Source organism: Chelon labrosus (assembly GCF_963514085.1).
Source record: "Chelon labrosus genome assembly, chromosome: 8".
In the NCBI taxonomy this organism is placed as follows: Eukaryota; Metazoa; Chordata; class Actinopteri; order Mugiliformes; family Mugilidae; genus Chelon; species Chelon labrosus.
In genome coordinates this window covers 10,871,420-11,015,598 of record NC_140358.1, presented here as the reverse complement: position 1 = coordinate 11,015,598, position 144,179 = coordinate 10,871,420, and the positions used below count along the sequence as shown (strand labels likewise).

General features: G+C 42.4%; 1 protein-coding gene across 4 annotated transcripts; it reads left to right on the top strand.

Annotated features, from left to right (window-relative positions):
• The first annotated feature begins 26,245 nt into the window (after positions 1–26,245).
• mid2 (midline 2) lies at positions 26,246–134,176 on the top strand. Of its 4 annotated transcripts, none has more exons than XM_084549738.1 (10): positions 26,246–26,337; positions 66,765–67,642; positions 93,669–93,764; positions 104,655–104,762; positions 109,545–109,693; positions 110,581–110,708; positions 110,970–111,113; positions 116,944–117,105; positions 129,700–129,907; positions 130,264–134,176. In XM_084549738.1, the coding sequence occupies exons 2-10, from the start codon at positions 66,821–66,823 to the stop codon at positions 130,685–130,687; spliced, it is 2,241 nt and encodes a 746-aa protein (XP_084405864.1). In that variant the 5' UTR covers positions 26,246–26,337; positions 66,765–66,820; the 3' UTR covers positions 130,688–134,176. The 4 variants fall into 4 exon arrangements, with proteins under 4 accessions (XP_084405864.1, XP_084405865.1, XP_084405866.1 ...); XM_084549739.1 differs by lacking the exon at positions 26,246–26,337 and adding an exon at positions 47,065–47,295; XM_084549740.1 differs by lacking the exon at positions 26,246–26,337 and adding an exon at positions 47,442–47,530.
• The last annotated feature ends 10,003 nt before the right edge of the window (positions 134,177–144,179 follow it).

Here is a 144,179-nt window from a genome sequence, read left to right as displayed (position 1 = left end):
TTTACTTTATTTATATAAAAGAACACAGGCTGTGAATACCACAATGGTACAGTAGAAAATCCAGTCCAGTGTAGTCACCACAAACTCGGTAAACAACACAATAGCAATCCCACACAATCCCCACGAGGATATTACATCATTTTTGACTCTGACAGTTTCTCGGTACGGCTATTGTCAGTGCTGCAGGTGACAGTGGAGGCACTGTAGCTTTGGCTCCAGAAAAGCAAGGGTGTAAAATGTCAGCTGCTCATCAATAATGCAGGGCACCAAAAGAACGGAGAGCAATTAGAAAGTAGCCGCCGAACTCCTGTCTCTTTTTGGCACTATTAATAGCAAAATATTTGACAATGCTGACTCTGGGCGCTGACTGAAATGTTCCATCCTGATTTTGGACACAGCAACGCAAACAGCTGGTGTGATGTTTGCAGAGCCGTTTTCAGCATATTTAAAGCCATATTGTACTTTTCTAAAAACCAGTGGTTCCCCATCGTGCGAGAGTGATTTATTTTCCCCCTCTCCCGCTGGCTCCCTTGTTAATGCATGATCACTGTGGTTAATGAGACAGGTCTCAGCGCGTGGGGCCCTGACACTCTTGGAGACAGCGCTGCTAGTTGGGTGAATACAGCTGACACCCTCATTCATCATGCATCTACGGGGTGCTGCCTGCCTTCTCTCGGTCTGTACTCTCTCTGGTTTCTCCCTTAGATGATAATTATTAAGACGTTATAAGAATGACAAGAGCTGTGCCTTTTCTTCTAAGGGGAAGGAAGCGTGCCAGCTTCTGCTGTACGTGATGGGAGGATTCTGGCTGCGACAGAAGGTGGCCAGTCTGTGTTGATGCTGCAGCTGCAATGATTTCCAAGAATAGATGTAAAGACCAACTGTACAGTAGAGTACCTGTTTGACTCTTTAGCTTGCAGTTGTATGTCTCTGCTAGCAGGTTGTGGAGCTCCCTCCCCCTGCAGACCAAAAGCAGCCTAGCTTTTTTTTTTTTTTTTTTTTTTTTTTTTTAAGATTTGCTGTTAATTTAGCAGTTTTTCCACATTATTTTTCCAAGATCAAAATGAAATCAAACCTGTCTAAATCCCCAAAGCTTGAAGTATTTTATCTGAATGGTTCTGGTAGGATTCTGCTCGCATTGTGAGTGTCACCACCGGCATGCCTCACAGTAGGTCCTGCAAAGCAACATTAAAAATGCAATATTAAAATGTCACAGATGTAACCGAACGCCCTTCACTTCACTCTTGGATAAAATTAGTTTGCTTGGTTATGATGTCACAGCATCACTTTCGGCCGCTTTTGGATTTTCTCTTTGAAACATTGATGGTCAAAGAGATTCCAAACTCAGCAGGTCTCATTGCTCTCGGATGAACAGGACAGCACAGGAAATATCTCAATTCTAGTTTCTCTTTTTCTTTTTTTTTGTTCCTGTGTGTTACACAGGCACGTCAATCGCTCTACCCTCAGAGATCAGTTAGGCAGAACGGACATGCAGCATGGTGATGTTCTCATTCAGGACTGTCTGTCAACAGCTGATGCCTGTTTGAGTCTGAATGGAGCGTTTGTTTTTTTTGTTTTTTTTTTGTCTAAGAGTTCACGTCTTGGCTGTGTCCTCTCAGGGAGTCTTTTGAAACAGCAGGGGAGCTCCAGTGTTGTTTTTGTTGAAGTAGGTTGAAGGACACAACTCCTCCAGCTTCCTGTGGGGAAATAATTTGAGACTTGGTTGTGGTGGCTGTGTTAATGCTTTTTTTTTCTTCTTTATTTTGATGTCTGAGCTATTCTAAATGCAAGTCGTGTGTTTTGTAGTAGTGAGAACTGTATGTTTATTTATCGGAACAATCTCCAACCAAGCGGCAAACTACAGGGCTGAAAAATGAAGGGGAAGGACCCAAAAAACTGCTTTTTGTTGTGAGGCCACTCGAGGCTGACTCGAAAAGCAAGTCAGTTGTTTTCTTTGATTTAACAGTAGTTTATAATAACTATAACAATAGTGGGCGCCCTGTACGCTGAGGCTGTAACCCTCGCTGCTGTGAAGGCAGGAATCAGGTTTGAGACCTTTGCTGCAGGTCGCCCACGTCTTGCCCCGTTACTTCCTGTTTCTCTCCACCCATGAATATCCAGAAAAAAGGCAGAAAAAGGCAAAGGCCAACAGAATAACTTTAAAAATCATAGCTTTAAATGATCAGAGTGTCAAATCATTAAGGTAACTGAAGCGAAGCCGCGTGTCTCTCCGAAACCTTGATTTTCGAGGTATTTCAATATCAGTAAGCGTAAATGTGAAACCCCAGTTTTATTCTTCTTCCCACTCTTGCATTTCTGCTGCTGTGACTGCTTTTTACTTTTGAAGAATCTGAATTTGTAGGAAGACACAAAGCATCTTTTGATCTTTTCAAGGGTACCTCCTCTCATAATGCTCCGCTTCATCATCCTTTTCATACACCAGACTCTGCAGGCAAGACACGGTTCCTTGTGTGTGTTAACTCCTTATGGGTTGTATTATCTGTTTTATTTTTATTTTTTTAGTCTTATGAGAGATGCACTTACATTTGTAAGGCAGAGTCATGAGTTGCTCCTTAATCTTTTGCCCGATCTGGTGTTATGTACTGACTCCTCCTTCTCTATTTTCCTTCGGGATGTTGCGATATACGTGGACCAAATGTATTCGTTAACTCAACAAAACGCTCTTTCTACAGCCTTCTCACAGAGCTGCCATTGATTTAAGTCCCGGCTGTGTTTACGTATTTGTGCGCCGAGTACAGTACATTAATGCCCTCTTGCATCTGCGGACCCCGGAGTGTGGACGTGTGCCTGTCGATGCTTTTCATATAAAAATATAAATAAATGAGACAGTGTGACAGTATAACCTTGGGTGGACGGGTTGCGTCCCTGCCAGCGCAGCCACAGAAACAAATTACAGCTTCCAGTCGACATCTCAGTAGCCTGTCTTGCCACTCATCGGGGGTTTAATATTCAATTATGAGGGTCCTTTAGTTCAAGCTGTGCTGGATGGTTGTGGAAAAGCCCCACTGATTGATGAGTGGGCATCTTAGCTAAATAAGCTCACAGTTTGCTCCTGAAGGAGGAAGAAACAAGGCAGATGGCCTGCGGGGGTGTTTTTACTGACGTGGCAGGAGCCTCTTGTTGTTTTGCCTTATTAGTGGGTCAGTAACAAGTGAGTCAGTGCTCAGTCCAATCAAGCTTTAAGGTTTTGTTTGTGTTGCATTTAAACCAAGACAAATGCAGCGATATATAGAAGTAATGCATGGATTTAAGTGTATATGCAAAAATGAAGAACTGAGGATTCAAAGGTGTGCTTGCAAAAGAGTTCTGTGACGGTGTCGTCTCTCTGCCTTTTAGTTTATAGCTGTGACAGTCTGTCAAACCGTCACATCCAGCTGAGTCCAAAGAAGTGGAGGCCTCACACTGTTGTGCTGACAAACAACAAGCAGACAGATAAAGAGACGGGGAGCGAGACAAGGCGGTTCAGCATTTGCTTGGGCACAGTGTGGGGAGAGCAGCTTCTCCTGCATCATCTCATGGCAGATAAGACCCTTCAGCAGTCAGGTATTTGGACCTTGCTGGTGGGCCGTTTTCTTGCCCGAAAGGCCGGACCAAGCTGTCAGTCACATTATGAGGCACTGGCGGGAGTGCAGTCCTGTCCTCGGGGGGGGGGGGGGGGACAGCCGCTTGAAAGATCTGCAAATCCCCAACACGGAGCACGCACGCACGCACAGGCATGCGCAACCCCCACCGAAGAATGAAGGGGCGAGATCAAGCCAGGTCATGGGAGGCTCTTTTTTCAAATAAATTCCTCCTTTGGGAGACTGCCGCGTCCTCTCCGTGCCCTTCATGCACATGTGCATGCATTTAGCCTCAAACACGCCCACACACACATCCTGCCCCTGACCTCGAATAGAGACGACTGAAACACTGACACATGGTTGGCTGTCAAGTGTTTAAGGTCGCTGATTCTAACTGTAGTAGGCACTGTGTTATTGCCTCTAGAAGAAGAATAAATTAAGTGTAAGCTATTCAAGTAGTTTTGTCCATAGTTCATACCTGATTGAACTATGGATCAACCAAAATATAGACAGGACTGGAGCATAAACTTGATGGATTGGATTATTTTCATATGCTTTAATTTTACTCAGATATTCTCTGTATATTCTCTCTTATTTATTATTCTCTATATATCAAGATGACGAAGTGCACCTTTCTTTTTTCTTGAGCTTCATGGAAATTCAATGGAAATTCCTTTCTTGTGTTTATCTTCTCTCGAAGTCAGCTCAAAAATAGGGCCCTCTGTTCCTGAATGCGTCAGTATGTGTGACACTGTTCCAGTCATCCATTGTGAAGTGCTGATATGCCTTAGCCCACTGCAAAAGTTTGGCCGTGCTCCACTCCAGAAATTATTTAGAGGTGCTATTCATCCTCTGAGCCTCCACCCGACAGTCTTGTTGTGTGCCCAATTCTGAATGTGTGATGAAGTGAACAAAGCTAGACGTATTGATCCTCGGATGGCCAGCACAGCTTTATTTTTTATTTTTTTTCTCTCATCTGTCTGCACGTGCTTTGAACACAACTGATCCATTTTCCTCAAAGTGTGGCATTTTAGAGTGCCATGGATGGAGGGTTTCTGAGAGGGCACTCAGTCTAGCCACGATTTGAAAAGAGACTGAAAAAAACTCCTCTTCGCTCTGAATAACAATTTCACTTCTGATACTTTCATTTAATTTTGATGCCGTCTGATGGTTAATTTAAATTCACCTGAGCTTTGGTGAAAGGAATTCTGACCTGTTGGAGAAACGATTTAGCATGGCCGCTGCTATGCTAATAACATTTGATTGCTGACCCAGAAATCGTGCGGCGTCTTAAATATTTCTTCCACTCCATGTGGCGTACCTTCTTTAATATTTTTCTAAATCCTTTAATCTTGTGATTATTCCCAAATACAAAAATAGGGCAAATATTTTTGGTAACACTCAAACTGTCAACACATGCCGGTATGTGAAATCTTATAAGGGCGTATTTCTTATGGCCTTGATCATGTGTGCAGCTTCAAGCTCCTTGATTGATGTTCATATCTAATTGGGGGAAGATTGCACGGCCGAGGTGACACGTCCTGCATTCAGAACAGGGAAGGCGATGCTGAGAGATCCAACACAGGGCCGGAGATTTCGACTGATTCTCATCTGGGACCTGCTTGAGGTAATCCTGAAAATCTCCAAATTGTGTTTAGCCACAGGCAGAAAATGAATGGTATTTTTGACATAAATACTCCGAGGCTTGTAGCTGTGTATTAAGAAATGAAAAGGTTTTGATCTTCACTGCTTACTTTTAATCCTACATTTTATCCCTTCCCTGAGAAACACCAGGGTTTTGTGGGCAAATGTCCTTTCATAGCTTTAGATTTAAAGGCTTTGCAGAAGGTTATTTTGAACAAGACATTTTTCCTCTGATAGTGCACAGAGTTGGAACCAACCTCAGATTTAGCCGGGCTTAATCCATTTTTTACACCCTGCCTGCATTCGGTGCAAGATGGATCTGTTTGTGTCATCATACGGTATATCTGAAGGAAGGCAGGTGAAAAGCTGTTTATTTAAAACTGGCCTTTGATCAGAGAAGTCTTGTCCCCTCTGTGCTGCTCAGTGCCGTTATTCAATATGTTTTGCGCCCGATTTTGTGTGGCGCGTGTAGAGGTTACGGTAGTTTGAGAGGGAACTGAAGATGACAGCAACCTCTGGTCGTCCTCTGTCACCACTAGTTGTAGTAAGAAACACAGCGGGGGGGCGAGGGGTGGCAGGGCCTCTGCGTCTTCTTTACTTAATTCACCGTGATAAATTGCGTCTAACCTCTCACAGTCTTGCTGACCTCTGCTGCCAAACTGCAGTGTAAGGATTTCCGCACACATGCATGCATGAGCATACTCAATTCCCCTTCCTGCTCCTCTGTCTCCGCTCTGCCTCATCCTCCGCTTTGCCTTTCTCCTCTTACTGCGCGTCTCCCTTCCTTATTCAGATTTGCTCGACACACATACACGCACCCCGCCTACAAACATGATCTAAATCTTCCCTTTGTAGTTTTTAATCATCTCCCTTGCAGGCCCTATCTGTTCCCCGCGCAGTGCTGCCAGTTTCCAGCCAGATTATCGTGTTACGTGTCCTCTGCTGTGTTGAAGGGAATGTTAATTTTTACGTTTATAGAAAGAAGAAACAATTTGTCACGAGCATATGGTGCTAAATCAGAAGGTCGTGTGGGTTTTTTTCAGAGACCCCTGCTAATTGCTTCACCTCATCGTTACCCAGTTCATCTGACGGAGGAGCAAACTGACCTCTCTTCCTCATTTTACTGGCTCTCCTCTGAATCTCCTGAGATAGGGGCGGCTCTAATCAACCTGTCTTGTAAATTTACATTGATGAGTAATGACCTGTGTTGTACAGTCTCGTAGAATATTGAGGCATAAGAACAGTGATAAACTTGGCTATTATGTGGCACATTATTGCAGTCTGCTATCTCTGTGTAGTCTGCGCACCACGTAATCAAATAATTATACTTGCATAATTATAGTCGCATTTAGAGCTGTGAATTTGGAGGGACTCTAATTTCACATTCCATGATCACCACTTTGTAATTTCGCCTCCTCGTTGTGAGCTATAAAGATTCTTGGTTAGCAAAGTTAAGGTCATCAAACTCGTAAATCAGGGATTTATTTTCAAGTCCACTGTATTCTTGAATCTCAAGAACAGGCTGTCATTTTGTGAATAATTATCGTATTTTAATGGGACATTACTTAAGTTAACATTGCATAGGGAGTGATTTGTCATGGCGTGACTCGCCGACAAAAACAAAGATTTTACCTTAAAATACAGGGCAGGAGACTCTTCCTCCCTAAACGGATGTGACATTTTTCACAGTGATCGCCCGGCTAAACCTGAGAGTGCTGAAAGCTTAAATGCTGAGCTTCTGGATCATATAACAGCAATTCTATAAATCCCAGTAGTCCTCAAGGGCTGTACTAGTCAGCTTAACACTTTTATTTTAAGAATACTGTGACGCTGGAATTCAGCAGTGATCAAAAATAAGTTAGAGTAAGGCATATGAAAAGAGTGAATGGAAGAAAAAGTCGTGTTTCTTGCACAGTCATTGGTAGAAAACTTAAAAACTTTCCAACTCTGATCAGCCACAACATTAAAACCTTTAAGACAGGAGAAGTAAATGCAGTAACATTCACCATCTTGTGACGATACAATGTTCTGGTGAGAAACTTTTGGACCTGGCATTTGTGTGGATGTTACTTAGACATGTAGCACCCACCTAGACCAGACCAGACCAGACACCCTCACCCCGTAGCAATGACACATCCCAGCAGGATGCAGCCTGACGCAGGCACACCCGCAAAAACGGTTTAGAAACAACTAAAAAAAACATGAAGAACTGCCCAAAGTGTTGTCCTCAACCCATAGGACCCTAAGGCCCCCACTAACAACATTCTATTACCAGACACCACTGGACACCCTCAGAAGGCCCATGTCCATTCTCCAATAAGCCACAACTGTTTTGGAGACACAAAGGAGACTTGCAGAGTATTAGGAAGGTGGTCATAATGTTGTGGCTGATCCGTGAATATGAAAGATGAAGGTGCTTTGCAAGGAAGGGTCCATCGCCCAGTGTTGGTAGGTCAGTTGGGATCAGGCATTGCCGGTGGTCTAGAATCGGGCCTCCTTCTCCTCCTCTCGTAGGCTGGACCGGCTCCAGTTTTTCTGGCCCTCTTCCTCCTCCTCCTCCTCCTCCTCCTCCTCCACCGCTGGGTTTTTCACACAGAAAATAAAGGCTTACTGTTGCATCACGGCATTTTCAGATCCCATGGTTAAATTCCTCAACTGACGAGAGAGGAAACGAATCCTTAGAAAACCTCAACAAAAGCGAACTCACATAACCCGTGCAGCCTAAGCATCCTGGGAAAAGGCCGGCGGCCCACTCCCCCCGATACAAATCACCACCACCCCAGCATTCTGCAGCTGTGTTTTGGATGTGATCTAAGATAAGAAAAAAAACACTTTCATTCTACCAGCGTGTTTGTGGGTTTGGTTATGAGATAAATGGCATAATGTGGCTGGGTGTTGTTTCATACGTGCTGAGATATGGGACCATGGTGATGATGATTGCGTTTGAATGGGTCCAGATAATGAAGTTGGAGCCTTTATGTAAAATTTTTATCACAGCACCGCTTCCTGTGTGACTACATAATCTCACCCTTTACACATTCTCTTTTGAGTTAAGCGACCCAAGTGGATTGGTTAAAGGGTATTTACTTTGCGATATTCTTTGATATCCAAATACATTTTACGCATTCCCCTTCATTTCCCAAAGAAGTGATGTTTTTTTTCACACTGGAACTAAAGACACATTATGCACATCAGCAAAAAACACATTTATGTTTATTTGATTGCCTCTTTATTCTGGTACTGCATGTTAGTCGGAAGTGCTAAAAACTGCAGTCGCTTGAGTGACTTGAGGTTGGCCAATCCTCACAGGCCTGCATGTTAAAACGTCCAACTTTGCAGCAAAAATGAAAATCTTTCCAACCTGGTACGGTAACTTCCCCATTTATTCAACTATTTGGAGGTGAATTTTACACCCCGTTGGACCCCGCTTAAATTATATCGAGTTGTGCATAAATAAGGGCATGGCTGCTTTGAGTGACAGATAGATACCCAGGAGTCATCTGCCTGTTTCAGCTCTGCTCACCTCTTTTCCAAATTTGGATTTTTCATTCAATCAACTTGAACTTGAAGTAATTTTATACCCACTACAGGGTTTCCCATACAATTCTTTGGCAGCCCGCCATGGTCTCATAATAATTCAGAAATATTTTTGCATGTTTCAAACAACGTTGTGCTTGTGTTGCTACTGAAAGCGTCTCTCCCTCCTTCTCCTCCCCAAAGTGGCCTCCCCTGAGACCCTCCACACACCGGTCGCTCACCTGCTCTTTACAGAATTTGACCTGACGGAAAAAATGGTTTGGACAACTCGCGTAGCTTGTGAAGCTAATTGTGTTGTTCACTAATAAAAATTTACATTACCGCCACTTTTTAATACCCGGTGTTTGTGCTGTTGATTTTTTACACCATGGAGATTTACAGTTATTTAAAGAGAGCTGGTCAAAACATGAAGGAAGACTCCAGATGTAACGTGAACTAGCTTAACTTCATAAGAGCTAGTTAGCAAAGTTAGCTTGAAAGTCAACTGTTTATCAACTGATTTATTTGTTGATACTTTATTTAATCTTACATACATTTGTCCATAAAATACCACGTCTCAACAGCTTATGTTTAGTATTCATGTGTATGAACTGATGAACTGCACAGGCTGCTGCTATTTGTCGCTAAATCCAATATCCGCGTTATTGCGCTAATTTAAAGACGGGCTGATACAAAATGCATAATCTTATTTTATGTGCAGACATTTCATATACTGTATAAATAGTTTTTAATAGCTGGGATAGCAACTTAATTAGGGGACGCCAGGGTCTCATGAAATTTTGAAACTGATGTTCACATTAGCCAGGATTTACATATACTAGCAACACTTTACTATCATGTGTAGTAAAATATAGCACAATAAAGCGTAATATAAATTCTATGCAGAATGTAAACACAGGAGCATCAGCTCGTTTCCAAGCGGTTCCCCTAACTATGTTTCAGGCCATTAGTTCTTCTGGACAGGGAGTCTCTTCTGAATGACAGTACTCGAAAGAGAAACGGACAGTATGTCGAGCCTGGGTTTGTCTTATCTTTCCCAAGGGATCTTGTATCTGCCTTCAAATAGAGGCTGACATACAGTATCTAGACCCGCTCTGCCTCATAATTAGATCCTTTCTGCTTTGTATGTAAACTGCAGTCCAGAGGCAGAGTGATCTCTCTGCCCCCTCCCTGACTGATGCCGCTACATTCGTCACAGAATCGCAATGCTTCAAAGACGCGTTTCCAGGCTTTTCCGCCACTGGCCATACAGTAATGGCGTGTGCAGTTTGCTTACAGTTGCTCTCTGGGAGTTATTAAAGACCTCATCCAGTGGTTCTTGTACCGATGTTGCTGTCCCATCGTAGGAGCAGTGACCAGTGAGAAAACAGGAAGCAAGATCTTAGCATCAACACAACATTCTGACCAGAAGTATGTCTCAAAAACTGCTTTTTTGAAATACACACAGACTACATATGTCTGTTTCAGTTTTTGTGTCAAGCTAAGCATCTCCTGGCTCTGTGCTTATATTTAATGAGTGAGAGATTTCTCAGCATTGGAGACGTTACAAGGGAGAGACAAACTGAAATAGAAATCAATGGGTAAAGGTCACAGTGTCAGAGACGATATTGAAAGATATGTGTGCCATCTCTTCCCTCCCCAAAAAGCCAATCATCTCCTTTATAATACCCAAACTGGCAAATAGTCATTCAATTTTATTGTCTTAGCTGTCAGTTGTGATTGTCGCCCTCTGTGCAGGCGTTCTTGGAACAATACCTGGTGTAGAGTACTAAACACGGTTCTTGGCTTTCTGTATCCATGACATAATTTAGCATGGCATTTTTTCAAGTACTCAGGTGGTACGTATGAGCCAGAAATGCTGGTCACATCATAGCTTGGAGATGTGAAACCGTGCACACTCCTGGTATAAGTATACCGTGTTGTTAAATTGGTATTTTAAATCAACCTTAAGCAGTTTTTATTAGTTTTGACTGGTGATGAAACTGAAGTTATGCCTTATTGTACATAGGGAGCTAGTTTTGTCGAACCAAAATAACTGCCCAGGAGTGTTACCAAGATAGCTGCCAAATGACAAGACTTGCCTGTAAGAATTTAAAGATCACATCTCATCATCTATTATATCTAATTGAAAAAAAACATTTATATATCAAAAAAATATCAAACTTGGTGGAGTGGAGGGGATTAGTCATCTGTGTTGGTCTTTTCTTTTGCATAAAGGAGACATTTCTTTTATTCTGATCTTAAAATTAAATTAATACACCGAACCTGGCTCATGTCTGACACTAGAAATCAATTAAATTCATTCATTTAGAAAATCCTTAATGGGTGCACGCAATGTTCATTCCCTTTGCTAGGCAGCCACATGAGCTGGAGGAGAATAAGTGACTGACGTCAGTTGCTCTGCAGGTTGATGCTGACTACCACTTTTCTAAAGTCAGGTATGCAACCCAAATTAGATTTGCTCAATTATGCTTCATTTTTGAGTGTGCATGTCCTCAACAGTGCTGCACACATGATGCACACATGATTTTATTTTACTTGGGAACAAAATACTCAAATGTGTCTCTCCTTACACAAAGTTTGAAGTTTTACTTATCAAGGTGAATCAACGTGAAGGGATGAAACAGATTGCCCTCCCAGCATGTGCTTCCCCAGTAGTAGCTTGAGGTTGTCTACAGGCTCCCCCTGCATATGAAATTTTGATGTGCTATTCAGATAACGTTTTCACACATCTCCTCCACTGGCCTCTTTTTGGAGCATATTTTCTTTGCCTGAGTTTTGAGCAGTGACAGTTTGAAATATCCTCTGGTGTGCTGAGTTACTTTTCTTCTTGAATTAGGGTGTCGTCTTTGTGTTTACCAAGATGCCGGCCTGTTCTCTCCGTCTCGCGTACTGAACCCTGCCGACAAGGGAGACGCTAATAATTAAAGGCATTTCTGAAATCTCTCTCAAGATGCTCAAGGAAACTGCACAAGGGGAGAAAGGGAGGAGATAAAATGGCTCGGGGCGTGCGGCAAAAACAAAACAGAATCTGCCAGAGAATCAAGTGGGAGTTTTTTAGCTAGAGAATCAAATTGTTTTGTATTTTTCTTCGCCCTCTCTCGCTGTCTCTCTTCCTTGCAGAAACCCACCGAGAAGATTTCTGTGACCCATTTCGGGATCCAACTCATGAAGAGAAGCCACTAAAAGAGCACTGAATTTGAAAAAAATAAATGGTGATAGCTATAATTACAGTGGATAGGCTGTCAGAAACTCTAATCAAAAGAATTCAGATGTCCCACTTGATGCAAACAAATTCACTCGCTTGCTTGACCTAAAAAAATATATGAGGCTAATGATGACTACATGACATAGTTGTGTTGATTGATACCCTTTGGATTGCTGCCTATTCGTTACCTTTCCACGACAGTTGTCCATATATTTGAGGACATATCCCAGCTCAAGTTTTAGACCAGAGATGTCAGAGATACTGTAACTCACAATCTAGGCAGGCCATAAATAGTATGAGCATCAAGCATTTAATTTAGCTGAAAATCATCCGGCCATTAAAGTCATTTAAATCCCAGAGTGCCTGATGAAGTAGAGTGGAGTACACACTGGAGAGAGTGATACATCCTGGAGGACAGAGGAGAGATGAAACAGATGGAGGAAGAAACAAACTAGCAGGAGCAGCACCCATAGGAGGACAGACGGGGGCGAAGCTGGGGACTAAGGGACAGTTTGGTCCTCACTGGGTGTCCCCATAATCCCCGTATGCTTCCTGCAGTTGTACACACACACAGACATGCAAAGCGGTGGCCTTTGCCCCCTAAAGAAAAGGCCTGTTTCATAATAGATTTCGCAGCGCATGGCTCCTGCCAACCGGAGGATATTAAATTTCAACAGCAGCAGCAAGCTCCCACAGCACTGCAATTCAATACTGCAGTGGAATACAGCAGAACGCGGCCTGTTTTATGGGTTTTCCTGCTCTATCAGGAATACAGATTTCCTTTCACAGCTATAGATGACATGTTTATGTTGCAGTTCTGTTCAGCGCATGCTGCAGTTTGAGTTTTTTAAACCAATGTGGGCATATTCCGCGTACATGCACGTGAGCTTTTGTGTTTGAACGCAGTTTCGGAGGAAGCGCTCTGCTCGTGACACGTGACGGCAAAAAGAACGTTGACGAGAAGTTTTCTGTCTGTTTAAGCAATTAAATACAGTACCTCGTCCTAATGTAACTAAAGATACATTTTTAATCGTGTCTAAAGCCCCATGATGTTTGAATTTGTGTGTTGCACTAATTCAAATTTATTTCTGTACGTACTGTGTGTGACAGTTTAATTCTTTCCATTATTCATACAGTCTCCGAGGAAAAATAATAATAACCCATGATAGCCACTGCAGGTCCAACTTTATGGTGGCTTAAAGGAAAATACACTACATATCCATATCCATAGGATATGGATATGTAGTCTCTGTCGCAACTAAGTGCTTATTGTTCTGTTTTGATTAAAGCCGTCACGGGACTTACAGTAAACCATCTTTGACTTTTGTAGCTCCTGTTGAGGTATCTTAACTCTTTAATTCCTTCTATTCCAGGATTACCTTTACAGCTTTGAAATATTTGAACAATTCCCATAGCAAATCATAATAAATGATGTGTATTCCTATCATTAACATACACACTTCAAATACATAGCTACAGATGTCATGGTCCATAATGTATGAAGTAATTAATCATATTAGTACTATGTTGCCTAGTTACTAATGAGAACTGCTGGTGGCTCTAGCTGTTCCCCACATCTGTCCTCTTGCTCTTCTCCTCCTCCGCTGGTTCAAAACTCTTTCGTGCATTTACACATTTCGGCTTCTGTCAGGTGCATAATCACAGCTGGAAGCTCATGTGCATGCGTGTGTGCGTTTTCCAGGAGACACTAGATGGCACTATGGATATATAATCCCATAGAGTCATTTTATTTCCTCCTTCACCCGCTCCCCCGTTCTGATACACAGGATCATGGTTTTGCCGTGTCATGCGAGAACGGATGAATAAAAAACATTTTCACCCGTTTTGCCGTGCAGAATCGGACACTGCATCCACGTGTGTGTGTGTTTGTGTGTAGCTATTAGGCATTGTGGTGTTTTTGTTTAATCTAAAATGTATTGTGCGGTGTTTCTTGTTTAGTCAAACTATCAGTTTGACTTCAGCTGTGTGAAGAAGAGAATTTCAGAAATGGTCGGGCCTATTTATGCGCCGTGCATGATGCTACCAAATGAGAGGCTGCATGGATGTTTTTGTCAGCGGGTGCTGTGTGTTTGAGGTGACAAAATTCGGTGTGTGTGTGTGTGTGTGTGTGTGTGCGCGCGCATTTGCTCGTAATCCCTTTAAACATATCTCTCCCTTTTAAATGTGCATTTTGTGTGTCATGCACCTAATCTGTTACATGTTTGGGATTAGTCTTCCCGTCCACAGAGACAATCTCCTCTCCTCTCCTCTCCTCTCCTTTCCACATCTTATTCCCTAACCATGTATCTCCTTTCCCCGGCTCACGTTTTTCTCCTTTTATTTTGCATCTAAATCTCATTTTCATTCCCAGTGCTCCCCTCATCCATAGCCTCTTCTTCTATTTTCTATTTTTCCCTTCCCGCTCTCTTCTCCTCCCTCCCATATGGTTTCCCTCAGTGATGATCAATGAAATCTAGCGGGCCCTGGTTGATGCAGCTGTAAGTATCCTGAGCATCAATTGTCGTGAAATAGTGCCTGCCCACGCGCAATAAAGAATCTATCTGATCAATAATTGTGCTGGAATATGACAAAAATCTCTGTGAGCAGATACTAAACATTGACACATGGTAAACAGCCAACATGGCCATCTCTAATCAACACAAATCAAACTAATTCTCATACAATCTCACTTCTTTTTACTGTGGTAGAGCAGTTAGTGGTGTCAGTGAGGTATGGATAATATAATATAGTCTGTGACCCATTAAATCCCATTAGTTTTAGTTTGACAGACTTTTTTTTTTTACCAGGCACCCCAAGAGTTTATTAAGCTGCTAATAAGCTTTAAGGATGTTCCTGTCTGAAACTCTGTATGAACTATTGACACTTTCTAACATGTGACCTGCCATTAAGACAGGTGGTAACACATGCACGGCATCTGAAAGCCGGCATTAATTCAAATTTGACAGACCTCTTAACAATCATTACAGTATGCTTGTGCAAGGGCAACAAACACCACTGGAACCAATGAAACTATATGAGTTTTTTTTGTTCCCCAGAGAATTGATAGTAGAAAAAAATTGCAAAATGTATTATGGATGACCAACCCCTTCTCTGTGGTGTGGTGTGATGTGAGGTTTGAGCTCATAATTGAACATCTAAAGCCTTTCTACACACAGCCAAAGGCTTTAGCTGCATATGACTGGTCCAATATCTATATACCCATTTTGTCAGTTCCTGTCAGAACGGCGGGAAAACTGTGAATTTCACAACTGACAGATCTTAGACATGTTCTCCCATGATATTGCTAACACTGCTTTTCAAAGTCAAGGAAGAATCCTTAGTCGCTGCAAATGTTGGATTCTCTGTCATGTAATCCGCCGAAATACTGTTCTGATGTTTGGGGTCATTTGGAATCTACCAGTCCTACCAAGTCCTTCGTTGTCTTTGTCATCCTTGCTAGTGTTTGCTAGGATACTTGTATGTATCATCTGTGTTCTTAAAGCCCTCACTTGTACCGTTTCAACATAAAAACCTGCAGACTCACTAGACTTTTCTGTTAAGTGCTGGGAAGTAGCCTAACTTCTCAAGGACTTGACTTGGAAAGACCCATTCTACCAAGACTGAGTTTGAGAAATATCTTTCAGTCTGGCTGCATTCTTCCTGTGTGTTACATATAACAACTGGATTGTCTGGTCAGCTGGTTAGCCAATAAGCACCTTCGGTCCAAATTTCTCAACATGCACTGGAACGATCACTGTGAAAGGCCTGCTGGCTATTGTGATTCTCCTGACCTTTTCCTCTAGCACCACCACGAGGTTGACATTTTGCTTTTTACTGAAAAGTCTCGACAACTATTGACTGGACTGCCATGTATGTATTTTATTCCACATGTACGCTTATATGCCGCAACTCAGCTCTGACAATGTTCGCTAACAATGTGCCAGCTAGGACTCTGTTATTGTTGAGAACTGTGGCATGCAGGTTAGGAGCTGTCGGTATAGTGAATGCAGGAACGTGACCTGGGTGATGTCTCTGATTAGCAGAAGGAATAGCGTATCACTGAAATGCTTTACTGTGACATTTGAGTGAAAGGGACGCCAACATTTTCCTCAGACTCCAGCGAGAATGGAAGTCAGTAAAGAATGTCATACACAGTATTTGTGTCCATAATATGTCATTAACTGACTACTTTTCTGCCATCACCCATCATGCCTTTGCCAGAGATGTTGGGATTAGCTTCTCTGTGACCTTTTACTCAAACAGAACCAGCAGATCAATCACAGAGGATGCTCTATTAGCTTTAAACAAGCACACTGTCCAACTCCAATGTTTATCCACACTAATTAGAACACTTCATTGTCAAGAGAGTTGTCTGGCAGTGTGCGTACGCCTGTGTCTGTATGTGTGCGTAGACTGATGATGCTCATCTAGCCCACAACAAGGCCACTAGAACTAACAACACAGCACAAGGACAGCGAATCCACTCACAGCAAAAAGAGGAAAATCAACTATTGATTTTATTCAGTCAATGATAACTCACAACGTGAACCTTCACACAGAGCGTGAGGCGTGATGGTTAAGTGATTTATAAAAATGCGTATCAGAAGACTGCTTGACGCAGCAAAACTTTTCAAGGTGCCTCGGAGTTAAGTTGCCAGCCCAGTGATATTTTAAAGATGACAGAATTGGGAAGGCCTTGGCCGCCTCTAACTAGAGATAAAAATAGCAACTAATGGAAGGCTGCAGTAGATTTTAATGACAACACAGAATTCTAAAAAAAAAAAAAAGCCGAAAGATTAGATGTGGTTGATTGGAATTGAAATTCAAAAACCATCATATGCTGAACTGCAACAATAGATAAATTATTCTCATTTTGGTTCCTGAAAGCAAGGTGCAGGTTTATTGATGTTCAAACTTTCAAATTTCAAACAATTCACATATACTGAATCGCCCACAAAGTGCTGTGTTTCCTGACTCTGCGTGAAGAAAGTCAGAACCACTGTATCTGAATAAGGGCTCCACTGTCCCATCGTGTGATGTGGGTGGAGCAGAGAAACATTGGTATTAATGGGGAATAATGGATTCAACATTTCAAACATGCAAACATGTTAAGATTAATCCACTTAGAGTTACTGTTGTGAAAAAAAAAAAATGAATACCTCATGCCCTTATATATTCTGTCATCAATTTTTCAGCCTATATGCAAGTCTTTCATCTTAAGCATTCGACTCAAAGTGGGCAGGCGGTCCTAGTGATACGTTCATTTCTAGGTGCATAAGCACGCCACTCTCTAAAAGGAGACAGTGTTTGAATCAAATATTAATTTCATATTCTAAAAGACCCCCTTTCAATATTTCCCCGTGGCCTTGGCCTTTGGTAACATCCATTTGTTTGACTGTAATTTGGAAGCATGGATCTGACTCAGCGATCAGTGTTTTTCGTGTCCTTGCATCGTCGTGGACTGTGCATGCCTGTGCATGCATACACCAAATGCTTGGGCAAGTACATGTGGAGATGGAACTGAGCGTGTGTGACGACCACTTCAAAGATGCCGTAGCTTTAGCTTCTTTGAAAAGGTCCTTTGATAATGGATGTAAGATCTCCTGCTTGGAGTGTTTGGCTGCTCTCCTCATGCTGCTATGAAGGACAGTCCATTTATTCATGTCCGTTCCCAGAGCTCCAGCAGCCCCGGCTCCGCAACACTCCCTCAAAGAACATAGAACAAAGGGCATATTCTGTCACAAGGGAGTGGGGGGGAGACAAAAAATGTGTGTGTGTGTAAGTGAGGGTACATTAAATGTGAAGAGTAGGGAATCTTTGTGCGTGCATTCTAATTGAATGGTCCCCGTGTGTGTGTGTTTGTGTGTGTGTCGCGAGCATATGTGACATCCCCTGACTCGAGGGAAATACCCACCAGATATTATGCCGCACTGTTCTCTGTAAAACTTTGCTGAGCACAAAGGGCCCGTTTCATGCTTGGCTCTTTAGAAGCTTATACATCAAAAATGCGACGGGGTGGGTAGTGGTTTCCATTGTGACAGATACGCTTGGGGCTTTTTGTCCTTGGTTTGACTCATGGGAACTAGGTACTGTTGTGAGTTCTGAGTCTCATGTTCCTGGTTTCAGTCATATCGTGGTGTTAATTCCCACATAATGAACAGATAGCATATGTGTGAAGTCATCGCAGGGAATTTTCATATCTGTGTGTCCGAAAGGGAGGGTTTTCTTTTGCGTCTCATTCCTGACACTTCTTCTGAAACTCCAGTCCGTGTGCTCCCACTCAGGAGAAACTCAAAGCCCGCTTTGTGGCTTTTGTTGCAATCCTAAATCAATGCAGTGCGATCTATTAACTTTCAATACATGAGTAAAAGGAAAGTATACCTTACTAAATGCTGTACATAAAGAGGATCCTATGATTTATAGCTTTCATCCATCAAATAAACTTGTAGGAAGTTTCTCATATACTGTCTTCCAGCTTTGTAGCTCAATCCTAGGCTACCCTGCCATGCACCCTCTCATAATTTGGGCTACGTAAGCTCCAAAGATGCTAGGAGAGCGTGGACCTTAATTGGTTATTTTAAGCTTCTTATGTGTTCTCCCAAGCTTTTTGACAACATAAAATAAAGTAAAGAAAAGCTCTGTAATCTCTTTAAGTGACACAGTGATACTTCGGAGTCTGGGAATGACTTTTCTCGTGATTGAAAGAGTTATTATTTAAGCTGTCTGTGATTGCATGAGTGTTAGCTTTTAATATTACTGTTCTACATCAAAAGGTAAGTGAAATAAATGTATTATGTGTGTAATTGGGCCTTGAAATCTGCAACATTTGAAATTACTTGACACTTTATGACAGTCAAGTCACCTTTAATCAGACCTTTAAACACATCTGTTTAAGTTCTACCATTTTATGATGGAGGCCAAAGTTTGGCTCTAACGCCAGAGCTTAAGTGCTTCTTCTAATTTTTATAATACCGTGCTGGGACCTTGACTTTTTTTGGGTCGCTTCCAACTGATTTTCTAAACACATTTAAAGAAATGTGATTAAACAAATTGAGTTAAGAATTATTTGTCTCATCGATGTATGCTCACTTAGAAGGTAACGTCGCACAACCACTTTTCCATTTCAAGTTTTTTTCTTTTTTAAAGTTAATTTCAGTACATCCTTGTATTTGGCACTCCAGAGGCCTCTTCATCTGTGCCCTGGCAGGATTCAAATTTAAGCTTTTTTCTCTGAATTTATGCAGCGCGTTTGGAAACCACAGCTCATTGATGCCAATTACTCAACTTTGGGGAGAAGTTTAGGTAGCATCCATGATTTAGATCAAATTAACCAAAGCATCGTGAAATGTATCATTGTGCATGCATGCATGCTTCAGCAAACATGCTGTCTCTCTCTCGTGGTGCCAGGGAGCTGCTGTATCCTTTCCAGAATCCCATCACGTCTCCTTTCTGCCTCCGTGTTCGCGCTGCTTAGCCTCCCTGTCGCCGTCCACCACCAGGCTCCATGCCTCATTCTGACCCCTCACAGGATGCGTGCCCATGGATAAATGGAGAAAATTACTCTGAAATGAGCCTGAAAAAGCTCCTCTCCACGAAGCCAGCCATCTGTAACGTTCCACTTCGCATTGTTTGGCAGTACAGCGCCCTCTCCTCTTTAGCTCTTCTTCGTTTGCCTCCCTCTTGTTGATTCTTGCACTAGGTAAATGTAAATGTGTGCCACTCGTGACTCTGTTCCACGCGAATCCATTTCGCTGGAAGTTGAAATAAGTCATTTGAATTGCTGTCATGCTCCGGAAGAAGTGCAGAATACGTTCACGTCGGTCCCTCCACCACAGAGTGACTGTAAGTCGGGGGGATTTTCAAGGACACACAGAGCAGCATTCATATTCATGCGTGGTGATCAAATGTAAACGATTACCCAAAGGATTATGGCAGCGGCAACATTTCCTCTCACTCCCACATTCTGGGTCCCGGTTTTTAGAACTTTTTTTTTTTTTTTCCTGTTTGTGAAGTACTGCAGTTTTAACATCAAAGCCAGAGTGACAGACATTTTGGTTTAGCAATTCAACAATATATCAGTTAGATAGACACACACATGCACATATATATTTTACTGGTTGCAGCAGTGCATAATAGTTGGACTTGACTGTATCGGGCATTTAATGATTGATGCAACAGATGAAGACAAGCTGAGGATGCATTATTTACCAATTTGTCTTCTTTCACCGAGCTTGTCTTTATCGCCTCTTCCTCTGCGATCAAACAGTCAATGCCTTGCTCTGCTCCGGCAACAAATCAATGGCAGTCAGCCTGATCAAAGAGTGGGACACGTGCCTAAAACAACTACAGTCTGCATATAAAATATTTAGATGGCGCAGAGGAAGACAGTGGAGGGGGAAAAAAACGGGAGCTGCGGGGAAGCTCTGCAGGAAGAGCATAGAGGGAGAGGAACACAATGACTCCCACTCAGCAATCTCCTCCTCCTTGTGATGTGTTTGATGTGGACCCGTGAATGCTGCTTAAATAGATTTCTTTTACTGTCTGCTCCCCTGATCCTTTTGTGAATATTTCAGCCATCTAGTACTCCTCTGATTTTCTCTCAACAATATTAGTTATCCGTCCATCTTGTTGGTCCTCTTGGCCCAAATATGACTCTGCTCACGCACAGTATTTGCTGAGATGGCTCACTATTCCACTGTTTTTTTTCTTTTTAGGTCTCGTCCTATGTTTTTTAATGAATTATTTTTTTTTTTTTAAATAGCACACTCATATATTCTCAGAAGATGAGAAGCTGGTAATTTGTTTTGCAGCACAAAGTCTGTTTCGCACATCAAAAAAGGAAGGCTTTGAGATGGTCTTTACAAATAAGAAGCCTATTAATAATGTAGCAGAACTGAGCCAGTGTTAGTATGTTGCATTCAGGCTATGCTTTCATCTGTGATGAGATACTGTTCACTCGAGCTGTTTGCACTTGTGCTTAGGAAATAAACAATAAATCGTTTCTATACTAAATTTACATGTAATTAATATTGCATTGTAAAAAAAAAAAAAGTACATAAAACATGATTAGTTTGGGATGATATGGTGACATCTACTAACTGGAGTTCTCTACCTTGTCACCGACTGTGAAAGAGATCATAGATAGGACAGCTACGACTCTGAGTATCTATGAGTAACATGAGTAAACCATGAATAAGAGTTAAGACACTGTAGCTGAAGACGAGCCAGTAGCCCTTCTAACAAAGTGGCTAACAAGGCTGCTGCTCGGCTCTAACTTAATGGTTGTCTGGCACAGCTGCAGAGGAAGACCAGCCAGTGGCTCAAAGATGCCTGTTCAGCCAAGTAAAGCATCAGCTGACCCGGCAAGATAATGTGCTAAACACTTGTTGCACTGCCAGAAATAAAAATTAAGGTACCAGGTTGTAACCAGCGTGCATCATGCCATGTACAATTACATAACTACATTTTATAGCCTGGAAAGTGCACGTCACAGAATAAGACATCTGAGGTTAACACAGTCACTAAATCAACAAATGCAGCAGTAACAAGTATCTTACAGCACAATACACAGAAATAATGAACCTCTTCCAACAGATACAGGCCAGTGTGTTCACTACTGGCTTAGGAATCGTTTTGTCAGTATGGCATTTCACCATATAATGCAGATATTTTTCACAGCTGTCACCATTCAGTCATCAGTCACTCACATTGATCATTGCCTCAATCAAATTAGGTCAAATTGCCCACGCCCAGTTCACCTATTTATCAATGCTATAAGTTTCTGGAATTGTTTCAAATTCCGTGGTCTTTTGTTGCCTCTTTGCTGCAAGTCATGATTATTAAACTCCCCAACAGAACTGAAGAAGCTACTTGGATGAGTGCAAAACGTCTTCAAAAAAAGAGAAAGTGTCGTCATCAAAAGACCCTGGTTGAAAGAAACATCAACTTTTGGTTAAAAAGAGTTCGAGTAAGTAAGTGCTATACTTTAACAGTGTGCAGTGGAAAACAAAAAGCAGCCTCTTATGTGTCTCTTATGATTTGTTCACCCATTCATCTACCCAGATCTCCTCTTTATAAGTGGATCTTGCAGCCTTTTAACAAGTTCTCGCTCCACCACCAGAGGACACTGTCACAATGGAGCATGGCTAATGTTGTAACAAGCTGCTTGTGCAAATGACCTGTTGAGGTGTTTCTTTGAAGGGACAGAGTGCCATTTCTCTGCTTTTCTCATTCCCTACTTGAAATGTTTACCAGGAAGCGGCGGAACATGATATAAACAAAAACATGTTTTACTAGAAGAATAAATATTAAATTTTTATTTATTTTTATATGCCGTTCTTGAACAGTATTAATTAATACTTACGTACAATGGTAATCAAACAAGATATTTTTCGTGCATTAGGCTGTGTCACAGTTGAAATTAGATCCATTTGATAAGCACTTCTATAAACTGATCCTCCATTCAGAAGCCGATGAATGAAAATGTGCTCAGCAATAAGGATGCCCCAGTGAGAGCTTATGCAGGGAGAGAGAAACAGCTGCTCGGTAGAGCAGCCATCGTAGCTGTCTGTTTGAGTGAAGCACAGAAACAGGCAAAACATGCACATTCTGACGCCGAGGTAAACACAACGCTATTTGTGAAGCCTGATTGTGCTTCTGTTTGTTCCAAGGACGTCCTGTGCATGTGGCTGAGAGATTCAGATCAGATCTGTTGCATGGATTTATTATCTAATAAGTCTAATTGGACAGAGAAGCTTTATGCTTTTGGAATGTCTTGTTACATGTGGTCATGCAATTTTAACCGTGCCCTATGATCTGTGCGCTCTGTGTTTGACACGCAGGAATGATTCATGATTCTTTGAGCCAATTTAGCATTTAAAGCTGCTCTCCCAACCGACTTCTCAAGGTCATCTTGCTCTAATACAGCAGAGAATCTGCTCATTAGTATTATAATTGTGTTAAAAGCTAAACTGGGCATAGGTCTGCACAAATTTAGATCAACTGGATGTCATTTGATGTCATAGATCATATGTCTTAGTTGCTGGCTTGTCAGCACACTCTGCTGCTCATAAAATGAAGACGAGTTCTGAAGCAGCATAGGCCATGGATACAGGCAGACAGGATAAAGATGACGCTGTCGTGAAAGAGCTATTGCAGTGCTGCTGTTGTGTCGATGAATTCTGCAATGGTAAGAGATTTGGACCGTCTGATTTGACTTTGAGCCAACGGGGTGGAGTTGGATGTTCTTAGTTAAAAGTCAAGACCTGTCCTTTGAGTACTGATGCTACCAAAAGCCTTGGAGCTGATAATTAAAAGTGCATCCTACTGAGAAAGAAAGTCGACAGCCATTAAGGTGAGAGGTTCCGCCTTATTGATCATTTTATGGAGGGGCTGAGACCGGGTCGTAGATGGCACCCCATTACAGAAGAGGGTTGGTTACGAGCCACAAGTGCACGCCGCAGTCCACGTTTATTAAATCACAGAGTCCCTGTTTCACAATGCTAAACCTGTAATGTGATTTAGCACAAATGTCAAACCGGGTGATTACAGCTCGCACGCGGTGCTACATTTTCAGAAGTGCACAAGCAATGGATGTTACTGCTGCTGCAAGGAGACACACACACAGAAAAAGTGCAAGCAAAACACTGACACTATATATTTTTTTTTCCAGATCTCTCGTGAAAACCCATTAATTTAGTTTATGAAGGATATTTGTTAGTGTGTATGAGTATTCCAAAACACTGCATCGTGTAAATAGGCCGATAAATCCGGCCACAAATGCTCATTGCGTTTGTAATCTAAGAACAAGAAAAGGTGCTGAAAGCAGTGGTGGAACAGAAGGGAATGCAGGAAATGAACTCACAGAATCAGTTCACACTCAAAGGGCTGTTATTTTCTTCTGAAAACAATGCACATTACAGGGCTGCTGACACACAAGCACAGTTTAAAGTGGTGTTTAAAAAAAGACCTGTTGCCCCCTTGCCTCATGCTGAGATAAATGCTGACGGCTGACGTACGTTTGTATCCTGTTGTGAATGAGGTCATGCTAGGAAACATGGCGAGGGTGAATAGGAGTTTCCTTGTCAGTACAAAGTGGCTAATGTGTGCACAGCTGACAATGCTAAGCATGCTAAGCCAGTTCTGGAAGAGGCAGCTCAAAGGCCCAGACACACCAAACTGACATCAAAGAACTACCGTCGACGAAGGTCTGCTGTGACGCCGCCTTGTGTTGCTTGCGTCCGGGCATAAAAGTTGCGCTTGAACACGGCGCAAAGACCACAGCCTGGCCATTCAGCTATTCAGCAGGCCATAACTCTTCGTGCTAACAGGTGGAGCTCGGAGGTGAGCTACAAGCTGTCACGTAGAGCTGCCATCTCCTGAATCATGCTGAAATTCTTCATTTTGTTTACTTTCAGCACTTCCATTTCCCTCCTCGTGGTCTGGTTCCCTTAGCTGAACACCCAAACAGTGACCTCTGCCACTGGTTCAACATGTTCTATCCACTGGCACGCTAAAGACAAGTGGTAAGAATGCAGGGCACGCCGCAAAATCTAGGGCCAACACCGGCAAACGACTGACCATCTGATTTGTATGTCAGGGCCTTTAAGTCTCCTCAAGGCTTTAAAAGTTGTCCATACAACATTTCCCCAAACAATTTCTTGCCCTACACTTTTGGACACAGTTTCACCTGAAAACCAGAGGCGGCAAATTGTTTTATTTAAGCATCACTTCAACCATGTTTTAAGTTGAGTGTGGACTACAGAAAGGAGATCAAGTGCTTATCTTCGGCGATATTGACACTGTCAACAACGTTTGGTCCATTCTGCTCCATCAAAACCTTGGCAGTTAATTTACTTGCTTTATTTGAGAAACGCAAGATGCCCTACATCAGAGGTGTAGCCTTTGCTCCGGCAGGATAATTGAATATCGTGAACGAGTCATCACTCTTGTCCTGTCCGTTTTATTTGAGCCAAACTGTGTCAGCAGTGTTCAAGACTCATTAGCTTGTGTATATTGCAACACCGACATTTATCTGTGTATGTGATACTCCCTTTTGGCATATTAATAGTTGATTTGTGATGGCCTAGAAATGGTGAGCCATTTTAATTTGATCAAGACCCAAGAGCTACTGGTGGAATGTTTAATGGTATTTATCAAGTGTTAAGTGGATTTTTGACAAGAAAGTGGTCACTTCCAGGTGTAGACCAGCCAAAAGGACTTGGTCAGGGGAAGTAAAGGACAGCTAATGTCAAGGTGCATTTCTGCAATTTTTGCTGCTGCAGTGGAGGACCGTGGTCGTAATTGGTGGCTCCCTGAGGCCACAAACAGAAAACTGGTTGGAGGTGTTGGAAAAGAAGGGTGTTCGCTTGAATAGCGGGAAAGTCACATACTGTATACCAGAGCTATAAGTCAACTAAAAAGGTGATTATAAGCCAGGCTTATCTGAGCTTTGGCAGTAAATACTTTCACAATGGACTTTACAATTAGCCAAATCCTGTCAAACTTGTTTGCGGTCAGAAGGAATGTTCATTCACTTCAAAGGTTTCTTTCTACTCTACACATATTTCTCACACGGCTTAATATCCCACAATAAACAGTTCATTCTTCTATGTGTTTGTGAGAAAATGAAGCTACATTGTAATGCTGTTCGCATGCTGATGACAAACCGGTCTCCACATGATGTTTTCCCAAAAGAGAGAGAGAGAGTGAGACATCTTTGGCCTCACCAGAACTAATAATGTACAATACTGTATGCATTTGTGCCAAATTTGTGCAACGCTTGTGTACTTCTGCGCCAAATTTAGGGAAATTTCCCCAAGGCGATCCTGAGATATCACGTTCGCAAGAATGAGACGAACTGACAACTTGAAAATATAATGCCTAGAGCGTCTGCTGTTACCAACGCATAAAACATAGGCATAAAACAGTCAAGTTAGTTTCATTGGCTCCATTATTACATTGTGTTCCTTTCATATTACATCTGAGCTTTATTACCACATGAATCCCTTTCACTTTTTGTCTCATGCTTTGCTCCTAATTATCCCAATCATCCAGTTTTGTCGGTTAGGTTTTCCTCAGCAGTGACAGTGAGAGCAACAGCAAGCTGAGCCGTGATGTCTCACTTCCAACGGGGTGCTCTCATCAAAGCGAAATCGCTGCACGAGCATATTTAGAACCTGCGAGGGATGGACAGGATTCCTGAGTTATTTTTATTCATAGGTTGGTTTTCGTTCTCCGGGTGTCCTACTGATTACCTTCCCTTTCTGACTCCCACAGGAAGAGAATGGTGGGCTGATCCCGTAACTTGGTGAAAATTCAAGTGAAAGAGGAAGAGAAAAGCAAGAGGAAAAAGGTACAACTGAGAGGGTAAGGAAGCGATGTTGTTACGCTGTTCACATGTTGATGACAAACCTGTTTCCACATAATGTTTGTCCATTTAGTGAGAGGGACCTCTTTGGCCTCCCCAGCCCTATTAATATGTGTGTGTGTGTGTGTGTGTTAACCAGTTGTTTTCATTGCCACACCTGTTTCTATTCAGAGGAGCCAAATGTTCCGCTCGCAGTCACAGAGTCTGCTTTTGAAAAATCATTAAAGATTAAAGGATATATACACCTTCTATACTTCTAGTTAGATGTTATGTGTTTTGTGAACTAGGAGAAGATTAAAGTCTGAGGTCTGTCATTATGTAATGCAGCGTTTTCCTCCCCTTCCGCTATCTGCAGGTCACCATTTTCAAAATCCCCTTCTGGAAACAACATTAACAACCTCCTAGTTAGCAGCCTACATGCTAAAAAATGTTTTGTCACAGATTTGGATCATGCAATAAAGCAGGTCCACTTTTGGCCAATGGTTGTGAGGATCTGCTGAGACAATTGTCACATTTGCTGTCCAAACCGGGACATTCTCGTGCCGACCCACTTCGCAAAAGCTCCTGTGATATCGGTGTAATAAATATGTATGAGTGCCACATACCGACTACAGCTGGTGAGCTCCTCCAGAGCTAATGAATAGGCAGGCTTCACCTCGAGGACACAGATGATCTAATGAAGTCTGTCTTCAGGTCAATGCTGATTCACGCGATCGGCACACTGTGCGTTTCTTTTGCAGAGAAATTTAATGAGAGTGTTCGTCTCCGCATGTGAGTGTGTTCCACCAATTAACAAACATCCTCAATAATTCGCTGGAAAGGCCTGGTTACTGTATCCGTGGCTTGGCGTGTGCCAGTACAGTCCGTATTGATTTACAGGAATTCAAACAAGCCAGAGTGTTTTTTTTCTGCCGATAAAGGAATGAGTGCAGCCATGCAGATCATTCTCCAGTGTTCGGCAGGGTAGCTGTGCGAGGCTATTACATCTGTGACCCTCTGGGGTAATTTCAGGGAGATGCTGTGTGGGAGTATGGGGTACCATACTTTGAGAATTATACATCTGATCTGGCTTTGGAATGCTTCGGGATTCCCCATTGGGATATGATGGAAGACATTGCAGGGAGAAGAAACTGCTGGTCTAACTTGCTTACCCTGCTGCCATCTCCAGTTGGCTCCAAGAGCGAGGGAACTGTATGAATGGACGTCATCAGTCAGCAATGCATTCCGGCGGTTGCTATGTGATGATGTAAATTACCATATAGATTGTGCAGGAGAAAAGGTTTTTCATAAATAATTTCTTATCCGGCAATATAACCATTTCATTTAACCTGGGATGATTTCCGCCGTGGTTGCTATGGAGAGGCATCTTTAATAAAAGTAATACATGTTGATGTAAACTTGCTTATAATCATTTTTTTCCCGGCTCACTTCTTGTCAACCTACTTACATCCGTTCCGTTTACTTTCCACATCACCCAAAATGTCTCTGTGCAGCTTCTAAAGATTGACTCTGACTTGGTACTTTCATGAATTGGTGGGGGGCTTGGACGTGTTGATGGATCTAAATATAGCTCCTTGTCCACACAGAACAGTCTAGCTTATCAACGATCACAGGCATTCCCCCCCCACGCATGCCTTACAATTGGTTCATGCCCAAGTGTTGACAGGATTTCCTAACCTAATCAGCTAAGGTGCAAATTGGCAGTTCTGCAAAGGCACTGTAGTTTGAGTTTGAGGTATCCCGCAAGCAAAGTCAGACATAGCAAAGAGTCACTTGTCTAGGGAGCGTGAAGTATACATCACTGAACAAAAAAGGACAGAGCCGTCTCCATATCTTTTGACCGGAAGCTGCTGGACATGTTCCATCAGACTGTTGTTGCCAGCGCCCTCTGCTACGCTGTGGTGTGCCAGGGAGGCAGCACTAAGAAGAAGGGCACGTCACGGCCGGACAAACTGACACAGACGACAGGCTCTGTGGTAGGGGCAGAGCTGGAGTCCCTGACATCGGTGGCAGAGGCAAGGACATTGAACAAACTCCGATCCATCATGTACAACGTCCACCACCCTCTACATGACACCATAGTCAGGCAGAGAAGCTCGTTCAGTGACAGGCTGCTGTCTCTGTCCTGCTCCCCTGACAGGCTGAGGAGGTCGTTTTGTCCCTCAGGCCATCTCAACTCTACAGTACTGCTGCCAATACTGTATATTTTTTACACAGCATTATATATTCATATTATTATATAACTTCAATACCTTTATATCTGTTTCTATGCGATGAAGCTACTGGACATTGAATTCCCCACCGGATAAATAATGTATCTATCTAATCTAATATAATCTAATCTAAAATGTGTTCATAAGAAAGTCCACAGTTTAGATTTTTGCTTTACATTTCTAATTGAAGACACAGACATCGTGATATAATGTGTAATTTAGCTGCTAAAAATGTATGTTGGTCAAGGCAGCACTCCTACCTTATGCGCCACTACTGTGTACTGACACTGCTGAACGGCATATTTTTAGTGCTTGTCGTCTGCATACGTTATGTGGTGCATTACTGAGCGATCGCGTTTTCAGTTTGTAGCTGCTAATTGATGCGACAGCTCAAACAGACCACTGTCAGCTGTCATTATGTACTGTAGCTGTAGCAGATGGCTAATATGTGCTCATTTAGACACTAGTGTGATCTCACATTTACAGTTGGGTATTGGACGTTAACTGACGCAGAGACACATTCAGAGCGAGTGAAAATCAGCGCTGATGATTAGAGATGTAACCGAAAAATGTTCAGTGGAAACATGGTGCTCTGGACTGTTGAAATTGTTGTTTTCATAATGCTGCATACTGAATACTGGATTGTATCTGAGTGTCCTTCATTCCCACATATTAAAGATCCGTCTTTATGTTATACCTCTTCTTAATGGGTTAATTTAAATCTCACATGGACCCAGAAGGTTCGTTTAAGGGTGCAGCTCTTAACAACACACACCATTCATTCTACCATGCCTTTATACCACATGTTTTAGCCCTGTTCCAAACAGGCTGTTTCAGACTCTCTGTTGGCCGACTACACCACTTTCTGGAAGAAGAGTGAATGGTAAAGATGAAGGGAGCGTCACAGTTGGCCACATGGCAGCTGGCATAGATGTGAAAGACTGCATGAGACAACAAATAGAAGACATTCTGTAGCTTCTAACTTACTGTGAGTCATCCTTTTACATGGAGATATAGCTGATATAGCGGCACAGTTGTTGTCTTTTTCTTGCGTGTGCGCTTCTTTTGTGATGTGGCCTCTCAGATGTTAAATTGCAGGGCGGGGCAGGGGCTTGAAAATGTATTTGGAGTGACGTCTGGTTAGCATGTAGCCTGCATTGCCCTGAATATTTAACACTCACTGTGTTGTCAGACAACAGACACAGAAAAATATATGAATGAGGAGAATTTTATTTAATTCATCACTATTACACCGATCAGCCACAACATTAAAACCACTATCAGGAGAAGTAAATGGCATTGACCACCTTGTGACAATACAGTGTTCTGCTGGGAAACTTTTAGATCTAGCGTTGGATGTGGATGTTACTTAGACATGTACCACCCACCTAGACCAGACCAGGCACCCCCACCCCATGGCAGTGACACTCCTTGATGGCAGCAGCCGTCCCCAGCAGGATGCAGCCTGACACAGGCACACGCACAAAAACGGTTTGGGAACAACTCAAAAAACATGAAGAACAGCACAAGGTGTTGACCTGGCCTCCAAATTCACTAGATCCCAAACTGATCAAGTATCTGTTGGATGATCCACAGAGGCTCCTCCCCTCAACCCATAGGACCCAAAGGCCCCCACTAACAACATTCTGTTGCCAGACACCACAGGACACCCTCAGAAGGCCCATGTCCATTCTCTGATGAGTCACAACTGTTTTGGAGGCTAGAATATATTAGGAAGGTGGTCATAATGTTATGCCTGATCAGTGTTTATTATCAACTAAAGAAGAAATGCAGACAGATGTAAAAGCCTGATAAAAACATGAGATTGGGTTGCACTGAAACACAAAAGGCGACTTGAGAACAGCCACACCCAGTCCTTGTTTATTGGTTCTAAACCAGGCTGACTGATAACATGTGCTGCGTTTCCTCCACTGTTTATCTGTCTTGTAGCTTGCTACATTTGTCAAGAAATGACTGAGCTTGGTGACTGTAAAGTCGCGACACTGCAACCTTCTGAAAGTCTCGACGGCTTGTGTCAAGGCGCAATTCCTGCATTTCGCATGTTTTTAGCGTTTCGATCCCTAGTATACATGTGGCACATATATATATAAAAATATTCATTTCTGTCATTTGTGACCTTTTAATTGAACTTATCTCATTTCAAAAGAATGTCTTTTTCTCTTTCAGTTATTTGTGTGTGATAAGGTGACTACTTATTTGGCACTGAATGAATTAAGGCTTGTGGCACCGCTTTGTAGACAATTGACAGGCCTGTTCTGTTCTTATAGTCTGTCATTAGGCAAACAATAAGGTGAATCACAGCACACTGATGCACATCAAGAGAAAAGCGATGACGGACAACAGAGGGAGGAGAGATTGGCAGCGGGCACCCGCTTGATCCATAATTAAACATGGTTTTGTTAGCGCACCTCATTTTAATCTGTAATGCTAAATAATGAGCTGTGTTGAAAATGAATGAATGCGTTCAATGAGATTTATAACTATTATTCATTATTCAGTCTGCAGCAAATAAACCTAATTGACAAGTTAGTGGTTACAAACGTATCCAGTTGGAACAGTTTGTAACATTTTAAAACTAAGCATAGAAGTTCAGTCATGAGGAGTCATTTAATTTAAAGTCATATATTTTGTCAGAGGGGATTTATTATATTAAACCTATTTTTTAGTGTGTTTGATTTTTTTTTTTTTCAAGACGCTGAGTTGCAGACTCCACAAGATCCTTCAAAATCCTAAGCGTCCACGTATTAGGCTTTGGAAGCTGGATGTCTTTTCAATACACCTTTACTGCTGCCGAGACCTCTGTCCTGTCAGCCATGGACGACTCACTGGAATCCCTCCTGAACCATTTGGGAACAATAGCCTATCAGGAACCAAATGACTGAGCTGCTACGTGTTTAGTTTTCTCAGATTGTTTCACACTGACAAAAATGTAAAACAGCGTCTTGCTGGCTTTGAAATAAACAATGCACCAATTGTCCACGATGGGCCTTCTACTGTTTACACTCTCGCCTCGCCTCGTTTTGGCAGCCTTCTGGTGTCGGTATTAAACAATATCACTTGAATTGATTTTATTGTTAACGTAACATCTGAAGTTTTTTTTATGATCTGCGGCATCCCAGAAAAACAAATTACTTCAGGGCTGAAATAATAATTTTGTTAAATATGGATTTGAATGTTTTCTATTTATTCACAATTTATTTTTTCTTTTTGAAAAGGGAAAGTGTTTAGAAAAACTTGACGACTTGTTTGTTGGGCTGAACTGTTTGTAACTTGTAATTCTCATTCAACACTCGTGTTGAATCTACATTTACCATGTCTAAAGATATCCATAGTTTTATATGCATGGTTTGCTACAGAGTCGGTGTGTCTCAGCCAGATGGAGCGGGCTGTTGTGTGTATGTGCACAAAATTTAGTATAAATACACTCCTACTATATAGTGCACTACATTTACAGTCCATTATTTTGTTTGAGTGTCTGAACTCAGAGTGTTTAATGCTATGTTCAATACCCAGTATGTGTACTATTATTAATAGTTTGTGTCTCTTCTGACACACTGGTCAGCGTGGAACTATAATGTTACTTCCAGACAGCCTCCTTCTCATTTGGAGACTTGTAGCCGTGATAATCCGCTAACCGCATCTCTATTATATTGCACTGTGGGATATTTATGCTGGTCCAGTGCTTGCATACTTTAATATTTTCCTTGAAAATATGATAGACGTCACATGCTATCAGTTTCACACCAAATATGTGGACAAAAAATATCCCACAGACTTTTTTGGCCTGCTAAATAGTATGTTCTTACCTTATTCTGGACATAACCTTCTGCAACAACACTGGCACGCCACTCATCATCACTTCATCACAGGGATGATGCAAAATTACATTGATTAGTAAGTGTCCAAAGCCCTGCGACGGACTGGCGACCTGTCCAGGGTGTACCCCCGCCTCTCGCACGATGACAGCTGGGATAGGCTCCAGCAGACCCCTGCGACCCTTAACGGGACTAAGCGGGTGTAGAAGATGAATGAATGAAAGTAAGTGTCCAAGTTTCATCTTCTTCTGTAACCGCTTGTTCCTGTGAAGAGTCGGGAGGGGTGCTGGAGCCTATCACAGCTGTCATAGGGCGAGAGGTGGGGTACACCCTGGACGGGTCGCAGTTCTGTCGCAGTCCAGTCCATCCCACAGATACTTGATCAGTTTGGGATCTAGTGAGTTTGGAGGCCAGGTCAACACCTTGTGCTGTTTTTCGTGTTTTTTTAGTTGTTCCTAAACCTTTTGTGTGTGTGTGTGTATCTGGGTCAGGCTGCATCCTGCTGGGGATGGCTGTTGCCATGAAGGAGTGTCATTACTATGGGGTTGGGGTGTCTGGTCTGGTCTAGGTGGGTGGTGCCTCCACATGAATGCAAGGTCCAAGTTTCCCCGCAAAACATTGTATTGTACTTCTCCTGTCAGTGGTTTTAATGTTGTGGATGATCGGTGTACATGGTGTCGTGACTGAGTGAACAAAGGATAATTGGATCATTTCAAATACATCTTAAGACAACAAGTAAAATAGTGTATGGACAAAAAAAGCCACTGAATGTGACAGTGCATTTCATACATCCGTCCTTCTTAATAAATAAATTACCTTATTTAAATAAATTACCTGATATATTTGTGACCATGTCTTAGTTAGTAGGCAGCGTGCATTACTCCATATGGCTGTATTGTGTCTAAAAAAGCATAGCTGTTGAAAGAATTATTCATTTACCCCACTCCAGCATCTACTGTGTACCTCCTATATGTGGCTGCATACATGTATGCATGTTCATCTGTTGCAGACTGTTGCAGGCTGCTGCCAGACATTGCTCCCATCCGCAGCCTACTGTGAAATCATTGTCTGTTTTTGACTCAAACATGGAGTTTCACGCTAATCTGACTTGTTTTCTCATTATCTTTCCCTCCCCCTCCTCCCCACTCCCTGCTCATTGTCTGTCTTCTGGTATGCACCTCACTTTAGCCTCATCCTTTTCTGTCGTCCGCCGTTATCCCTCTGTTTCTCTCACGACCTCTCTTGGACTCCTGCTCTCTCTCTGTCTCCCTCTGTCTCCCTCTCAAGCCCGTCGATGTCCACAGTCGTGCTGTTCATCGCTAACTAGGCTGCCTCCGAGCACACAGGTACGCCCCCTCCCCCTCTTCCACTTCAAGCTCTATTTTTAACTCCTCTCTAAGATCTTTCCCCGTGATTCTCACTCTCCAACCCCGACTCTCATCTCTTTCAGCACCTCTCTACTGTACCATTCTAACCAAGCGGTTGGAGACCAATACCTCTTTATTAATTTATGCCCTTGCTCACCCTTCTACCCTTTTTTCCCTTCATTTGAACCTAGAAGTGAGTGTTGTTACGGCCACTATTTTTGCATTGCAAGATTAGATGCTCTTAACAACTGTTGATAGCTATCACTTTATGGAGTGTGCTAGCGGGGGGAGTTGAGGTAGAGGACATGAACAAGGACATGATTACAAATCAAACCTACAATACCCCTGGTGCAAATGCACCAAAACCTTTAGAGAGCCACGTTGACTTGAATTACTGGACAAACCTGACATGTGCTTTCAGAGGATTTGTTCATTCATGTCTTAAATGGTTTGCCACCTTGCCCCACAGCCTGGCCGCCAAATACAAGCACAATGCTTTGTTGGACTGAATAGCTGACGTCCAGGGGCCATCCTCAGACTCTAGTCTTTATTCATAGACAGGTTGAATGGGTTTTCGCAATGGATTGAACTGAGAGTGAAGCAGAGGTAGCAAGATTTTTTTCTTGATTACTTTTTTTCAGTCTTCTTTAGAGGCATTTGTGCATATTTATTTCAAGAAAAGGGCAATACTTTCTGCAGAGATTGGTAAAGTGTTCGGTATCTCTGCATTGCCATTCCACACAAAATGCCTTATAGTGATTATGCAGCTAAAAGAAGCAGCTTTATACATTTCAAAAAGGCACCGCTGCTTGGATTCTGTCTCATCCCATCACTCGAGATCTTGTTATAGACTTATTGTTGGTTAAGTACTGCAACATTGATTCTCTGTGACAGTATTTATTTCTTGCCACCCTTGGGCTTCTGTTGCTTAATGGAGGAAAACAAATGGAAAATATGTCATTTTTCCTCGCGATTTAGGGCTTCGGTTGGTTACACTGGCTGTCTTTTGATGTGAAGCATTTGCATTCAGGATGAGTCTGGTCAAGGTTGTCTTTGATTTGAAGAAAAAGGGGAGAAGGAAGAGAGGGAGTATGAAAAGATTGAGGCTCATTTAAAAGTCATTGATGCCAGACCTTTGTCTTTTGGCAAGCATTGTTTGCTTCTGGCGATGGCTTCTCAAGAGCAGATTACGCTTTAAATACTTGCTGACTTATAAGACGAATTTCCCTTTTACCCTGCGTGATACAAACAATTGAGAGTAGTGACTCAAGTAAACAACGTTTTGTCAGCCTTAACCACATGGTGTGACTCAGTAATGATCCTTGTATGTGCGTTCCCAGGAGTGGCATTTAGGACTAAGGACAGACCTGCCTTGCAGCATTCCTGCCTGGTTTCCCCATGCAGAACCAGGTAGACAGCTGTGAGCAAATCCATTTGTCAAACTCGCAGGCCTTCACGGCTATGGACAGCCCCTGTCGATGGGAAGCTTTTTGAGTTATTATGTGCCTTACCAAAAGAAACATGCAGCCTTTTTTTTTAAAGGGATGCTTCACAAGGATTTTACACACACTCACTTTTTCAACTTCCCCTTCTTCCCTCTTGCCTCCTGTCGTGGCAACGCTCTCTCCGAGTACTTAGTCTTTACCTGTCAAGGCGGCAGATGATGCAAAAGGCCAAAAAGTGGCGTGCTGGGACTGTGTACTACAATAATGCTGCCAAAGGTGCGATGCTCTCTGCAGCACCGCGTCTAAGATATAAATTCCAGCGCACTCTCGAAGTCTGGAGTAATGTTTACAGCTGAGGCACTCTGAACTTGTTATAATTAATAATCCATGACTGAATATGTGTAGCATGTCATCCTCCTATCTTTTCATGTGTTGTTTCCCTGCCTTAAAGCAGAGAAAAGGCTGACTTATGGTAATATGGATTTATTTTGTTCTGATTTTGGTGAAAAAGTAGCTGCATTAACATGATCTCCATAAAGTGTCTCTTCTATGAGCCGTAAGAGTCCTCTATCTCCTATGGTTCTGTTCTACTTTTACTCCCTCCCTTCTCTGCTCCCCCTGTGCTTCCTCTGTTTCTCAATCATCTTCATTTATTTATTCTTCTCTATGTCAGGAAAAAAAGCATAAATAGATTAATACTGGAGAGAGGAATGTTTTTTTTTTCTCCTTTTCTCTTTCTTGCTCATTGGATTTCATTTCCCTTCCTCCCCTCTTGCCTCATCCCTCCTCCCTCCTCTGGTGTATGCCTTCTGACAGCCGAGGTACCCTGCAGCCTGCCTTGGCCAGGTATAGCACAAGATGAAAGGTTTGTAGCCAGACCTCTCTCTTTCAAAGACGCCTTCTGCTACATCCCCGCTCTCCGTGGGCACTCGGGTAGTCCCTGCCAGGCGTAGGGGAAGAAAGAGGGCAAGGGAAGGAAAGGACAGGAAGTAAGTAAGTAGGAGAAAAAGAGTGAAGGTAATGTTACCAGAGACAAACAGCAAGAGAAAGTAGAGGGAGAGAGTCGGATCTCCAGACTTGCCCTCCTCCAAATGTGGAAACTGTGTCTGTGTGTCATCAAAGAAGTTTGACGTCTAGGTGAGTGCAGCGAGGGGAAGTGATGCGCCCCTTCCTTCACTCCTTGCTCAGTCTGAAGTTTTTGAACGTGTTCCTGACATGTTTTCATCATCTGATGTGTTGGAGTCATGCTGAGGTCTGATTTCAGTTGAAGGAGTAACATCTTGTGCCCTCAGCCAAATCCAATGAACCTTAGATTTCACCTCCCTCCAGGTGAAATCTAAATGTCTTCTCTGGCATCAGTGCCCAATCAAATCAGCACTGGGCTCGTTTGCAGTCCCCACATCTTTCATGAGTTGGCTGTAATCTAAGCAAGTTGCTCACTCACACATTGAAACAAGCACTGTAATGGAGGCTGAACACACAAACACACTTTAAACCTTTTGAAATATTGTGAGCATGCATATATTCAGGCACAAACAAAAAAAAAAAAAGGCCCGCTCTCAGCACTCAGCATGATATTCCATTGCATTCCCCTGTCTTCCACCATGCTGTGCTGGACTTGAAACAAATGCACCCTTGATGCTAAAGCAGGTAGACTGTAGTTACTCTTACATACCAAACAGCATCATTCCAGTTAAACTTAGTCTGAAAGTTACTCCACGGGTCACGACCTGTATTGCCTCAATATTAAACTGTGGATCTGCAGCCACTGTACCGCTGAGACAATGCCAGAGTTCTCCTGCTGCATGCAGCGTAAGATTTTCAAAAGTTATTAGAGTAAATGAATGGATGAGACGTAAGGGAGAAGTATTCAACAGTGGAGACAGAAAAATGTTAGAAGTAAAGACGGCACAAATGATTCAAGACTTGGAAGAAAAAGATCACAGAGACAATTTCAACCCCAGAGTCGGGTGAGATGTGTGATTTTAAAATTTAAAAAAGAGTAGAAGTAGAAGACTAAATCCAGCCAAGGTAAAAGCATGAGATTGGAAAACTGAGGGAAGAAAAATGGAACCTGATATAAAATAATTGAAAGATCCCATTAATGCTGTATCACCTCTATATTTTATGTCTTCCTATTCCATTTTCTAGATTTTTAGACGATTGAGAGAGCTACCTCGGCCGCCTCCTTTCAACTCAAAAACCATGGCATGGGTAGTTCTGGCCTTTTATCATCGCCGAGTTATAGCATCTTGTCAAAGTAATCCACACAAGGCACTGTGTCACCACACTTTCACAAGCCATTACTGAATCCAATCAAAACACAGCCGCTTGTTTGCAAGTTCAAACGCACATCTATTAGCCTCTGTCACAAACCTCATTGTCTGGAAATAATGGAAAAGTTTGAGTGAAAAAAGAGATATAGTGTTTGCCGTCAGAAAGCACACTATTAGTTTCCTAAAAATAACCATCCCTGAACGCAATCTCCTCTGTGATTGTTGGAAATTCAGGTCGTTTCTGTGGCACACCTACATAAATCTCATCTGAAGACAAGCTAGATAATGCACTGTAAGTCTGAGCTGAAAGATTTAGCCTCTGGATGCTGCGGTGACAGGAGATACTAAGGGAGGGAGTGCAGGCGGTAAAACAACTGACAGTTGGTCATTAAGAAAGACGCAGGTGGGCTAAAAATCAATCATGCCAAGACTGGCCTGGGCTGTGACAGATGCCTGACATCTGCCTGATGAAGAGCTCTGCTGTTCCCCTGAGCAAGGGGAAGGAGAGGGGGTTAGAGGAAAGGAGCGGTGGGCTACCTGGGATGAGGTGGATGATAAGTTGAAGACAATAATGGATCAGGGAATCTTCAGGAAATAAGCAAAAAGATACGATATACTCTCACAAATGGAAAGAAAAGCACCGAGAGGTTTTTGCCAACATCTGAAGTCATTTGACATGGCTACAGTCACCATAACAGTACTTTAACTGCAGTTTTCAGAGCAGGACAGAGAGTGTTTTGACAACACCTTTATAGGCTATTTCATGGTGTCTGGTCTAACAGTATGAGGAAGTACTTCGAGTGTGAAATGCCACTGCGTTGCTGCACGCACGCACAAACTCGGAGAACATAATTTAATTTTTATTTTTTCTGCCAATTTCCTTTTTAAAATGTATACATCAACGTAAAATGTCTGCGCCTGCATAACGTCTGGGTTGCAGTTTTAAAGGTCTGCCAATGTCTGATGAAATTCATTTCTGCTGCAGTAAACATTGCTGCAGAATTTTCTGAAAAATAATTGGAATCACGAGGCCAAACTACTTTAAGGCATGTGTGTACAATAAAGAGTCACCGACAGCGTACACCTGTGTTTGCAAGACCCCATATTTACAAGGTTTATCCGATCTTGTAATATTGAGTAAATTTCCTCGCCTGAAGATTCATTAAGGTTTTTCTTATCTTATTTGTTTTCTCCTGGGCCGTGCGACTGTATTAAGTCGAAAAAAAGAGGGCTGTCAAAGCTAATGTATCCAGGAGAAGGTAGCTGGTACCTTGGCTCCTGAAGCTCCAGCAGATGTGAAAACTTGCGTTCTCTGCTACAGAAATTGTCTTGCCATCCAATGCCATGAACTCTGTAACCCTCTCTGTAATTTTCTTCTGCACTGATTTTGTCTCAAGATAGTTGCTACAGGTACAATGAATCTTCAGTACAAAGTACAAAGTTTATTTTTTTTGTGTGGGGAAGATTTCAGGCAGTCATTGACTAGAATATTAAATATGAAGATTACGTTTGTATTAATGTGTGTATATATATACACACACACACACACATATATACATCATGTGCACTATGCATTAAAGGGGCAATATCTTCCACAACAGTTCTTTTTTTAATGATATGCCTACCGCGTAACTGTCCAGATATTTCCTATCCAGGCCCTACTATGTGGCCTCTTAAGGCACCACTTCATAACTTATGCTGAGCAGCAGAGTCAGTGGGTCCAGTGGGACAAGACATACTGAATGCAAGGTATTCCACCGTTGTTGAATAATTGCCGTTAATCAGAGAGCAGTTTCTGTCCAGTCCCTTGTTGATACAGTATACATGCAGTTCTCCTCTAATTTGGTTTTTGGAGTCTATGTGCTCTCAGAAAAAAAAAATAATAATAATAATAAAATATATATATATCTATATATATATAGATATATATATATATATAGATACACACACACACACACACATATATTTTTTTTTCTGTGAAGGTTGTCAGTCATCCAGGTCATGGTATATCCAGCAAACAAAACAAAGTTGCCTTTGTTTCAGCCCAGAAAAGAAGCACCCCATCGAGTTGAAAGGCTGAGTTTTTGTCAGAAGACACTCCTTCATCTCCTCATGTGTGCTTATTCAGAGCCAAAACAGGTCAGATTTATTGTCAAGTGAGCAAACGATGACCAGAGAAAAAGTGACGAAGTGGCCTTCAGCTATTAGTTGCAGTCCCCCCACCCCCACCCACTGAGCGGGGCTGCTATTTAAGATAAAGGCTCGCGCATCATACACCAATTACATACCTCATGCCCATAATACACACGGTGTTATGCACATGATGCGCATCGAGAGATAAAAAGCCTCCAACTTAAAGATGCCTGACATCTCTTTAAAAAGTCATGAGGTCATTTGCCGCTGAACCGAAAATTATGCGACATAACGAAGTGAGCAGGACATGTAATCAGTGCAGAGGATGAATAATAAATTGAGGGAAAGATTGCGGGGGTTTGCAGTTACTCATTGCTGCTGTCAAAAGTAGGCACAAACTATCTTTTTACTTATACTACAACAACAACAACAACTGTATTTCACAGCGCCCCATGATAACTTGCATCGACTCGATTATACACTTGTAAACGTTCACTGAAAGGGTCAGGGTAGGGAAAGGTATGGACGGGAAAGGATGGACGCAATGAATAACGTGATACTTGGCTTATTCTGTGGTAAATGAGAGACGCTCAACAATATATTCCATTGTGGTTTGCTTCCTTTTTAGAGAAATGTAGCTGACAATGCTAGCGTGATGTTTTTCATGTCTCTCTCACATCCATCTATTCCACATAGGCGCAGTATTACACATGAACACGTAGTCCAGATATGCATTATCCACATATGCCATGCTTTGTATTCATATGCTTCTTCTTTTCCATGCTGCCAGGCCTCTGCTTATGTAAAAGAATCCAGCTCATATAGCATACTATATACAGATACTCCAGGATCTACTGTCTGCTCCGTACCATCTCTTGATTGCGATTTATTTCTCTTCAGGATGCTTAAGCTCTCCTGGTCATCCTGTATTTCCTTTCCTCCCCTCCCACTGTACCTCCATCGCTGTCTTCTACCTATTTTCTTTCATCTCCTGCTTTAATCAAGCATCCGATCACAGGCCCAGGAGGATGAGGGATAATGAGATTAGGCCCGTACATGTTTACACATTCTGATTTACACTGAGCCTTCCCTGTCTTTCTCTGTCTGACCCACATTTCTCCATATCCCTCCTCCGTGTTTTGGCTTTTTATGTCTCCGGTCTTCCTCTGAGGCTCTCTATCGTTCAAAACATCGACTGCCTGTCTTTTGCTGCAGTGGTGGCGTGGATGCACACACACTGTTACCGGTAATCATCAGCACTATTAAGTGCTCTCTTAACAGTGAGGTTTTAATGCCCACACCGCAGTGTCTGATCCATACACAGAGACTGATCACGATGTCAGGCTGCCAGTCATCGGCAGTGTCCTCGGTGCATTCTCCACTTCATATCTCTCCTCAGTGTGAGAACCAGTCTGTGTTTTTGACAGCTCACAGCTCTAAGAAGTGGCATTGAGACAACTAACGTCATGTATAAAATAAAAGATTTTAGCTGCCAGCCTTCTAGAGGAAGTGTAAGGTCTTTGCCATAAGGGAAATGGAAGTGCTTAGCAGGAGGCCCCATTGATCCAGTGTACGGAGCTAAGGTGAGACTATCACTCACTGTGATATTGTGAGATACTCTCTTTACATACACTAACTGACCGTTAGTATTTGTAACCATAGAAGAAATGCTAAATCTACGATCAGCTGAACAACAAACATGACAAAGCTAATTTGTGATATGAATACATGGACAAATAAATATAAGTAGTGCTGCCATAAAATAACCTTGTGCTGTTCTATAAATTGCCACATCTTTGTCTGTCAGGTCTGCTCAGAGACGCAAATGTTTTCAGTCCATCTGTTGCTTTAACCTACTGTTTGAGTTTAATCCGTCTCCGTGTTTCATTTGGCCGCTATAAAGTAAAATGCATAACCTTAATGGCTTTGTGACAGACATCCACACCCGACCAATTCTAAGAGCACTATAGGAAGCACTAATACTAAAGAACTAATGCCTTCTCGTTCCCGTTAGGAGAAAATAACAGCAATGTACACAAACACATCATCCTCTGGGCTCAGTCTGCTGACTGCGCTGCTGTCCGGTGCGACCAAGCCGCAGGTAATATTGTAAACCAAAACTAAACTTGTTGCATCATAAGACGAAAAAGCAGAGCCCCCTGGATCCTACACATTCTGACAGCTGACGACGAGCTGCGTGCTCCCGAGCCAGGCGGCTACTCAAGCAGAGAACATGAACGTGACATTATGGAAACACGATTTTGAAGCTGGGTTTGACTCTTGATTCCTTTTAAAGGTTTCAGAGGCCATGTTCGTACGAAGGCTTGTCGGATAGAGTTACATAAGTGTTAACAGTGTTGTCGTGAAGCATCGATTTGGAGGATGGTTGTTGTCGGGTCGTGTTGCTGTAATACAGATTTTCACCTCATGTTTTATAGATCTGTTCTTTTTTTTATATGAAAAGTTGCACTGAGTGAAACAAGTTTCATTGTTGTATCAGCGACACACTATAACATATTTAGATATTTCGTGTTTTGACTCAAGCAGCAGTCTCTTTTCAACAGATACTACGCTTTTTTTGAAAACTTGATCCCATTTGTGTCCCCCAAACCTCGTAAATCCCTCTGAATTCTGTAACGCTGCATATTTTCTCATATAAATTATAGTGCAAACACAATACTCTCTAGATAGGCACTGTAGTTATGACAAATAGTGTTAAGGGGTTAAAAAAGGCAATTAAAAACTGTGTTTATACATGTCAGCTGAACTATAAATTCCAGGGTTACGGTGATGTTATGAAGGTCAGTTATACTAAATATGGTCATTTTGTATTTTAGTCATTTTGATTGGGTGCAGTAAGTGTCTCTTTTTGTTTCATTTATTGATTTTTTTATTTTTTTTTGTAAAATAATGTGTTATTTTGTGTTATTTTTTTCTGTCTGTCTTTTGACAGCCAACAGTCTGTCCTCAGAGGTTGTCCGGCGTTCGGCTCCAGCCTGTCTTGGTGTGGAGCCAGAGGGTGAAGAAGGCTATGTGACTATGATAAGAAAAGTCTTGGCGTTCCCTCTGTTGAGCATACAGGCACACACACACACACAAGGCGTAGAAAGGACACGTTATTATTTTGCTAGACGCCGCCTTTACGCTGCCACTTCGCCTGTTGTCTTCTCATACCAAGTGCAGACCTGACCCCGTCACAAGTGTGACACTTATCTGACCTGTTTAGTGTCTAAATCCCCAACTAAGTCCGGGAGGAAGCAGAAATATGTGGATTCAGCCCTTCTGCTTATGACAGCACGCTGACATTCACGTTGACTCTTGGGTCTCTTGTAAAAACAGCACACAAAATGGCCATTTAACTCACCGGGAGAACGGTACACGCTATTTAACTATGACTTCATGGACTTCAGCGGGCAAAGAACAGCAGCTCAGTTTATTAAAAATGCCAAAATTTAAAAACTGACAGGGGGCACAATTCTCCACTTCCTCTTTATATAAAATACAAAAAAACAGCGTTCTTCTTGTTGAGTCACAGGTGAATTGAGCCTGCAAAAATAGAATATTTGCAGCGTGACTTTATTGGCGAGGACGATCAGATATGAGGTGGAGGATATCTAATGAAAGGCTGATTGTGCGATCCCACGTCAGGCATTTTGTTTGTTTTCTTTGTGTATTCATTGATCTGTTTATATGAACATTATTTCTAAATTGGGAATAAGACCTGAAAAACACTTCAGTCACAAGGTTATTGTTGTTGTAGTCCCGTGTATTATGCCAAATGAAAGTGAAATGGGATAATCAAAGAAATAATGATTACAATTCAGCAAAATAAGTTGGAGTAATAAAATGTCTGACCCAACTACTGAGCAGTGTATGTACTAGGACACCACCATAGCCAGACACACAAGCACAAACACTCTCCTGAGCTTTCAGCACTCAGTCAAAGATTTCTATGTTTTCAAGGAAACAAGGGTTTTTTCATGTCTGTGCGAGCGTCTGTTTTTCCCTGATCACTTCATGTTTCTGCAGCACGCAGTCAGACTGCTGCTGCACAATATGTCCCTGATGATCTGTGGGCTGGGAGAGGAAAGAGGAAGAGAGGAGCTGATGCATTTCCTCTGGACACGCGCTGCTCGGTGGTGTTGGCGATTTGTCATGCGAGTGAATGCTCCGAGGTGCACGAGCGCGCACATGCACGTGCACACGCGCGGGCATTGTTAAGTACTGTCGCTGATGGTATTTTGAAATGTAATGTGTCCCATGCCTGGACCGCAGCAGCACAATGGCGAGGCCAAGTCTCCAGTGGCCTGTGTGTTTACTGTCCACAGCAGCCGGGGTTTTCTATCCTGTCCTCATTTTGTCAGTGGCCTTTTTTTTTTTCTACGTCACATTTCATTATATTCGTTTGGAGAGAAAATGTTTGTCATGTAAATGCTGTCAATGAAGTGCTTCTAAAGTAAAGTTTTACAGTATAAATAGTTAAAAAATGACGTCTCTGTATACTAATAGCATCCAGTACAAGTTGTAGTAAAGAGTTAAGCTGCTGAATGCAAAATGTATATATTAATGGATTAATTCATTGAAAAAGTAAAATAATACATTAGCCAACTTGTGGTGAATTGATTGTTATGTAAATATAGACAATGTCTGGGTCCTGACCTTATCCCTGCCGTGAAACACCACATCGAGCACAGCAGGGACTGGGAACTGACGAGTCTATAGGTGGGTGGTGGGTGGAGGTGGAGGATTAAGATGCTATATGAACTTCAGCTGCACTATTAGCAGCGGCGCAGCATGTGGCTGTGACAGCAGGCATGTCAGTGTGTTAGTGTTAGTAAGGCACCGATGGCTTAGAAGTTGTAATGGTGCAGCATTACCTACTAAGCGTGTCATTTGAGATTAATGGCAGGCTCAAGTTGACTATCTATAGTAGCTCAAAGGCTTTATAAGAGAACTCCTAATGCTGTGATCCCCTTTTATCAGTTGTGTATTTGCTGATGTAGTCGCTATAATCACATGGTAGCGTGGCATATTGGCAAGTGAGTCTCAGTGGATCAGAAAAAAATAAATAAAGAAAAGAAACTAGCTCCCTAACAAAATATACATAGAAATCCCCTGACCTATCAGTGCACAAAAGAAGAGAGCTGCTGCTTCGCGCACGCTCTGAGTCAACATACGTTAGCACAGTCCAACCCACAAATCGCTGAGTTCATTTGGATTGGCGAACGCTGGAGCTGCCTTCAGAGGAGACAACTGCCATTCACACGGTATTCACATATCCACGTGGTCAGTGAGTGAAGACAGCGCTGATGGATGCCTGGGGCGGAATCCCAGCTTAGTCTGTGCAGTCAATCAGTCAGCCATTCTGTCAGGCTCAAAGGGTAAAAGGCCTATTAAAATCCAAAATACTCCCCTGGGAATTACGGTAATATTCACCCGCAGCGTGCACTAACCATGATATTTTAATAAATCCACATTTACAGAGGAAATTAGATTGTGTGATAAACTAAATCACACTGATCAAAACAGAGTACAGGTTTTGAATTGCGTGTAAAACAAAACAAACAAAAAAAAAAAAACTGATGATATCCACCTCTCTTCTCGAGTTAGCACGACATCTGTCGTGTTTATTTTTCCTGTAATCAAACTCAAATACCAATCGACCTGTTTGTCTGGTGACACCGCTGTGACTCTACAGTGACGTCGCAGAATCTTAGTGAAAAATAAGCCAAGCAGAGAGACAGATAACAGATAGACTCTCCCATGCCGTGCAGAACTGATCAGCAGAATGATTTCCACTCAGGGAGGCCAGCGCTGCTGCGCATAACTGGACAAGATCGGGCAAAGCGGGTGGCCGCAGATGGCTATCGAGGCAAGAAAAGGCCAGACTTCTGTGTTTGTAGATGTATCCGTCATAGACAGACGGGTAAATAAAGTACAGGGTAAGCTTAAAGAAACAGAAAAGCTCTCAGGCGCTTTGTGGTTCCTCTTGTTGACAGTCGAGGAACACACCTGCTTGTCAGACCACGCCTTGTCTGGCGATGTTTTCCCATTGCAGCCTCCCTGCTGTGTTACGCACCTATTTGACATGTTCATATTTCCAAAATCGAACTGTGTGGCCTCCGCCCTAATCAGACAAAAATCCTGCCTACTTTTGATCTTTTAAATCTATGAATGACGCCTTAAAAGTGACTTAAATGAAGGCTGGTTCACACATGAGCAGTAATGAGGTGGTCGTTCTGGGTATGCTTTGAACACTTAAACTAAAGTTTTTTTGTTGTAAAGTAAGGCATGACATACTTTGTTATTATTCTGACTATCTGCATATGCGTGTAATTATGTCTCAACCTCAGTGCGTGTGGCTATAAGGCAGATGCCACCGCAAAGGGAAGAAAGGGCACTACAAGCCTGTCTCAAGTCAGACAGGTGCAGGGCACGGAGGACAGAGAGCAGCAACAACATGCTAGAGCAGCCAGCTGGAAAGCTCTGCTCTGCAAAAACCTCTTAACCTCCGCATTGTTTCCAGGCACACACAGGCGCACACCAAAGCAGCCGAGCACACACCCGCGGGTCCAGACAGCACACACACTTCTTCAGATCAAAGTTGGAGTGATTCTGGTTTGTTTTACACGTCTCTGGCTATATGTGATGTCTCCGGTGTGTATGATGGAAGCAATGCGGGACAAACGAATTCGGATTAAATAACAGACAAAATGAGTCATATAGGAATTTGACACACATACACACACACACACACACAAAACCACACATACACGTAATTAATCCCGGACATTAGAGTGCGATATCGCCCTTATTATAAACCACTTTTGCTCACATTTACATCTGTGAATATTCTAATTGCTGCCTTTGGGCCTTTTTTTTTTTGCATTTGAAAGTGGTACTATACCACCTACTTATTGATAATAATGAACAATGGATGATATTTAATATCTGAAGCCTGCCTTTATTGCCCGGGGTTGCATCATTTTCCAGAATAAGAAAACGAAGAGTGATGGTTGCCGTTAATTCGTTCCTCATCTGGGCTGGAAAACTGCTGTCATCAGTAACTGCCGGTGGAAAGCTTAATTAAAACCGTTTGTGACCTCTCTGTCTGACCCCTGTTAGAGGCAGTGGCGCTGGGTTTTGAGTTGACTTTGCTCCAAAAAGAGTTGTGTTCATCTACTCATCCAATAAACTATATTAAACATAGTGACTCAGAGTGTGCTGCTGACACATAAAATAGTAAAACAGACTACAGGAGCGGTGCGTTACAGTTTGTGCAGAGCTGTTCACTTCAACGCACTGACGCTTCTAACTGCTGGCTTTTGCTTTTTGTATTGTATGAGTAGGAGGAGCCGCTTTCCTGCGATTGTCTGCCTCTCTCTCTCTCTCTCTCTCTCTCGCTCTCTCTCTCTCTCGCTCTATCCCCCTCTCATTTTCCCAAAGTTGAATATTCCGCTTGCCTGGGAGCTGTCGCCAGCGGAGCGGTGCAGCCCACTGCCTGTACGCACCAGTCTGGTGTTTTGCGTTGCGCGGCGCTGCGCCCCGTGGAACGGACGAAGTCCTCAGCAGTACCCCGGCTCGGATCAACCGCTGTGTCCACCCCTTCTTCCGTGTTTTACCCCCCGATTCATTTCGGGCTGATTTCAAGATGACAGAAGAAAAGAGTGTTGGGCATGTAAAGCTGGTAGGTGTCTGAAACCCCTCCCCTCCGCTCTCAGAGGTGTCTGACTCGGGTCTAGCTGTGCTGGGTTCAGGTTTGTGGCTGCGCTCTGGCACACCGGGGGGTGAAAGAAAGAAGCGAACGGGAGTTGAAACGGGAGAGGTTTTTATTTTTTCCGCCGTCCATTTGGGATTTTTTTTTTTTTTTTTAAGCTTTCTCTTTAAAGGATCCGAGTCTAACGCACACGAACATGTCTGAGGTAGGCTGCTGGTGTGGTGCTCAAACTTAGATTAGTGCTCGGACAGGTTTTCTCGTAGGCTTTGTGTCTGTGATGATGAAGACACGCAGACCTGGTATGATGCCATATACGGATGTGTTGCTGATGGAGTAGATTTGCAAAGAATTCACTCGTTGTGGTGGTGAGATTTCATTAAAACCACATTGTCTAACCGGAATCATTTCAAGGGAAATGTAGTGAAATTAAACCTGCTCTATAGTTTGCCTCGAAGTCCCCTGTAACTCCAGTAAGATGCTGCCAGCATCAGTGTGGGAGCCCCTGCTGGGAACCATACTGACATTGGACTGATTCAGCAGAGATTCATGTGTTGCTGCCATGCGAAGCAAGAGTACAACAGTTTTAAATGCGCACTGCTTATTTAAGGGGCTTTATAGGCTCGACTGAGGAGCAGGAGGTTGCCCATAAAACAGGGGCACTTTGGTTGTTTACAATTTATCTCTCTTTTGTTTGGGGTGATATATACACCAGGGTCCTTATACCAGCGCAGTGGATATCCTCCCAAGAGCAAACAGGCAACCTGAATTGTTCTCAGATAGAAACTTGAGATGCAGTTTTTAATAATCAGTTGTGAACCACATCTTTATTTTCTTCTCAGGAATCATGTACAAACCGTCCTGTACTATTCCTATGAGGAGTTTTGACTCGTTTAAATGTCGATTGAAAGTTAATTAGTTGTTCGCTTGTGAGGCTTTTGCATTCTCAGTGTCGTTCAACGCGAATGCACGCGTCATTTCTATCTGAATGAAGCCTTTCCTTTCTGATTCCAGCAGATCCAAAGCAACGAACGCCGACTCCCGAGTCGAAAACCGAACCTGCCGCGGGGTAGCGTCTGGTGCCCTAGAATTAATATCCTATCAGACTGTGATGAAAAGTAGTGTTGGAGCGTCTCTGCACATAATTCATCCCAGTGCTGGATGCCAAACACTGAACTCCACTGAGTTCTGATAATCCTGCTGAGCTCAGCTGACAGCATGAAGAAACCTGCCTGTTGTTGGCTGCTTTGACTGTTCCTCTGTTTGCTGCGGTGTTGGCTCGCAAAGGAGACGTCCCCACTGCTCTTATGAGATGAATGTCTGCCATGTAGTGTGTCTGTAGCAGCTTGCCTGCTTCTGTGCCTTTTTAGCTGAACCCCCGAATCCCGTTTCCTGATTGATCCACTTCTCTCCTCCTCTCTCTGTCCCTGTGCGAGCATTTTGAGTAGCCATGATGAGGTGGCCTAAAAGCACAAACCCAATCAGCCCTGTGCATGTCCTGTAAGTGCACTGTACTAGTATACCCAGTCTGGGGTTCCTCCGAGCTGATTGTCTCATGCTATTACACAACATGGCTCATCAGGCTGATTACACATCAGCACACTCATGTATGCTTCCATCTCAAACCGACAGGGTTAAAGCTTCAGGCTGCCTCTTATTCCTTCAAATGCCATACGTTCGCTTTCCTGACTGTCTCTCTATCTTCAGGGCTGTTTTCCTGTGGACTCTCTCATCCTCCTTCCTTCCTCCCCTCTTGTTTTTCTCCCCTCTCCCCTCTCCCCTCTCCCTCAACCCGACACTCTCTTCACCTCTGAGGAAAAGTAGGTGTTTCTCACAGTCAGTGCTTCAGGGCACACCGCAAAGCTCACCGTCTTGTCGGCTTCACCTGCCATTAGCCTATTTAGTTTGACCTATTGTGTATACATCTCTGTCTATTCACTGAAGGAAGCCGGGGGGATTAAGAGGAAGCGGTGGTTTTCGAGAAACATTGTTGCGCAGTGATGCATGCAGCGAAAGTGAATTAAACGGATCAACGCGAATACGTTCAACATCGCAGTTACTTTGTCCGTTTTGACTTTTTGTGCAGTGAATGCGGCAGCCTGACCATAAGAGGGTGTTAATAACACAGTACAGCGATTCACTTAAAAGTAGAAAGCAGACCGTAGCCACGTCTCTGCCTTGCCCTCTGGACATCTTTTTTTTTCATTAAGCGATTTGTGAGAATAAGCTGATTTGCTAATGTGTTTGCAAGTCCTTATCAGACCGTTGTGTTTCCCACACACATTTATGTCCTCAAATGCCCTTCAAAAGCTTTAAACCCAGACAGGCCACCTGTTCTTTGAGAGGGATTTTTTTTAATACTAATTTCAGAAGGGCAGGAATTGTATATCTAATTCCGAGTGACATTAAAACGTTTGGATAGGCTCCCATTGGTGAAACTTTGAAGTTGAAAACGTGTCGGTTTAATGTTGGTACAGCTGCCAGTAATATATGGATAAGCAAATCACCTGAGCCTCATGACAGGGGAGTCTGGCGCTCCAGCGTGCTGAAGTGGTCAGTCTCATTCATTCGAGGCACATACCATGAGAAGCCAGCCATGCTTCTGAACCCCCGATGTTTTAAAATCCCTGCTCTCCGCCTCACCATTCGTCACAGTGCTCCAGCCTTCTGCAACACATCTAGAACACAGCAATTCCACTAATTCCTCTCAACAGTTCAAATAAATCATCTCGGCGGGCAGACATGGCTCCTGTGATAAACCGTGCGCTCCTGAGTTTTTACCCTCTGCCATATTGTTTGCCCACATACGGAGAGTAAATGAGCTGAGAAGAGCCTTCTGTATTGGCAAATGTGGGGCCTGAATCGATAGTAGTAGTAGGTTTTGGTTCAAATTTACTGTCACGTTTGACTGTTTGTGTTTTAAATGAACTGCTGCATCTTTTTATACTGCTGTATATTATATTAGCAAAAACATCTGAGAAGACATGCTTTTAAGATGGGTTAAAGTAATGGGTTAGGAGGAGAAGTAAGCATAATAATAAGTCGTTGTGAGTTCTATAGAGCTTCTTGAAATAGTTGGGAGATTTTTGTGGTATTTCCAAAAGGTACAAAACTACAGAGATCTGTAATAGTCAGCACAAAATAGATAAAACAGCAACAGTCCCTAACCAGCCACTGTTTCAGAAGACACACATCCTCTTCATAGATCTGTATTAACCCCTTAACATTCCTGCAATGTTTAACTAAAACGCCAAAAAAAAAGGCATACCAAAGCAAATATAAAGTTGTTCTTGAACCATTTGGAGTGCAGGCAAGGTTTTGGCCTTTTTTTGAAAGATAACATTATGAATTCTTCTCAACAGCAGTCAGAATCTGTCCAGGTGCCACTGACACTGAGTAATGGGCGCTTTAATACACTGAAAAAGAAGGATTTTATGTCCCTCTAAGTTTTTTTACTACAAAATGACTGTAGTTTGAAGGTGTGGACTGGAAAATGAAAAACAATGGGACCACAGCTTGAAGTCTTACCTAGTCCCAATTCAGATTTGACAGTCATATTACAGAAAATTAGTATTTTACACGGTTTCTTTCTAAGGATACCACCAGGCGTGCCAAAAAGTCTGCCAGACGATCGGTCGGAACGGCAACGGGTCAAGAATGAAACATTTCTTCACCTCTCTCCCATAGCTGAAATTAGAACTGAACTGAACTTGCAACCCACTGGCCACCTTTTATAATATAGCAGGTACATTTCTTCACATTATTCACATTGTCAAACAAAAGTCAGATCAGTCTCTGAAAGAAATACCCATTTTTGCAGACGTCGGAGATACAAGTAAGACTAAAATGTCAATGTGAAGGTAATTGTAATTAGTCATAAAAAACAGGAAACCAGGATTGCAGATAAATGTGACGGGGGATTATCCATTAAAGAAAATGGTTTCTATGTGACAAAGCACTGATCTGGGGAATGAGTGTGAGAGCTGATGCAGACATAGCATGGGTTCATGTATGGTTTGACAGACTGCCTCCTGTTTTTGTCTCCAGATCCTTTTGATCTCTTCATTGCGAGTGCAATGCAAGGTCTCTGCCTAGAGGGGCATGGCCTGTCTCTCAGATGCGTTCGCGCTGCATGTAGATCAGCACAGATCAGAGTACTCATGCGTGGCAACACGTTGGTTAGTTTTCTCCTTCTGGCCAAAAACAATATTTATGTGATTTTATGCTTACTGGTTCCACTGGTTGTGTTTAATTGCTGTCCGTGCCACTTATGAGTGCTTGACTGTGGTGCTGTTAATATAACAGTAATTCTTTGCTGCAGTAATTTTGGGGAAAGCCATCTTTATCTAAAACACTGTAAGTGTGTCGTGCTTATGAGACAAAAAAGACAAGACCAATTTGGGTAGTTTTGTAAAGTGCTGAAATGTGTTCTGGTCCATCGGGCTTGTTTGTTAATGCTGAAGTTAGGAACTCTACTCCCCCTCCCCCTCCCGTCTTCAGATTGCTTACTGTGTTTTGCAGCAGCTGAGCTAAGGAGGTGGCCGATCTTCAGCCATGCTAGTTCACAGCCAGCTGTACTTCTATAGAAATGCACATTTCCCATGATCTCACCTGCCGGCGTCATGAGCCAGGGATCAGGCCCGGCTCTGACGTCATTCTGTCCACCCCAGAAGCCTCTGCGTTGGGTACTGCACCACACCTATTCTCCCTAGGAAGCGGGGGCCGTGGAGATTGTGGAAGTGTGGAGTTCTGCCCAGGGAGTGGTGCTGGGTGTGGTGTGACCTGGGGGCAGTTCAGATCATAGGACACAGGGTTAGTGTTGTGGAGTTTTCAGGTTTGCAGCAGTTTTAGATTCTTAATGGATTGTCTGCTCAACTTTTCCTTCCCACATCACTGCGATGTACACATTTCTAACTGAAATGAAAACCTGTCTAAAGGCTGAATACCAGGCAACAGTCAGACATGATTCTCCTGACAATGTTGTCCTTTTGCACATGTAGTAGACAACAGGACATTGTCCTGGCCAGACTCTTTTTATCTACTACAAATAGAACTGGCTTAGCTGAGGGGTGGCCCCTGGGTAGAGCAGGCACGAGGCAGGGCAGGTGGAAATCACAGTGTTTTGTTTCAGTGAGTAGCAGCTTCATAATTTGGTCATATACAGGATATAAGTTCCTTGATATTCCTTCAGTTCTTACTGACAGAAACTCATTTGTGTGTGTATTTGAATGGCCCTTCTTCTTCACCCTGAACTGTTTGTATTCTTGCCAGTCACATGATGGAAGCTTCATCAACATGCTACTCTATTCATACATCGACTCAGCTGGACATTGCATGGACTTGTACTGGGCAGCTGTCAGGATAAAGTCTGTTGAATGTCCTGTCCAACGAATTTGCACATTTGCATTCTCCCATAAAGCTCCTCCTCATGTCTAGATAAGTCCAGGGCTGCGTTGCATGTGTGCAAGCAGCTCAAGTGTCTTTCTATTTATTTCGATGCCATTTCACGGAGATGTGCTGCTTGCCGTAATGAACATCAGCACTCAGCGGCACAGGCCGGGATGCGGCTGTGATAAAAATAGAGGGATTGGAAAACGCAGGCAGAGAGAGAATTAACTATAAAGCGACAGATCATGAAGGTAGGTGTAAACAGGAGGGGCCATGAAAGAAAGATGTTCGCGGAGCTTCATGGATTTTCGCAGGATTGTGGGCAGGGTTAAGAGCTGTGCAGATCAGAGAGCAACGACAGAAAGTTAGGGAGGAGGAGGAGGTGAAAACAAATCCTCGACTGACTCATGTACTCACACACACATATATATTTATATATATATACTTTCATCTTACACCACCGTCATCCACCCAACAGGTATTTTTAAGGAGCAACTTCCCTCTCACAGCAGCATCTTTCCTCTCTTGCTGTTTTACAGGTTAGTTACAGTGATCTGTAGGAATCGCTTGTATTCTCTGAAGTCTCCTCTACGCATAGATCATCTGCCAAGGCCTGCAAGAGGTTCATTTAAACACTTTTAGTTACTTAAAATAGAAAGTTGCTGCACTGAAGCTGACCATTTTAATCCATAATAGGTATGAGTAGGAGTTCTTGAACCTGCCTCCAGCGAAAAAGGCTTTTGACTGAGTTCTTTTTTTTTTCAGTCTCCAGGCCGTTGGTTCAGCTCGATATTGATATAGCAGTAGGTATTGTTAACCTTCACAATTATTCCTTGTGGTTTTGCAGTGCCCCGGGGACCAGTTATTTTTAAAATGCCGGCAATGCAGGGCAGCTATTGTTTAACTAACAACCTATTGATTTGTGTCTGCTTCGGATGAGGGGGGGTGTGGGATACAGCGAGGAGGGGGTGTTGCCTGTTTTCCCGAACACATCATTTGGAATATTTTAGCGAGCGTGTGAAAAATTACTCCGTCCCAGCCCAGGTGAATGCAGCCATTTATAGACTTTCACAGTTGTGCATTCTGGTACACTTAGCATTTCTGCGGTGTGCATTCATTAAATGTGTTGTTGTTTTGTGTGCGTACAGTATGTGGCCTTATCAGCACTGTGTGTGTTTGAACAGCAAGAAAGAGTTAATGGAGTGGGAAAAAAAACTGACCTTCTGGCTGATACCGTGCGTTCTTCTCAGATGATTTCAGAACGCAATCCCAACATTTCACGACGTTGTCTGTGTTTTGTTCCTTGTCAGCGGAGTTGTCTGCTACTTCAGTTCAGAGGTGGGACTGCTCGGCACTGCAAATGCAATGATTACATGTTGCATATCGTTGCAGCATCATTGTTGCCACAGCTGCAGTCGTCAAGCTCAGATCTGTCTCATGACTGTTGTGATACAAACACAGAAGGCCTACAGCGTGTCTCATATCAATATTTCACAAACGACAGAAAGGGAACTCAATCCATCAAGCTGTCTGAGCTCATCCATTGTGCTGGGAATCAACGTGTCTTGTCTTGGCTGACAATAATAAGATTTCCCGTCTTGCGAAGCGACCAATGATTGTTTATCAGCGACAAATAGCGCTAATCGAACAAATAGAGCTATAAGCCGCTGACATTTCAGCGCACGGAGCCCGCGGAGCCAATCGACCAGCGGCCAAGAAAAACAATGGCTCACACTCTTCCCCCCTTGAAGGAAATGCCAAACATTACAGTGCTGTATAAATAGAAGGCTGTGACTTTGTAGAGCGAGATAGAGGACAGGAACCCCCTCCCTGGGGTCACACCGATGGCAAGGTCCCCCGCCTCTCCTCCCCTCTCCACTCTCTCCGTCTTTATTGCTCTTTTGTTTTTCTCTTTCGAGTGCGCGATCTATTTCTGCTCCAATTTCTCTCGACCTCGCTGCGTTTTAGTTTATTTTTTTTCGTCCTCCTCGGCTTCTTTTGTCTCCTTCTCTACTTCACACTCGGTCGCCATGAATAACTGAACAGACTAGTAACACTTCACAAACACCTCCTGCTTTATTAATGGTGCCATCTACTACAGTTGGAGTGGCGAATGGCCCTTCTGGATGTATTATGTTGGGGGGGGGGGGGGGTACAGACTCTGACCCAAGGTGAACGCTGTACTTAAAGCAAGAAAGCTGCTGTTTAATAGCTTTTTGACAAGTAGCCTATTCTCTCCTCTGACAAGTCAAGGCATTTCACTTCTTTGCATCTGGATAAATGCAGCCCATGATCACCACATGGCTCCACAGTATAGTATGCAGCGCGATATGTGGCAATAAGACCTTTCACACCCAAATAATTTAAAGCATTCTTTTTTCACTTCCACCTTTACTCGAAAGAGTAGCGAGGAAGAAAGAGTCACCCCCAAAAAGGAGGTTAGTCACTCCATCTGTATGTAATGAGGTTATGGATTACTCAGCCGAGACAGCTCCAACAAGTCTTTCGTCTGTACTATCTTTTGTATCAGGCGTATAAATTTATTTTCCCCCAGCTGGCAGGCGGTGCAGACAGTTCCAAAGGTTGAACCCCAGCTGCAGGTGTTGGCAGATTTAGGAAAAACAGCATGCGCACGAGGTTCTCGGCAAAGACACGCACATTTATCACTTAGGCGTTCTCCTTTGTCTTTCGTTATCTGAATCCTATCGCCGAGCACTGCATGAACCTGTGGCTGCAAGAGTAAAGGTTTTTCCTCCTTTCCCTGCAAAAAATGCTTGCAAAATTGCTGAAATGAATTGACAGCTGAATATTCTTTCCCCCACTTCCTTTCTTAATGAGAATAGGTGACGCGGGGGCAGTCTGGATTCTCATGCTTTTGAGACCTCAGTATCGACTCGGGCATCCTCCAGAATCAATAACACCAGCGTAGACAACATCATTTACTAATACAGCTCGGCAAGGTGCTGATAAAGTGGCCGGCACCTTATGGATCAGTTCCACTGCTCATTCAAAGCACAAACATGCATTCATAGTTGTCAGCTTCTTTTCCGCGATGGGAAAACTTTTCATCGAATATGTCGTCAATCTTCATACGAACTGCTATTGTTTTCTTGACAGTCTTTCCAGTCCCGTATAGGTGTACGGGGAGCAAGAATGCAATTTCCCGCTGAAAAGATCCTCTTTTCGGAAGCTCAGAGTGCTGTTTATGTGGTGTGCGCAGATTGCTTTTCCACGCGACGTGGAGTAAATTTGCATATTTATAGAAAATTCCAGTAAAAGGTAAGCCATTAACTTGGCACCACGCTCTTGTGCACATATATACACTGAGAGCGGAGAATGGAAATATAGAAAAATTGAAGCTGAATTGGTGTCAAGTGTCACTATAAGCAAGCTTGTTTTCTGAAGGCAAGACAATGAATTTCTTAAGTTCTTGCAGAGCATGCTCTTTCAGTCCGTCGCCTTATTTTAGGGGAATACTTTTGCTCCAGAATATCAGTTATTGAGGACTTCTCTGCAGGCTAGTCATAGAAAATAAAACAGAATTAATGTTGTAGCTTTTGCCTAATGCTCAAGGTGCGCTCGAATTGAAATTGGTAGACATTGCTTTTCTGAGAAAGCTTAGTAGTCTTAACAAGCCTCAGAAGCCGAACTGAGGCTTAAGAGAAAGTATAGTTTATCATTTAAACATTTTAGATTTTTGTTCTGAGAACATTATTCTGGATTTATCCCTACTTGATCCGATCACTTTGAAAGTAGTAGTGTTGCCACGCTCTGCATGCATGCCACAGAAAATAAAATATATATGATTATGTACAAATAGAGGTGTGCTTGACCACAGTTTGTCTGGTGGCCCTGATGGCTACGGTCAGCAGTCTACAACCTGAACACTTGCCAGTGGCTTTGAAGGCTGCTTACTAATTATATTTTTCCTTTTGTCAACTGTTAGCGGAGCCTCTGTTCTTGCTCTCTCCTCCGTCCTTTGCTCCCTCCGGCGTTCTCAGCTGCGTCTAAATATCTAATAAGCTGTTCTGCCAAGTTCTTATCCAGGGTTTGTTCTCACCTGGGCAAATGCACATGAATAATGGAAGCGGCGTGAAGTGAGGCAGGGGCATAGTTGCTACAGTGCTGTGTTGAGGGCTGATAAGGCTCTCCACCACAGAAATAGAGCCTCAAAGAGCTGATGAGACGACGTCTGACAGTATTAACTTTATTACCCACAGGGTGCCAAGCTGTAACAGGCAGAAGCATTAGGAAGAGGGTAAAGGAGAGGAGGTGTGTTCTATTCACTGTCACAACTCTGTGAAAATCTCATTTTACTCCGCTTTCATGTTTAAATGTATTAAACCAATTAGTGGGGCTCGGCCTTGCGCTTGACGAGAATTGATTGTTTATTTCATTTTCAGCGTCTTGCATCAGCAAATGCCCTTCATGCAATAAAGCATTCATCAGCGCGGCTGACAGGGAGAAAAAAAAAAAGAAAGAGTGCAGGGAATAAAAAGGAGACATGCGTAACGTTAGTGACAAGCCAGAGGAAGTCAATATTACTATGAGTCATGACTGTATTTGAATATATCGATAACACCTGGCATGTGGAGATGAAAACGTCAACACATGTCCTGAAGCACCAAACGCAGATCTTTGAATCCTGTTTGTGCCGGAGATGCAGTGCTGCCCCCAGGTTTGAGGCTTTGAGGGGGCGGGGTTTGGGAGGGAGGATGATGCTGCTGATGGACATCGGAACAAACACTTAAATCGTGTGTTTCTTTTAATGGCAGCAGTCTATATAACCACTGAGTAGCTATTTGAACATTTCTTCTCAGTTCATTTTTTCAGAGGGTTGACGCGACATGTTTTCCAACGTGCTGTCTCTGTCCGCTGGTGTGAGTGTGCTCACCTGCATGTGCGATATGCATAAGTAACAGAGAGATGTACACCATCTAAACTCAGTTTGTCTCCATTGCTGTTACCTTGATACAGAACACAAACATATACCTACTTACATACAAACTAGACTCAGTAGGAATGTGCATTTCATCAAACCAAACACAAATTATGATAAAATGTAAATTCTGATAGATGGATAATTTTTTGATTACAGATAGACATTGAATTTGCTTTGGATCTCCATTTTTCATACTGTGAGTGCTTTATACAGGATGAAACAAAATGAATCAGTATGTCATCACTATGTAACTACATTTACTTGTTGATGAGCTCAGTGATCACAACTGACTTTGGACGCCATCCAGCACATCAGTAACTAGATCAGCAGCTCCCTACTGTACCAATATGCACGATTTCCTGCACTGTGTGTTATGCAATAATGGGAGCTTCCGAGAGATTAACTGAGGTGGTCCGAGATAACTTGTCCCCAGAGTCCTGGCCCATGCTTTCCCCATCACGCGCTATCATCGGTAACCAGGGAATGGCGTCCTGTTCGGCGAGTCCCAGCTCTGTCTGCTTCCTTTTTAAATGTTCTGCTGAAATGGTGGAAGAGTGCTTGCTGACCTTGAAGCCTGATGATCTGATGCTTGCCAGGCAATTGGGGGGAAAAATTGTTGCACAGTTCTGCCAGCCTGTCCGAGACAAAATCATTTGAAACCAACACCGGAAATAAATTCATTGTGCAGTCAGTTTGCAGTGCAGAGTGCGTTTTTACAAGTAGGACCTTTATTTGACTTATTTTCTGTGTGAAAACATCATTGTTAAAAAAAGAGACAAAGCTGACTTTGAATAAAAAAATCACCAAAATCCGAAAGAGGTTTTGGAATAGGAGCCATCTCCAGTATAGCAGTGAGGGGGTTAAGCTTAAGCCCGTCTGCTCAACTGCACTGAATGTGAAATGGAAACACCAGCTTGGCTGCATTACTGTTTACATTCTATGAATAGGAATCGCATGTTTGATGAAAGCAGCCTGCTCTGAGGTCTGCTGCAGAGGGAGAGAGAGAGAGAGAGAGAGAGAGGCAGGCAAATAGAGAGGGAGAGGGAGAGAGGAAAGACTGAGCAAGTGAAGCTGGGAAAGGAGTGAGAGTAGAGGAAGAAGAGGGGAAAATATGAAGGAAAACATTAAGAATGAAAGCACTGACCAAAGGAACCCTGGCAGGTTTCTCGTGTGCTAAATATTCATTTTTATGAAGCAGCTGCATTCAGGGCAGTCATAATGTGCTGCTTGATCCCACTTATATAATAATATGCACAGTTTTGGTGTGTTCTAGTCAACTGGAGGGCTCTTATTTTTGTAGCTGCCCAATTTCCTTTTTTCAAAACCGTAGCGGTGATTTGCCTCTTGATGTCTGGCAAAACTCAGCAGTGCCTGGTCCTGACATGTGTCTTATGCTTGTGGGTATTTTTAACCCAGAAATTAATTGCCCCCTCCAAAAAAAAAACAACCCAAAAAACAACAGCATTTAAACTAATGCACTAATGCAACTGAATTCCGCTGATTCCACTCAAACAATGTCCTGTTTCTTTTTGGTTTAAATGCCCTGCTGAGGCGATTGGGCTAAATGCCATGGGAAGGGCTTGAGAGCTATGTTTGCTAACACTGCCGCTAATGAAAGCATTCATACAGCCGTGCCATGTTGGGGTGTTTTTATTAGTCACTTTAATGTGTGCGCCCTTGATTACCTGTACCTCACTGAAGTGTGTGAGGGTTTGTGAGTTAAACATCGCACAAACAGGCCAGCCATTCTCCAGAGAAAGACGTGCGCCGGCTCCAGGTGTGATATTTGGTTACCGCGCTGAGTAATGAATGGAAGCTCTCTGTTTTGGTGAGAAATGCGCTGCCGGGGCCGCATAGAGGCTCAAACCGCACATGTAGTCGCGCCACGTTTCAACAGTTGCCCTGCGCCATGAAATTTTAAAGCTTAATTTTTCAGTTTTCTTCCAGGCTGTTTATTAATTAGTAATATAATCCTGTTGAACAAGCAGGCGGAGAAAGCCTTCCATTTGTTATTAGCATCTTTAACCTTTTTGCCTGGTTGGAGATATTTGTGAAATTCACGCTGCATAACAGCGGGTCCCGAGCAAATTGAGGTCTCATTTACTACAGGCTGGGCTTGTCAGATGAACACCGTGTGTCTTCACTTAGATTCAGGCCCCTGCGGAGAATCGACCCCATAGTAAACCATTGTTTCCAGGCCCACTTGAGTGAAAGTACTGTTTAACACAAATAGCAATACCAGCTAATATTCAGCTTCCCCCCGGACACATTAATGACTGACAAATGGACTGTACTAACAGTTTCTTAAATGCGGTAGTTAATTTTGTGAAATACATCCCCACACGCATGCCTCTATGGTAACTATAAAACTATATTAGCTTAGTAAAAAAGCTGGAAATGGGGGAGACTGCTAGCCTGTCTCTGTCCTCTCAATCTGTGAGTGTAAAAGCACCAGATATTTCTTTAACCGGTTTTGCACAAAATTAAACAAGCTAAGGTAATCTATCTGGTGCACAGACATTAGGATGGTGTGAAACTTCTGTCCCAACTCACAGAAAGAAAGAAAAGAGTCAACTATTCTTCAACCATTCTTTCAGTCTCTTTCACTCTGATGGATCTAATAATTGAGTTCTCTTTCCTTCTTATGATGCATAAAGCCTCCCTTTTGTGTGTGTGTCTGTGTCAGGCTGCATCCTGCTGGGGATGGCTGCTGCCATCAAGGAGTGTTATTGCTATGGGGTGGGGTTGCCTGGTCTGGTCTAGGTGGGTGGTACATGTCTAAGTAACATCCACATGAATGCCTGGTCCAAACGTTTCCCAGCAGAACAATGGATTGTCTCAAGGTGGTCAATGTTATTGACTTCTGTCAGTGGTTTTAATGTTGTGGCTGATTGGTAGAGTATATATGGCTGCAATTTGAGCACTTCATCAGTTATATTATAATATAGGTTCTAAGATTTTGATCTATTCTTTCAACCCATCCATTCTTTTGCAAAAGTAGTGTGTATATTTCAGCCACCCAGGGAGCATCATGGATGTTTGCCCAACACACCTCAGTGGGTGAAATGGGGACACTATGAGCTCCAAGCAACCAAATAAGTGTTCCCATACCGGGAGTCGAACCCGGGCCGCCTGGGTGAAAACCAGGAATCCTGACCGCTAGACCATATGGGACTGTTGCATCTTCAAAGATGTTTGTCTGATTACAGAGCGAATGTTAACAAACACGCAGCATCCCTGGGTGGGCTCGACCCACCAACCTTTCGGTTAACAGCCAAGTTATTGAGTTATTTATTTGAGACGTTTGAATCTGGGAATAAACTGGATTTCCAATTTAATCAAAAGGTGTGCACATGCTTTTTAGTCTACTCTGGTCTATCGCACTTTGTTACGAAAGACAAATTTCCCTTATGACAAGTAATATAAATGCCTTATGATGTTTTCTCCCCAGTGTTAACATCACAAGGGAGAAACATGGTAATATCTCAGCGTGTGTTTTCCCAAAGCCCCCGTCAAAGGAAGACCACCAAACCCCTGGTGTTGTCATTGTACCGTTGCCCAGTGCTCTGGAGCCTTTAAATCTCAGCTATATGGATTTCTGCTCCTCTTCCTTTACTGCGATAATCCTGTGACTGGCAGCTTCCAGCGAGATGGACAGATTCAAGGTACACTTACAGGAAAGAGAATAAAGTGGGAGTGCAGATAGAGAGATTGTGTGTGGGGTTCTGCGGGTTGAGGGATGGCGGGGTGTACACTGTCAGTCTGACAACAAAAATTGGAGATTCACTGCAGACTGTGGCAGTGTTGAGACTGAGCCAACTGCCACTAATGAAGGCAGCTGGTACTGGAGTAGTGACCGAAGGATCAAAGTACATCTCAGTATGTGGGCTAGATGTGTGTTTGGGTGCATCTATCATTACCATGTGTTCATACGGATGCACATATGGATGTGGATGCATCACCAGCTCCTTTCTAATACCCGTGTAATCTACCTTGCACCGGAGCATTTCCTTTCCTGGAGGTAATCTTTCATTCTGTTCTGAGAGGACATGCCTGTTTGATAGAAGACATCTAACATCTGTCTCTAGTTGAAATGTGAAAAGTGAAATGCTTGCACCCTATGCTGGTGTCCACTGAGTATATAGGCTGCGTTTTGGTTCCCTAGTCACTACCACTGTATGGATATACGCAGATCTAAATATCTCCCGAACGACTACAAATTACACAAAAGTTATATGGGTGAGTAAACGATCGTATTTTATGTCAAAAATAAGGTCCAGGTTGTAAAAAACTGTAGTTCCCCTTTAAACCCTTGGGGTGTTGTGTTTTGATTAGATTAGACTGGATCAGATGTCAAACAATTGGCCTTGGAGGAAGTAAATGATAATGCTCAAAATGAAAAAACAAAATTAATTGCTAATGAGGACATTACACAAGAATTAAAGACATAAAAATAAACATAACCTTGGGAGCACACTTGGGCCCAGAGGTCTAGGAGGGCGAAGTGATTTGTTTCAACTGTTACCGCTTCATCCCAACCCCATCAAGTGTCCATTAAGCTCCTGTTTAGGCTCTGCAGCTGTGCAGCTACAATTCAGAGGGGAGCAATTTAGTTTTTACCACTAGATTGTTTATACAAGGATAATCATCTTTGTTCCACAAATGTCTCCAGACTGATGCGTGCGTCAACAAAGCGAATTCATACACCCAGGGGACTGGGCTTGTGCTTTTAAACAAACAGCCTCTTTTTATTGTTTTGGTGTTTGCAAGATTGTGAAATGACAGAAAGCGTGACATCAGTGTTTTCTCTTTGGGGGCATTCCCCAAGGTCATTTCTCACAAACCTGTTGGTGGGATTCATTACTGCTGCCACGTTTATTGGATCTAACTGAAGCATGAACTTACGTTTGCATTGTACACAAAGATACAGACGTACACAAACACAACAGCAGGCTAAGGGTATGAAGGATAAGCAGATACAGATTTAGCCTATGCGTGTACTAAAGAAAATGATCTATTTATCCTCTTCAGACAGACTAATAAATCATCACTTGTGTCCCCCTTTTTTGTCTGCTTCACTAAAAGCTGTGAGTGAGAGCAAAAGATCTTGCGACGGTAATCAGCACAACAATAGATCAGAGCGTGTGCCTTAAAGGTTGATGTCTGCGTGCGTGTCTCTGTTTGGGTTTGTACGGGACTCTGTGTGTGTGTGTGTGCCAGCAATGTGTGTGGTTTTCTTCAAGCACCAGCTCAAGCTGTTCTCCCTCCAGATGGGACTCTTCACCTTAACAAGGATGGCAGACGAGAGAAGAGACGCAGCGAGACAGAAAGAGTTTGTGCTTATAAATGTGAAGCCCCGGGTGCGTGAGCGTACGGTTTTGTGAATGTGTCTCTGTCCGTGCCAGAATGAATCCCTTCGCCGTGGAACTAGAGATTTGGTCCCTACGTGGCTCCCATCGTAGCTGCCATTGTTTCCCCAGAGTGACATAGCTTAGGCTTAATGGGCCTGTTGATGGTGTGCTAAAGCTTGGTGTTAATTACAACACCATGCTCCGTTAAGCACAGCCACAGTAACATCAGCATAAGCAGCACAGTTGAGCTATGTCGTAGGAAATAAAGTGAGACTGCTGATTTACTCAAAACTTGAATTGGACAATTATATAATTCATATATTTCAGTCTCTTTCACTCTGATGGGCCTAATAATTGAGTTCTCTTTCCTTCTTATGATGCATGTCTCTTTGACAGATTTACAACCCTACTGCATAGTTCTTATAGTGACATATGGTTTGCTTCTGTGAGTGAGTGTGATGAAGGTCCTTTTCGTCACTTGGACTGAAATAAATAACTCACAGTAAGAAATGGACTGTAAAAGAAAATGAAATATGACGGCTGGGACTCACCAAAACAACATCAGCTACTAATAATAAAGGCCGATTGTGACGTTGTTTCACATCGCGTGAGTCTGGAACAGAAAGATTCACTTGAACAATCCACAAAGACTTCAGCCAGTGGCTTGCTTGCACATATGTCCTGCACCTGTGTGACAGGTAATAACCCTTCATACCAGCCTAGACTGTACAAAGCACCTCAAAAGTGAAGCCAAAGCAAGTAGAGCTCCCCCTGGTGTCTCGCTGCAGTATAGGTCATAAGCTCCACCTCCTCCATATCAGTGGATGGGACTTGGGCCAAACTAAAACTCTAAAGTACACGTTAGATATTTTTTTTTCAAGGATGTTGAAAAGTTGGCATGCAGACTGCTCCAAGAAGTCATCTGGGACTGTACTGCGCAGACTCTGGCTACAAACTTGCAAGATGGTGCCCCTATCGCTGAGAAACTAGCGTCAGTTTGGTCAATGCAAGGAAGTGGGGACGTGTTGTCCATATTCATATACAGTCTGTGATACCAGCAGGTGGCAGTAGTCTGTATTCATCATTGAAAATGGGGGAGATTGGAAGGGCTATTATATACTGGAAGGCTGCGAAGCTAAGAAGAGTGTAGTGACCTGTCCTCTCCTGAATCATCCTGAACTGTTGCTGATCATGTTATTTTGTAAATCTTGTTGCATTTGAATGTTCAGATTAGATAAAGATGCAGAAGTAGAAGTAGTGTGAGATTTCTGTGACTTAACCTTACTTTTATTTGTCAAATGCTGATAAACAGAGAGGAATGGTTTGTATTCAATCAAACCGTTGATTAACTTGAATATTCTCATTGGTGATAATGTTTGTTGGTATCAGTTTTACCTAACTAACATGGCTTTACAATGACCTGGATGAACTTGGATAATGAATGTGTCCTTTGTTTCCTGTTGTTGTGAAACAGAAGTCATGCAGCTGAACTGTTGCTCACCCTAAATTGGTCGTCAGCCACAGTGAACTTCATTCCTTGTGGAAAACATTGATCTCTGTGAAATTTTATAGCACATTTTTACTGTATTTTTTAGGAAGTTCTATTAGTAGAAAGCAGGTTATCTCTGGTTTTCATGTTCGTGCAATATCCATAGAAGAAAGACTGAAAACTGAGACACCAGCGACCTTGCCTGTCATCAACAGGTGTTGAAAGTTGTCCTTCATGGCCTTCCCCCCCGTTTCCCCTTTCTTTGGGTATTTCCATTTGTCTGCCTCTGATCAGCTCTCTCATACAGTGGAGATAAATTAGACTTATTTTTGGCGTGATGAAGCAGAACATGTGCTGACTCTCTCAGTGGTAGCTCGCTGCTGAACCCTCTCTATAGCAAACACAGCCAGGCTGTGAGATAATAAGCACATAAAGCATCTGATAAATAGCAGCCAAGGTGAATATTAGAGGAGGATAATATGTACATCGGCACACGTACGGACAGCTTACTCAGACTACTACCTAAAACATATACTCCATTTCAGCCTCAAACACATCTTTGTACACGAAGCACAACGCCCTTTGCTTTTTATTGGTGTAATATGCGCATTATTGGCTGAGGCAAGCCGCTGCATTCACGCAACTAGTTTCTTCAGCTGAGTTCACAAGCCCTGTAACTCTTGTGCAGCAGAAGAGAAGGGACTTTTGTGGGTGCAAGCAGATTTAAGCCGCTAAGCTCTGTTTGTGTCTTCATATAGGCCTGTCTTCAGCAGGCCCTTTGCTGCTGGTTCCAGAGAGTATGAAAGGTTTGTAATTCTTAAAGTTAGGAAAGTTATTAGGCCATAGGTGAGTCGTCTCTCCTAAATATCTGAACAAAACTGCCTGGACAATGAAGGACAATGCTGCCTGTCAGCATGATGTTTTGGCAATAAGCTGTGAATTTTATTATCCATCCAGAGTCAGGCTTAGCTGATTAGGGTCGTGGCACCCATTTTTGTCCCATAATGCACAATGCATGCTTTTTTGTAGAGCCACACTAGAGCCACCTGTCAGTGAGTTAAACAAGCAGTTTAATGAATTGGCAACAATTTTGAAAATCATCTAATTGTTTTAACACCTCATGTGCAACTGCATTTTTTGAGACCAGTGGTGAGTAAAAATTAACAAAATTGAAGAAATTGTTCATTGCATTTCATTAACTAAATTGTTAACTGAGAAATTAGTTGGCAGATGAAATTGCTTTGAGTCTCCTGAGGGGTTTTCAGTAATCTTTGCCCTGAACCTGAATATTCCTCTAATATTCCTGTAAATTAGTTTCTTGTCAGGCGATCGGATCGGCATTTAGGCTAGAATCCAAATGGAAAAACAAGATGCTGTGCACTGCATTACTTGAAACGTATTGTAAAAAGTAAAAAGCCTGAACGCTTTCTGATGTTAGTGTGGTTTATATCTAACGACCTTTCCTCATAACTAATCTTTGTGTCTTAATTAGTTTTAACCACAAAAACAGAGTCATCAGTAAATCTTGCCTGACCGGCACAGAGAGAGACAAGGGCAGTCTTTCAGGAACAAGCTTGCTTAATGAAACCGTCACTGTCAGCCGTCCGGGGTCGTCTGGTTTAATAGTGCACTTTCACGGTTCCTGCTTTGTTTCTTTTAAAGGAGAGAGAGACACTCCAAACTGTGCATCTATGTCACCGAATCAGCAGAGCAGAGGGTGCAGGGGGTTATTAGTGATTTCTCATGTCAGTGATTTTAAAGCCACCCAGAGGAGACAGCTTGATATGCATGCAGAGATGTGGAGGACTTGGTTAATGAAGGGGAGGATCTGAAGTTTTCTTGTTTGGCTCATGACTTGTTGTCGCTGTCTTGCACGAAATTGCTGTTGGGAGAAAGAGTTTAAAGCCAACTTCAGTCTTTTTCATCCTTTTTCCTTACTTCTGACACGTTCTGCACGAAGAACCGTGTGTTAAAGATTCTAATGAAGGGCGCAGAGCACAGTTGTGCAAGCTGAGCTGCTCATCTATAATAGTACAAGAAAATGCGTGTGTGTTAGTGATGTTTCAGCGAAATCTGCACAGGCCAGTCCATTTTACCTGAAGCCAAGATCTCACCGCTGATTCAGTTAAATTCAGAAGCAAACTGATGAGTTGTGTACGTTTCTTGCTGATCTCTTCAATAAAACAACTCAGCACAATTTGAACAGAAGTTGCCTACCTCCTAATTACAGGCCGGTGTATTTAATCGTAAATGCTTTTCTTTCTTCACGCAGGTAATCGGCCAGCTTCTGTGGGATTTGATGTCACCTCTAGATTGGTTCAATTGAAAATGGAAACACTGGAGTCTGAGCTGACGTGCCCAATCTGCCTGGAGTTGTTTGAAGATCCCCTGCTCTTGCCCTGTGCCCACAGCCTTTGTTTTAACTGCGCTCACCGCATCCTGGTGTCTCATTGCTCCACCAGCAAGCCCCTTGAATCGATCTCGGCCTTTCAGTGTCCCACGTGCCGTTACGTCATCACGCTGAATCACCGCGGCCTGGAGGGCCTTAAGCGCAATGTGACGCTGCAGAACATCATTGACCGCTTTCAAAAGGCCTCCCTTAGCGGCCCCAATTCCCCTACTGAGAGCCGGCGTCTGCAGCCGCAACGGCCCTACACCGCAACCATTAGCGGTACAATAGCTGGAACGATTGGTGGCGGCGGTGGCACAAGTGGAGGAAGCGCTCGTGGCAGCCCGGCCACTTCCAGCCACTCCCACCCGCACGCCAACCACACCAATCACGTCAACCACACCAACGCCAACCACAGCCCGGCTGTTGTTGCTAAAATGGATCCGCGCATCAGCTGCCAGTTCTGTGAGCAGGATCCTCCTCGAGAGGCTGTAAAAACATGTGTCACATGTGAGGTATCGTATTGTGACCGCTGCCTGCGTGCAACACACCCGAACAAGAAGCCCTTCACCAGCCACCGACTGGTGGAGCCAGTGCCAGACACCCACATCCGAGGCCTGACCTGCCTGGAGCATGAGAACGAGAAGGTCAACATGTACTGCTTGGTGGATGACCAGCTCATTTGTGCCCTCTGCAAGCTGGTGGGGCGTCACAGAGAGCACCAGGTGTCCTCGCTCACTGAACGCTTCGACAAGCTCAAGGTTAGTCCTTTATATCCTTTACTTTACGAAGCTTGTGAGAAGGTCAACAGTATCTGTGTATTCCCCCTACTCTATGTTGATCTGTGTTAGTGGATCAAGTGACGGTAAGTCACAACTTGCAACCAATTTGAAAAATAACAATGATAAATTATTTACTGCTGAAACTTTGAAGCTTTTCCCATCTTAACAAAGAGGTCTGTCATACATTGCCTGCCACAATCATCATGATATATGTGTTTAGCAGTTTGCTAAACAGTGAAATCTGTAATCCATCCAATGTGAAGCCTTGGGAGTGTACATTTCTGTTGACTATGAACTTTCAGTACCACCAAAATTGCATCATAGACACCAGCTTTTGTTCAGCAAGAAGGACAGAAAGACACAGAAAGACAGAACACAACCAGAGAGAGAGAGAGAGAGAGCAAGAGAGAGAGAGAGAGAGATGGAGGCCAATAGGGAGGGGCGTCATTATAATAGTCGATGAGCTGGCATTCCCTGTGGCCACTGAGCTTTCAGAGGCTCTGCGTAAAGACCAGGACTGCTGAATCAGGGTGAAAAACAACAGAGAAAGGCACTAGCTAGAGCTAATTCCACCACTAAAGGCCTGAAGCAGTCAGCCGGCATTAGCTGGCCTAAAAACTTTTATCATGAGTGTGTGTTGAGCAGATGTACACGTATGTGGGTCTGTCTTTTGTGTGTCTATACCTCTAGAGATATCTGTTAAAAAAGAGAGAGACAGAGAGAGAGAGAGAGAGAGAAGATGATGTAGGCACTGAAATGGAACTTAACTCTTGACATGCAGTTTCAGGTGCCGCAATTTACTTTGTAGTCTCTTACCTTGACTCTGAAAGGATGGAAGATGTTTTCATGGACACTGCTGGATGGAAGAAACACCTCAGCAATGTTGAGCGGTAAACTCCGCATGTTGTGTTGTAGGTGGATGTTCTGTTTCAAGAAGCGAAACAGGGTTGTAGCTTAATGGCCTCACTTGTGGTCTCAGTGTTACTCTACAGCACAAAAGTGTGGGTGTAAGAATATGTTAACAGTGTTTCAAGAGACATCGTTAGCGTTCCGTGCGCAACAAAAATCCATCTCATTGCGTCTCAGGAGGTGAACACAACAATACCAATGGTGTTCTCGAATGCTCAAATGCAATCCCGCTTTCTGTATTATTAATGATTTCTGCTACCAAAACTTCGGCTGTCACGTTCAGCATTCCACCAGCATGTCAGCAAAATTCCCGCTCGGCACCTCCCGATGACTAAACCCACATTAGCGTGGGGTTTATTTTCGCTAGTGTGAGCCACCTCATTCTCTTCAGGCGGTGGGAGAGTTTTACTGTAAGTAGTTGTCCTCCCTTCCTCTCCTCTCCGCGTCATGGCTCCGTGTGGTTCTTTTGAACGTTCCCCAGCCCGGGCTTTGAACTTTCGTGACTTTGAAATCCCCAATCTACCCCAAATCTAGGAGGAGACCAACCCTGTTCCAAGCTCCTGCTCAGCTCCCCAGTGGCAGCAGCAGTTAACTTATAAACTCCTTCTCACTCTCACTAACAAGCATAGAGGAGGAAGTCCTATTTGAGCACAGCTAATCATGGGAAGTGGGTCAACACGTGCTGCTCCCTTTTTTTGTCCAAAAACTACTGTACAACCACAACATTAAAACCACTGACAGGAGAAGTGAATAACATTGACCATCTTGTGACAGTTCAATGTTCTACTGGGAAATATTTGGACCTGGCATTCATATGGATGTTACTCAGACATGTAGCACCCACCAAGACCAGATCAGGCACTCCTACCCCGTAGGAATGACACTCCTTGATGGCAGCAGACATCCCCAGCAGGATGCAACCTGACACAGACACACACACAAAAACGGTTTAGGAACAACTCAAAAAAACATGAAGAACAGCACAAGGTGTTGACCTGGCCTCCAAATTCACTAGATCCCAAATAGGTTGAGTATCTGTGGGATGCACTGGAACAAGCCTGATCCACAGAGGCCCCTCCCCTCAACCCATAGGACCCAAAGGCCCCCACTAACAACATCCTGTTGCCAGACACCCCAGGACACCCTCAGAAGGTCCATGTCCATTCTCTGATGAGTCACAACTGTTTTGGAGACACAAGGGAGACCTACACAATATTAGGAAGGTGGTCATAATGTTATGCCTGATCGGTGTTCATTGAAACATTAGCAGTCAGTTCCTCTTGATGGATAATGCCAGTAAATAATTGCACTCAGTTGCGTGTTTGACCCCTGCCTCAGTCTGTTTGATTTTTGACTTCTGTATTACCCTTCACATTATTCGCTCTGTCTGCTGTGTACCCCGGGAGCTACACTGTCACTAAATGATTTCTCTCACATTATATAGAAAGGTAAGTTCCCCTTGGGCAAGAAGGGCGGATGATTCAGGAGTGAAAATGCCAACAAGTGCCTGGACTGTTAAAGACAGAATGTGGCACAGCTGAAACTGCAGGGAAGTGAGTTCATTCCCCAGACACTTTTAAGGAGATCTCTCTCTGCACAGCAGTATAGAAATTGGTGTCTCATAATGGTGATAGTGTTTTACTTTGATGTGCTTAAAAGACTGCAGCCTAAAGGTACGACTCCTTAGATTTTTGTTTCCACACAATCAGGTTCATTGAAACGAGTCCTAGCTAAGATACAGTCTGTTGAAGCAGTGAATATCTCATCACCTGCTGCTGTGGAAGCCGCTATTGCAGGATCATTATAACGTAATTTAGGTAGATTTTGTCTCTTTCAAGACTGTGTACACAAAATCAAGGAACCGAAATATGCACCCAGCAAAGGATTTTAGTCTTGCATGTGCGATGTGAGAGCACAGCCACGACTGGTCTGAGCTTAAGAGTTGTACGCTCAGATTCTTCTAACACTATAAGATGGGAGAATCTCGATCCCATTCATGTTCATGATCTGCACTTACTCAAAGCTTTTATTACTTAGCGATACCCAATACGCTTTACAGTGTTTCTTGCTCAATCAGACACTGATGGCGGCAGAGCAACTTTGGGCACAGTGTCTTGCCCAAGGGCCTTTCGGCATGCGGAGGCAATTAGTGGATAACCCAAGCCAAAGCCGCACGCAAATACATTTATTCTTACTGAGTTAGACGAGGAGATTGCTCTTGCACCTGCGCCGAAAATATGTAGCTGGAGGCATCAGCAAATTATCTTAGCATTATGACTTGTCATTAGCTACATTGCTAGGCAACCACCAGTTACTTCTCCCTACTAAGAAATACTCCAGCACATGAGCCATCGTATAAAGATGTTTTTAACCTTTGGATGCAATTTTTTAGAGCATTTGGGATTTTTAGAGGTTCTGGGAGGCAGATTTTATGTGTTTGTTTTTATACTGAGTTAAGCAAATCAATTACTCACGAACAGCACTGAGTACATTAAAATAAAGTGCTATAGTACTAGCACCTGACTCAGGGTGTCAACCATTTTATAAGAATAATCTGGTATTCGTAAATTTTTTTCAGTACTAATTGTTTAGCTACACATTGGATGTTCAGTAAAACACACACAAGACATACACCAGTCAACCATAACATTAAAACCACTGACAGGAGAAATAAATAGCATTGACCATCTTGTGACAATACAATGTTCTATTGGGAAACTTTTGGACCTGGCATTCATGTGGATGTTACTTAGACATGTACCACCTAGACCAGACCAGGCACCCCCACCCCATAGCAATGACACTCCTTGATGGCAGCAGCCATCCCCAGCAGGATGCAACCTGACACAGACACACACAAAAACACTTTAAGAACAACTCAAAAAAAAACATGAAGAACAGCACAAGGTGTTGACCTATAGCAGTAAGGACTGTGCACAGCACCCTCTTACTGTGCCACCTGTGAGCATACGTGTGTTCTGACCAAAAATACAGTGATAACCTGGTTTCTCGACACATTTATGTCACTATCAACTACATGCAGTGCCATTTTTTAAAAGACAAGTAGCCAAATGAAACACCTGGCCAGCTTGTTACATCCAGTCAGTCCTTACACCAGATACTCTGCAGTATTGAACATGTGGCTCAGTGATGCAGCTATTTAAAATTTCCATATATATTGTGGGGCATGACCCCAGTGTAAGAGAGTGACAGAAGGAAGAAGAGACAGCAAACGGCAGATGAGTGAGGAACAGGGGAAAAGACAGATGAAAATGAAGAAAGGCTGATAAACGGATCACATAACAGGGATAAGTGTTCCTCCTGGTCTCGACTGTTCAGTTTAGCCTCTTGAGGGTTTGAAGTGTGTGCGCTTTAGCATCGAGTGCAAATGAGCTGACGTGATGGCGAGGCCTATAGCAGAGCTGACGTTTGTGACACTCTGAGTGGCACACGCAATAAGCGGCAGATACACTTAAAGACTCTGGATCTTAAACTGCCGGGGGCCGCCACGTGTACTAACCCCACAGCGGTGGGATTTAGTTGTCACTCGTGTGTGTGTCTCCAGGGTCTTGATAAGTCTCCAGGTCTCACGCACCCTCATGCCAGATGATAGACTGTTATGTACATAGAAGAAATATGCAGAGCGTTTCCAAGCGATTATTGGATTAAATCCTGTTTATGAAGAGGCAAGTCATAGCATACTAACACCAACCCTCCACCCCACCACCACCAACTCTCCGCTCTCTTCATTTCCTTCTGTCCCTCTGGCCGTGCTTCTTTTCCTTTATCCCCACTGTTTTCTTCATTCCTCACCCTTCATATCTTCTGCTCTCCCTCCATCTAAGCTCCTTAATTCTAACGTCTGTGTCTATGTATTATGTCTGACGTTTTTTTTTTTTCTGTGAAATGGATGCATCATGTCTGCTCCTGCCGCTGATATTTTGCTTTGCTAAATCCAGAGGCGAGCTTAAGCGTGTGTGCGTGCGGAGACGCTCGCAGTACAAATTCATATGCATTTGATCACATCCACACTCGCAAACGCACTATGACTGTCTTATCACAGACACAGACATGGGAAAACAAAATAGAGCTGAGCTAATCTGATTGGCAAAGAGGAAATTAAAAGCCATCAGTGCCAAGTACTCAACCTAAATGTATGCGCTCTCATACACTCGTAAATTTCTCATGATTTATTCCCCACACACTAACTCCCACTGTCACTACCTCGCACAGTGTCACTGTATTCCTGTTTTGCATACAGGCAGACAAACATCATCCTTCCCACCTGCTTTCTGTCACTTGTGTTTTTCTCTCTCCTCCCTCTCCCTCATTTGGCCCCTGGCCAGTCTGTCTTGTTTTAGGTAACACCACTCCTGTCCGCCCTCAGTCGCCCACATACCTGCACACATTGCAGCAGCATGCTGTTGGTAAGAGGTAGACTCTGAGCCCTGTGGTGTGTTTGTGCATTGTAGGCTATATGATTGCCTTCAAATATTTTTCCCCCTGTGCAGTATTTATGGGTGTGTGTGCCTGCAAGCGCATATGGGTGTGTGTGTGTGAGTCAGAGCAGATGCTATAAGGTTGGAGATGTGAGGAATTATTGGGAGCTGTGCCATTAGAAGTCATGGCTCGATCTGAAAAACTGTGTGAGTAGGAGCACACTTAGCCATGCTGACGGAATGGCCACGCATGCAGTAGAAAGCTTTCAGTGCCTCTACGCGCCACTTCTCTGCCTACATGCGTATCGGGAAGTATGCATCAGTGTGTGTCTTTGTGTGAGAGCAGGAGCCTATACTGCACAATGCACACAGTGCATCATGCATATGTTGTGAAAGCGTGTCACGCCAGCCCATCACAAGATTTGGTGGGTTAAAAAAAAAGCTTATCTAATTGCTTGCAGCCCCTGCATCATGCATATGCACAAATTATGGAGAGAGAGCATTGGATGCTTTTGAGAGCTGGACAGAGATTTGTGTTTATGTTTGAAGCCAAATTTATGTATTCAGTTTAGTCAATACAAATCTGCAGGATTCACAGCTGTTGCGTGACATAGACATTCAAGTGAATGGTCCATTTGATTTGCTGAAGTGTAGTATATTCTAGGTGCTATGTGCAGTTTAAGTTGTTTATCATTTGTAAAATTAAGTTTGCATGGTTCAGTGCAGTCACTTTAAAAAAAAGTTTATCTGTGCAAATTTAATTGTGTTTTGCCTGTGGCTCCTTCAGTAACATGCTTTAATTTGTTAATTTATCCCACACTCTTTAAAGTGAAATATGTTTGCTTGGCCTTAAAGAATGTCCTTGTCTTGTTTTTTTTATGATAAAAATATTGTTTTTGTTTCTCCCAAGGATAAGATTCCCGACTTAATCTTGCTTAAAATTTTTAGATATGGAAAAAGTCAATTTCAAAAACACACAATATCAGCTCATGGCCCAAAATAGCATGTATTATTTATAGTCATACGCTGCTTCTCTTTCGTCTTGCTTTTTTGCCATCTCATTTTATTTATAAAGCATTAAAACCGGAATCCAAGCACTTGAGGGCTCGCTCGTATTTTAGGGTAAAGCTGTAGGACGCTGACAGCATGGCAAAGCTCAGCGGAGCCTCTGACACTTATGACACTCAAGGAAAATCATTTTAACTAAGCAGCCGATAAATACAACTTTTAGACCTCAGAGGCTTCTGTCGTATGAACATCTACAAGTATACTCGGAATGCGTTCATCTGCGCAAGAATGGGTTGTGTGCATGCTGTGTCTCTTCTTTATTTAGTTTATTACGGTAGCCGTGTGCGCCTTTAACATTGTTGGCTGCAATGCATGTCAGCTCCTAAACGCATTAGTATTTATGTACTTTAGTCGGATGGCTGGCAGCGGCACACCTCAACATAAGAGGATTTGCACTTTAATCAGCAGTGGATAGTCATCTGATGCTGATGTTATTTTTCTCTGGCTTCCGAGCATTTTTATCCCAACCTTCCCCGCGGTGCCACATTCTTTGCCTGCAGTAACTGATGAGTGAGCCTTTCCTGGTATTAATCTCCAACAATCCAGATTTCGCATTTATGTGAGAGGAAACTGATGACACATGCGGACTATGAACATTGTTGTGAGGCTTGATTTAGAAATTACAGTTCAGTGTCTCTGGGGCACTTGTAAAGCTGTGAAGGCTTGATGATTTTGGCTGATTTTAATCACACAAGAGCTTTTTTCAATTCAAATAGTTACATCACAGGTGCCTGAATCTTCCAGAAACTATTTTGGCTTGTGTCTCCAGACAAAAGACCAGACAGTAGACCAGACAATAAAGCATAACAGGAATATTTATACAAAATCTGGAACGTCGTCATCAAACTCTGGAATTCCTTCACCCCATACACTCTTACACCACAGAGTGGTGTTTGTGTATACACAAGTACGCACACAAAGGAGCACTGACTTGCTGTCTGTTTTTTGTTTTGATGCCTGTGCACACACTTCCTCCTAGTGTACGCTGTGTGCGTGACCAATCCTGCGTGCTGTTGTGACGCTGCCAGGCAGGAACAGTGTGTCGCCAGTGGGAAGATGCTTAGTTTGAACTAATGACACTAGTGTGAGATGAACAGCACGCCTTCACTTGCCTCGGGGCAAGAGGGACCTCTAAATCATCTCCAAACTTAAAATAGCCCATTTGTTAGTTTTCATGAGGTGTACCCAAGGAACAGTCATCGCGGTATAAGAAAAGCACAATGAATCATCTCAATTATCTGTGTAGAAGAGGGAATTCCATGGAATTTTACCGGAACTCTATTTCCAATAACACAGAACCGGCTAGTTCATTTTGTCCGTTCTTTTTTGAAGTTGTTAAAGTTAATCATTTTGCTCCTTTGCTGCATTCATTTATTGATGCAAATCAAACTATAACCCTATATTTCTTCTTGTGTCATAATATATTAGGTTATAAAAAATAAGACTACAGGTAATGAGTGTCATGTGCACCACTCCGTCTGATCTTTTAAACTCTTTGACTAAATACAGCGTCTTGGTGATGCCCACTTCAGGTTTTGCTCCGAGACAGCTGGCCTCAGTGTTGCAACCGCTTGAAATGTAAAACACATCATTTCTCTCTCATCAGCGAGCCGAGTACTTCAGTGACAGTGCGTGTTTAGAGCAGCAAATGACTCAGACTGGATGTGGGCCATAATGCGCACAGTGAACGACCAAATCTCGCCTTGTATCGTCTCTGCAATCCCTCTTGGTTTGGCGTCATCTCTTAAAATGTTTCATATTGTTTTGTTTTTTTTCTTTGAATAACTGAAGCAGCATGTCTACCCTTCCACCACAAGGCTACACTTTTTAGCAGACGTAAGCAAAATCCCACAACGCTGACAAAGAAAAATGACTCCTCTGTGAAGGCCAGTCCGTCAGGAATCAGTTGGCGGAGAACAAAATCATGAAACCCAGGAGAGAGATAAATAAAAAATAAATAAATAAAATTGGCAGGTATTTCGTTGAATTCCTTTGAAACTGCACCAACTTTTTTCTACTAATCTCGCTCATTAGCTCAAGATTTGATTGTTGTCCCGTTGTTTTATAGACAAGCTGAAAAGTGAGAAATAGTGGAGAGGGTGGATGCGTGAAGAATATCGATTAATTGTTGAAGAACTGTTGTTTAAGCGGGGTGCAAGAAAGTTTTAAATGCATTCCAAATGAATGATAATGTTTTTGAACTCCTCTCCTACATAAAGATGTTCCCATCAGCGGCAACCAGACTGAAGAATGTGCGCATAATGAGTCAGCACTTCGTCACCAATGATGTCGACAAGCCGCCGCAACCCTTATCGAGACTCATTTGGCAGCATTCGTGCTGTATTAGTGTAGCTTTTCATTAGACAAGAGAGAGTGACTGAAGTGGTTAGAAGAAGTCTATTAAATTACCCCTGCTCTTAGTATCTCAGGGACTTTGAGGTCTGACTTTTTAAAACTTAGCTGAATAGTAGCCTCACAGGAGTTACCCATCCAGTCCAATCAGAGATTTGTGTTTTTTAAGAGAGGCATTTAGATTAAGTAGTTAAGATGAGCTGATGATTGGCGTGCCTGTTTTAATTCAGGTGCAGAATAATGAATAAGAAAATATACCCCCGGTTCCTGCTGATTCCCATCCTTGGGACTCCTACAGGTGATGAGCTCTGTGAGTGGGAGAATCCAGCTGCTTTGCTTATCTTAAGGGGAGAGTCCAGCACCTAGCACCTAGTGGATTATTAAACATGCGCTGTGTGTGGTGTTTGGGTTAACTGAGGCCTCCCACATTTTTCTCATCCATCTCATTCACTCTTAGAGGCAGAGTGTTCTTCAGTGCATTCCTTTCCTATGCGTCATTACACATAACATAAACTGTCAAAACGCATGACAAAACACAAAACCATGCTCACTGTTACAGTAGCTAAAAAAAAATCCTGCATCCCTGAAGGAAGTCGCTAAATCCAGCCTCATTGAAATATTGATGAAGATTCATTTGGAAACAAAAGAACATGACAGTGTCAGTTACTGGTGTAAATATATTTTGCACTGAAGTCATTTTTCATTGGGTTTTGAAAGAAAATATGGAAGCTTTACTTTCTAAGTGTCTAACCAGTTTTAGTTATGTATTTAGGATAATTATTACATTGGATAACTCGTCTGTTCGTTTGCTGATTATAGACATCTCGGATCATCTCTTAGGAAGATTCAGAGCCAATGACAGTGCATACAGTTGACAAGCTAAATATAATTTAACAATGTGTTAAACAACAACACTAGCAGGATATTAAGCCTTGTCACAGTCCTCAATATCAGGATTTTCACCACTGTGTGACACTGGCTGAGACAGAAGTGGTGAGTTGAATAGCGAATGGGATGTGAGCTTATGTGATAAAACCCTCAATAAGTCCAGAAGAGTAGTGTAGTCTACTTGTTGCAGCTTGTGTGCTACATTTTTCGTCCAGTGATATTCAGAGGATGATAAACTGAGACCACACTCAGTGTTGGAAATGAGATATTTTGATTATTTTTTTATTTGATCTGTTTCTAATGTCAAGGTGTCTGCAGGCAGCTGATGCCGATGCCATCGGAGGTTTGTAGGTCAGACAAGATATATTGCAACAGATGTTAGCTTGTTAACATGTGGAAATAAATTGTAAATGTAAGCTTTGTCCGCTTCCCTGTTGCTATGGACACCCACATGCTTATTCCTGCTTATTCATTCAGTGAGTGTTCCTCTGGAACTTATTAGTAGGTATCTAACTATCCTGACACCATGTCAGGAAGTAACAGACACCCTACAGCCAGATTTCGAATGGGGTATTCAAGCAGGCCATGGTATAAACAGAAAATAAAACTCAGTCTGTCTATAAATATTCTACCACAAAATACATTGTGGTAGAATATTTCTCCACAACATTAGATGGAGACACCAGGTGAAGCATCATCTTCTGTGAGGGGACATCTACCAGTCATCCAGAGTTGGAGGTTTAGTAGAAGATGTGAAACATGTAGATGCTTTTAATCAGATTTTGGAGAGGAACAAGCGGAAATACAATAAGACCAACAGAACTGACTTTGCAAACTTGAGTTATCCCTGAGCTCAATCATTTCACGTGACGGAGAGATTGAGAGCGCAGGTAAACGGCTTTGTGTTACGGTGTCCCGCACTCAGAGCCGATGAGAAGGGGGCGCGCTGATGCATGCTTAATAGCACGCAAGGCTTCTTTTATGGCTTCTAAAAAGGGACACATCACCTATCCTCTCTTGCTAGTATGGTGGTGACAGCAGCAGCTAGCACCCTGTCCACCGAAGCTCCCCAGAGAGCTGCATACTCCCTGTATCTGAGGTCATGCATGCAGTACAAACATAGTGACTACATCCATATATTCAGATGGATTATATGATATAAAGATTCCTTTCTTATATTATTGGGCATGCATGCGTGAAATGCTTACACGGACCATTGCTCAAAGCCATTCCTCAAAAAAAATTCTGTTGTCAGTGTAAATAGCTCATATTTCTTTAACTGATCCATCTGCCTGTATGAAGAAGACTACATTCACATAGACTGCATATGCATAGACACAAACAGAAGCCCTCTCTATATTTGATAGCACCGAGTGCTTTCCAGGCAAACTTTTGACACCTTATTTAGGGATTTCCCTTTGGAATACTACAGTTGTTAGTGCTCATAAAAGCTATTAAGCCAATGCAGTCTTTCATAGCTGAGACCTTCAAAGCCCTTTGGTACAAAGTCGGTGAGGAGCAATATGAACAATATATCTGTCGTCTGGTTTTATTTCTTTCATTCGGCTGCTCAACGGCTTCCTTTTACTTACTTTATAATTATGATCAAATTTACTGTAGATTTCCTTCAGATCTTATTTGTATGTACAGCCTTAAAATGTAGACCAGACTTCGGATCATCAAATTCTAAACTGCTACACGCATGCCGAGCTTCATCCACACGGCCTTGGCGTCACTGATCCCCGAGACCATTCCTGAAGGGTTCTGTTTAGCTAAGGTTACGCACAGGAAGTTCAGCTTCCCAGGGAGTCATACAGAGAGGAATGTCTGTTCCAGATATCAGCGGCAGAAAGCCAGCCATGCAGAATTGCAGGAACGCAGGGAATGTGTCTCTCCTATTTGCGGCAAGAAGCTGTCCAGAGTGCTTCCCCGCTCTATAACTCTGGTGTCTGGCCAAATCAGGAATGCATAGCAGTGAAGCTGAACCACAGCTAGGGTTATGTGTTTTTGCACTTGGGCTGTCATCCCTTAAGATTTTTTTATTTCCTTTCGTCTGCTGGGGCTTGGATTCCTCGCTTGCGAGTCCCGTTGCGACATGTCAGAGTCAAAGCAATGTGTTTAAGGATGTCAAAATCTGTACGCATACAGTTCTAATCACATTTTGTCTTCCTGTTATTATTGTCTCGGCCTCTTACTGTATTCCCTCTTGTCCTCTTCATACTCCTCTTGCTGCGGTGTCCATCTCATTTTTTTGGGCATCCTGCCAACATCCAGCTTGGTAACAAGTGTCACATATAGATGTTGTGTAGCTGCCATCAGCACTAGAGTTACATGACCTCATCTATAAATACATGATAGTGACATGATTTACTGGCCTGCTTCCAGGACATGGTTGGTCCAATTAGATAAGGCAAAGTACAGTAGAGCTACAGTAAATCACTTCGCCCACCTTGAAGGAAGCCAACTCATCTGTCAGCGTGGACAGAGGTGCTTTGATACTAATAGAGACACTCTGTCTTGTCACCGGCCGCCGCCACTGTGTGTGAAAGGAAATTGGGGAGTGTGGTTTCTTGTTTTTGTGCATCCAGTGTGCAAGTCTGTTCATATGTTTGATTTGTTGTGTTCATGTCGCCAGCTGAAGCCTGTTTAGATGGGAGTCGGGGCCTTTTTCAGTTCCGCATCTGAATACCTGCAGGGCCCCGTAGGAGGTCACGCTGCGGTGGCCAAGATAAAACACTCGAGGTGGAAATCTAAGTGTTCGTATCAAACGGGTCTCCGGCTGGCATCAAACACCACCGCATTCAGCACCGCTGAAACAGCAGCAAACATGGAGCTGCTGTTTCCCTGTACAACTCCAGTTCTGCTGTTTTTTCTTCCCACTTGCTCATTATGTAGCACAAGTGAATTTCAAAGATTTAATCCCTGAAGTTCAAGGCTTGGGAGAACCATTCAATAAGTTACATGGATATCAATTTACATGGCTAACTATTGAAGAAATAAGATTTGGGCAAAAGCAACATTTGTAATCTGAGAGGAGAGAAAATAGAGAAATGTGTTTGTGGCAGATTAAGTTAAAGCCATGCTGAGATCTGTCAAGATAAGCAAACGTATTAGGAATTAGTTTTTCATTTTTGGAATGCAGTAAATTTGGTCTGGATCAGTCTGAGCCGCCCGTGCCTCCGTTTCCCTTCAAATTACGGCTCAGAAACTGATACGTTATTTTGCATTAAGATGCCCTTCAGCAGGCGGCAGCACCTCGAGTTGAATTTCGACACACACCTTGACCCGTGCTTCTCTGCGCATGCCTGCTTATGGCGCCAGTGTTGTATGCTTGCACAAATTAGCCATCCACTGCCTCCAAACCCTCTCGCCCAGAATGAAATCAGCTAGCTGAGTTGCTCATAACCTTATCACACTCTCACAGAACCGACCCTCATTTCTGTAGTCCGTGAGCTCAGATGAACCTCTCTGGTGGTTTACTAGAAGCTGACAAATATAAACCTTTTAGCTCTCAACGTGACAGTCACACCAGATTGTTGTTCCTGTTGTGCGGCCGGAGGTTTAAAATGATGACGTGCGCCGCTGCACGAAGCTCAGAGATAACACAGAGGTTTTAGATTCATTTGTAGATTTTCATTTGTTAAAGATCAGATAAGTTATTTCAAATTGAGCTGCTATTTGGCAGTGGTAGCCGAAACTGTTCTGTCATGTCTGCTCTGTACCTTTAGGCAACTGTCACAAAAAAAAAAAATGTTAAATTTAATCTGAGGAGTAGAGATAACACAAAGTCTCAAAGACAGAACTCTTATTGTCGCTGTTGTTTAGTTTTTGCAGTCGCAAAAGGCAGAAAGAAGGAGTGGAGGACAAGATGGTCGGGTTGAGCGAAGAAATGAGGAGAGGGCGACAGCTGACATTGTAGGAGAGCGGGAATGAGAGATCAGAAGTAGCAGAGGAGAAAAATCTAATACAGAGGCCAGGAAATATAATGAGAAGCTATAGGGACTCTATGGTGTCGACATTCGGGGTGATTCACTCATCGCTGCCAAAGATTTAAATGACAAGCTCTTGCTTCTACCCAACAAGCCTGCAGCAAACCCGCAAGCCAGGTTGCAGCTGTCAACACACAGCCCGTTTAGCAGAATGTTTTTGTTTTGTATTTTCTTTCAATTCAAAAAACATCGTCTGTATTCAATTGGATAGTCCCGGAACCAATCAAATCCTGGTGCATAACTAGTCCCCAACGGAGTGGTTCCAGACCAGCTTTCCAACACAACAAATTCCAGGCTAGTATTCACTTGAGACTCCTGTCTTGGGGACAGTGGGGTGGTCAGTAATGAGAAACAAAAGCTCTACCTTTCGTTGCATAAAGAGATTGACGACAAAGTTTTAAATTCGGGCAGAAGACAGCCTGACTGGAGTTTAAAAGCCCAGTTTTTCTGGGTTTTGCGTTGGGAAATGTGATTATTTTCTTTCTTCCCTGGAGTTACCTGATGCCACTTTCCAATCTGTATGATAATTATATAGATAGAGAGCTTCGCCACTAAGTCTGTGAGAAACAGCTATCTGCCCTCTGGTATCAGAATCTGTGTACTGGCAACTCTAAAGTCCACCAGTTAACATATATACATAAATATACAAAAAAATAATAAAATGCTAAGCTAACTTCTTGCTCCAGTTCCATATTTATTGTATAAACATGAGAGTGGGATTGATCTGCTCATTTTATTTTCAGCAAGAAATGTTCCCAGCGTTATGTCTGAGGAGGGGGAAACAGCTAACACTCACAGTGCAGTATGTACTGAAAGCCAGATTACGATGATGCTGATGATGAAGAACTAGAAGGAGCACTAGATGGTAAAATGGCAATGAGACCCCCGCCTAGAAAAGCTCATATGCCCGAATCGCACGCGTCTCCCAGTCAGCCTTGTTTGAGTTGCATGTACCAGCTCCACCGGAAAGCCCTCGCATATCCAGTATTTGTGGAGTGCACATAAATTTTCCACAAGCATAGACGTGCTGTGGTCCATGTGTCAGAAGTGAGATTATCCGGTGTGTCACTTTGCCATGAGTGATATGGTAAAACGCCGCCAATGACTCTCAAAGCTGCAGGGCCACTATGAAAACTTCCCAGCTGTCACGTCAGTTATTCACCGTGTTTTCACATACACAGCTCTCAGTCTCTGAATCTCGGGGGGATGTAAAGACAGTTGTTCTTTCTCTGTCGCTCCCAGTGGCTTTCAGTAACTTAAAACTTTCCTTTAGAGATCAAATCTAATGAGAGACAGCAAGCATAATGTGGAGGTTATTGCAAACCACAGAGGGCGGCGCTAGCTGTTAACTCTAAAACATTAACAATGTGCTCGTATCGGCTCGCAAAGCCTTTGCCGGCTTCAAAACTAGACAAATCCCCAGTTGGCCTTTGTCACCTCCGTGTAAATGTAACTCTTTCTCTCTTCCTCACTTTTGGTGGATGCTTTTAAGGCTTAAGGGGAGATTTAGCGACAACAACACTTTGGTTTCAGCGCAGCATTCTTTTGGATCAGTTCACTATGGTTATATCACTTCTGCGGTAACATTTCACACAGTGCCCGAGATCAAATAGGATTATAGTACCTAGTGAGAAGCGCATTCGGGTTGCATTTATTAAAGCAAAATAATGTTGGTATGAGTTTCGTGCAGCCAAACTAGAATTGCAAAGCTGACAGGAAATTGCCTCTGAAATCAGTGACACCTGTGAGGGAAAAACAACATCAGGAGGTTTTATGCTTGTGCACGCGTCCACATTATTTACAAATGCAAGATATACAAAAGCTTCGCACCTCACGCAGCTCAACCGACCAAGTTGCCTCTGTTTTTCCGAGCAAACATTTTCCGCAGCAGCAGCTGGTTCTGCGTGCCAGCTGTGGTTCTCATTATGCTGTTGATTTGCGAAGTGCGCAGCGTGTCCCAGTGACCCCCGTAGGTGCTCTGTGTACCTGGCTAAGCAGTTCTGATTTTGCAAACCTTTTCAGGCGTTCAACAATTCAGAACTATCTACGTTGTCACAAACATTTTTCCATTTTAGCCGCTTAATTCCACACATTTTTTTACATCAGCTCTTTGGGGGACAATTGTTGGTATCTCAGCTTACTTCGCTGAAAGAAATCTGCTATTTTTCATGGCAGCAATGAGTCAGACAGTTTTAAAAACACGGAGCCAAGCAACGGCCTCTGGGTTTCCATCAGTCAGAATGACTCAGACCCAACACCCCAATTCTCCCTGTTATTACATTTTAGAAAATAAGACAAAACGAATAACCGTGTCATATGGATATACCAATGAGCCAGTAGCTGGATAATTGTATTACAGCCAGTGAAATGTGGGTGCATGCTGCCTGCCTGCCTGTCTGTATGTGGCTCTCTCTAGCTTTCAGGGGGCAGAGAATAGGTGCATAGTACAAAAGCAATGAAAATCCTCAGATGCTAGTCTGTCCTTCATGTTACACATAACAACTTTCTTCAAAATACCGTAATTCTAAAAAATAGTGACTCATATTTATAGAAAGAAAAAAAGAACAAAAAAGAAAAAGACCAGAGGTAAAGGTCGACTGCAGACATTATCTTTGAAAAGCAGCGAGTATTTTCGCTGCTTTTCTGAAGGACACTTGATTGGAGCTCATGCTCACTGGCTCGGGAGATTGGAGCTGGATTATCTCGTCAAAACGTAGCTCCCGTGTAGACTGGGTCATTCTGCTGTCAATCAAAGCCTACAATTTAAGATGTGTATTACTAGAGCATGGGGACTAACAATAAAAACACCAATAGTGCTGTTTATTTTGACTAATCAGAGAATGGACATGGGCCTTCTGAGGATGTCCTGTGGTGTCTGGCAACATGATGTTGTTAGTGGGGGTCTTTGGGTCCTATGGATTGAGGAGAGGGGCCTCTGTGGATCAGGCTTGTTGCAGTGCATCCCACAGACACTTGATCAGTTTGGGATCTAGTGAAGTTGGAGGCCAGGTCAACAACTTGTGCTGTTTTTCATGTTTTTTTTAGTTGTGCCTAAAGCGTTTTTGTGTGTGTGCCTGTGTCAGACTGCATTCTGCTGGGGATGTCTGCTGCCATCAAGGAGTGTCATTGCTATGGGGTGGGGCTGCCTGATCTGGTCTAGGTGGGTGGTACAAGTCTAAGTAACATCCACACAAATGCCAGGTCCAAAAGTTTCCCAGCAGAACATTGTATTGTTACAAGATGGTCAATGTTATTTACTTCTCCTGTCAGTGGTTTTAATGTTGTGGCTGATCTTTGTAAAATATGAGGCAAAACAAAACGCAGGGATGGAATAAATCACAGAGCTTTGCAACAATACCGGCTCTGTTTACAATGACAGAAACCTTCAACCTAACAGAAATCATTCTGATTAAAGCTTCCAAGTCACGTTGGATGCTAAATTAAATGATCTGGTAAGAACATTTATGTGACTCAGAACATCAGAATACTGAATACAGAATACTTTCAATAGAAATAGGTAGGGGCCGAGACGGATCCACGCTTTCAGCAGTGCTGCCCACATCGATACCGGCCAAGACGCTTATTTGAACTACGTGTTTTTCTACTGTCATGTATCTGTCTCTCCCAGAAACTCATCACCCCAGCTGGGGAAAACATGTGCAGAAAGGATGTATTCACCCAGAGGGACATGATGAGATCAAGATTATCAGGCGTTAATATTTTCTTATAGAACAGATTATCAAAGGTTTACATAATCCCGCTCAATCCGATCTGGCCAGTTTGTTCCAACTGCAGTGGTAACGTGAGGCCTCTTTGTTCTAATTGTGCTATTCCTACGGTTTTTAGTGAGATTTGCTGTGCAGAATGACCCACTGGCAACAGACAGCCTCTCCTTTCTCTGCCTTTGTGCTCTCTCCCCTTGATGAGCCAAGTGGAGCTGGGCGCACTCAGTCACCTGCTGCCGAATGATGGAAAGGCGGCACCTGAATGGAACCAGATGCGCTACTGTTTCTTTTTGTTATTATTAATATTATTTCCTTCCTTCTTCTTTTTGTTCATATCTATCACCACCAGTCCGCTGCTGATTTATTATGAGTCCAGATATTATCAGTAGTATCTTTTGAATATGGATACAGATGAAAGTGTTCTCATCTCAACTACCGCCAGCTACAGTTGTCGCCAAAATATCTTGATTTAATTCAGCGTTGTCATTGTTTGGACCGTTATCTACTGCTAAAGCGTACAGAGGAACACCAGACATGCTCATCAGATGTCTGTCATAGATTAACAGAAATAATATGCAACTTTTTCCCAGCTGTTGTGTTTATGGTTATCATTAGCTGTACTGTCTCTTTCAGTGGATGTCAACTAAAAAAAAATGTTGTGGAGTTTTTAAATTCCACCAAAACTGCTACTCTTTCTATCTGCCCACTGCAGCAGAGCCGATGATGATAAGGTCTTTAGTCAGGAGTCAGAGGGGCTGGCTACAGCTCAAGTTATTCCTTATCTAGCCCACAGTTAGCAGCGCCAGCCGAATAATATCATCTGTTGTGGATAAGGCTGGATGTGGATAACAAGGATTTGCTATGAGCTGCACGGCATGCCACTCAGCTGATGAAACATTGTTAGAGATCCACTCGTACCGGCTGATTGATAATATACTGTGGTCCCGGCGTCTGTAGAATAGGAGTAGTTTTCGTATAAATGGAAACAGTGGACAGACGAGGACTGCACGCAAACACACTGAGCTCAAATAAGAACTGAAACGGCTATGGTCGTATTTCAATTTCACTCGGCCATCTTCTCTGTAAACTCAATCTACAGTTTTTTTGTTTTTTTTTTGTATTTTTGGCAATAACACACAGGTCCAATTCGTTGTTTCATTTTAGTGTTATCTATTGATGATGAGTTGCTTTTCTGTGGAAGTACAGGATACCGTAAAGAGTATTCACAGTACTGCATGAAGACTGTGGCACATTAGTAATCACATTTGTGACAGAAGTGACACCACTATTAAAAATACTTATGACAAACTGATTTTGCATATGAAGTAATGGATTTTAATTTGAAGGGGACAGTTTGGTTTCTTTGACTTGGTGTTGTATGAGGTACCTGGGGGAATGCTGACTGACATGCCTCCATTTCGGAGAAGCAGAAAGGAGTACCGGCATACAAGCCGAGCAATAAACCCTGTGGACTAGGTCAGCAGCAAAACAGGTCAGGAGCCACGTTAAGCAACACCTCCTTAGAAACTGTAGGAACTGAAGCCATTATATTGCTCCCTTCAAAGCCACCAGACTCCACTGACAAAAAGTGTCATTTTACTTTGCAGAAAGCCTCAAAAACCTGCTGTACTCTTGAGAGCATGTCAGTGCAGCATTAAACTGCAATTCAAAAGCAGTTACTCTTGTGCATTTAGGGTAGAAGGCATACTCTAGATATGCTTTCCAATGGTTTGAAGCCTTTTGAAAGCCCCTTATACACTGTGGCTGCCAAGCTACGCTGTATCACACAGGAATTACAGTGACATCAAAACGGCAATCGTGGAGGAACTTTATAGTGATGCTTTTGTAAGTTATTAAAGTTTGCCAGTTGCCATGGTGTCTTGCATTGCACAAATGTACATATCTTCTGCTATCAACTGATTGATACCTAATTATGTGGTATTGTTGAAGAAACGGGTTAAGTGCGGGTATGTAAGAAAATAGAAAGAAAGCCCACTAGCTGCAGAGCTTGGCTCATGTAATACTGTACCAAGGATTTTGGTGCATTTTTTAGGCATTGTTATTGGTTATTTATTTGTCTGCTCCTTCTCCGTGCTCTCATTTCGTATATCTCTGTTATTGATCATATTGAACATGAGCCAAGCCACTCATAAATGTGTTATTTTCTCTTCTTCATTATTAATCCATGAAACAGAATTGCCTTTGCCACCAAGAATCCAGTGGAGGCTGACTGAAATGAAACAGAAAGATCCTTTAAGCCCATTCAACCATATGACTGTTTTCTACTAACCCCACTTTATCTCAGTGTAGGCACCCCTAATCCACATCATTAATATCACAGTATAATCAGCCTGTAATCTGATATGAAACTGTCCAACAAAGGGACCGAATGTTGGGAAACGGTCAGGGATATGCATTTGCTTCATGTGACATCTATTTCTTTGCTTTCATTCTTATTCTCTCTGTGGGCTGTGCTTGTTTTTAGTAGTCTGCACTCATTCTGTGACTGACCCAACGCAATAATTGGGAAGCTAGAAGTGCATGAAGGCCGGTGGGATATCAAAGAGTCTAAACAAAATAAAATACCAGCTTGTGTCGGGTCTCCTCGCTGCTCTTCAGTAGTTGTGACGATTCATTATCCTCTTTCAAACCTACTGAGAAATTTCTTGATGCTAATCCCAACATGTGACTAAAAACTCGAATTACCATTGAATTTGTGTCCATTTAGGGTGGCTTTCTCTTATAATTATTCTTAAGGGAAAAGGGCTTTTGGGATTTACAAAGAAGTCCCACTTGTCTTGCCCTTCCCCGCTTTCCTTTCTTTCTTTTTTCTGAGAAACTTTATTTAAATTGCTCTACAGGTAATAAGTGCAAGTAATCATCTTCTGGCCGTCTGCTTACATTTATTGCTGTACCCCCGACTGCTTTGAAATCCCTCGAATGCTTATGCTGCCTCTTGCAGCTTGAAGGTCACGTGAGTTCATTTAGAGTTCAAACATCTGTGGCATCCGGTTGTCCAATTATGCAGCAACAGTCTGAAAGCTAATGCCACACATTCACTTTAAAACATGGCATTGGGCTTTATATTTATATCTTTGTGTCACGTTGTTAGTGGGTAAACACATCATTCAGTCCACAGCTCAGTCCAAAACAAGAAAAGCCAAAATGCTGCTTTTGGTACACAGTTTTAAGCATCCCTATTGGTCTCATTAATTTGGCCCCATCCAGCGGGTTATGAGAAAAGCGTGACTGCCCGTTTGTTATACCCCTGTACAATTCGTTGGTCTCCAGAGTTTTGCCCCATGAAATATTATCCTTAGAAAAAGAAAATCTCATTTCCCAGAAGGCTTGTATTACTGACACGTCCAAACTCTGAAAAGCCTCTTGTTAACAACAGCTGTAAAGTGAGCTTGTTCAATTCTTTCTCAAGTTTAATCTCTCCCTCTCTCACTTTCATTTCTGTCTCTCTTAGCGTCTCAATGTTTCTCGTGTACATGAGGGACTATCTGGAATTAATTAAAAGAAAAGAGTTTGAAGCCGGATACTTGGCCTCTGGGCATTCTGCCACATCTCTGTTGTGGTAGCAGTTGCTTTCTGTTTTTTGTTGTTACATTGTTGACGCAGAGATTTAGCTACTGGACAATTTCATCTTTCATCAGGAAAGGTTTTATGCAGTTCGAACATAAAGCCTTGTTTAAACTGTTTCCCTAAAGGCAAACTTCTTTCGAATCTTCTCTGATGTGTGAAAAATCATAACACTTTTTTTTCTCTTATTGTCCCTTATTTCTTTTTGTCCTCACATGATTAAACCTAAACTTGCCTTGAGATTCATTACCAAAGTAGCTCAACCCATGCTTCTGGTTGAGGCGTAAACATTACCATGTAACTGGATTAGCGTAACACAATTTTCGAAACTGACAATATGTCATTGTTTTTGTCACACTCATGACTGAAGCACAACATAAGACGTCTTTGCAGAATGTTAGGATTGTAGACACAAGTGGTTTATTTATTGGTTAGGTGATGTAATTCAGTGTAATTCCATTGTTTAGCTGTAATCTGAATATAACTACAGTTTCAGACTGTGAAAAGTGGTAACTTGAGATTAAAGGGACAGCCGTCTCTGACTGGAGTCATTTGTGTGCTCTGTAAACCCTTCATCATATGCAAGTCCCATCTAAGAAACAGGAGGTGTCACATTTTTCTTCCACGCTCTAGTCTGTCTGGCTACTGTAATATAAATAGGGGTCTGTCCTAAGAGAAGTGGATCATCTGTAAAGGAATGAGACCCAGGAGCCCCTCAACACGATGATGTCATATGAGGGGGTGTTGATCTAACCCAGGATGATAGGCTGTCAGCAGCTGCAGTTGTAGCTGTGCCGAGACGGACAGAATAAGGACTGAACTAGCAAGATACAGGGTGAGGGAGGAGACAGTAAGTAAGGTTAGAGGAAGATGAGACGTACTGTAGAAAGGGGAGAATGCTGGTTGACGACAGAGGGACGGATAATAAGCGAAAAAAGAGAAGCAGACTGAATGAAGACCGGTCAGACTGGAACTACGCTGCCCGGCTGCCCCCCTCAGCACCGTACTCAGGCCTATTTCCATCCCATTAACCCCCTCCACCTCTGTTCCACTCTCTCTCTGCCCTCTCATGACATGTCATGCACAAAGCCCAACAAGGGAATGAATGATATTATGTCATGCTAATAACGTTGCCTATCTCAGCAAGCTCAATCACATGCTTCAAGCAACTAAAATTCAGTATGTCACTCACCTCTGAGTTTAGCTTGTATTTTTTTCCATCCTCTGCTCTCTCTTTTTCCACGGTGGATCGGCAGTCTGCTGAAACAAGTGATATCCATAAATATAGTGCTTACTGGCTGCACCACAGAGACTAGTCACAATTAAGTGTTTACTTCCAGTTATAGGTGGATTCACGCAGCTGCTGTGTAGCTAAGCTAAGTGTCAGGGAAGATATTAAATCCCTCTGATTTTGACTGAACGCACCAAAGTGTTGTGAAACAGTTATCCCGGTTTGGGTTAACCTTGTGTTTTGCCGCTTGCTGCATGTCACCAACCAGCACTTGCTGGCAGCCCACCCATCCCCTCCTTTAATTTCTCCCTTTTATCCGTGTTTTTCCATTTCTCTTTTGCTCTGCTCCAGCTCGCCATCTTTGAGTGGTTCTAGCTATCTTTGATGTCTGTTGTGTGTTTTAATGAGTTTTTTTTTGGTAATCTGCCTCTCTCTCTCTTTGCCACTGGTCCTTCCTACTTGGCTGAGGCCACAGGAGAGCCAACACAAGTCAAGCTGGGCAGACACTGTGTGGTCATTTATATACTTGCACACACACACACACAATGGTTTAGTGCCTGTATTCTACTTACGTAGTGTGGACTAACATCATCTGTGAACAGAGACATACACAGTACATGTGCTCATATGTGTCATCAGCTCAGGCAGACACACACATACATGTAGAGGACAGAGGAGTTGTTTTACTGCAATCTCGGGAGGGGGGCAGCTGTGTTCTGATGTATTAATCATCTTCGTCTCCAGCTTGCTAATTAATGACCCATCTGTCCCCACTCACTGATGTTCCACTTCAAAACCATACACAAACACACACACACATATACACGCAAACAAAACAACAACTGTGATGCAACTCCGGCGCTAGCAAATATCAAAAGCCACTGTCAGCCACACTGTCTCATCTGCATTGGAGACCATGTATAAACCATATGAATGAGTGTTTGTGGCAACTGTATCAGGGCGGTGTTCTCCTCCTGACTTGCTGTGCGCTTTGGTGGCAGACGCTGTGCGATCAGGCTTGTCTGCGCGTGTGTTTATGTGTGCACTTACGTAGGTGTATGTGTGTGTTCGTAGGCTTATCAGGTGAGCCCGGGCAGAGTGTCAGATGCGGTAATGGAGGCTTCAAAGACAAGCGCTGCGGTGAGTTCCCTGGCTGCCTTTTAACAACCCACCCCACCCTCCTCTCCCCCCGTCCTCCCCTACCCCCGCTGCTGAGACACAGAGGGACACTGGTTGACACTTGGAGGAATTAGGAAGGGATGCAGGAAGGGAGATAAGGCAGGCAGATAAATAACTAAGTGGGTGCAAAGTCAAACAGACAACAGGTAGACCAACTAAATCAGGCTGAGCGACACATAAAGGACACACGGGAAATCACAGAGGATGCCCCGATAGACAGGACACACAGACAGTGGTACAGTCAGACTTGCAGCCAGGTGCCCATCAAGACTACCTCCCCTTCACTTGCATGAGTAGAGATACTTCAAACACCCGCCGCTTGTCCGCTGCTTTGTTCTGCTGTTCTCTTTGCAGCTGCGAATGTTGTTTTTGATGCCCGTCGCCGCCGCCATCATTGATTTCCTCCTGTTGAATGGCACATCTATTTCTGGCCTGTTCATTTGCTTGTTTCCATTTTCATATTCCGTACTGTACTGTACATGTGTTTGAGGGAGTTTATTCATGCGTCCGTGTGTGTTTGTTTTACATCTGACAAGCAGTCAAAGTTAAGGGATTGTAATTGAGCGTTTGATCATTAAATTTGCAAGTGGAGGTCGATTGATTTAATTTCCCATTGATCATATGGTTGCTTTCATGATTATAAAGTATGATGAGGTTAGGTAATTAAATCATGATATCAAAGACAGTTTTGTTTCAAATAAAACTGCTGTGTGAGCATTTGTAGTTGTTAAAAAGCAGTGAATCACACTGATGGAACAGATTTTAAATGTGTTATCTTATCAGCACTAACCATGTTTTGTTTTAAATGAGGGTTTCAAACCGTCGATACTGTTTATACAAGTGTTCACAGCTTTTCTTTTTATGTCATTTAACATTCGTAACCTTCTAAATAAAGGAAATCTGTCTCCACCTTTTCTGGAAATAATATTGCGCCTTATAGTCTGTATCTGCTATTTGCACAGTTGGGAGTTGTTGCAATTTAATTGTGCTGCTGGTTATTTATGTGACAGATAAACCCTTGAAGCTTGATTCAACATAATATTTGCTTTAATTTAGTGTATGACGGTGATACAAAAAATGTGGTTAATGGTAGGAACTCTAAGCTTTTTAGACACAAGAAATATTTGTTAGAAAAAATGTCTGTGCTTTGGGCTGAACCAATACTCAGGGAGATTTCTTCCTTACCCCATCTGATATTGTTGAACATGGTTTTGCGTCCGGGGGAGAGTATGGGTTAGTTATTAGTCAACTGTCAAGACTGCTGTGGTAGACCAGACACTCTCCCTTCAGCAGGCATTCTGCATTATGTTTGCCAGGAGTATTGAAAGCTATTCTGTCTGCCTAATAGGCCTTTATAGCGTTTGGGCACATTAGTTTAAATGACTGTTTGCCCAAAAGCAGCAATTAAACATGATAGAGATTTTTTGATTGGATTTCATGTTCTACAGCAACCCTCGCAACATGATTATATGTAGAACATCAATATGGAGAAGCAAATGACAAAGCAGGAAAACAGTGCTGTGTTTTTTCTGTGTTGATGCCACAGAACGTACTCTTACATGCCAGTTAATTAGGTACACTAGTGAAAATTAATGCATTCTAATATAACTGTCCTGAACTAAATCTTAGCGTCATGAAGGTTATACGATACGATACGATACGATACTCCTTTAATTGATCCCACAGTGAGGAAATTTGCCATGTTACAGCAGAAAATGGTTAAGGACAGTGCGTTATTAAATAAATGTGGTATTATAAGTAGTTATTCATTTGTGGTCTGCTGGGAGCAGGCTCAGGTGTACAGCCTCACAGCAGCAGGAAGGAAGGACCTCCGGTAATGCTCCTTCATGCGCCGGGTATTCAGCATTGGTTTAAAATAAGAAAAGAGAGCTGCTGATTATGCTGTGTTTTCATGTCAGCTAGGCTAAATAACAGAAACACTTTTGTGTTTAATTCAATCCAGTTGAACAGCACCACAAACAACTTCCTCCAAAATGATCATACACTCGAATCACATCTTAACTCAACTTCCTTATGATGTTAAACTGAACATTGTCATGAAGGGAGTTTGGTGCAGGGCTATTACATTATAATGCATTTGTTTTCACTACTGTACCTAATGATTTGGCAAGTGATGGTAACCGTTTATCTATTATCAAACATATTTTATGCAAATCCCATATAATAGCTGACCACACATACGACAAGCTATAAAGTAATGATAAAAACTGTTGCCGTCGTCTTTTTTTTTACGTAATTAGGTTATTAATTCAGTCCTAGAAGAGCACAAGGCTGGGCCATAATCTGACATTGCAGGTCTTTAACACATGCAGTCTCTCTAGATTTCACTATAATTGTTAAATACATAAACCTTTCAGGTTCAGAACAGTGCACTTCTGTCACAGACATTGCTAAAGATATTATGCTAAATATATCATGGAAAAACTCAATTGTATGTTAAGACATTGTAATCAGTGTCTTAAGATCAGTGTTCAAAATTTAAATATATTATATTGTTAAATATGCTCCCAAACCTGTCATATCATTGCACGCTCAGACAGCTATGTATGCTAATCTTGTCTCTTTGTTCCTGCTCTTCCTTCCCTACCCTTTCCTCCTCTTCCTGATCCCTCCACACAGCAAACTCTGGAGAACAACCTTACCAACCTGGTGAAGAGGAACAGCGAACTGGAGAACCAAATGGCCAAGCTCATCCAGATCTGTCAGCAGGTTGAGGTATGTTGAGTTTCTGTTTTCTGTTGAGTTGTTTCGTGAGATTCAAGTGGTCATCCTTAACTTTTTTCGACACTGAATCATCAAAAATAACAGCATCTTCCCAACTGACCTCAATATGAAAGACACAACACATTTTTCTGGACTACTAGCCTTGTACGTTTTCTTATATTACAGTACCATAAAAGTGACACCTTCACAATTCTGAGGATTCTTATCAAATTATTTAATACATTCAGATGATTTCCAGTTCCAAAGTTCTCTTGTTGGTAGTCAAAGGTCAGGTTTAGCTGCAGGATGACAGGTTAGGAGCTGCTAGAGATTCTAAATGTGGGGAACTTCAATTGGGTGGAAATATGCATGAGACTAAACCCCTAGTCAGAGTTTATCTCTCTTTTCAGGCCCATTGTCACTAAAGCTACCCTAGATTTTAGTTGAAATAATTTTGCTCCCTCCTGCTGGATCGTGACTGTGCTTACAGTAAAATAGGGACTCGGTTATTTCAGTTCCTTCAGCGGCAAGTGATCAAATATTGATTGAGTGGTCTCAACGTTGAAACTGAATTTCAGTCTCCTAATGTGTGTTCATAAAAAGACATGAAGAAACTATACCAGAAACAGAACCAATAAATTAAAAAAGACTTAAATGTGTCATCGTTTTTTTCTGTGGTGTCATTTGACCATCAGTTCAGTAACTGGTAGTGCCTTGAAAATGGAATTACTAGAATACCTGCAAAGGCCTTGGTGACCTGTTCTTTGCAGATGGCAGCACTCAAGACAGTCTGACTCAAAATGTAATGACTCAAGAACGCATGATCAGTACCTCGCAGAAATCACCCACTTTAACACAACAAAGTGGATCTCTTTGGAGCGACTTGAAACATTAAAATGACGACTTTACTGTAGACAGAGCTTGTGTAGTATGTGTTGTATTCATTATGTTTAAAGTAAAGATCTCTTCAAGGTTGTCTAAAGTAGGTTTTGCCACAGTGACAGTCTACCTTAAACTTGGTTTTCCAATTGAAGTCAGATTTTAAGGATGAATTAGTGTTGCAGCACTCAACCTTTAATTGCCACTGGCACCACCCATGCAAGAAATGTCTGCTCCCCAGTTAAATCACATAAGATTGTCCATCCAGTAGCATACATCTTTTAAGTGAAAGCTTTATTTGAACTGTCACAAGCTAGTAATGTGTCACAGCTCGCCTGGTTGGATTTAGTGGAGTGTTTGCACTCTAGTGTCCTGGTGTGAACTTGTACTTGTCTGCAGAAAATTATACCTCAGTCGGTCTTGTCACTGTTGACCTCTTCCATTTGGGCTCACGCTGTGATTTAATGGAGGTACTGTGTGAAGTCAGCCATCGAGTGTTGTCCTGATGGCTAAGCATGCACAAACGCACGCACACAAAAGTGCATCCTTCCTGTTTTAGCGCACACGCGTTTAATAAATGCCATCATTTCTCCGCGAGATTTGACATTAATGGCTGCAGAGGACAAATGCATTTTAGTGCCGCCATCACTCTGCGCACAGTTCATTTCTTATTAGCCGGGCATGACTCTGTTTTCACAGAGTCACTCCGAGGTCCATGAACAGCGACTTGTGCCGCCGCGCACCCAATCAGAATTAAATGATCGGTGCGTGATTCATTGAGCACCGACCAACTGTTCATCAACAGTGCGTGGAAAGGGGGAAAAAAGTCTTTGTCTGCATACCAATGTGCTTCCATTGCCGACAACAGCAACGACAGCAGAATCTCATCAGTTATTCATCAAAAAGTAATGAGAGGCAATAGCATGGGGATGATAAAATGCTCTGGTGAGTCTTAAGCAAATTATCAAAAGAAACTGTATGTTTTCTCACAGTGTTCATGCTCTCTCAGAGTTACTCTCCTTTCCGATCCCAGTGTCCAATGGCTAGCTTAATTATTTACAGGAAGGATGAGTGACTGAAATCTTTTCAGGTGAGTTCCCATTAACGCGCAGCAGAGTAGATGGAGACGCTACGACAGAAGAGGAGAAAGACGAGCAAAATAAAAGGATAAAGGAAAGAGACCCAGCGGGGGGTGGGTTTAGAGGGCAAACAGAGAAAAGGGGGGAAGAGAACATAAGTGTTAGCGTGACTGTTCGTGATCTTTTCGAGTGAAACAGATACAGGCACCATGCGGAAGAAAGCGCTCAGCAATAATGCAATACAACACAAAGAGGGAATGAAAAAAGAGATAGTTTTAGCGAAGCGAGGGAAGTGTGTGCGAAATAAGAAGTCTCTGAAGAGCTCTGAGCGTGACCTGGATTCCTCTCCGCCTTGTTTGCATCATACTGTATTGGTGCCGAAGATATGATCAAACACGGTGTGAATCAGCTCCCAATGTGTCAGCAGCGATGCAGCCCCGTTCTCCAAGGGCTCTCTTTGGGGAGTTGTCTTTTTCTTCAGTCTTAGAAAAGACACACTGACTAGATGATGTGTAGGATGCTTCTTTCTTGGGAGGCCTCTATCCTTATCAATATTTGCTGTAGGATTTTTGCACTTAATGACATCCAGCGGTGAAGTTCAGTATTCTTGTATTTCTTGAGTTTTTAAATGCTATGATTCTTGGGCACATTCAGTTGTTTTTGTTGATTCTTTGCTTGAATATGAGTGGCAGAAAAGAGTGAGCTTGTTTGGTTTTTGAAGAGCATTTCCCTAAAAACGCCTGATCACCGTTTGCCTCATTTACAAAGTGCTAATTAATTAAAATATGGAACCTCACTTCCCTATCTCCTGCTTTGTATTGTAAAGTCAGCTATTTTAATTGTGTTAAAAAGAGATGTATTCTTGTCTGAACATCTTAAGAGAGAGATGCTCTTTTATTACCACTGCAGGTTTTGAGCATTTCACTCCCAAAGAGCCTCCTCTTTCATACTTACGTAATATCTCCTTTAAGGCCTCTCTGCCTTTGAGACTTGAAACTTTTTCAGAGTAGCAAAGTTCTTGCATTTAACACCCCCCTCTTCCGAATTCATCTCACATCTTGACAGTTGATCAGCTTTTATGTCTCTTTGTCCCACTTTATCTAGCTCTCCTCCCCCAGGTCATGGTTCAGCCATCCCTCATGAAACAGAGATTGTGTTGTTACAAGGTGCATTCACTGACATCTTTATTGTCAGAGAACTCCCTCTTAGTTGCTCGTGGTGGAGAAGACGCGGCTAATGCGGAGTAAGCGTTGTTTGAGGAAGCAGTTAAAGAAGCGTCCGGAGTTTCCAGTGTCTAGGATCACTGTTAAAGTCATGTTTGTATTAGGGCTGATGGAATCACATCAGACAGAAGCCGAGTGGGTTTAAATACTCAGACATTTGTATTTACAGATTAAACAATGAGCTGTAGGTCATTAGCCGAGACCTGCCTAGGTGTGTGTACTGAAGCTGATCCTGCTGTGTGCAGAATGTGAATCAGCTGTGTGGAGAAGGCTGTAATTCTGCCTCATCCCTTGTACCACGTCTCGCCTTTCTTTCTCCATTGAGATCAAGCAGTCTGCTGTTGTTGTTCGTCTTTGCTATATTTCTGAATCCATTTGCAGTTCCACTTTCAGATGAAGATGAGGACATCAGCACAAGTGCGCTAATGGCATGGAATTAGATTAAATCCATTTTTTTTGCTTCTATATAGACACTAAAGTGTGTCTGTGCTTTTAACAGATGCCCACGCCATGATGTATAATTCTGCTGTTTTTATCTTAGTGCTCATCCAACCTTCTTTACAGTCCGTTTATCATATGTACCACATTTAGCCAGAAAGACAGGATGGACGATAGGTGATCAAGAAAGAGACAACAGCCATGTTAGCAGCTGTCTGAGTCTCCACATAGACGTAGTGCTTACATGCGAATGTATCATGTTTATGATGGTCACAGTCTTAGTTTAGCATTTTATTATATTTACATTTTGATAAAAGACACATTCCCCTGTGAGGGGAAATATTTGGACAGCTAGACACTGACAAGAAGCGACATCTTGGAGCGCAGTCCCACGTGAAGGTTTCAGATACAGTACGGACAGGACGCCCGGAGTCTGGACACTGGTGGTGGTTGAGCAGAAGGGTTGAGGGAGACTTCGGTTGAGATCTTCCGGACCACCAGGATGAGGTGGGGATGAGATGGAAGAGGAGGACTGAGCGACAGGCAGTCTGAGAGGCAGTGACAGAATTGCAATGAATCCAAAGAATGGGGACTTTGGACTGATTGGATCAGAGAATGCCAGCAAATATCTCATCTCATTGGACGAGAGTAGTGAGGTTGATATTGAGAATGAAATGATATTGACAGCGTGGGAATGCAAAAGGGATTTAGAGAATGGAGCAGCAGAAATAGCCCAGATTGATCGTAGAGCAGCAGTGAGAACAGGTCTCTCTTATTGAACTTTCACATGTGCTTCTTTGGGTTTTCAGATATTTGACTGTAGTATTGGACACATTAAACCTCATGATAGTACTTCTACCCATGTCTGTTCTAAATTTTACTGCACTGCATCACATAGCTGTTTTCATATTTCGCTAACAACAGAATACTCGACATGCTGGTCACACTGAAGCAAAAGAAGCTCACCAAAGTCATCAGGGTGCATCGTCTAAAAGGCATGAATATCTGTACAAAAGTCATATATTTCAGTCTGGTCAGATTGGCTCAAATGTTAACTGAAACAGAATCAGTTTATCCACTATAACACATGCTGTAAATCCGTGACGATTAATGTTACAGGATTAAGGTTAGGTTTGACCAGTTTTCTCTGACACTGTTAAGTACACAAAGCCCTTGTTTCAGAGCCAGGTGCTACTCGGGTATCATAAATCTCTGGGAAATATCTCAGAATCCGTAGATCAGAGATAAAACTGTCAGCCGGAGTCCTTGCATCTTTTTGAGGACATCATGTAAGAGGGAAAGAAGCAAAGGGGAGGCAGAATCGGGGCCAGTCAAACCGAGGCGGAGCAGGAAGAAGAGGAGAAAAGTGAAGCGAGGTAGGAGGTGAGAGAGGCTGATGGAAGCGAAATGAGCTCAGAATTGATTCAAGATGTAAGGTTTTCGGTGTTAGCAAGAGGTTAACATCTGTTCTGAGCCCGGACCAGTCCGAACAGAAAACCATTCTGGCTAAAGTAGTTCAATCCCGGAGCCACACATTGTTCTGTCGGCGCTCGTTTGCAGTTGTCGCCTCAGATGTCCACATTTTTGCAGACTGATGTATGTGATTAAAAGCAAGGCAGCGGGGTTGAGATCAGTGTTAAACTATTAATGTAATTCACATATTATATCAAACAACGACTGTCTTCACGTTGTTTTATAAATGATGTCATTTATTCAGAATGATTTCTATATTTTATGTTCAGAGGGGTGACCTCAATATGTGACAGTCTCCCTTTTTTCCCCAACACCTGTTTTTTTTAGAAAAAGTCTCTTTGAAGATTCAACACATGTCAGACTGCTGGGAAAGGTTCACAGAGGTACTGGCAGACTCATCAAACTGGAAAGACTCCCTCTTGTTAAAGTGAACCAAGAAATAGAGCAGTAATTCCTCATGAGCCATAACACTAATTATTACTGCATAGGCCGGTGTTATACTGGTGTCCTGTGGTGATAGATGTCCAGGCTCTGAATAATTTATGGCACAAACTGTTTCAATCTGGAATTAGTTTTTTGTTTTTTTTCTTATATTTCAGCCAATATAGTAAATATGTTCTACTTTCTTACCACTTTTGTTACTTTTCATTTCCTTGAAATGATAAATTAGGAATGAATTGTCTTAAAACAATGGGACTAACCTGGACTGTCCCTGTACATAAGGTATTTGGTCTGATTTGTACGGATGCAAAATACCAAAATGATAAGATGACAATATTCAAGATGCAAGATTACAGCTAAAGCAATGTCACATCTTGTGGGATCCTGTCTGACTGGCCCAGAGTCGTCCTCATTATTTGTAAAAAATAGCATTGCCAAGCTTTATGATTGTTTCTTTCTTAGACTAATGTAACTCCATATGGAGCCACCGGCCGCGTCCACCAATAAACATTCCAAACTAAGACTTATTTTCTCGGTCTTTCAAGCGCGCAAATCATTCTCAACACGTGCTGCAGTTGGTGAAACCTCGGGCTCTGATGAAGAATGTAAAATAATTTTTGCGTGGGTGCGAACAATGCTTATTAACACAGCGGGAGTTTGTTAAGATTTGCAGTTCAAGAAAATAAGTTGGGATTTGTTATGTCAGGGTGGGCGGGTAAATTGGCAATGTTTGCCAGGGTTTGTGATGTGATTACGGGGATGCAGCTGTGAGGGTTTTTGTGACAAATGCACGTAGCATTTTCAGGACTGAATGAGCGCTGCAGCATCATTAAAAGTTGCAAAAACTTAAACAAAGCTCATTTCTCGGGAGCTGAACAGATTTTTCCGAGAATCGCTGTGAGAAATGACAAATGTAGCTTCACATTGTATAAGGGGGGATTTAAGAATTATTTTGAGTTTAGAGCACAGCTGCGTGATTGACAGGATGTGAATGATTGGTGCTCTGCTTGGCCACACTGATAAGTAACGTCATTATTTGCTGAATCAGCAAAGAGTGGGTAGCTAGAGGTGACTGTCAGTCATGTGAAACTGGAAGAAAATGTATCCGCTTGCCATGGCTGTTCATTTTATTTCATTTTAACTAATGTGGTGTTCATTTCGCCAGTATAAAAATATGGGTGAATAAATCCAATCTTGACATAATGCATTAGGTGAACACCTAATGATGTAGGGGACCACACAGTATGCGCTCAGTTTAACCCTGCTGTAAGAGAAGCAGAGATGGATTAGATGGCTGATGTAGGTTTGTAATACACAGCTAGATTTAATGTTCCACTGTCAGATTGCAAGATGGTCCGGGTAGGCATATTTACGGAACATTTTGTAATTATGTGGGACTACGTGTTTCAGTTTTACTTCCATCTTACTCCCCATTTCTCATTACCGTGGAGTAATTCTCTAGCTCCTGGACGCTGTGATTGCTGAATGTCCTGACATAATGTATGTGCAGAAGATAACCATCGATGGATCAGGCGTGCAAATAGATTTTTTTATGCAGGTTTATTGCAATAGAGAAAATAAGGTGTGAAGCTGACGGGAACTGTCTGAACTGTTTTAGAAGTCTGAGCTCATTATGGAGATGTGTGCTAATAATTGCACCGCACTGTAGTACTACTCACTGACTGATTATGTCTGCATTCAGTCTAATAATAGAATATAATTAATTCTGCTGATACCAAGATCTGCTTGTAATGTTTTTCTATTAAGTGGAAATCACTGAGTAGCGTGTCATCTGAATGCCACCTGCATAATAGCAAGAGCTTTAATAATGACACTGATCTCGTTGGCTAAACTGTAAGAAATAGGCTTAAGATATTAATCATAATTTAAGGCTAATTGTCTTTGGTGTGATAGTTCAACAATATTTTTAGGTTATCTAACATATGGCTTTGGCTTTGTTCAGCTCTTTGTCATTCATTCATTCTTTCATTTTCTTGTCCTCTGGAGGGTCACGGGGGGGCTGGAGCCTGTCCCATCCCAGACACTGGGTGAGAGGCTGGGTACACCCTGGACATGTCGCCAGTCTATCGCAGAGCTAACACAGAGAGACAGACACAGAGAGACAGACAGCCATTCACATTCACACCTACAGCCAATTTTAAATCACCAATTAATCTAATGAGCACGTCTTTGGAGGGTGGGAGGAAGCCGGAGTACCCGTGAGAGAACCCACGCATCGGCTTTAAGGCTTGACGGTGCTCTTAGAGTTGTAGCTTTGTGTTTTGGATCTCACTCACACGTGATTTAATCTTAGTAGTCGTGTGAAACCAGTTTTGCTAGGCCGCAGCAGGGTGCTAGGCTGCAGAGGATGCGGGAAATTGGCATATATTTAACGAACTCATCCATGGACTTCATGAAACGATATCAGACCTTTCAAATCAAGATCAATATTAATCAGAAAATCTATTGTTTAACCCAGACCTATCATAATTATTATCAAACAAAAGTCATTAAGGCATCTTGAGTTCCTCATAAACCACGTTTTCAATACTGTTCAAAGCCGTTTCTATAGCAGAACAGCCAGAAAGTCTTTAAGTCTGAAAGTGTTTTCAGTTTTTCAGAGGTTACCCTTCACACATTCCAATAATAGACCTGTATTTTAATAGGAAGTTGGTGCTGTGATTTCAGTGCACCTGAAGAGAGATCTAACGAACAGGGAGATGTGCAGTAGGTGACACTGTTTGTGTATCGGGGGTGGATAATAATGTCAGGAGCAGGTCGATTGTTCTGAGGTAAAAGAGGAAGGGGACGGCATTGTTTCTGTAACTCCGAGCTCCCGAGTAGCTGAACTATAGTTCGCGTCGAGTGATCCTGGTGTGCTGCATTTATCCTGCTTAATTACTAACCTGCAGTCATAAGATGACTCTCTGCACAATTAATTGTGTGTTGTGTTTGTGTGTGTGTGCGCGCGTGTGCCTATCTTTGCGAGGGCCAGTTTGAGTTTAATACAGTCAGATTAAGGATACCTGTGGAGAGTCAGTGTCTGGCACACCTGCAAATGGCTGTTTAAGGTGTAAAATTAGATCAAACGTAGGTTTAATCATTAAGCTGTGAGGGCCTGGGTTAGAAAATGCATTATGGCAATGAGTGTCCTCACAAAGGCAGTGGTACAAATGTGTGCATTTGTGATCGAGTGAGTGAGTGCGAATAATTAGGCTTAAGTGGATTGCAGTGTTGTAATGAGCTTTGCGGAGTGATGAGTGGAACTTGGTGGTTAGAGGAAGTAGTCGCATAGTCTGCAGCCTGACAGAGGAGCAGCCCTATAAAATATATGGTTGGGAAACTAATCAAAAAAGGGATCAATCACTTGATTTGACAGAACTGTTGCCGAGTAATGGCATGTATGAAAATCCACTTCATTTTTTTTATTTGTATGTGCGGTAAACGGCACCGAAACAAAAATCCGGATGAATTCCTTTGAGATTCCACAGACGATAAAACAATGGTAAGAGAAGAGAAGTTATACTGTATATTTACAATGACTTTAACAAAACTCACTGTGGACAATAGAGAATCGATTATTCATATTTGTATGTTAATTTTGACCCTTTCACGCTGCCCCAAAGTAAATACTAAAGAAGGCCTTTCAGTTCCAAAATAAGCACAAATGAGTCAGTCTGAATTTTTACAGACACACACTGACTTTGTACTTAAAGGACTGACTGATGCTGACTTCTTTGTTGTAATAAATCTGCTGTGATCTTTGATTTAAATCACATATTTAAATCGCTTTAAGCCCGAACACAGAGGGGCCTCTCCTTACAGTGCGCTCTCTGGTGTAGTTCTCTCTGTCAGAGTTGCCGGCTCTGAAGTACTTTCACAGTCGGTGCACTGCAGAAAACCCTCGCCCGTCCCTTTCTGTGACAACAAACGCTATAAGCGCCCAGTGAAGCAGTTAAAGCAGCAGTGTTGTTTGTGAGCGTTTGTGGCCTCTAAGAACATTGTTGATGGTAGGCTGCTGTTTGGAGTGTTAGTAAAATTTCTCGCCTGTAGTGCGCATTTATGTTCTGGGTAACTCTACAGTTGGCTGTCTGAGTGAAAGCTTCCTGCGTAGGGGTTGTTTTATTTTAAGTAAGTAAATCTGTAATTTCTCTGGTTTGTATATGCAGCCACAGACAAAATACTGGTGAATCATCTCATCGTGGTGTAGAAGTGGAACTGTGAGCACAGCTACGTGGAACCATTATCAGACTGGAGCTATTTGCATCCTGACATCGGTGCACAGTGACGAATAATGACAAAGAAATGAATTATCATTCAACCAACATAAATTGTTGTGAAACTACAATCACCATGTGATCAGGGGCAGGTCCCTGCACGAGGAAAATGTTAACAACTGCAAATGTTTCAGTTTAGGTCTTTTGCTCTTTTCATTGCCTCAGCAGTGAAGTTGGAGCAGTACTTTTTTTGTACCCCCGTCGTAAGTGTTTCAGAAGTGTAATTATAAGTGTGTTTCACAGTTGGCAGACCTGTTGGTAGTGGTTCATTGTTGCAATTCAGCAAACACCCTCAGAGTCTCGGTAACACCCGCCCACCCACACAAGTTGGAAGTTGGCTGTTCATTTGGTGTTGGCCTGAAATTTAGAGCTGATGATGAGTTGCCTTGGCAACTTTGGTCCTAAAATAATTAGAGACTGTATTAAGTTGGACTGGTGCACGCATATCCTGACAGTAAATGAATGGTTTTCGACACGGGCCAGAGATCTTGGCGTTCAAATGATGCTCAGCCTCTTTCTTGCTATGAAATAAACAAGTTTTGTCTGTAAGTCTGACTCTATGAATGTCATGCGGCGCATAATCGTCTTTCCTCGCTATGCACAGCAGAACAAGCCAACAGGACTGTTCTTATTTCTATGGGCTGTGGAAGACATCCCCTCCAGCAAGGAACACAACATTCTGATAAAAAATAAGTCTATAGTATATGGAAGTGTTTTTTTCCTCCTGGATCAGTGTGTTCCAGTGACACAATTAACAAGTGGCAAATGACTTATCTCATCATTATTAGTTATTTCTTATCCAGGTGCACATCTTGCTGGGGGTGTCTTTTCCTGGTGTGAAGACTGCATAATGAAACGAAAAAAGAAATTATGTGCTCTGTATGCGATGATATGAATCATCCTTGCTGCAAGACCAGCAGCCGTCCAGCGCTCTTACTGCTGGAGTAAGAAAGACATTTTGTTTAGTGACCACACTGAATGTAACATACAGTTATTTTGCTTGCAGTAAATATGCATATCTGCCCCCTGAGCCTGTTGCATGCACTCTGGGTTTTTATTTGTTTCTTCATATTTATCTACGTCTCTTCGCAGGTGAACACAGCCATGCATGAAGCTAAGCTGGTGGAGGAGTGTGATGAGCTGGTGGAGATCATCCGCCAAAGAAAACAGGTCATCGCCGTGAAGATCAAAGAGTCCAAGGTAAAATATTCCCAGGGTGCCTTTTAACTTTTTTCCTTGAAGTGCCCTCTGGAATATTTCAATTTGGCCGAAATTATAAAGATGGATGGCTTCAGCGGGTTAAAGTTACATTGATTGGTTTTGTATTTCATTAAATATACAGCTTACAGGCCAAAGCAAGTAGCTGCCTGCTTACGCATCCAGCAGACATGGAGCAACTTTTTCATCCTGTTAGTCGAATGAACTCGTGAAAAAATGATCTGCTTGTTACCAGGCGGTTGGCAACTTTCTCGGTTGCATTCAGGTTTCCAGAGTTTTACCAGGAAAAATCCTGATCCCAAAGCAACAAGCTAAAGAGGCTAAAAAGCTCCAGAGATTGACAATCTTTTGTGGTCTTGTCATTACAGTACAGAAATACATTTGATATCAGGCATAAATACAGAGATACAGAGAATACACAGTAAGAGAATTACTATGAGGGCATATTTCTCTCGTTGTCGGCTAGTTTACTCAAACACACATCACTTTCAGGCTTTAGGAGAGCAGCAACGGCCTCTTCCACATGGAGACAGCCAACCTGAAGGTGTGTAGAAAAAAATCTGAGATGGCAGGAAACGCTGCTCAGGACCCAACCTCCTGTTGCTGTTTCAAAAAGAGTCTGGGACATGGTGTTCGTACTGCTATGTCTTTGTGTATAAGGGCGGTTGTGACCTGAAGAGCACCCACCGGGCTTCGAGACAGAGACCCCGCCAGTGGTGAAGTTTTAAGTTCTCGTGGTGAACCCTGTGAGGCATCAAAAGAGCTATGCAGAGAGATGAAAGATTTCCTAACACTGAGCACTGAGGCAGGTGTGTGCGCGTGTTGGTAAAGCGCAGAGGAAGTGTGTCAGAGTGTGTCCACGGCGATTGCAGACAAAGAGCAAGGCTTGTTCTCCAGAGAGTCTGGGTCCGTGAAAGGCTGTCTAGCAGAAGATAGGGCAGTGAAATGCAGCACATAAAAGGGAAGCACATATAAAATAGATGAATGAAGATGAATCGAGCGCACCTCCAGTTATTCAAATAAATACAGATGTGTTAAAATGGATGTTTGCCAGGAAGAGAAAAGAGGAGGGAGACATTATTGATATTTCACACAGCCCTGCTTCCCGGTAAAAACACCTCATTTTATGCATTTGAACAAATCACTGATGTGCTTTCCTGTTGAGGACAGTCTCAGAAAATTTTCAGAGGTGACTCTGCGGCAGAATAACAGGATTACAGAGGCTTGATCACGGTGAGCAGAGCTTTGAAAGGTGCTCCCATTCTCTCGCTCTTACCTCCTCTTAACGAGCTGTGTGTCTCGCAAAGGAGACGCAGCACTAATGCTTAATCTCCCCCTGCCCAAACTAAATTCCCACAGCCTGACGTGTGTGTGTGTTTGTGTGTGTGTGTTTGTGTTTTGACTGCCTGTCTTCCAAGTGTCTCCTCTACCTGTCTTTCATTTTCATTTTGAAAACTATTTTATCTTATTTACAGCCTTGAGGATTATCAATTCATGTCCCTCTTTGGGCTTTAAACTATTCATACTAAACACATCTTTGTCTTTGACAGTCTATTATGTCTTTTTAAAAGCATTAAAAGCAACGCCGTCAGTTTGAATGTCTATAACAACTTGTCTGTGCATGTACCTTGTGCAATTTACAGCTTTTGTCTCTCAGAGGAGACGATTTTATTTCATGAATAACGACAGACAGGAAAAGACAGGACAAAAATTTGGCGTCCCGCATAGAAGTGATCTGGGACCACCTCAGTGGAATTTCTCGGGCCTTTGCACACAGAGGATACCGACGCAACCAACTGCATTTTAAACTGCTTTTGATGGATTTATCAGGGTAAGGTCCCTGCACTCAAATGCTGCCATGGTTTCCAAATGATTTACAGATGTCAGTTGACACAAAAGCAGCTGGAATTATTAGTTGTTTTGCTTTTTACGCTTAAACCGCGTATCATTGACCACAAAATACTGCCTACTGTGTCCATTTGCATTTGGACCACAAACAATCTGAAATGTGGTCCACTTGGCACCTGACTGACACCAAAAACATGGTCCTGGTCCACTTCCAGTAGTTCGGTCCGTATCAGGGTATGATCGTACCAGCCTGAACAAATTGCACCAACTGGGCAGTATTAGATTAACTGAACGACACAAGTCAGATGTGGAAACATGCAGAGACAGAGAAGGCCGGTGTTCATATTCAGTCTCCGTTGCACCGGCAGCTTTACTTCTTAAAGTAATGTCCCGTGTCATGAAATAAAGGAAAGTTTGTGTCCATGAACTTTAATTAATTGATTTCAAAGTCTTCACACAAGGTGAGATGCTCAGCACACACGCAGAAAATGCCACGTTGCCGATTATTCTGCGGGAGAGGAGTAATCATCTCTAAAATTGTTGTTTGTGGCATATGTCGCCAAATAATAGCCCATCCATTAAACCCGTCTCGCCTCTCCTCTCTTTGCAGCCGGCAACCTGCTCAAATGTCATTTATAGCAACAACAGATTATGGTGGATTTAGCAGAAGAGCGACTGAGACGTCAAATAAAAACTCCATTAAGTCTCCAGCTTAGTGAGGCTTCTAAGCGCAGCGGCTTTACCGCCAGTAGAAAGCAAGTGGACATTGGATACTGTTTTGATTCTTTGAAAGCTTTTCATGGGCGAGCTCTCAACCAGCAGCCACCCAGTGTGTGTGTGTGTGTGTGTGTGTGTGTCGGGGGTTTGTATTTTTCTAAATAATTCAAGAACTGAACGGAAAGATGTGTTGCTGAAAATATAAATGAGGGATCCTTAAAACGCACAGATACTTTTAAATATGGCTTCTTCTCTGTTATATGTGATGATTAGAGAAAATATAAACTGGTACGGATGTCGTTCTCAGACAATGAAGCGACATAAATTGAACGTTTGCCCTTTAAAGTTCACATCATTTAATCATTAATGCCGAGAAATGCACTCCACACTGAAGCTGGTATTTTATCCTACAGCTCACCTTTTGCTGACAGTCTCATGGATTACAATGTTATTTACTGTTATTTGCTGAGTTTTATTAAAGTTCATTTCCCGAATCAGGATATGAGCCTCAATGAAGATAAATAGATTACTTTAATTTCAAATTGGCGAAGAATGACTTCCTCATGCTCCGTCGGAAATAACATTACGGCACACCCGTTGATGAATTACAGTCAGAAGGGACGACATTAGAGAAGTGTGTGTGTGTGTGTGTTCTTGTGTCTGGATCCTGACCTCGCTGACTGACTGACCGGCCTCTTGAACAAGCACGGCTGTTTATGTTGAAAATTAAGCAGCTTCCAGCTTCGATCATTCTTTCAAAAACCCGGTTGTTTTTCTTACCGTCATTACAAGCATTACGCATGTTTGACCCAGGAATGGATTCATTCCACCCAGACAGTCTATTCTAGCATTTGCGTGGTTATTAGGCACTATTATTAACAGGGCGAACCGGCCCTCTCAATCCGATTTAAAATTCTTAGAGATTTAACCCGTCTGTTCAGACGTGAGGCATTTTTGCCCTGTTTGGGTTCCAATTCAGATTATTAGTGTAATCCTAACGTCCACATAAACATGGCTATTTTGTTCACAAGGTTAGCAAGGCGACAGTGAAAGCAGCCGTTCCTCGTCCATTGAAAATCCCTTTCTCAGCCTTTTGCTCTTTAACAGACAAACATGGACACATACATATTTATGACAGAGCAAATTGCTGCCCCTCATGCTCTGACAGTTATATTGGATAACAATCCATCATGCTCGTCACCCCTGCCCTTCCATTATGCAACAGGTCGTAAGGTCCGTTTGAGAATAATGAGGCAATGAGCTCATCTCAACTCCGACCCCGTGACCAGGACTCTGTCTGCATCCTTTGTGTCTTCCTGTCTCTCCGTTTTCCTGTTACGTGCGTTTCTCGAGATCACTGCGTCTGAGATGGCGCTTCAGTACGGCATCTACAGATTTATTATGGTGTGCCAGCGAGGTTGATGAAGTAGTTACATGAGTTGGAAATTTTATGTCAGCGAGAGTTAAATTACTGGCGAGGCTGACTATAAACTGTAACGTCCTCTGCTCTCTGTTTTTGCGGAGAATTGAGAATAACATTTGATCGCGGTCCAGCATATTCTGTATCCATCCAAGATTTGTGGATGTTTGCGTGTCGTTGCTCACACAGTAATAAAGTTCCAGCCACCGATAGTCTAAAAGCGTACCTTGCAGGAATCCTCTCAGTGGGTGCTATGAAAACAATCTGGCACCAATGCATAACTGTATTTTCCTGAGGCGTGGGTATGTATGTGGAATCGTGACTGTTGCTAAGATGAATATCTCAGCCGAAAATCACCGGACTGCAGTTCAGATGGGTTTGGAGGAGTTTTGAGGCACTTTTTTTCCTGAATTTGTGCAGTGGAAGGAACGTCAGTTGGCCCTGAGCAAGTAGAAAGACATTTTCAGTCACAGAAGATGAACAGAAAAGATCAATAACACCACAGAGAGAACAACTTTTGTCTGAGTTTTGGAAGCGGGGATGAAAGACTAAAGGCTTAAAATTCTCTCATATTAGGAGAATGTTGTTTTTGAGAAACTTTCACAAGACCGAGTAATTTTAAGCTGGCATTGTGCATGTTCTGATCTCTAAATGAAGAACTGAACGGTCTGCTTCTCAAAAGAGAGACGCATTGATTCAAGGCTCAGGTTGTGCTAATGAATTTCATTTGTCATTTGTCATTTGTCGCGATATGACGATGCGTGTTGTGTTTGTTCCAGGTGATGAAGCTGCGTAAGTTGGCTCAGCAGATTGCAAACTGTCGCCAGTGTCTGGAGCGATCCAGTGCCCTCATCACGCAGGCTGAACAGAGCTTGAAGGAGAACGACCACGCCCGCTTCCTCCAGACTGCCAGAAATGTTGCAGAGAGGTGGGTGACGCAGTGCGTAGTCATCTTGTGACACAAAAAAATATGTCTTTTTAATGTAACCTCTGCCCTACATCAACTTCTCTTCTGTTTAGTTTTTACATTTATTTAAAATCCAGTCAAAGGGCTGCTGGTAAAATCAGGACTATATCAAACGTCTCCAGCGCCAGCGATCAATGTCAGACCACTGTTGAAAATCATCTATCATTTAAGGGGCAGCTCTGCAGTGCAGTTTTTCTTTCCACCTTCTGTAATACCCTCATCCCTTCTTCCCGCCGCAGGCGGGCAGCTTTTTCATTTTCTCTCTTTCGCGGACAAAGGCCTTCACAAAAATCCGCAGCTAGTGTAGCATCTTTTATTTGGGCCTTGCTTTCTTTTTTTTTCCCCCCACCACCTGGCCGAGCGCATTATTGACCGTCTGGTTTCAACAAAAGTCTTAAGGACTAGCGTTGCTGTGTGTTCCACTTTGCGCTGATGTGTAACCCTGCCAGCACTGCGGCTCAGGCTGGCTCATTCACAGACAGCTTAGTGATGCTCTAACCAGAAGTATTCACAAGTTTCCATAAAGCTTTAAAGACTGCGGAGTAAGTGTGTCATTGTGTGTCTGTTTTGACAACACTAAGGCAGAGGCACCGTATCTAATGTATTCTACCCATCCGTATTTTCTCTCTCACCTTTTTTCTTATGGCACTGATTACATCTGCTACCTCTCCCCTCTTATCCTCCCATTCCTTTACTCTCTCCTCACACTTTTCCGCCTCTTCGTCACCTTTTGTCTTTTCCTGCTCCTCCCCGGTTTTCCTGATATGACTTATTTTCGGCCTCCTCCTCCCCCTTCCTCACATCTCTACCCTTCTGCTGACATTTCCTTCGCCCTGACCGCTCTGAAGGGTTGCCATGGCGACGGCCTCCTCCCAGGTACTCATCCCTGACGTCAACTTGAATGAGGCGTTTGACAACTTTGCTCTTGACTTCTCCCGAGAGAAGAAGATTCTGGAGGGACTAGATTACCTCACAGGTAAACCCTGAATCTGTCTGCAGCTATGTACAGTAGTGAGTACAAAAAAACAATATTTTGTTTGATTTAATGTTTTTTTTTTCAGGAGAAATGAGGCTCTGGACTGAATAAATGATCATAATCTGATATTATATTTTAGATAACATTAAGTATTTCACATATAAGTTTATGATTGTGTACCAGCCAGTGAGTGGTATGAACTTCGAGTAATCTTCCTGAGATATTTCGTGGGGTACACATTGTTGTTTCTTCCATCCGTAGCTCCCAACCCGCCATCCATACGAGACGAGCTGTGCACCGCCTCCCACGATACCATCACCGTTCACTGGACATCGGAGGACGAGTTCAGCGTCACCTCCTACGAGCTGCAGTACACCATATACACCGGCCAGACAAATTTCATCAGTGAGTACGCGCACACACACTTATAGTACACGTGTATTATATTAGCAGAGGCCAGAGGGAAGTTCATGTTCACATAGTTTGGGATGCATTTCGGTAACAGCCAGGGGTGATTCTTCAAAGTTTAATTCAAGGTTTGGCCAACCGGATTGAATTCAAAGGTTGAACTTGATCACAATGAGCAACCTTGCTGAAATATTTGGTTTGTTTCTGATGTGGTTTACAAATTAGGAATTAGTTGCTGTCAAAGAAACAAGATGTCGTGTTGTAGCCATACAGAAACAACCCGGTAACCCATATAATCCATGACTCAGTTCCTTTAGGCTACTACAATATCATTAGATGATAAAACAGTGCATCTCTGTGTTGTGGGAGAGTATGGAGGAGTAGTTTTATCAGTAATACTCACCTTAATAAGAATTCTTCATCTTCACATAGGCGTACACACCGATGCACAAGCTGAAACAAAGCAGACGGAAATTCAGACCGTATTCAGACCTCTCTGCAGTTATGAACGATTTCAGTATTCCTCAGTCTTATTTTCATATGTTTTAATATTCTACGCGTGGCATAACCTAGATTTTCTATCCAGCTTTAGGTCTTTGTTGTCCTCCGTGCTTGTCTTTTTAAAAAGAAAGAGCTGAGTTATAAAATAGAACATACAGTACATACTATAACATGTGGGGAGGCTTGAGATAGATCCACGGTTCAGTGTTTTATTTATTTATATATGTATTTTTAAAACGGTGTGTAACTCAAAGAAGCGCACAGAAAAAATGGTTGTGTAAAAGCCCTGACGTTCATATATCCCTATTAAATTCTTTGGTTCAGGGATGTAAAAATGATTTAAATATGGCATATTTTAGAAGCGCATTTTTCTCTCGCTGGCAGATCAAAGTCTGTCAAAATCTGACGGGCTTATTCTGGCTTAACACTATAATGATAAGTGTTTCATTCAGCGCTTTTCTTGCTACATATATTATTAGTAGAGCTGTGCCCGATCACACGCTTCCTGTACGGTGTCGAGGAGCGACGGTACAGCAACAAGACCCTAAATATATAACCCTTTGTTTTAAAGCAAAATAATTCCCATGGTAGCCCGAACACTGGCAGGCATCTGTAATTCCTTCAAACTGGAATTATGAATGCCTGCCAATTTGTGCCTGATGTAAAATGAGCCTTAAAATACTGTATGTTGGCATTTTCAATAGGGTATTTAATATTTTCCTCATTAATGGTGCATTCTTTCATCCATGTGCAGCCCATCCGCTACTAAACACATGGTTCATTTTTATTACTGCGTTCACCTAATTTGGCCTTCTCGCCCTAAAAAATTGTTTAAAGTCAAACGTACCACCATGGGTAAAAGTTCCTCTACCTACAAAGATCTTTGTCAAACGTATCTAAAATAATATGTAATTATTGGGCAAGGAAATAGTTTTCCTGTTGAAGAACAGGAATGAACCACATGTTTTCCAGTAACTGACTGACTTGCAATTGTTACGAGGCATGCGCGCGAAAAAAAGATTGTATGCATGTAACAACAGTCTGACTTCCATTAACTAATCAGCTAGAGAGGGGATTGACTATCACTTTATAAATGCAGGGAAAGAAAAAAACACTGTGGAGGAGGAGACAGACAAGGTGAAAATCAAAGTGGATAATGGTACATAGGGGAGGTAAAAATTACCTCTTGCTGATATGAGTAGGATGTGATTAATATACATAATCGTACACAATCCCATCCACGCACACGCGCAAACACACACACACAAACACACACCTGTGCCTCTCTCCTCTCTTCATCCCCTGTTGAGCCTTTCATCATCTCCTCTTCTCTCCTCCGTGCAGCCTGACATTTCTCCATCTAACCATGCAACTCAAGTGCCCTAGCCATTTGAAACATCAGGATACATTACAGCTATGATAGACTGAGTGACTCAGATATTCAGCAGTGTGCTGCCACAGAGTCCTCAGAGATTCATAGGAGAAACTGAGAAAGAGAGAAACCCATTTAGCCCGCCGTGCCACTTGAGTTTTCACCATAGTATTTTCCTCAAACTTTCCAAGTGGCTAAACGCTCCCACTTGAGTTCCATCCTGTCTCTCTCTCTCTCTCTCTCTCTCTCTCTCTCTCTCTCTCTCTCTCTCTCTCTCTCTCTCTCTCTCTCTCCCCTCTTTTCTCGCCTGGCCACTTCCTCAGCCTCGGCCCTCCCGTGAGGAGGGGAGGTGGAGTTGTGGGGTCTCGTGAACCCTGCCTCTGCTGGATCATCCAAGCAAAGCAGCAGAAAATAGAATCAGCAAGTGAAACCAAGGACCGCAGAGAAATGTAAGCAGTGTCAAAAAGCCAAGAATGACTGCAAGTAAAGACATCTTGTACTGGCCCTTTGAATGGTACACCCAGCCTTCTACTCCGTAACTGTCGTTTTATGATGCTTGTTATCTCTTTCAGTCTGCAGTATTGATTCGCACGCTTTTAGGGTAGTAAAAATTGACGGAAACACTATTTTTATATACCCTTGTTTATTAAATGCTTCATCCTCATCGTTTCTTCAATAAGAAACACTGAGAGATAATGATGTGCCATAAATGATCCGTCACTTTTTTTCCTGATATAAATGTCATCTCATATTGATCAAAGAGTTACTCTTCTACAAAATGCTTGTAAATGCATGTACACAGTCACATTGGGTGTTAGTGATGACATTAGAGATGACAAGACTCCAGGCATTCGCCCAGGCAAGAAACAGTCCAGATAATTACCCCCAGTATCTTGTTTTTGTACTCAGATTAAATCAGTTTTTAGAAGTGCTACTTGTTACAGCTGGACAAAACCAGGATACCTTTTCCCCGCCTTTGTGCCAAGCTAAGCTAACCATAACTTGGCGGTAATTCCATTAGGTATAATTCTCTTCATCTAGCTCTTAGTGAGAACATTTTTAATTGCTTTTACTAAAATATTGAACTATTGCGTTTTATTTGAAATGCTGCATTCAGCTTGCTTGGGAAAAATAACCTCACTAGTTCCATACTCGTCGTTTTTTCTGCCTTGCTCAACTCAAATAATTTCGACCTTTTTTTTTTTTTTTTTTTAACTAGCCGAACCCCTGCTTCCACCTCCACGTGGCGTGAACCACTTTTTTCCCTTTCCCGCTGCCAATTTGGACTTTTTTGTCTGTCAGGCCTGCATGTTAACCACAAAAACAATATCTGCCTGCTGCCTGCCACCTGTCTTTCATGTGCATAAACACAGCCGTGTGGCGAGATATTAGTGTGATTATTGCGGAAGAAAAGCAGAATCGCAGTGGGCGTCGGAGTTGGTAAAATATCTCTGTGTGCATCTTGGCAGAGAATCTGTTACAGCATCAACGAGATCAATGTTTGTGGTGGTGTTGGATGAAATGATGAGGGGTATTCAGGCGCCAGTTAACTGAGACAAGAGGCACCGGGAAATACATGCATATGAATCACACATCTGCTCTCGCGCAAGCGCACTCTACCTATGTGTGCTCGCATGCAGTGCATACCCATGCAGACACACACACACACACACCATTAACTCTATATTTCATCATCAAAGACAAACCCTCAGCCATTCCCAGGATACTTTGTGTTGATGTTCCCTTCTCATCTGGCCGCTCCTGAGTCTGAGCAAGACGCACACAGACACTTATAGTACATATACACGCGCTTGTTGTGTGCAGGCAAGACACAAGCTGATCAGTTTTCCCTTTTTCTTTCCAGCACATTGACTTACTTTGAAGTCACAGTGCTCTCTGAAGCGACGCGGCCAGTGTCAGAAAGCCTCCTTTTCAGTGGCAAAAGTAGGAGTAGCATATTTCTGTGTACTGACCTAATTTGATTTTGCAAAAATGGAGAGGTGCTATGGAGATCAAAAGGTTTAAAAATGGAAAGCAGCAGGAAGTCCTTCTCCTTCATCTTCCCTCTGTATCTCTTTTTTTGAGGGTCCACATAACAGTCTAGCCTCCCTAATTTCCGCAGGGTGCAGCTAAAACGACACGGGAAAGCGCAATGGGATTTGGCTGTTGACTGTGCATGGGCATTTGTAAGGCCAGGCAGAGATAAAGTCCATGTGCATATAAAAAGGGGATCAGTGTGCAAGGTATAAAGGAGGTCCTCTCAGACACCCTCGGTTTTACTGACTCTAAAGGAGGATGAAACCCCTGCATGTGTCTTTGAGTAAAGTTTGTGTAAAAATGTAGCCTTCACTCCGACTTTAAGAGCCCCCTCCCCTCATTCATTCTTAAAGCTGCCTCACTTTTAAAGGCCTTATTTGCGTCCCGTGAGGTATTTATATTTACAAGCAGACTCTTAGCTATTACTTATGCATGCCGCTGCCATCTTGCTCAATAATTCACAACGCATCCTCACCAGAAGGGACAAGGTAAGCATGGCCCTGAGAGCTCTCTCTCCCTTTCAGGGTTTTTATTTCCCTGTAATTCTGCAGGGAGGAAAGCTGAGACAATGGAAATGATTGTTTTTCCACTTTCAACTCTGCAGAGGTTAAACTCCGCTGTAGTGCTACTAAACAAGATGCATTGTTTGTGTTGGCATGGGTTTATTTCAGCGTGTTAGTTTAAAATGTTTTAGTCATGGCTGGCTCTTTATGAGAGTTGTAAAATATCCTTTCTACCTGGTCTCCAGTTGGCACTTCATTACTAATGCTGCGAGTGAAGTTCAAGGTCTATCTATCAGTGTTACATTTAGTTAGTATTAGTATTCGTCTAAATAGAGATTATCTAACCATCAAAACCCAGATAAAAAGGAATGTTGATCTTTCTCCACCTGCCTTGCATGGCAATGCCAATAATATCTATGCAAGACCTCACAGCACTCGCAGTGGAAAGTTTCAGACCGTGTTTGCTTTTTCACACATTAAGCGTTAAGTGCAGGAGCACCAAATGTAGCTAGTCTTGCAACATCTGTTTCAAATATATACTCCCTACAGCCTTCTGCAACTACTATGTCATCTTTATTGCAAATCTCTCACCCTGTGCTGAAAGCCGTGTATTTCAGCTTTAAAGTCAGAAAACATTGCTTCATTAAAAAACATATGTGGTGCTGGAGTGGTAGTGGGTCGGGTAAGGTGAAAATGGCAGCAGTGTTAATGTATAAGTTCATTTCCATTATTTCACACTAAAGTAAAGGCCAAAGGAACACGCCAATGTGGGTGATCCTCCCCTTCAGCCCACAAGTGAGATTTCCTTGTCCTCCTTTACAGTTGGCTACATCTCAGAGATTGAACAGGCCGTGTTTAGAAGCAGATGACTGCAGAGCTAAACCGGCATTGCTAACCCTCTAAACTGAGCTGCTATGAATCAAAGCGCCCACCAGCTGGGGTCATGTTAGTATTAGCTACGTTTCCATACATTTGAACATTAAAGGCTATTACACTGTTTTACCCTGAGGCGATTACTTCCCAGATTCTCTTGTCGTATTGTGAGTACCCTGTTCTTAATGGCTTGTACTTTCAGCTTAGTGTACACACAATCTTGCCTCGGGGGGAACATGTCATGATAAACCTGACGGAAAGGTAATGGGACGGATCAGTACATGCACATAAATGTTGCACGACATGGAGAGTTTTGTGGTCTCAGAGCTACTTATTGTGTGATGACTCACTTGAAGTTTTGAGGAGAGGTGGTGCAACACTCCAAGTCGGGTTTGGGGGGAGAATAGTTTTTGCTCTTACGAACATCACTAAAAAAAGCTTCTCAGCAGGAGTCACTGTAGCTCTGCTTACCCTGAAAGCATCAACAGAACCTGGTTACTCATTCTGCACGTGTGTGCGTGTGTTTCTGTGCCTCCGCTAGGTTTGTACAACTCTGCAGACAGCTGGATGATCGTACCTAACATCAAGCAGAACCACTACACCGTGCACGGCCTGCAGAGTGGCACCCGTTATATCTTCTTTGTCAAGGCTATCAACCAGGCGGGAAGCCGCAACAGTGAACCAGCCCGCCTCAAAACCAACAGTAAGTGGAAGCACACGTGACACTCTGGACTCTGGATTTACTATGAATGTTTACAAGCGGAGTTAATTCAGTTTTTGATATTTAATACAATCGAACAATTTCCTATGTGTATCAGCATAATTTACTGTCAATGCACAAAGTTTTTCCTACAGGGTTGTCTTCACATTTATAAATGAGCAGCTGATTTGGAAGCAGTTTAGGTTTAAAAAAAACAAATGTGTGTGGTGCTTGCAACATGGTCAGGAAATTACTGTGTCTCCAAGAATGAAAACAAATAATATGAGTACAAATGCACTTTCTTGTCAAACAGTTCCTAAGCAGACATGTTGCGTGGTGTAATATGGTTAAAAGATGACTGTAGATTCAGTGTAGCTATTAGATGTGGAATATGATTCAGAAAGGACAGTGTCCCTCTACTCAACAAAAATACATTGTATTTTAATATTATTGTGCAGGCATAGCTTTTAAGTTGTGTACACAGACTATCATGACATACTGTAGCACAGATGCAGCTATTTACTTGGCTGCATTAATGCTAATGTTAGAATAATAGCAAATATTACAATAGCAAGATCCAAAACTAAATAAAACTGTCAGGATGCACTTATAAACAGTACCATTTAACTGACAAAATTACATTTATTTTCAAACTGACTCACTTATTTATATTTACTCCCACAAAGCTCCTTCAGCTTTATTGTGCACCGCTGCTGTGACTCGCAATAATGAAATCAGCATCCTACTGGGACATGAGTAATGTACACTGTACAATTTACAGTGTTTCAGACTGCACTAAGCACCGTAGGTTCGTGCACTGTGGAGAGAAGCATGATGTCTATTTTGAACTATATTCATCAGATATATCTCAACAGGTTTGGCCCCTTTTTCTCAGCATTAGCTCCTGAGTGTGTTGAACTTTGCTCTAACCCTTGCCTTCAGAGTATGCATTAGGCCTCATGTCAAGCTTAGTTTCTTTATGAAGAGATATGTGCCTCTGTGCATTTATGTTCTACTTCTAATGTCCCATACCGTCACGTTTTGATAGCAGGGCAAGTTATCTCAGTTTGGCTCACATGGTTAGTTCGAGCAGAACTTCCATAAACACTGAAGCCGAGAGCTTGTCTTTATTTATCTTCCTCTCCTACACACCTGCCAGCTTACACTGAGTTATGCAACGGCTTCACTTTTAGGCTCACTTGCGCTTCTGTAGATGTTGCAGGAATTAAACCTGCACCGCTCCAAACGCCGACACCTCTGTTACATGTCTTTTACAGAATTGCTGAATGTTTGGCATCTTGTCTCCTTGGTCATGCTTTTCTTTTTTTTCTCTGACACATACACAGTTGCTGTTTCTGTGGGTAAAAGCATTTTTTTCCCACTTTTTATTTAATTGTCGTCCTCTCTACCTGTGCTTTTCTCTCTTTGTTACTCTCTCCGATTTTCTCCCTGAAGGAAGGTTTTCTTGTCGTAGCCTTGAATTCGTTTTTTTCTTTGATATGCTTCTCTTCCAACAAATAACAAATAGAAATGGAGAAACTAAATGAAGTAAAGGTGAGAGAAATATGAGCACACAAAACAAATACACTGCATGAAACCACTAATGCTGGTTGGGGCGTGTCATCTCAAAGAATGTTGCAGCACAACAAGTAAAAAGGAGGTATTGTAATGGGGCTTTTTAAAAGATTACCAATAAAATATTGCTTTATGTATTAGTAATATCAGCCACAGTATACTTTGTGCTATGGCACATAATGAGTTAAAACCTCAGCTAATTTAAGATGTGCCCCAAGGGTGCCCAATAAAATTTTAAAGTCGGTCTTAAATTGCAGCCGTAGTGCAGTGAAGCTAAAATTGAGTTGATATGCCAGCTGCTCTTAGCTTCTGTCAGGAGTCTGGCTGTGGTATTTAGGATTAACTGTAATCTGGATACACTCAGCTGGGTGAAATATGTGTGTGGGAAACTGTCATAGTCAAGGGATGATCCCTCTCCCTCTCACACACATACACACACAAATACGCTCTCTCTCTCCCAACCAGCGTGAAAGTATTTTCAAAATATGTATTAGGCGTTTGACCAGAATTGTGCCTAACTGTGTTACTTGATTAGTTTTCTTTTAAAAGTCTTTGTGTCGCTCTTTGTAATTGTGAAGCACGCACGAAAAGGAATACAACTATAAACTAACAACAGAGTCTGTTTACTGGATGTGAATTGCTATAGAAGTAATGTAAGCTATGAAGCAGCCCTGGTCTGGACACATACATACACATAGTACTAGACGACTTCAAATTATGGATTAGATTACCAGTGTGAGAGAGGAGAGAAGCAAGCCTTTGGTGTGTGTATGATGATAAACCTAACAACGGTTATCACCCAGATCTGCAACTTCTTTCTTAAATGAGTGATTAGCTAGTTGACGTATTTATAAGATATCACACAGAGAAGTTGGTGGAGACCAGAGCTAATGAGTAAATGTTCAGTGTACATTAAGTGGTCAGAAACACAACTCCCTATGAATGATAGCAGTGCTATGTATCTGAGGGATGTGTAAGTACACTCTACAAAATGAAACACTGGTGTTTTGAATTAAACCTTAAAATTGTTTTAAGGTGAAATTACTACTATTACTTAATTTTTGACAGGCAAGATATGCAGGTTTTGTTGCATTAACATGGTATTGTGAGATTCCAAGGTTACGCAACACTGCTAATTTTTAGACAACTAGCTTGCTTTAAATTGTCCCGGCGAGTTTTCCGTACTCACACATGTGCAGTCGTAATTCAGTATTGTCTCACACTGCAGTCGTTCAACTCATCATTAGCAAATTTAATTTAAAATTGTTAAGTTAATGCAAATAATCTCTACAGTGTAGCATTTACTTTACACACTTTGATTAACTTAAACCATGTTGTTACAATTAATTGCATATTATTTTTCACATTTAAACAGCCACATTTTGTGGGACTAGATTAAGTAAATCCAACACTTCATTTCTTAGAGTGTGTAAGTGACAAAGTGGACATAAAATCTGTTATTGCAACAAGCCTGCAAAGCTGATGTCCTTATTGTAATGATGATATTAAACTGTCAAAGTATCTGTTTGGTAGAGTGAATAGTCTACGGTGTAACCTTTCCTGGAGTGATGTTCCTTCGGTCACAACTCATCTTGTCCGTTGATCAAGTCTGTGCGGCTATTCCAATTTAGGATATCTTCATCCGTCAACTACTGCAACGCAGTATTAGTTTCCCTGTCTTATTCTCACGGTCAGGTCAGGTCAACCAAGCTTCATTGGCAAGAAATATGGAAAAAAAACTTGTTGCTAAATATATTATTATTATCACAGTATTTCATTATTAATTTGCACTTAGAACACATTAAAAGTAGTGCTAAATAAACACATGAAAACACACAATTAGTTACTTGTAAACTCAAAAGCCTATTTGTTTACACATTTTTGTCTTTATCGGTCTAAATACATTTGTCTTGCATATCATAAGCATCTACAAAAGAGCTGAAGATGGAGAATAGGAAGCAATTGTGATTATAGCTAAATCTGTTTACAGAAGGGATGGAAAACAAGACACACACACACAATGGTCATTAACACAACATAACATATCTTGTGAACTCTATCCTCATGCAGTAGGTGTAAATCTAATCTGATAATACCAATAAGTTAACGTTAAATTCGTTGTCTGACCTCACTTTACAAAACATCAGGCACACCAGTGAACGTGACAGTTGCAGAACAGTCCTGCTCTTAATCCTCTTCATGACCGTTACAGTGTTTATGTGGAGGCATTTTTATTATTTAGCTGTCAAAATAATAGAAGCCACAGCCTCCAAAATGAAAGCGCAGTTGAATCAACAGCTCTCTCAGTACTAACAAACACTGAATGCCATGACTGTTATGTTAGCATGCAATTACGTCCAACTCGTGTCCCTAATGAACTGGCAAGTGAGTGTATGATAAATTTGCACGTACGAACAGAAGCCAGTTGTTAACAGAATAAACGGGCAGTGACTGAGCTTAAGTTAGAAAAAGGTTACGGCATAAGAGAAAATAATCCTTTGTATTAAAACAGTGCCGTATATTATCACACAAAACAGATATGTACAGTGTATAATACAGTAATAAAGTATCTAGTACTAGTTCAGTACAGTGCTGAGAAATGATTCCCACACTTTCTCCCCCTCCGCTCCCACTCTATCATTCCTCCTCTTCTCTGGCAGCCTGTGCTGTCGGGGGGGGAAAGCTTGTCCACCCACATCCAACACTGGTTGAGATTTTGAGCCTGTGATTGGCAACCAGCATTTCTCTCTGCTGTACTGGTTTAGACAAGCCATCAAAATAACAAAACAGCATTAAATATTTTTATCCACGATTGCAGTTCTGCTGTTTTTTCGTTATGGCACCTGCACCGTGTGTGTTTCCATCAGTCTCCTCGCGTGTCTTTGTCCCTCGTTCCTTGTGTTATCACTTCTCCCCCGCGCTCTCCGCCCTCTTTTTTGTCAGTGCAATTGGTATTCAGATTAAAGTGCCTCGCTCATCTGTTCTGCCGAAGCCGTGTGCTGGTTTTTTGGATTAAAGTGGGTCACAATGAAACTGATCACAAATATTTTAGTTTGACAGGCTTATTAGGATTTTTCTCTCGACTCTGCTGCGGTTCGGGCTCCAACAGCAAGCTTTTGAGCTGAGAACTACAAGTTCTCCAAGTTGCACTTGAAGTCTTCTCTTTCTGTCTGTGGATAGATTGGAAAGTTTAGCTGTCTCATTTTTTTTAAGATGAGAGGCTCTCGGGGCTTTTAGCCTAAGCTCTTTATATTTCAGGCAGATGGTTGCAAAGCAAAGAACATAGTGACATGTAGCACTGCGAGATACTGGAAAGCAATGCATCACAGCCCTGTCTTTTCAAAAGAGTAGCTCCTAAGTACACCCGAAATGCTGAGCTATATATGTGGAAGATAAATGGGAAAGCAGCCAACTGTGTTACTATGGTGCCGTAAAAGTAAGCACAGGGGTGCAAGGCAAATCATTTTCCAAGAGTAAATGACTTTGCAGGAACCTCTGAACATTTCCAGTGCCACTAAGTAAATTGGAGGAGTTTTCTCTGTAATCACAGAGAAATCTCATGTTAATCTCATGTTAGAATAGCAACTGATTAAACTGCTTTAGTTTGTCCTCACAGTTTGCTATTGAATGTCATGCACTGAGTATTCAATGTTCAGAAGTTGATTCATTTGGCTGAAGTGTTCTGCTGCATTAAGTATTGTCATCAAGACTGAAAGGTTCATGGGAACTGCTGAAGTTGAAATGATATGAAGGATTTTGACGCTGGACTTCAAAGGGCATTGTTCTCTCATGTAATTTCTTGTCATGGCCTCAAACTCTCCCTGTTCCTCCTTCATGTCCCTCTTTAGCCCCTCTCTCTTGGCTCGCTGTCCTCCGTTACCCCTAGCTATGGCATAAGATCTCCTCGTCTGGTGCCCCTTTTTTTCAGTCTTCGCGCCATCTGTCGATTCTTACCAGTGTTTGTGCTTTCCATCACAAGAAGTTACACCTTTTTGTCTCAAGAAAAACAGACATACGTGTATATACCAAAGGCTGATTGGTTTGATATATACGGAAATGTTCTTTTGATGTAGTGCTGTCCAAACAGCATGCGGTATTTAAGGAAAAATTAAAAATAGGATAAATAATGAAGATGCAGTTGTTACACGGGAACATTAAATGAGACAGGCCTCTTGGCAGGTTTCGGGCAGTTCTGTTCCATGTGAGAAAAATGACCATATTAAGCTTTTGCGGCTCAAGGGGTGGCTGCGTGAAAGCTGGTAACTTGCCTCAAGTAATGTCACTTGAGTGGGCATCATTTGGAGATGGAAACTAAAAGCTGAAAAAACTAATCTGGTGGTCTGCTGTTAAACCCCGCACCCTTAATCTCTGCTTGAGGCAAGTGGCTCGAGGCTACATTAGCAGCTACCAGAATAACGTTTTGAAACCTTGTATTATGGTGCGTGGTGGGCACCAGGTTTTGACAGGGAATCTCTCCGGTTCTGCAGAGATTTTGATCCTTTTAGTTTTAAACAGTCCATCGTAAGTGCAATGCAGAAATGGCGGAGCACTCCTCAAATGGCTCTCTCACTCAGCCTGATTGAGACAGCATTTAAAATCATGTCTCAGAGCTTTCACAGACTTTTTAGGTCACTCCAGTGAAACCGCCCGTTGAACCTTGAGTGGCTGAACAGTGCCCCGATAATGCCGGGGCATATGGAAGCACCCCTGCACTATTAGATGCTCACGGCTGGCATGTGAAGTAACTTACAGCTTCCCGAAAAACATGAATTAAGTATGATGAAGAAGGAGGCAGCTATGAAGAGAGTGTGTGCACATGCATGTGAGCTTGTGTGCGGCCTTTTATTGCCATGACCACACTTCTGCACTTACCGGCGAGCCAACTGTGACCAGGTCTCTACACGACTATAGAGAGGGAATATGAAAGTGGATGAAAAGCGACAGATTGAGAGTGAGAAGGAGAGAGTGTTGAGCGAATAAAAGACACCAAATAGCTCTTTGCGGGGATGAGTGTGTGCAGACATGAGCGCCCTCAGTCCACTGCTTTTTACCCATTAATATGGTCCAGGCCTGAGCGTTGCACACACACGGGTAAAATTACACCGTACCAGTCAAGCTCCAGTTCCCAGTTCTTCAATGGGCAAGATTGAAATACAAAATAAAAGCATTTTTGTTGCAGATTTTCCTTCGTAGCTGCAGTTGTTGATCCTTTTCTAGTGTTCACCTATAATACACAGCTACATTTCTCTAGCTTTAATTATATTAAAAAATAGTTGTAATAATAATGATGTCTATCTTATTCATTCAAATCAAAGCATACACTAAAGAAAATTGCAACTTTTGCTGATAATACAACAATCATTGCATTTATTTAAAGCACAATACTTTAGGCACCGAAAAGGAATTAAAGCTTGAGTTTGGCCACAGCTTATTAGAGTGGTGGCTGACACAACAAGAACCCACATTAATCTAGACAGCTTTAATTAGACTGTGCCCTGTTTATGCTTTCTAATTGGATGCCTGTCTCAGTAATGAATTCATATAAACAAGAAACAAAGTTGCATTCAAAGAGGGAGCAGTTTGGTAATTTAGGACCGAGAAACAGAATCAAATTTAGAATGAGGGGGTGTAGATTGACTAACATGCAGCATCTTCCCCTACCTGTGCTGTTTAGTATTATTCTGTGCAATCGGTGTGATTGGCTTATCTACAAATTCAGAACTTATACCCAGGTAGAGAATAACCATCTGTGCAGGCTGTTGATATTTTTTAACATTGCACGCTCATATGCACCGAGATGCATGAAAGTACACTTGCGAAGTGTCAGCTCTCATTAAATCTTTGCAGTTTTTCATATTTTCCTCACAGCCTGACAGGTGATAAGCTGCTGGACCGAGGTATGACTTCCATAATTACCAGAATTGACATTTGCACCTGTCCCCTGGTGCGAAGTCCCCAAACATCAACACCCACTTTTGTCCTTTTGTAATACAAAGTGGTGTGTAGTAGTGTGAACAAGGAGTACCAACGACAACATAAATCCGGGCTTAAATATGTCTTCATGTAGCAGCTTTATTGTTTTCCCGTAAAGTCCGGGCTCTATTTTGAGTAGGCATATTGTTTGTGTCCAAACAAAAGCTAATCTGAATTGCCTTCCTTTAGGCAGCCACTTTGCTGACAGTCAAACACTGGACTGTTGACTTTGCCGTCTTTGTCATTCTGTTGGTAAACTATTCTGGGCATCCATATTGTGTGTACGATGCAGGGAGTCGGCAAACACCCCGGAGAGTTTCTGTGTGTGTGTGGATGTGTGTGTGTGTACATGTCCAGTTTGTGTGTATTCCTCAGATCCTAGTCACTGTGTTAGGTAAGCAGCTGAAATCTGGGCTGAAAATATCACATGTCAAGGTGCCCCAGGGGTACGCGTCCCTCTTCCTGTTAAAGGACTTGCAATAATATTTACCCAGCATGCATCCGTGATGACAGGCCTCAAGCTACCATGGTGCCCCCAAAGTAAACAGTTGGAGGTGGAGATGAGATGAGGAGAGATAGGAGCAGAAAAAGAGGTGTAGGTGAGAGGAAGGGAGGATAGGAGAGAGAGGACATTGACGTAAAATAGTGGTAAATGGTGTACACTGTGTACTTAAAGTGTCACGGGTTGATTCCAGCAGAGATCCATCTTGCAGGGTCAATAGGTCCTATCTTTCAAGGAAAAGCAAAAGTGGATTTTTAGAAAAACCGAAAAGCTGAAGGAGCAGAGTACTTGCAAAATGTTTCCATGTTACTGAGAACCCTACTTTCGAAATATAACCCAAAGGTACAACGAGTAATCTCAATATTTTAGGCCGTATTTAACGTTTCAAGGACTTCAGAGTCTTTAATTCTTATATATTAGTTCAAGTTGTTTTCTGCAGTGACACAACAAAATGCCACAAAATGCAGTTAGCATCATAGAGAATTATTTTCAGTGACAAGAGGAACAAAAGCTGTGCAATAAATGATATCTGGTTCAGTCGAAAATCAAATGATGGTCACAGCACAAGGATTATTTTTCAGCATGAACATAAGTTAAACAAGCTAATAAGAGCTGATAATTGACGTTGAAAGTCACTATTGGTAATAAATAGAATCGAATAGAATGTCTTTATTGTCATTGTACAAGTACAATGAAATTAATAAACCATCATGTACTGTCATTTATCTTTTTCAGGCATGACTACTAATACACTGGTTTTCCTGCTCAAAGCACTATCCTCTCACTCAGCTGGTGAAAATGCCAGCAGGTGGAAGAGGTGTATTATTAGTTTTTTTTCTTTTGTTTGTTTTTTGTTTTTTTCCACTGAGTCAGTCTGAATGTGAGCGCTGAAGGCCAGAAAGCTCAGCACCTCACTGAGGAAGGCTTGATATCAATCGATAATGCCTTCAAGTCCCTTTTAATATATTTGTTTATCTTTCTCTGCAATGCAGCACATTTGAAACGTGCACTGATACAAGTGAACAGAAGAACTGTAACCCTGAGCCAGTAGCTGTGTTTTAATGAATGATTACATTTTACACACAAAGAGCCCTTGGAAGAAAAAAAATAAAAAATCTTTCACATGCTTTTACTCTAACGAAGCATCACGGAAACTTCCTCTCTAAAAGTGGCTACTTAATCACACTGAAATTCTGAGCACACCGAGAAGCCTTGGTGAATATTATTTTTCTGGCACTGGTCTCTGAAGATGCTGCCGAGTTCAAGATCAAGAACTTCTGTTTGTCTTTGCTTCTCACGACCCAAAGACTTTTTCCACTTTTGATACAAGATCAGCATAAAGAGCCTAATATTGCCCCGTAAGATGTGAGAAGCTAAGATGTGATGCACGTGAACTCACAATGCAGGAGTTACGCTAGCTCCTTCACACTTGCGCCAGCTATTGGGTGTCCCCAGCCATGTTAACACAGTTGATGCATTTTTAATCTCACCAGTGTACATCTGTACTTCAGCCAGATGAAAGCAGTCAGCACTGTCGGATTACATATGAATCAGAGAATTAAAAGCCAAGTGGCCCACCGCCATGCATTTTAATACCGGGGAGTGATTTGCAAGTTCAACAGGAATGTCAAAACCTGTGAAAAGATTTAAGGTTACGTTAGACTGCTGGTGTGACAGGAGAGCGCGCCGCGTCCCTGATGCCGCCGCTTCTACTTCAGTAATTGTTTAGTTATGCAGTAAAATGGATCTTTTTTTTTCCCCCATCTCCCTCATTATGGAGGCAGCTCAATGTATCCCTCAGCAAAAGTGTGAGCCAGGAAAAATAAGAAGCGCGAGTGAAATTGACTGAACTGAAATAAAGTCAATTACCCAGATGCCCTCCCACTGCAAGTATTTTAACAAGGACCCAACAGAATGAAGTTGGAATGAAATTTCTTTGTGTAAGTGTTCCCTGAACAGTAGCCCCTTTAATTTCTCTCCTCTTTTTTTCCTTGATGCTGTTTCTTTTTTTGGTGTTTTACAAGTTCCCACTAAAGACTTTGCAGTCCATAACAATGCACAGCTCGAAGGCAGTTAACAGTGCGCCGTTATCATCTCTGCAGACAGTTAAAGAATATCTCTAATTACTACTGTATTTCTGTGGGAGTGGAAGCAGACTTACCACAGTCACTGCTTAGAAATCCACTCTGTTCCACTATCTTGTCCTGTCTTTATTCGTTGTGATAAGAAATCTGACAGAAATGCATGTGTAAAAAAAAGCTTCTGAACTTTCTTAGATGTAAACATCCACTTCCTTACTTTGAATCGGTCTAATGCAGTATAACTCCACACATGCCGTCTTTGCGGCTTTGGGCCGTCGGTGTAGCGCTCCTGAAAAAATTAAATTTGGCATGTTCTCCGAGTGCTGCCAGCAAATATAAACCAATACACTCACTGTGACTTAAGGTCTGTTCATTTCATGGCAACTCTGCAGCATGAAGGCGCTTCAGCAGTGGAGGAAGTACTCAGATCCTTCAGTTAAAAACACACGTCATCACGAGTTTGGAAGTAAATCACACATTCAGCCTTAAGAAAAGGTATCGAATGAAAATACTACCCGCATTTAGGAGCAGAGCATGTGTAGATGCATTAAGCTACTTGTCCAACGATGAACATGTGATTCATTCTGGGGGTAGACGTGGCGTGCAGGTACTTTAAAATAGGTTGTATGGACTAAGACAGTGTTGACCAGTTGCAGAAGATGTTTCATTGGAGGTTCTGTGAAAATTTGTTTTTGTTTTTACAGCCTACCAACACTTGCAACCGCCAAATGCAACAGTTCTCTTAGTGGTACTGGCGCCAGTTTTATTTGCGCTCTCCTGCCAGGTTTTTGTACAGTATTTACACATTTATCCAGCCACAGTTTAAACTTATTATGCTTGACTTTCTCCATATAAGAATCCTGCTGGCGCTGGTTCAAAACATTTCCACTCGACAATTTAGTGTGCAGTATGTCCGCTTTTCTGTAGGGCGTAGTTGTTGCTCTGCGTGTTTTTCTGCTTGTCCTCGACCATCATGTGCGTCTCCCCTTCCCCAACCTCGAGCCCAGCCCTGGCTCTCAGGAGTCATCCCCTGGAAAGGCATGACAGAGCCCCAGTGTTTGGAAATGGCTGTGCTGGCAGCGATAAGCAGTTCAAAGAAGAGAGCGCATTAATGTAATTGGCTGCCAGCAGCACATTGGCCTCGTCGTCTCATATCCACGCGCGGTAACACACACTCACCACGCAGATTATTGGAGGGGAGTGTGTGAGAGTGGAGAGAGGATAGAGAGGATGAGAATGAAAGAATTGGGGGAAAGAGATGAAGGGAAGGGCATGTAGAAAGAGGGGAGGAGGAGTCAGGGTCCTCATTGTGTCGCTCATTAAGCCATGGGAGGCTCAGGGAGGCTGAGAGATGAGATGAGAGGTGTCAGAGTTAAATGTCAGGTCTAGGAGGGATGTGGCTGAAGCCTTCACACACGCACACACACGCATACGCACACACACGGACATTAAGAGGTAGAGAGGGGCTCCTCCACCAAATCTTCAGTCTCATATTATCCCCTCAACTTCTCCTCTCTTCCTCACTCCTTAGCTCCTCTCTCCCTGCCACTCTCCTAGTTTTGCCCTCTCAATTTTCCACCCATTACACTTAAATTACTGGTGTCGTTGCAAACTGAATTGTTGCAGCCGGATAGTAGCATTTCCACTGAATAGCCCCAACCACTACCTACTGCAGGGGAAGTGAAGGCTATTTCCTGCAGCTAATTTCCAAGTCTGTGTGATTGGAGGCACTGAGGAAAATGCCGGGTGGCTTCCTCCGCTGTTATGAAATGTTTTCACCAAAGACTGCGCGAGGCTTTGAAGTTTAGACTCTCGCCCTTGTATTTCAAACATTCTCCTCTTCTGTCTCTCCCTGTGAGTCCTCTGCAAAGCACTTCTCACCCCACTTTCTATTTATTTTCTTCTTTTGCTGCTGCACTGAATTAAAATCTACCTCTAATTTTTATTCTTATTCTCAGCTCTTTCGCTCTTTGATCTTGCGGTATCTCCTGGCTTTCTTGTTCCCATTTGACAATCGTGAGTGACTGTGAACCCAAAATGGGTGACAGACACGGGTAGAAACTGTCTAGTGAACATTTACCAAGTAAAAGAGCCATGGGACCAAAACCTTGCTAAAAGGCTGCAAATATTGGACAGCCCAGGTTTAGAAAAACCAGAATGATCCTTTAAGAATACATTTCCCATAATTCTCAAAGCTCTGTAGCTACAAATGTTTCTGCACATAGTGGCTAAATTAAGTCGTGGCCCTCTTCTGTTCTGGGAGTTGCTCATAATGATGAGATATTAATTGCATAAATACCAAATATCTCATCGCAGTCATTAATTTATGACCTCTGCTTTTATGTGACTTATTTTCAATTAGACATGTATTTATGCCCTTGTTTGTTGCTGTTGAAGATACCAGTGTTATCATTTTCAAAACATAATTACCCTTTAAGCCAGGCACATAATTGTATCTCTTTCCAGGTCAACCCTTCAAGTTGGACCCGAAGACAGCCCACAAAAAGCTACGTCTGTCCAATGACTGTCTTACCATGGAGAAGGACGAGAGCTCGCTGAAGAAGAGCCACACCCCGGAGCGTTTCAGCGGCACGGGCTCCTATGGAGCTGCTGGTAATGTCTTTATTGACAGCGGGTGCCACTACTGGGAGGTGCTACTGGGAGCATCCACATGGTGAGAAACGCACACGCATAAAAGTGCATTATATAAGCCTGCGAGGAGGCTTGGTAAACTGAAATATGGTTCTTTAGGGAGTTTAAATCTGGGCTGTTATGTAAACCCCCCACAAACACACACACACACACACACACCAGGCACACTCACCACACACAGTGTATACTCTTATCCTAATTATATTCTTTTCACTAATTGGCTGTGAAGTAGACCTCTTCATGAGGGAAAGACCCAAAGGGCCTGTGCCTGTCTTGCGTGCCCTCAGCATGAGATATCTTGTCTGTGCAAGTAAACTCGTTAAGGAGGACAGTAGTTTTAGATCACTAATGTATTCCAAAATTGTTCCTTCCCTGCAGGTATGCCATCGGCGTGGCTTACAAATCAGCCCCGAAAAACGAATGGAGTGGCAAGAACTCATCCTCGTGGGTGTTCTCACGCTGCAACAACAACTTCATGGTTCGCCACGACGGGAAGGAGATGCTGGTGGAGGCGAGCCTACAGCTGAGGCGGCTGGGTGTCCTGCTGGACTACGACAACAATTCACTGTCCTTTTACGATGCCATGAATTCCCAGCACATTCACACCTTCGAAATCTCCTTCCTCCTGCCTGTCGTACCCACTTTCATGATCTGGAACAAGTCAGTCATGATACTCTCAGGGCTACCCGTTCCTGATTTTGTCGATGTCGTGGCCTCAGATCTTCAAGAGCAGCAACAGCAGCAGATGGGCCTGTGCCGACAAGAATCGCCATACTTGACTGGGATGAAGGCCTGTCACTGACTGGTCCGGCGACTGAAAGATTGACTGGGCGCTGAAGTATGATGAGTTCTACATGACTGAGTCCTGCTCTACTCCTAAAGAGTGAGCTCGTTACTTTCTTCTGGATTTAGAAAATGTTGGAAATATGCACACCAGTCTGGAGAAAAAAAACAAAAAACGTCAGTTAGTTTGTAGCCATCCAATGTTTTGCAAATCCACCATGGGATCAAGGTCTCTCGACTGAAAACATCAATATACATAAAATCCATCTGATGCTCTGGAGTCAGTGACAAAAAGAGAGCTTGAGTCTGTCATTGGGCAAGGCTGGACTCCTGGTTTTCAGGACCATTTAAGGTCTACCTTTTTCATTTATCTCGCTTTGATTTGACCCTATGAAGAAAACCACAGTAACAATCTTCATGTCTGCCATTTAAAGTTGTAAGCTGCAACACATGAACAGTGGAATTATTAAAGCTTTGATTTTTATAGTTGCCCTCAAGTGACTACAGATATTTCAACCTGACTTTAAACATCTGCAGTTTTCATTAAGATTTGATCCAAAATATTAATTAAAAAAAGAAGACTGACTTAATGTATTTGTTTTGCTGGTAAGAGTTAAATGAGAAAACAGCCACTCTCTCATGTCTGTGCGCTCCATGTGAAGCAGCACCAGCAGCTAGATTAGCTTTTCTACTGGTATGGTTGCGTGTTTGATTAAGTACCATGTCTACACTAGTACATAAAGCCTCTGGGAAGTAGTCATATACATGCAGCCTAATGGCAAAAGCTCCCACCTTCTTGTTTTTCATGTCACAAAACCAACTGCAAAGTTTAAATAGAAGGATTTGCAACCTCAAGTGGGTCACAGTTGAGTACTGTGCGACAAAGTTTAGTCGAAAGTAATACGTTTTGCAGCCAAGTATAATGATATACACTGCTATACATCAATACGTAGTGTGCTCTCCTAAAACTCGAAATACATTACTCATACATTACTCACCGAAGTAACATTCAAACCTCCCTGTACCAGTGCAGATATGAGAGTGGTTTTGATATTTTCATATACCTTGAGCAAGAAAGTAAGATATCATATTTAATTCTAATTCAGTTAGATTCTTTTCTTTGTGTTGCATTACAAATATTCTGTTGTCACTGTTCATGTGTTGTACCCTTAGAACTTGGCCTTTTTTCCTTGATCTTCTATATTTGACCCATCCATCCTGTTTGTGTTGGTGGGCCACAGCTTCCAAGATACAGGACGTGTTAACTTCGCTCCCAGACACTGTATTAACAAGATCACGGGGTGTAGGTTTGCATCATGTGACTACTCAACTTGTATAATAAGAGGTTTATTGAATACTTGAGGAAAAGAAGGTGTTATTTATGACGAGAAAAGATAGTTTACTTTAATTATTAATCGCAGCATATTCATGATGCACTTTTAAATTAACACTTTTTCCCCTCTGTGAGTATTTAAAAAAAAAAATGGAAATGGGCCACGGTTGTGATGGGGAGGAAAAGTGGCAGTTAGTGCTGATGCTGGTTGTGTTTCTTGTCACATTTACAAAATCATTTATGGTCGGTAATGAATAAGCCTTACTGATAACCGTTTATTTGGTCACACAAAGCACTTTACAATAATATAAAAAAAAGCTTTAAAGATAAAAAGGTATTTTTTTGTGCTTCAGTCACAACCAGCAACTTTCCCTCTCCATCGTGGTTTTCATTGGAACAGAGTTGTTTAGAAAGGGATATGATTATGATGATCTTCATGGGATTTTTATCACGATGATGATATGGTGAACGTATACCTATTTTAAAAAATTTCACTCTGTCGTTGACTTTTCAGGGAAGGAGGGTTTTGACACGTAAATTTGCTGTCTGTCGCAATGTCATGGCATGATTGTGTTTTCCTCTGTGATTTGTTAAAACACACACACACACGCACATACACACCAACACACGTCATGCTCCGTTTAGGTTGAACCTTGTCGTGATAAATGCATGATACATTATAGGATCCCACGGTTCACCGGGTAACTCATGTAACTCTTTGAGTTCACAAAAATCTTGTTTTCCGTCAGATGTGGACTCAGCCAAACACTTGCTTAGTGCAGACCTGACCTCAAACTCTTTTTGTCCTCCATCGTTATCAGAATTAGAGCTGCAGCTGGAGCCGGTGTTTGGATTTTGTTTAGATTGGAGGGCCTGGTGTGGGCGGCAGTTTCTCTCTGGTTTGATATTCAGGTAGCTGCGCTGTTTCAGACAATCAAATATGTATTATAGTTTATGCAGATTTAAGAGGTCGTGTGGCGGGAAATGTAGAGAGAGAGACTGTGACAAACTGACACTGGAGGCTGTGTTAAAAAAAAAAAAAGAAGAAAAGATTTTAACATACATTCAACATGGAAATTCTTACTTAACCTCATGGCTGTTTTCACTCCCTTCACTTATCACCAGGTATGTTCTTAATGTTGACCGTCATGGAACATTTCTATCATGACAGGTCGCATTTCCTTGACTTGAAAAAGCAGACATAGCCTGCAAATACGCACTGATTTAAATCACGTGCAAGGAAACTTAAGAGTTACTTTTTAATGAGTCAAAGCAAATCTGGCAAGCAATGGCTGGCAACATCTGTGCACCTTTCAACATGTGTTCATCTAGGGTGTGATGCATCAGGCATGATTATGTTGTTTAAGTTTTGACTGAGTGACAGAGCTCATCTGTTGATCAAATGTAATACTGTGCAGTGAGAGCTCCGGTTTGAGGGGTAGGTGTGTGTTTTTTTCACGTCAGCGAGAATGTTACCTGACTTCCAGATATCCACCCATCTTGTTGAATAATGTCGGTCACGGGCTCAGAACGGCCGTGTGTTGATTTGTGATCTGGACCGACAAGCTCAACCCATCTGTGCCAGTGTGCTTGGCTGGGTCACTGCATGATTAAGTGACCTTGCTACAGGTTCGTAACTCTTTCCATATCTTCATGGTGACATTTCTTATCGAGTCAAACATACTTTTTTTTTTTTTTTTTTACAGTGAACAAAAATGACACACACAGAATTTTCCTCGCCATGCATATCAAATAGTTTGCAGTGCTCCTTTTTTGTGTCACAATTCAGTACAATAAAATATATACAGTGAATGATTTTCAATAGCTACCCACTCCTTGTAGTGCAGTGTAATACCCTAGAGACAATGCAATAGATTCTCCTTTTTGCTTTTTTTTTTTTTTTGTTTTGTTTGTGTAACTTGGGAAATGTTTTTTACAACTCAAGAGAAATGCGCTCCTCTCCTTTTGGCATTTGGACCTTGAAAAACAGCACAAAAAGAGCAGTTTTGCCTTCATGCAGTGCTTTCTGTTTCCATAGATATAACAGAGATCATTTTAGCCAGAGAGGAATGTAAATCATAGGGGGGAATATATATTATATAAAGTTGTATAATATACAAAATATATATGAACCAATGTTATTTATGTGATTTTAAGTCCAATTAAAAGTCTGATCCCAAACGTGTTCGAGTCATGATTCTTCCTCATTTGTGTTACATTTACTTGCACAAAATGCAGTTGCTCTGAAGAATGAATCCAAATGATATTGATCTCCTCATTAAATTCTCCACCAAGGACAACACATATATTTCTTGAAATGCTGACCTATTTGTTTAATATATAGTTCTAAGTTTTAATGTCCCCATACTTGCAACACGGCCCACAAAAGCATAAAGAGCCTTGTCATACACAGACAGTGCCACCACTCACATCGCTTCCAAACTTAACTGTGTACTTTGCACACCAAATAAAATGCAACCGAAAGCATTTGAAAGGGCTGTGCCCTGAAACAGTTGAAGGCATAGCAAGGTTGGCAGGTTGGCAGGTCATCCAGAGCTCCAGGCAGGGTTAGTAGGACTATACCCTCTTAGCCCTCATCTGTCATATCTGGCACGAGTTTCTGATTACTACATAGCACTGTAGTGCAAGGGCCCCAACACTGCCTGCAAGCATAACACACACACACATGCGCGCGCACACACACACACAGCCTGAAATGGAAAATGAACAATATGCTCACTTATTTTAAAGTTCATTTCTGCAGAGGAGGCGGTATTGTTCTAACAATCTCATGAGGGAACTATGTCAATCTAATTCACTTAAACAGTTAAAAGTTCATACTGATCACCATATAAACTGATGAACTGTGCGTATAGAAATAGATAAATAATATGCTTGTGTAATGCATATGTTTTTGCTCTGTGAACCTTTATTTTTGCCAAGAGTGAAATCTCCAGTCAGGGTGGCAGGATAGCTGGAACATTAAGAAGAGCTATGCTGATTGTCTAGTGCTGACAGTACATTTGGTTAGAAGTTGAATAACTTACAGCTCAGTGCAGAAAGGCAGAAGTCAGTCCAGTTCCAATTTATTATTGCTCTGCATCCTAATCTTCCAACTCATCCTCAAAAGGTCAGGAGATCGACTGTACATTAAACAAACCCTTACACAGTATTTGGACTAAATCTGATGTATTAGGTTAGTTTTCAGGCTTTTCTAAATCCAGTTTAGTTCCCAAATGATGGATTACAAGCCTACAGTGATTTAGCTCGACCCATTTCAGACCACAGGTTTAAGTTGAGGAACTATAATCTGAGCACTGTCTACCCTTCTGTGTGTGACAGATTAGCTGGCAGTTAAATGTGATACTCAGCTGCCTCTGCTCCCTCACACTGCTAGCCAGCTAGCAAGCGAACCGTTGGAGCAAACCATAATTACATTTCTAATTGCAGAATAATTAGGACTCCCTGTGTAGCTCATTAAGTCATTTGTCACCAAAGCCTCTAATGTGGCGCACAACAACTCTCTAAGTACAAAGACTAAAAAGTCTACATGGTGGGGAGCATTTCATTAGTTTTGGCTTGAGTTCTTGCTCAGATCAAGTCACATTATTATTATTGTTATTGTTGGTGTTTCTGTTGTTCTTATGACTGCACCAACTGTTTTCTTTTGTGTTGGAAACTCAAAAAACTGAAAATTAAGGTTGTTTCTCTCTCCATAGAAAATCTAATGTATAATTTTTTATACATTAGAGAAGGAAAGAAGGAAAGGGATAAATAATATGCTCCACTCTGCTCTACCAGTCATTACAGTAGTTCAGCCTTAAAGGGGAATTACCGTTTTTTACACGGGGAATAGCACTAGCGTATCATAACAAAATATTGGTGAAATAAAGTTTCGCTGCAGTTAATGTGTTATTTAGAGGCTGCGTTTCGGTGCCCCAGTCACTCCCACTATATGGATATACTCGGATCTAAATATCATCCGAACGACTCCAAATGACACCAAAGTTATATGGGTGAGTAAACGATGGTATTTCATGCCAGAAATAAGGTCCCGGTTGTAAAAAACGTTAATTCCCCCTTAACTCTACCATATTAGCTGTCACAACATCCAGCTTTACCTTCGTCCCACAGTAATCTACATAAGGTGCAGAGTGGACTGCAGTCAATTCGTCGGACACTTTTATTGAATGAAATAAAGAAAATGAAAACTGAAAATCTGTGTGTGCCCACTTTGCATGTGGGTGTGGACGTGTGTAGTAGTTAGTGATATTTATGCATGTGTGTAAGTGTTTACTGAGAATACCTGAGTGTATGTTTACAGTATATGTATATATGTATGTATTCTGTGTACGCCCACACCTGTTTGTCATATTAAATGGTGTATGCACGTGCTCCAGAGCCACATATATACATACCACATCCACAACTAAAGACACAGAGGAAACAGACTTGAACTTTCTAAGACAACAAAAAAAGAAACTAGCAGTAACTGAGCATTGTCTGATATTTGAGGATGCAAAATGTATCCACTCACTTGACTATGACAATGAAATTAATATTGCTGCTGCTGCTGTTTTGGTTTCTGCTGCAGCTTCTCGCACACATTTGGCAAAAAATATGCACTTCTTGCTCATTCAAGGCAGTAAACCTGACAGCTCCATAAACAGTACGGATGTATATGAATCAGGAAAGGCGCACACGCTTAGTAGCATTTCCTCTGAACCGATAAATAACCTAATACATTATTCAAACAATAATAAGCAGGACATTGTGAAACCACGCTCACTGGGTTTCTATTAGCACTTTCTTTAATTTCCACAGCTTTTTGATACCCAGTGTGGAGTAGCTGGATTAAATGCTAAATTGGGCAAATCATTGCTATGGTTTCCCTTGACCAAATCCAGCTAGATGTGTGATCACCTGTGAACAGTCATCTTTGTGCGTTAGTCGTGTGTCATTAAAGCTCAGCTCTGTCAGACCTACAAATAGACAGCTGGATATAATGAACTACAAATCTGGATCAAGCCCCTGGCACTGTTTTCCCATCACACACCTGTTCCAGCTGCACCCACACTACCTGCGCTGGGAGTAGTGATATCCAAAAGAAACTGAATTTCATGACCATCTGCTTTGGAGAAAGGGAGATACTTCATTTTAATCTGGTTGAATTAGAGGCTGATCTGCTTTCAAATGGGAGAGTTTGACAGTTTGTGTGGGAGGGCAAGTGTGTCCAATCCAGAGTGTGTTTTTTTTTTTCCTGTGTATTCATGCCTACTTGTTTGTGTGTGGTTGCACATGTCTTGTAATAAGGCTGTTTTCTTCCCTTGGCTGCATTTGCAACTACTTAACCTTTGCTTAAGGAAATTCTTCAGAGACTGAATACATTTTCCTTTTTTTGTGCATGAAGCATAAAAACAAAACAAAAGCAAAGCAGCATCACACAATATATCAAAGATAAGAAAAACAGAAAATAATGCAAATCAAAATGATAAAAATGAGTTGACTTTGGACCTGTTGAGGCTTTCCTAAGTGAGGGTGAATTAGACCACAGTGGAGGGGAGACAGAAAGCTTGGCTCCCTGCCTGTGGGGTGATGGAAGAGAGCTATGAACTCTGGGAAATGAGGATCTTAACAGGCTGTAGATCACCAAGCCCACTGACTCTGTCTCTATCAGACACAGCGTCTCTCTCTTTCAGACTCAAACACACAGACACACTCTCACACTCACACCACACACAGTCAATATCTTGATTAATCTCTGTGGGCGGAATCAATCAGCAGACTCAGGGGCGTCTTACAGGACCCTGGAGGTTTGACGGTCCTGCTGAAAGACTGTGATATATCCGGGTGCTTCAGAGAAATCCCTGCAGAGATCTCTACTTCTCCATCTTTCCCTATGAAGATGACAAGGTGTTAGTTTCATAGACATATTGTTACCGTCACTGACATACACTCTGGCCAGAAAATCAGGGTGGAAGTTCACAATCTCCTCTTGACCCATCAGCTAATTCTCTATACAACAGAGTTATTCATTCATTCGTTCATTCATCTTCTGTAACCGCTATCCCAGCGTCATCGGGCGAGAGGCAGGGTACACCCTGGAAGGTCGCCAGTCTATCGCAGGGCTAACACAGAGAGACAGACAACCATTCACACTCAAATGCATACCTACGGCCAATTTAGAATCACAGTCTTTTTGTCCACTGTCAGGTGAAGTGGATAACACTGATTATCTCTTCATCGTGGCACCTGTTAGTGGGTGGGATATAATGGCTAGTAAGTGAACATTTTGTCCTCAAAGTTGATGTGTTAGAAGCAGAAAAATTGGCGAGCGTAAGGATTTGAGCAAGTTTGACAAGGGCCAAAATCTGATGGCTGCACTGGGTCAGAGCATCTCCAAAACTACTGCTCTTGCAGCGTGTTCCTGGTCTGCAGTGGTCAGTATTTATCAAAAGTGGCAACAGGGTTTTTGCTCAATAATGCACGTGTGGAACGAAGGCTGGTCCATGTGGTCGGATCCGACAGACAAGCTACTGTCGCTCAATTTGGTTAATGCTGCTGGTGCATAGCTGCAGACCAGTCAGGATGCCCATGCTGACCCCTGTCCACTGCTGAAAAAGCTAACAATGGTTGGATGACGGGTGTGTGTATGTATCGTACCTGGGGAACACATGGCAGCAGGATGCACTATGGGAAGAAGGCAAGCCAGAGGAGGCAGTGTGATGCTTTGAGTCAATGATCTGCTGGGAAACCATCCATGTGGATGTTACTACTGACTCATACCATGCACCTAAGCATTGTTGCAGACCATGTACACCCTTTCATGGAAACCGTATTCCCTGCGAGATGTGGCCTCTTTCAGCAGGTGGTTCAGGAATGGTTTGAGGAGCACAACAACAAGTTTGAGGTGTTGACTCTGTCTCTAAATTCAAATCCAGCATCTGTGGGACGTGCTGGACAAACAAGTCTAATCTATGGAGGCCCCACCTTGCAACTTAGAGGACTTGAAGGATCTGCTGCTTGCATCTTGGTTCCAGATACCACAGCACACCTTCAGGGTTCTAGTGGAGTCCATATCTCAGCGGGTCAGGGCTGTTTTGGCAGCAAAAGGGGGAGCAATGCAATATTAGGAAGGTGCTCAAATAAAATAGTTAACACCATATTGCTTACTTAACATTAGCAATCAAGTGAATAGTCAGGTCACAAAGGTTCAATGTGTCATCAGGACTAGACAAGACTAAATATTGAGTGTATTCAAACAGCTCATGAAGGTAAAATGATCTCTGTTTACCACGTTAGACAATAAAATCGTGAGTAACAAGTGGCAAAATCAGGTGCTGGCTTAATGAGTGGCCTGTGTGGATCTAAAGCAGTCTGTAATCAAGGCTCTATTTTTTGTGACAAAAAAAAATGTGACAGTCTCGCACAATTATGGATAACAAAGCCATGTGCTTTGTAAGACTGAAAAGCATGATAGCTAACTAACAAACATGCATTCTACATATGCACCTTTCTCCTCATCTTCTCTATGTTTGCTGCGTTTTTAATCTGAGTATCAAAAAATGGGCCCTATTAAAATATATATTTAGTTTATATGATACATCCTTAAAGGAGGAAAGGATTCAAGTACAAATTAGCCATCATTTCAGCAGCTCTGTTACGTTCTAGCTTATCTCAAACACCGATTGGTGACTCACTTACAGTCAGAGTGCAGTGTTTTGGCCGAGCTGTCCTTAAGATTGAGTGCTTCTATTTGGATGAAACACTCCAGAAAAGGTTTTGGTTTAGCCCGAGGGGAGAGTGTCTCAGAGGAGTTCTTCATCATTCCCCCATAGCATCTTTCACAGGTTAATGAATCAAGAAAATACACTCAGGACTTTCCTACTGAGTTGGGAGTTGCCGTTTACAGTACATTTGAAAACCGATGGCTGGGGTAAGTGAAGTCAGTATCTGTGCATACATCATTGTAGATGGCTAGTGAGAGAAACTGAAATAACCTTTGTTTAAGTACAGAGAGATAGAGCATTAATTGAATGTGTCAGAAGTTCACAGATACATTTGAACCTTGTCTAGCAGTAGAATAAATTCCAACTGAAGAGTAAATGTGTACTCACATCAGAGATTTAGAAAGAGAAGTGAGCTTTCATATAACTATAGGCAATAAAACAAGGCCCCTTCTCTGGTCTGATAAGGCTGTAAGCACATAAACACAGCGTAAGTGACTGTCTATGATTGATTATCTAACCAGAGTAACCGGTTCACTGGAGAGAGACCATAATTAAACGTAAAAGTAGCTTGATCATTTTGTTAAGTGAACCATGATGACTCCCTGATCTGCAAAAACAGTCATCACCATTTGCTCTGTATTATCATTAATATTAAACTGTCTCCTCTCATGTCTTCCCCCATCTTTGATATTTATCAAGCTATCTTTCATGCTGATGGAAGCCCATTAGCTGCAGATGATTTCAGGTTGACGTGTTTACTTAATTGAGTGCAGCTCGAGATATAAATAACTGTCCTTGGCCCACGTGTCTGCCATGTCCGGCAGAGACATGTTCATAAACAGAGGTGTGCTGCGAGGGCAGAGGTATAATAAAACACCACGGACAAATGCTAACGCCACCAGAATAAGACATTCCTAACAACTGATTTTCATGGTTTTAAGAAATTATTTTTTCTCATGAAAAGCTCATCTTTTACTCATATTTAGCATTTAGATTTTGCAATATTTGATGCAAGCTGCAAGTAGACAGTCAAAAACAAGATGATGCTATGGCCTCCAACTGGATAATACATATGGGAAATAAAAAGTAGAAGATATTTTAAAAGTTGCTCTGATCAATATTTATGCTATAACAATGGAGCGTATGACTATGTGTCATCCATTTTGCAGAAATTTCATTACAGTAGCTCAAAATGGTACTCAGTAGTTTGTATGGCCCCCCATGTGCTTGTATGCATGTCCGACAACGACCCACTGTGGTGGACCGGCCAACTGTGGTGGCCACAGGCCACACTCATGAAGTATGTTTCTGATTGTTTGGCCAGAGACATTCACATCAGTGGCCTGCTGGAGGTCATTTTGGAGGCCTCTGGCAGTGCTCAACGTGTTCCTCTTTGTACAAAGGAGCAGATACCACTCCTGCTGATGGGTTGAGGACCTTCTAAGGCCCTGTCCTGCTCTCCTAGAGTGTGTTCTTGAGACTGTGCTGGGAGACACAACAAACCTTCTGACAATGGAACGTATTGATGTGTTGTGCAGGAGGAGTTGGACTGCCTATGCAACCTCTGCTCTGTACCAGCAGTGACACTGACCCTAGCCAAATGCAAAACTAGTGAAGAACAGGTGAGGAGGGGAAAAATGTCTTTGGCCTCACCTGTAAAACTGTCCCCGTTTTGGGGATCATCTCAATAGTGCCCCTCTAGTGCACCTGTTATTTCACTAACACCAGAAGTGTAACTGATTTAAAGGTATACTCTGATACTCTAAAGTGTTCCCTTTTTTATGAGCAGTGTATATACAGTATACCCTATATCAATATTTCACAGTATCTTGAATGGGCATGGAATGAACATGAATGATTGTTTTTAAATATAACCATCATCCATTTTAGAATACTACAATGTCCTCTCTCTTATCTTATCCTCTCCATCCCAAGACATGAACAGCCATATCCCACATCCCTGGGAGAGAGGAGACAATTTTATTATCCTCAGGCTACAGCTCTTCACACAGCTTTACATCATTTTCTCCCATCTATTTTTGATGTGCTATAAATAGTGAAACCTCTTATTGAGATCCTAATGAACCTGACGTTAGAGATGTTTCCTGCCCGCTGCATTTCTGAAGGAGTTGACTTGAGCTGAACAGACATACGTTTCTCATTAGTGTACAATAGGCTGTTACTGTAAACTCATCCCTCCAGCTTCAAGCAAACTCCCACTATGACGATGATGTGATATCACAGTGTAATGCGCACTACATGTGGAGCAAGGGTCACATATTGTTATGTCTGCTTTAAACCGGTTCTAAATTGGATGTTTTCTCAGATACATCCATGGTTCAGAGAACTGGCCTCAGTTCCTTCCTCAGAAAGTTGACATTTAGCGAGAGCCAAAATTTAAATGTCGCCATGCGAGGCCTACCACTGTGTCATGTGTTTAATATAGTTCACAAACGGGCACAGTACATGTTTGCTGTAAAGAGAAAAGGGAAACGATGTGGATTGACAGTGAATAAATCAAGGTCTTCTGTCATTTAATGAATGGAGGTTTCTCTCTGCTTCTGAATTAGAGACATACTGACTATGTTTACTTCAATTAACTGAAATAATTCTGATTAGACTCCAACTCAGCTGTTTGTGTGGACGCTAAATAAAAGGATTCAATAAGACGTATGTATTTGATGCCACAAAACGTTGTTCTGCCTACTGTGGAGCGTCAAATCTGCCTGTTTTATTAACAGCACTAAATTAATCCAATAGAAGAGACCGATCAGAGAGGTCCACATTTATAACATTTTCCCTGACATCTTCCGACTTCTTTTCCACTTTCAAACACGCAACTCATTGTTTTTTCCTACTGCCATGTTTCCGTGTTTCTTTAGATACTCGTCACCGGAGGTTCACACCGCATGTGCAGAAAGAATGTATTTATTCCACCCTGAGAGAAACAATGGACTCAAGCTCTGAAACAGGTATTTATCATTAGGAGCTGATATATTTCTCATTCAACAAATTCAGTCCATTTGTAAACTGAACGGGCGAGGGTGGTTACATCAGGCATCTTTACATCTTTTATTAGTGGAATACTAGTGGCCATGTGAACTACATTTGGAACAATAAAGCGACAGGTGCCACAAATGTACTGTGTCACTTGACCTCTAAATGTGTCCCTATATCTGGAGATAATGCTCCACATCATTTCCATTGCTTTGCATAACATTTGGTTTTGTTAGGTCAACTCTGGACCATTAAGCTCACCTGCATCCCATCAGCTTGTCGGACCTTGTCCCTCTTTCCCCAGCTCTCTGGAGGTCTTACATATACAGTATGTCATCCTTTGTTTCGACTGTTACCGCAGATGCTTGATTGAGAATTCAGTAGACAATTTTTCCTGATTGTCCACAGCAGCTGCCAGAGGAGGTGCTAGGAAAAGCATAAATGTAGAAAAAAAATAGTAAAAACGCAGGATGCAGCGCTGAAAAGCATCACTTCATTTTGAACTTTGAACACAATGGAAACATTGGCGACACTGTCGTATTTTATAGGATCCACCTCTTGTATGTTGAGATTTATGCTATTTTACAGACGCTACAAAATTTTCGGAAATCAGTTCTACAGATAACAACGCTAAAATTCTTAATATACTATATTATAAATTATTATTATAAAATATATTTAGTACATTTAAACATTTGTGGGTTTTTATGTCTGCAATTTAAATCTGCACAAGGCCAGTTTTAGTGCTTTTACTGTAGCGGTATGGTTAGTGTGTGAGTCAGTGGATGACAGTTGAGTGAGTAAGCTTGTCAGTATGCCCATCTGTGCTAATGTTCATGCCCTTCCCTTTATTCGCGTGTGCATGAGTACAATTTTCTGTGCCATTTTCCCATGGGCATTCCTTAAGGAAGAGTGACAGTAATATAATACAAGACCCATTGCTCTAGTAAAGCAGCCTTCAATAGCTTGATTTACACAATACATAATGCAAATGGTATATTTTTCCACACAGCTGAGCAAAACACAGTTTCCATGCAGCTGTCTGAATGGCACGCACATCAGTCAGTTCCCACAGGATGCAAATGCTATTTCAAGAGAGGTCAGGTTAAAGATGAGTCCCCAAGGATGCAAATCTCATGAAGGGAAATGTGAAAATCAGAGATATATAAAAACTACAAAAGAAAAGAGGAAATACTTTTTCTACCATGGACTTTGCAGGAGAAAATTACCCTTCTAGTACACATGTGGTGACGAAAAGACTGTAATCACTGTTAATTCTTCATGCATTCATGAACAAAATGCTTTGCAATTTAACTCTCATTCACACACAGATGGTGGCAGGGCGGCGATGCCCGTCAGGAAAAACTGGGCTTCAGCTTCTTGCTCCAAGACACTAAGACGTGTGGACGCATAGATTGAAAGGTGGATGTCGCACTCCACCACCTGAGCCA

Bases quoted from the DNA above. Each gene is read 5' to 3' on its own strand.
- mid2 (XM_084549741.1), top strand. From the start codon at position 66,821: ATGGAAACACTGGAGTCTGAGCTGACGTGCCCAATCTGCCTGGAGTTG. The intron at 67,643-93,668 runs GTTAGTCCTTTA...CCCTCCACACAG, and splicing joins AACGCTTCGACAAGCTCAAG to CAAACTCTGGAGAACAACCT. The intron at 117,106-129,699 runs GTAAGTGGAAGC...ATCTCTTTCCAG, and splicing joins AGCCCGCCTCAAAACCAACA to GTCAACCCTTCAAGTTGGAC.